This window comes from Polypterus senegalus, chromosome 9, assembly GCF_016835505.1.
Source record: "Polypterus senegalus isolate Bchr_013 chromosome 9, ASM1683550v1, whole genome shotgun sequence".
Classification (NCBI taxonomy): Eukaryota; Metazoa; Chordata; class Cladistia; order Polypteriformes; family Polypteridae; genus Polypterus; species Polypterus senegalus.
Genome location: NC_053162.1, coordinates 2,632,258 through 2,776,436, shown reverse-complemented (window position 1 = coordinate 2,776,436; position 144,179 = coordinate 2,632,258). Strand labels below are relative to the sequence as shown.

The 144,179-nt window shown below is 41.7% G+C and overlaps 1 protein-coding gene across 1 annotated transcript; it reads right to left on the bottom strand.

Moving 5' to 3' along the window:
• Positions 1–44,384: 44,384 nt before the first annotated feature.
• wdr5 (WD repeat domain 5) lies at positions 44,385–143,936 on the bottom strand. Its single transcript, XM_039762613.1, has 14 exons — positions 143,575–143,936; positions 98,155–98,313; positions 92,120–92,228; positions 91,165–91,238; positions 89,341–89,430; positions 79,229–79,318; positions 74,746–74,829; positions 63,572–63,627; positions 59,575–59,621; positions 56,746–56,821; positions 56,480–56,513; positions 51,943–52,017; positions 46,292–46,379; positions 44,385–44,836 (listed from the first exon to the last, which is right to left on the bottom strand). The coding sequence occupies exons 2-14, from the start codon at positions 98,233–98,235 to the stop codon at positions 44,736–44,738; spliced, it is 1,005 nt and encodes a 334-aa protein (XP_039618547.1). The 5' UTR covers positions 98,236–98,313; positions 143,575–143,936; the 3' UTR covers positions 44,385–44,735.
• Between the last annotated feature and the right edge of the window lie 243 nt (positions 143,937–144,179).

Below are 144,179 nucleotides of genomic sequence, written 5' to 3'. Positions count from 1 at the left end.
TTGGAATAAGGCTGTGACATAACAAAATGTGGACAAAGTGATGAAGCGCTGAGAATACTTCCTGATGCACTGTAGATACCGTTAACACAGATCCTTCCTTTTATTTTTCTTTCATATAATTATCAATCTGTTTCAGGATGTCTTTTATTTCTATACAATAGCTAGATAACAAAAGCAGTATGTAACTGGAAGAGACAGAGAGAGAGAGAGAGATTTGAAAGGTACTATATAGACAGTAAATATGAAATACACTAGATAGATATCTATATATATATATGTAGCTTATGCTTTGCTTTTCACAACGTGTGTACCTTCCATTATTTTGTACCTTTTACGTTTCTCTCTTTTTCCTTTATGTAGTGTCCACTGGGCAGTGCCGTTCATTTCTGTATAACGAACATGAAAGGCACAATACGCTGCACAGAGAGACGTGACAGGCACCATGTAGCAGATAGCCTGCCAAAGAGTGGGTTTCATTGGAGGGCAGCATCATTTTCAACGGCCACTTTACGAGCCCCCCATTGTCCTGCTCCCATTGTGTGGCTGTCTGCCCCTTTCATCCTGGTCTGGCCTCTGTATTATCTATCCCTCATGTTTTTTTCCAACAGAGAATTCTCTTCCAGGAGACTCCTTCAGAGTTTTGCCTTCATTCCCTGTGATCCCCCCCCCACCCTCGCCCTTCATCTCATCATCGTGATTCTCACTTTCACATTCCTCCTCTCATTCATCTTCACCTTGTTTATTGCTTTGTCACCTTCCTCTTTATTCGTGCTGTTGGTTTCCTGCGTGTTCTTCTTCTCCTCTGGTGCCCCCCGTTACTCCACCCCCTGACCCCATTCATTCTCCAGGTTGATTCTCTGCCTTCCACCTGCATACCTGCCTGGCTCCGCCCACTTGATGTCACTCAGGTCCTCGTGTTGGCACTGATCACCCCTGTGCCGTCTATGTGTGACACTTATCAGGTCAGTCGGAGTCTGTAGGTCACCTCGGGTGGCTTTCCGGTCATTTTATTTGAAACACTGGAAATGTCGGCCACTCAATGTTACCGTCCAGTTTGGAGGGCTACTGAGGCCGGTGAGCAAATGACATCGAGGTCCAGGAACCTTCAAATCTGCCCAGCAGCAGGAAGGGGGAGACACACAAAGCGGGCATGTTGATGTGTGGGTCACTGTGTGTGTGTGTCACTTTGTATGTGTGTGTCACTGTGTGTGTGTGTGTGTGTGTGTCACTGTGTGTGTGTCACTGTGTATGTGTGTGTTTGTGTCCCCCGTGTGTGTGTGTCACTTTGTATGTGTGGGTCCCCGTGTGTCTGTGTGTGTCACTGTGTGTGTGTCACTGTGTGTGTGTGTGTCACTGTGTATGTGTGTGTTTGTGTCCCCCGTGTGTGTGTGTGTGTATGTGTCACTGTGTGTGTGTCCCCATTGTGTGTGTGGTGTGTGTGTCCCCGTGTGTGTGTCACTGTGTGTGTGTGTCCCCGTGTGTGTGTCACTGTGTGTGTGTGTCACTGTGTGTGTGTGTGTGTGTGTGTGTGTGTGTGTCCCCGTGTGTGTGTCACTGTGTGTGTGTGTGCATCACACCAAATGGACACACGCCAGCTGACAATGAGGCCTCCTTCCCATGTGACCTGATCGGCCTGAATCATGAAGGCTTAAAAATAACTCTCTGGAACAGAAGGTCTTTATTTTCCTCAAACTACAAGGCTCGGCTAATGCACCCCATAATTATGTGACAATATAATTTGAAGGAATATTTTCTTGGCAAATCTTTGCTAATGTAGGACTGTTTTATAAAAAAAAAAAAAAAACAAAAAAGGCTACAAAGCTCTGGCTGGCAGCCCACTAAAATAGCAAAAGCAGCTTGAAATGAACGATTTTTATAAAGGCACTGAGTGGCGTCCTCACGCCCTGCCCACCCTGCCAGCTCGGCCTCCAAAAAACCAGAGCTTGTTATCGGTTGGTGGCACAAGGGAAATGGCAGCAGAGGCACAGCAGTCTGACAAAATCGGTAATGATAGGCACAATCTGAGGGCAAGCCTGACTTAGTGAGTGGGACTGCTGCCCGGGGGGGGCTTCTAGTGGTCATCTCCTGTCAAGAAGAACCAGTCAGCCATAGGGACCAGAAAGCAATCCAGTCAGTCTCTTTAATCAGCGTCCATTGAAAACAGCACAACTGGAACAAACTTGACAGTCCAGCAACCACCGTCCACCTCAAAGCCCTGGCCAGTCAGTCGTGTCCTTCTCTTCTGACCACGTCATCCGGTCACCTGCTGGTCCAAAACCCCCAATGAGCAGCAGCTGAGAATCACCAGCCATTTGATACCACACTGACTGCGTGCCCATTTGATAGTGATATGAAAGGCACTATACTGTACAGTCGTGGCCAAAAGTCTGCTGCTTCCGTGTCTTTAGATCTTTCTGTCAGATGTTTCGCTGGTCTACTGAACTAGAATCACAAGCAGTTCAGGAGTTTCAAAGGCTTTTAATTGACAAGGGCATGAAGTTTATGCACAGAGTCACGTCAAGCAGTGTTGGCCCTTCTTTCTTTTTCAAGACCCCGTCTGCAATTCACCCTGGCAGGCTGGCAATAAACCTCTGGGCCCAATCCTGACTGATGGCAGCCCATTCTAACTTAATCAATGCTTGGACTTTGTCAGAATTGGTGGGTTTTTGTTTGCCCACCTGCCTCTTGAGGATTGACCACAAGTTCTCAAAAGGGAGTTTCCTGGCCGTGGACCCCAAATGTCCTTTTTTTTGTTCTCCGAGCCACTTAATTCTCACTTTGACCTTATGGCCCGGTGCTCCATCATGTTGGTCACCAAACTGTTGTTGGATGGTTTGGAGAAGTTGCTCCCGGAGGATGTTTTGGCCCCATTCTTTATTCATGGCTCGGGATCAGGGGGGCACCACCAGTGCAGAACTGGCTCAAAAATGGCAGGGCAGCAGGCAGGTGTGAGTGAGGTGAAGACTTGTGGAGGATGGCCTGGTGGGTGTGAAAAAAGGGCAGCAAAGAAGCCAAGAAAAACATCAGGGACAGACTGATATTCTGGGACTGGACTGCTGGGGTCAAGTCATTTTCTCTAATGAATCCCCTCTATGATTGTTTAGGGCATCTGGAAAAATGAAAAGGTGAGTGGCACCACCATCAGTCCTGTGTCACTGTGCCAACAGTAAAGCATTCTGAGACCATTCATGTCAGCCAAGGCAGCGGGCTCACTCACAATTGGGCCAAAGAACACATCCATGAATAAAGAATGGGACCAAAACATCCTCAGAGAGCAACTTCTACCAACCATCCAAGAACAGTCTGGTGACCAACAATGATGTGGCACCGGGCCATAAGGCCAAAGTGAGAACTGAGTGTCTCGGAGAACACAACATCAAAATTATGGGACCATGGCCAGGAAACTCCCTGTTGAGAACTTGTGGTCAATCCTCAAGAGGCAGGTGGACAAACAAAAACCCACCAATTCTGATTCTGCAAGAGTGGGCAGCTGCCATCAGTCAGGGTTTGGCTCAGAAGTTGACTGACAGACAGCCTGCCAGGGCGAATTGCAGAGGTCTTGAAAAAGAAAGAAGGGCCAGCACTGCAAATATGGACTCTGTGCATGAACTTCATGTCCTTGTCAATAAAAGCTTTTGAAACTTCTGAACTGCTTGTGATTCTACTTCAGTAGACCAGAGAAACATCTGACAGGAAGATCTAAAGACACGGAAGCAGCAAACTTGGTGAAAACCAGCACTTGGGTCATCCTCAGAACTTTTGGCCTAAACTTTAGATAAGTAGGAGAGACTCTAATAGATAGACATGAAAGGCACTATATAACATTCATAGACAGGTATGACACGTAGATATGCAAGGTGCTGTATAATATACATAGAGAGATCTGAAAGGCACTATATAATGTGTATAAATGGGTCTAAAAGAAACAGAGAGCTTGACAGACATGAAAAGCACTATATAATATACATAAAGGGGTATAATGTAAAAATAAAATGCACCATATGAGAGATAGATATGAAAAATATGACATCAGATACATTAGTAAGTATGATATAATATGAAAGGCATTTTATGTGAGAGACGGATCTGAAAGGCACTATATAATGTACTTAAAGTATGAAACAACCAGATAGTTAGATATGGACTGCACTATATGGTGTAAGGAGCAGAGAGGCCCAGACTTCCTTCTCCCCGGCCACTTCTTGTAGCTCTTCCGAGAGAATCCCAAGGCGTTCCCAGGACAGCCGGTAGACATAGTCCCTCCAGCGTGTCCTGGATCTTCCCCGGGGCCTCCTCCCAGTTAGATGTGCCCGGAACACCTCAACAAGGAGGCGTCCAGGAGGCATCCTGATCAGATGCCTGAGCCACCTCATCTGACTCCCCTCGATGCGGAGGAGCAGCGGCTCTTCTCTGAGCTCCTCACCGTATCTTTAAGGGAAAGCCCAGACACGCTGCGGAGGAAACTCATTTCAGCCGCTTGTATTCGCGATCTCATTCTTTCGGTCACTACCCACAGCTCATGACCACAGGTGAGGGTAGGAGCGTAGATCGACTGGTAAATTGAGATCTTTGCTTTACGGCTCAGCTCCTTTTTCACCACGACAGACTGATGCAGAGCCCGCATCACTGTGGACGCCGCACCGATCCGCCTGTCGATCTCACGCTCCATTCTTCCCTCACTCGTGAACAAGACCCCGAGATACTTGAACTCCTCCACTTGGGGCAGGATCTCTCCCCCAACCCTGAGAGGGCACTCCACCCTTTTCCGGCTGAGGACCATGCTCTCGGATTTGGAGGTGCTGATTCTCATCCCAGCTGCTTCACACTCAGCTGCGAACCAATCCAGAGAGAGCTGAAGATCACGGCCTGATGAAGCAAACAGGACAACATCATCTGCAAAAAGCAGTGACCCAATCCTGAGTCCACCAAACCGGACCCCTTCAACACCCTGGCTGCGCCTAGAAATTCTGTCCATAAAAGTTATGAACAGAATCGGTGACAAAGGGCAGCCCTGGCGGAGTCCAACTCTCACTGGAAACGGGCTCGACTTACTGCCGGCAATGCGGACCAAGCTCTGACACCGGTTGTACAGAGACCGAACAGCTCTTATCAGGGGGTCCGGTACCCCATACTCCCGAGCACCCCCACAGGATTCCCCGAGGGACACGGTCGAATGCCTTTTCCAAGTCCACAAAGCACATGTAGACCGGTTGGGCTAACTCCCATGCACCCTCCAGGACTCTGCTAAGGGTGAAGAGCTGGTCCACTGTTCCACGACCAGGACGAAAACCACACTGTTCCTCCTGAATCTGAGGTTCGACTATCTGGCGGACCCTCCTCTCCAGGACTCCCGAATAGACTTTTCCAGGGAGGCTGAGGAGTGTGATCCCTCTATAGTTGGAACACACCCTCCAGTCCCCCTTTTTAAAGAGGGGGACCACCACCCCGGTCTGCCAATCCAGAGGCACTGTCCCCGATGTCCATGCGATGTTTCAGACAGTCCTACAACATCCAGAGCCTTAAGGAACTCCGGGCATAGCTCATCCACCCCCGGGGCCCTGCCACCAAGGAGTTTTTTGACCACCTCAGTGACCTCAGTCCCAGAGATGGGGGAGCCCACCGCCAAGTCCCTAGGCTCTGCTTCCTCATTGGAAGGCATGTTAGTGGGATTGAGGAGGTCTTCAAAGTACTCTCCACACTGACCCAGAACGTCCCGAGTCGAGGTCAGCAGCGCACCATCCCCACCATATACGGTGTTGACACTGCACTGCTTCCCCTTCCTGAGACGGCGGACGGTGGACCAGAATCTCCTCAAAGGCATCCGAAAGTCGTTCTCCATGGCCTCTCCAAACTCCTCCCACGCCCGAGTTTTGCCTCAGCAACCACCGAAGCCGCATTCCGCTTGGCCTGCGGTACCTATCAGCTGCCTCCAGAGACCCACAGGACAAAAGGGTCCTATAGGACTCCTTCTTCAGCTTGACGGCATCCCTCACTGCCGGTGTCCACCAACGGGTTCGGGGATTGCTGCCACGACAGGCACCGACCACCTTACGGCCTTTTATATCTATGTATCATACATGCTATATTGCACTTCTCATATCTACCATATAGTGCCTTTCATATCTATCTAACATACATAGCTATAATAGATATAAAAGGCACTATATGACAGACAGATCTGAAAGACACTATATAATGTACATAGATAGGTATGACAGGTAGATATGAAAGGTGCTATATCATAAACAGGTAGATTGAAAAAACACTATATAATAGGTCCATAAATAGTATGAAAGGCCTTGATGGCTAGCTAGATATGAAAGACACTATATAATATACGTAGATAGAGAGAGACATGAAAGGCACTATATAATATACGTAGATAGAGAGACATGAAAGGCACTATATAATATATACGTAGATAGAGAGATATGAAAGGCACTATATTACATACACAGCCCATCAGGTGTACTTCATGATGTGAATGTCAAAGATTCACCGCACACGTGCCATTCTTACCTTAGTGGGGCATCTCGAGCCTTCTGCCAAAATCAGCTGGCAGATCAGGACTTGACTGGTCAGCACTGAGTGAGCCAGAATGGATCACATGTCCTGCTTCTTTGTGCTGATTGGCTCCCACATTTTTATTTGCACTTTGGTGTAACACAAATGGGCTCCTCCTACATTTCACTCATTTATCGTACGCTAAGCAAACCAACTTTGTCCCATCTTGCAGGTGGAGCCAAGCAGGGCAGCATTATGACCAGGGCTGGAATCGGCGCTGAACGAGGTGCTCAAACTGCTCCGATTTAACGTTGCCAACTGACCAAAAATTCAAGTCTTTGGGATGTGGGAAGGAAACTGGAGTAGCCAGAGGAAAAGCCTGCACCAGACAGGACCGGTGTGGGTTCAAATTCAGGACGGTTAAGCTGTGACAGATTGGTGCTAACCAGCACACCACTGTGACGTCCCCATCTTTAAAATGAATTCTTAAGAACTGCTACTACAAGGAAGCCAGTTACACAAAGAAAGAAGTCAACAATGAGCAGTCAGTTCCTCCCTGGTTGTGGCCCCGGCCTTGCACCTGATGCCACCACAGTCGCTCCAGTTTAAACCGCCCTGCACTGGATACGGCAGGTTTGATCAATCAGTGTACTAACACTTAAACACATTTTTGTCTTCTTTGGGCAAACTACTCATGAATAAAGACAAATAAGCAGAGCTTGTCATCATCATCATCATCTGCCAAGTAACTCCTGGAAGTGGTCCACCCCACAAGCTTATGGCTGTCACTGGTGACGGCGGTCCTGGCACAGGCCACAAAGCTCTCATGTGGTCCATCAAAGAAAAACAAATGTGAACATCTGAGTCAGTGTAAAGGAACAAAAATAAAACTTTGTCATCGTCAGTCAAACCCATAACTAATGAATCCTTATGAAAGGCGATCTTTGCACTATATAGCGCCTTTCATAGTATGTTGTTATTGCACTGAGTCTGTCAGTGGAGGGCGTCCCTCTCCTGGAGTTTCTCCAAACTATTTAAGTCCCAAAGGGTTAAAAGAGTAGCCAAAATATTTTTTCAATCTACACAAACGGGAGGGATGATTAAAGGGAGAGCATCAGGTATCAACTCAGAAACGAAACACTTCTTGGTGCCCCTGAGCCTCACTGCCGGCCTTTTTATTTTTAAATGCTGTCTGTGGTTGCACTTCTGCTTTCTAACCTCAAGCCCACCTGCTCTCTCTCTCTCTCTCTCCCACCACACCTCAGACCCCCTGCCAATAACAATCACCTGCCAACCCTCGACCTCGAGGAACACCAAGGAAACAAACAAACTGAGCACTGGCATTGCAGCTGGGGCATGTGGGCATACTGACATCTAGTGGCTACCAGGGGAACCACACCTCTGAGTCCCTGCTGGCCTTTTAAAGATTCAGCTCTGTAATGTCCTGTGGGGGCTCAAGCCAACCCGAAAAATGCCAAAGCCACTACATACCCCACTCGTCATCAGCACAGTCCTTGAGTCTGCCCGACAGAGGGTCCACCATCCAAGACCCTAGAGGCTCGTCCACCTACAGGGATGGTATTGAAGGCACTGGAGGATTATAAAAACAGGGTCCTCACAGTGTGGCAGGCCTTGTGCAGCAGACAGGTGAAGATGCCAGTCTGTCTGACGGGTGAATTGCAGTGGGTCCAGAGGGCAAAATCAAGAAACTGCTGATTGACGTTCACTGCACCTCAATGTCCAGTCAGTCGTCATGGAGGGGACGTGGCGGTGGTGCACTGCTTGGGGGGTCCACATCAGTGAGTGGTTGGGCTGGCCTGGGAACAGAAGAAGAGCTGGAGACGAAAGGGCAGAGCAGGCGTTCCTGTAATGTGGACGGTGACGTCCTTCACATCTTCTACAACTCTGTGACGGCCAGTATGGTGTGCTGGGCTGGTGACGTCACTTCAAGACAGGACCACCGAATCAACAAGCTGATGTAAAAAGGGCAGGCTCAGTTAAGGGACCCACTCTGGACCCCCCCGGTGAGAGGATGGAGACAAAACTGAGTGCCATTATGGACAACGCTGCACATGCTCTCTGTGACACACCAGCACTGAGGACTTTCAAACAATGAATCATTCAGCAGAAGTGTGTCAAGAAATGCAACTGGGGGTCCTTCATACCAGCAGTAATACCCCCGTATAGCGCCTTACTGGAACGGCTCTCTTGTCATCAGCCAGGTGAGAGGATTTCTTTATGGACTCATAAAGATGAAAAACAACATTAATAAGAGGAAACGCCCAATCATATATAACATATTGTCACACGTGTGTGTCTGGGGATCTACTCACGGGCTCATCCAAGGTACGGGCAAGAGGGGGCGCTGTCGCTAACTTCTCTTTCTCTTTCTCTCCCCGCAGCTCCAAGAATCTGCTGATTGGTGGACTTTAGCCCCGCCCCTTCCAGTCTGCTTGACAAAAGGAGCCCAGCTGCCCACAAGGAGGCGTCTGTTGTGAGCAGAGCAGACCACAGGGTGGCGCTCCCTGAAAGACCCCAGTCTTACTCCATTGCTTTTGTTGATTTGCCCGCGCAGACTCTGTTAGGAGGCCATAAACACACACATCTGCAGTTGATGGTTATATAAAATGAGACGACCTGGCTGGTGTCCTGGCAGTATATAACACACACACACAAATCCCATACCAAATGGCATATGACATAGCGCCCAGACGGACATGGCGACACACCAACGCTTGACCTTTGATTCAGGTGGTGTCACACAATGTGAGCATGGGAGGCAACTGAAGGGCTCACAAAGGGATAATTCCATGCCAGACCAGAGGTTGGCACGATGCCACCCTCTTTTCCATCGGTAGACCAACCACAGGGATTTTCGCCTGGACTCGAAGACGGCACTTCCGGTTCCAGCCCCTATGATGTCACGTCCACTTCCTGTCCTGATGACATCACTTCCCCTGCTCAACATTTAAACCACCTTGTTTGCCTGACTGTCTTGTTCTGTTTCTGGGTTGCATTCTGTCAATTCTGACCCAAAACCTGTTTCAAGTATCCGGCCAGCTGACCCCCAAACCCCAAACCTTTTTCCTGGGCTGTCTGAATCTTTTATTTCAGGACCATTTTGTTCCTGTGTGTATATTTCGGTTCTTTGTATTTTGTGGGTGAATCCCCGGGAGGCGGGGCCACCCTGACCTCATCATTGAGGGTCCGCCCCAAACCCACACCCCGCCTTTAAACTCGGGCTGGGACAGCAAGTCCTGCCAGTTCAGCTGTGTCAGTCCTTTGGACTTTTATTGTGAGTTTATATATAAATGTATATATATGTAATGTTTATTTTTTTTATTTTTGACTTTGTTCCCAGGGCGGCACGGTGGCGCAGTGGTAGCGCTGCTGCCTCGCAGTTAGGAGACCCGGGTTTGCTTCCCGGGTCCTCCCTGCGTGGAGTTTGCACGTTCTCCCCGTGTCTGCGTGGGTTTCCTCCGGGCGCTCCGGTTTCCTCCCACAATCCACAGACATGCAGGTTGGGTGAACTGGCGATTCTAAATTGGCCCTAGTGTGTGCTTGGTGTGTGGGTGTGTTTGTGTGTGTCCTGCGGTGGGTTGGCACTCTGCCCAGGATTGCTTGCTGCCTTGTGCCCTGTGTTGGCTGGGATTGGCTCCAGCAGACCCCCGTGACCCTGTATTCGGATTCAGCGGGTTAGAAAATGGATGGATGGATGGACTTTGTTCCCAGTTTATTTGATTTTGCTCTTGGATTGTGACAACTCCTTTCAGCTCTTTTGAAGCCCACCCTTGTACTGTTTTTTTTTTTTTTTGTGAATGCCTGTCCTTGTGGGATTTTTCTCTTTACATGCCGGGGTTTTCACGGTTCTCCCCCTCTGGTCAGGTTTACTTTGAGAAATCGGAGACTCTCTTGTGATTTCTGAACTTTTTAAAGCCTGTTGAGTGGAGATGGCTACGGCTGCAGACCCCTGGACCACCGCCACTGAACAGCCAATTAGACTGCGCATTTCCATCAGCTGGTCTTCTTGACAGTCGCCGTTATTTGAGTCACATGACCCTCCCACAACCAGGCGATGCCACGTCACACCACTGACGTGTAATGCAAAGTGACAACCTCCAAGTCCGGACTCTGCAGCACAAACCGATAAACCGGAAGAAGCAAAACAAATGAAAATACAAATAAACGGAAGCGAGCGAAACCCAAACGAGAGGCAAAATTCAAAGTCGAAAACCAGGCCAGACAAGAAAAGTCGGAAATGTAAAGAGGGGATCAGGTAAGGCTCAGAGCAAAAGGCTGACCTTTTACGTGTCACAGTCACGACCCCGGAGACCACACCCCCTAGAAACAGGGGACGTGACCCTGACAACGGTACACAGTATGGCTTCTCATAAAAGAGAACTTCAAGTCATGACACTCCTCGGTGGAGTGGAGCTCTGGGGGGCTGCAGTTGGACTCCACAAGCAGAGTCAGGCACACCCGGGTGAGGCCTACACTGGAAGGTGTCCGCCCTGTCCTTTTGGGGGTCTGTTCTTTGCTTTGCACCCCAAAACCTATTGTCTATGCGGTAGGAGAAAAATCTTTAGATTCGTCAAAAATCTCATTCCCCAGATCTCAACGTTTTAGTGCCCCCCCGATACCAAAAACATCGATATCTCAGTGGTGGGTGGGTGTGTCACAGTTTCTTGTGGACAGTCTGGAGCTAAAAAATACCAAACTCATAACTTCAGCCTGTTAGGAGACGACGATGTGCTGATTAGTTTTTGAGAAAGAGGCACTCGAGAGCAGGGGGTCCCCAACTCCGGTCCTGGAGGGCCGCAGTGGCTGCAGGTTTTCATTCAAACCCTTTTCTTGATGAGTGACCTGTTTTTGCTGCTAATTAACTTCTTTTGAATTCACTTGAATTGATTTGTTTTTTAAGATTTGTTCCTCTGAACTGCTTCATGTCTTTCATTAAACAGAAACGAAACGTCAAGTGAGTGGGCCGACAGAAGACCACCTAAGTCAGGGCTTCAAACTCCAGCCAGCTGCTTAATGAGGCGCCGAGTCTCGTCGTTCGTTAAACTTGTTGCTGCTCTCGTTGTGCAATGGCAGACGTGTCCAAAATGGAGGATTTACTCTGTTCTGGTCAAATGTTTTGGGGTCCTGAGCAGATCAACATTCCTGAGACCCCCACCTTTCTTTACTTTCAGATATTCTGTGATGGTCACAGTTTTGCTGGTCGTGTTTTGGCTCGTTTTATATCTCGTTATTGTTTGGCTGCTAATTAAGGAAAAGGAAACAATTGAGGGGTCTGAGTCTTCAAGAGCAAGTCAAAGAAAATGAAAGTAAAAGAAGTCAAGTAGCAGCAAAACAGGCCACTGATTAAGAAGAGGGTGACAATGAAAACCTGCAGCCACTGGGACCCTCCAGGACCGGAGCTGGGGACCCTCAAATCTTTTAATGGCTGTCCGTTTGTCTGTCCAGGATTTTAAATCACCTGTCGCTCACACACCATTTGAACTACACATACACTACGGGGCGTCTACTGTCTGCTTGTGGGGCGATGATTGACCTCCAAGGTTAGTCCTCATTTTATTTTTATTTTATTGTAGAATCACCTCTTGGCAGTAGGGTGGCCGCGTGGCGCAAGTGTACGGGCGCCGTTCTCATCCCTACCACCTTCGCCGTCACTTCCCCTGCCTCTTCCTATCTTAAATCATTCTTGAGGCAGATCGAAGACTTAAGGGCCAGCTTAAGTGAAAAATTAAGAAAAACGTACCAAGTAATTACAACACAAACACCGACTTCATCAGATTTAATTAACGCGAAAAGAAAGAGGAGAAGAAGCGGGCGGCCAGGGTGGAGACAAGAAGAGCTGCTCAGGAAACAGCAAGCGCATCCAGCTCTGAGCAAACGAATGATAAACGGAGACAGAGAAAGAAAGAGAGAAAGAAAGAAAGAGAGAAAGAAAGAAAGAGGAAGACAACTAGGAAGGCTCTTGCCAAGTCCTCTCACGTCCAGATGATTTCGTGGGGCTTGAATGACGACACGTGCAGCGGAAAGGAAGCTCTGACAGCCGCTACCAGGGACCCCCTTTAGTGTGCACCCTTTTCAGAGTTGGCACCGTTTACTGACACTGAACAACATAACGTCCCTCCCGAGGGCGCCATCATGAACGCCGTGTAGTCTGGAAGGTGTGCCGTCAATCAGCCAGTCCACCCCGAGGCTCCTTCTCTAGCCGTTCATCGCTCGGGATTCCGTCAGCTGCCCCAAGGGTGCAGAAATGCTAGTAATGGCACGAAAATGTCACAAAACGTCTCTGACGGCTTATTTAAAAAAAAAAAAAGAAAGAGAGAGAGAGAGGGGGATAGAGAGAAAGAGACAGAAGGAGAGAGAGAGAATGAGAAAGCGAGCGAGAGAAAAAGAATCGTAGAGAAGAAGAGAGATGAAGAGAGAGAGAGAGAGAGTAGAGAAAGAGAGAGGGGAGAGAGAGAGCGCACGCGCACGCGCACGCGCACGTCAGGGGGCTTCCAGCGCCGATTCATTCCACTGATCGGACTCCGCGGAGACTCGGCGGGCGCGCCTGGGATTTGAATTCTCCTCCTTTGCTCGGCGCGGCTTTAAAAGACGATTTGGCGCCTAAGCAGGAGATGAGCGGCGCGGCGTCGCGGGTAACTCCGCACTCTTTTCTCGTCGGTGGGCTTCACAGAGTCCGTGTGGAGTCGCTGAAGCCTCTCGCCCGGTGGCTCCATGGCAGCTCTATAATGTTATAACGACCCAGGAGGTGCCGGAGGGACAGCCGGGCAGCAGTGGGTGCTTTTGCAAATGAACCCGCTGTCGTTACCAAAGTTTTGTGTGCACACAGCAGATGAGCCACGAGGGGACGAGTTTGATTCACCACTTAACCTCACCTGACTGGCACACCACCTCTGGTTGGGCCCCATCCAGCGCTCAACTCTGCCCAAATAAGCACCCGCTCCCAGGGAAGCCATTTAGGAGATGGAGGGATGGCAGAGCACCTGAAGAATAACAAGATGGGCACAGGGAGAACATGCAGAGTCCACACAGAGGGGTCAAAACTTCAGTTCATGTCAATGAGGAGCTTAACAGCCAAGAACTGGCTACGGCTGACCACCTGCAGTTTAGGGGTGGGATTCACCAGGAGGGGCCCTCTATTTCAGAGTTAGGATGCCAGGGCCTGAATGATTGTGCCACCACCTCCACCCACATAGGAATATCACAGCCATCCATTAATAAATGCATGATGTTCAGTTGGCACTGGAAGGACCCCCAACCAGACGCAGACCTCTTTGCTGATTTCAAGGAGTCCATTTGTTCTTTTTATTTGGTTAATTTTATTAATGCAACAGGAAAGGAACCAAGAACTGTCCACAGTCTCCCACCAGTGTGACCCACCAGAGAGACGTCACTTCAGTCCTTTCATGCTTTAGCTGAACTGGCAGAGCTTCAATGTGACAGCAAACAGCCATTGAGGACCCCCAAGTGCTGTAATGACGCGGGCCCACTCAGTTGCCCTGCAGGGCAGACATGTTCAGGGTCCCAAACAGGAGCTCATGGCGCTATACACTCAAAGCTGACAAGCGAGACCCCCATTCTTCTTCTTCAGTCCCAGCTGCCACCAGGAACGTATGGATGCTGCTTTGCTTTAAGAGGGGCTCGACACCATCGAGAGTAACCACAGCCTGCAGCCCCCACGTCACAGACATCTTCATCGGTGACCAATTCCTGACGCGAATTGTCTTCTCTTCCCTTCATCTTCCTCAGAGTTGATTTATTTTTTTCCTTTCAATGGCAGCCAAACAGTTAGATGAGAACTCAGTGAGCCAACAAACTGGGGACAAGGGGTCATGGAGTTAGGTGACACCAGCAAGTGGGGGTGGGGGTGACACTCAACTGACTTTCTACAAATGATCACCAAGGGGAAACTCTCAATGAAACGATCAAGTGTCATGCCATTAACAGTGGGCTTACCGCATGGCTTTAGACACCGGGGGTCCCTGCACTGCATCATTTAAAGACTCTCTGGTAAGCAGCTCTGCTGCTCAAGTGTTGGGGATGTCATTTTAATCAAATATTAAAGTCGACACTCAGCAGCCCATAATGACAAAAGTGACATCATGTGGCCAGAAAAGGTTTGTAATTTTCTTAAAACCCAAACCAGAACTCCCTCCTTCAGGACCCTTTGCCGTGGCGCCCTCTGATGCTCCTTGAGATGTTTCCAGAACTTGACTGGACGTCCTTTAGGAAGGCCCACAATTCACACTGGTGGGTCGGGACAAAAACCTCCAGTCCAAGGAACTCGCCATAGAGATGAGGAGAAGAGGATCAGGAGAAGATCATCAAACCATTTCTAATCCTTTCAGGGTCCCCCAAGAGGTCAATGGCCACAAGACCTGAGAATTGTGAAGAAGCTGGGAACCAGCAGACTTGGTCATCTGGCCAAACTGGGTGACCTGGTAAGAAGGGCCTTGGACAGGATGGTGACCACAAAGCCAAAACGGCCACACTAAGGGTGTATTCTGCTGAGGTGGGAAGGACAACCACCTCAGCACAGCTTCATTTAGGTTGAAGCCCCTCTTGAGTAAAATGCCTTAAAAGGACCCTGAGGACCTGAAGATGAAGATTCTCAGGTGTGAGGAGACAGAAACCTGAATGGACTCTCTGGGCAGGACCCCAAACACCACTTCTGGTCCACTTCTGGTGAGGACCTGACATCACCATGGTGAAGCACGGTTGGGGACACTGTGGGGACAAGGAGACTGGCGAGAATGGAGGGAAGGACCAATGCAGCCAGATCCAAAGGGGTTCCCATAAAGAAAACCCTGCTGCAGAGTGCAAGCCACCTCAGTCTGGGGTGACAGTCCAATGACCTGAAAATGTGCAGCCATGACAGCGCTGGGGTGGCTTTGAGACGAGTGGCCCAGACTTGAACCCCATAGAACATCTGTCACACCTGAAGATGGCGGTTCACAGACGCCGGAGAGGATCTGCCAGGAAAAAGGGGACAAACTGCCCAAATCGGGAAGTGCAAACTTGTAGAGAGTCGCCAAGAAGACTCAACGCTGGAATGGCTGCTCCTGCCGAGTACCGAATGAGGCGTCGGAAAACGTCTAAGAGGGCGAGATTTCATTTTATGCATCTTAATTTGCCAGCCTTTTGTGGTCACCTGCTGTCACTTTGTCATTATTCATTTTCGAATGTCACATTTCTCCATTTCAGATGACATCAGCAACACAATAAGACGTGCAGGAGAGGTGAGGGGGTCTCAATACTTTCTAAAGCCGCTTCATAAGCTGATGACTTTAACGCCGGTCATCACTACTCTTGAATGACTCACTTGACCCCCGAAACCCCCCAGCATGTGACCCACTGGACTGCGAGGGCTCCATTGGTCAAAGAAATCTGGACGAGTAAGCACAGGACAGGAGGCGTGAGAGCTTGTGGACGAGGAGAGCCCCCCAGATGAGCGCCTTTCTATTTTCATAATCCTCGTCTTCCCAGCTCCGGCCGATCATCGCCTCCTTAAAACGAGCGGCCCCGTTATCTGACGGACATAAAGTAAAAACACGAGCTGAGGGGCCGAGGGGGGCATCACTTCAGAAATACGCCTCCCCTCCCTCCCTTCCAGCCAGCACAGAGACAAGTCTGACTTTGGCTGGGATGTTCCAGATCACGGAGACCAAACAATGGCCGAGGACTCCGCTCTGATTCGCTCTGCTGGCTTCCAGGGGTCTTTGTGGTCCGCCCGTTTTTCTCGCTCATATTGTAAACTGGCGAGTTATGCCGTTGTGAGTGACAGGCGCATCTCCGTCTTCTACCCGTGGGTGTGGATTTCCCCCCCAAATCACAAGGATGACTGCGGAACACTGAGGTGGTCCGGCGATGAGATCAGTCGGTAAGTCTGCCATACCCTACGACTAGAGGGCCCGTGATGTGACGGCGGATTTAGTGAAGGCAGCCCAATGGGGACGGGGACAGCGTGTATGTTGCAGAAATGGCGGGTGTGGACATGTGAGCTGATCGTCCCTTGTCACTGAACTGGCGACCCACCCAGGCTGGCTGATGGTCTTCAGCCAAACGATGTGAGGAAACCCAGGTGGGATCCTAAAGTGGACAGATGAACACTTTAGAGGCAATCAAATAAGAGGCGAGATAAACAAATTGAACGATACGGCAAATAAAGAAGCAAACAGACTCAGCCCGCCTCATCCAACTCCGCATCAGTGGGGGCACAGAGCCCACCCTGGCAGCACCACATGCAAGGCAGAAAATGGGGGCAGCGCATCAACAATGAAGCCAGAAATGACAAAAAGGGGGGGGTTAAAAAATAACTATATGTGGTCCAAAGGGGGGGGGTCCCCCTTGATGTATACAGCGGCTCAATTCATTACTGATGGCCCTGGGGGTGTCCCACGTGACGTCATCACAACTTGATTCTATCATGATTGATGTTAGATCTGAGGGGGTCTGCGAAGATTCAATCGGGTCTTCGGCGGGGGGGTCTCAACAACTCCATTCATTGACATTGATTGAGTTTAAGATCCCTAAGGTCTTGGGGGCTTCCCTTGAGAAACGATCACAGCTCAGTTCAGTCACGATGGGTGGAAAGTCTCACCAAACTTCTTTAGAATATCTTGATTCATCGACACTCAGTCTAAGATCTAAGGCCCGGGGGGCTCCCCAGGAAGTTCATTGAAGCTCCAGGCCTGTAAGCCCCCTTAGACGTTCCTCATGAAGATGAGCAGTTCAAATGATTGTCAATTGACAATGAACAGAAATCAAATAGTAGAAGTGTTTGGGGGGCCTGGACCCCCCACCATAGCGTCGCCCCTATAGCACACATCCTCGCTCACACAGGGCCAATTTGAAATCGTACAAAAATTTAAAGTTTTCCCCTTCAAGTAGCCAAAGCGATGGTGTTCTGTCCCAGACAAAGTTCTCGCCATTAGGTGGGGTGACCAGACGCCCCCTTCCTTTTATTATTTTTTCCCCTGGGACAGTCCCATTATTTATGCATTGCATCCCAGAATTCAACCAAATGTCCCGTGTTTAATCAGCCAGTCAGTCACTTAATAAACACACACGGGTACAACTGGACCCCCGCCCCAAAGTCTCCAAACTGACCCACATCTTAATGAGTTGTGTCCCATTTGGAACTTCATGACTCTGGTCAGCCCACCCGTTAAGTCATCTGTTTTCATCTCGTCTGCAATGTGAACTTCCCCTTAGGATTAATAAAGTATCTGTCTGTCAGTTATATAGTGCCTTTCATATCTATCTATCAGTTATATAGTGCCTTTCATATCTGTCTGTCTGTCTGTCAGTTATATAGTGCCTTTCATATCTATCTGTCAGTTATATAGTGCCTTTCATATCTGTCTGTCTGTCTGTCAGTTATATAGTGCCTTTCATGTCTGTCAGTTATATAGTGCCTTTCATATCTATCTGTCAGTTATATAGTGCCTTTCATATCTGTCTGTCTATCTAACTAAATGTATTCTGGTGCAGAACAAGGAAACTGGGGTGCAGTTACACACAAGCCCTCTGTGGGGCGCCGCTGAAATCCATTGGCCTGGGTGTGTGGCCATCAATGAGCGTCCAGGGGACTCCTGGCTTGGCTCATCTTACAGAGTTGGGGAAGGGGGTCCAAAAAGAGAGGTGCAAAGTGGAAATGGCGGTGCGGGCACACAGACGTGCGGTGCACGAGGTGAATGAGAACACGAGGCCAACACGGACAAGCAGGGTGGCGCTGGAAATGGCCCAGGAAGGTGACCTCGATTTTGATTTGCGCGGCTCCTGTCATGTCCCATTTTTATGACATTCAGCTGCACTTCATTATATAATCTTAGCGAGTTGGGGACAGCAGCAGCAGACATCCAAGACCACTCAAAAGTCGTGTAGTCTGACGACCCCTAGTTTGCAGCTCGCCCGTTTAACTCTTTGAGGGCTGAATATTTTTTCCAAAGAATAGTTTTCTGAAAAGTCATGGCTTCACACAGAACTCAAACTAAAACATCTGCGGCTGCCAGTTTGCCAAGAATGTGCAGCAGGTTTGCTGCCAGGCTGTCTGTCTTCGCGTGGACTGTGGCTGGGGCGGCTGGGGCGGCAGCAGCAGCAGCGGCAGCAGCAGCAGCAGCAGCAGCAGTGCATTGCCATCCGGTTTCTACCTCTTATCATTGTGAAGTGGCAGTGCTACCTGGTGATCATTGCTGTAGGCGTGTCAGCTACATGAACCTGTTCAGCACTACGATTGGGGACCAGTCAGCTGAAGCTGGAACCTCACATATATTTTCGATCACTTGTATCAAAATCGGAGTCCAGACGAGTCATAGTCCAATTCAGAGATAACAGGCAAAACGTCGTCCACGGAGTATTTTACTTACGCATTCGCCATTATGTCAGCAACATTTTTGCCATTGTTTGAGCCTTACAACTCACGCGAGCACAGGAAGTCTCGGTCAAAACCAATTGAGCTAACTTTCCTTCTAACAACGAGAGTCCAACTAACACAGAACTGTTTGTTTTGTCACAGTTTACAGATAATTACCATCGTCAACTCCTCCTTTTGACAAGGGTTGACATCAGCCCCGAAAGAGTTCATTTGGTCTTTAGTCGAATTGTGTGCGGGAGAGCCAATGAGTGCAATGCATAGAGTGGAGGAAGAGGAGGAAGGCTGGTGTTTTGGACCTCGGAAGAGACGTTCATCTGGCTGAAGTCTCCTGCTTTACGTGCCGCGACAGAATGGAGAACAGAACAAACGAAGCGGCGTGGACTGTGGCTGAACTCGCCCAGGAAAGCATTGGCACAGCGCAGACTCCGACAGGCAGCACGTCATTGGCAGACAGTTGTGATCTCATGATGAGACATCAACCAATGGCAATTAACGACTCATAAACCACTCCGACATCCCGACCAGCGCCGCCACAGGACATGCGCGCTCAGATCGCCGTCACTTGAGCGCCTTTCCAGGGAGAAGCCCGCTGAGCGAACCGGGGGTGACGCCTCGCGCGACTCTCAGCCAGAAGGAAGCGCGTCGCTCTCAGTTAGGCGGCTCCCCTTACGGCGCTTCAAGACAACAAAGAGCCATTGATGCGTTTAAAGGCGGTGACGTGAGCCCGCACCGCCTCAATGGCAGGAGCAGCTGGAGCCTCACCTACGCTTGGCTTAGCGGCGGAAAACGAAATGGAATAAAGGGTGGCATAGTGGCGCAGTGCAGTCCTCTGTGCCTAGTCCATGTGGATGAGCACGACACACGGGTGGGGCAAATTGGCATTGCTAGGAGAGAAACACGTGGCCATTAGATGGATTACACGATACACATCAACATGGGAGCACAATGCAAGGCGCTATACAAAAAATGGTGTTGCTATTAGAAATATTACACTCTATAAAAAGAAAGACAGGCGTCAGTATTAAATGTGTTACATTATTTATAGAAATGCAAGGCACTGTCTAGAAAGAACTATCTGATAGCTGTATTGCACTGTAAAACTACATGTGAAACACAGTGCAAGGCACTATATGGAAGGAAAGACAAGCCACTATATTAAGAAAGAAAGAAAGAAAGAAAGAAAGAAAGACTTGGCTGCTAGACATATTATGCTATTCAAATCATTTTGGAGCACAATTAAAGGCACTATATAAAAAGAAAGAAAAGCCTCAGTATTCGATGTATTAACGTTATTTATGCAAATGCAAGGCACTATATGAAAAGAAAAAAGTCGCGCCATTAGATGTGTTACATTGAACAAATCATTATGGATAACAATGCGAGGCACTATCTAAAAAGAAAACGTCATTGCTATTAGATGTTGCAGAATTATTTGTATAATGTAATACAAGTGCAAGGCACTATATAAAAAGAAAGAAAGACTCGGTTATTAGGTATACTATATTATATTATTTATACAAGTCATTAGGAGGCACAATGCAAGGCGCTATATAAAACTGAAGAACGCCGATGTCGCGGCTTATCAAATTCGCGGTGTTGTGAGGCCTGCGCGGGACCTGCCGGGAGTCTCATGGTGGCCGACGAACTGCGGTTCACAAAATGGATGGGCTGATGAATAAGACAGACGGACATTGTCGCGGGGACCCTGGCCTGTGAGTCACGAGACCACCAGAACTCTTGACTGTTCCAACCCTTCGCGCTGTCCTTTTCTTTCGGTCCTGTCGGCTTTACCCGCGAGCCCTCCCTTGACACGGGGTCACTGAGGACGGCCGCGGTGTATTCAAATGACCGCCGGTGCACCGTTTGGCCAACTGACGGGTGGGTTTGGGGGTCCGGAAGCGGTGAGACGCCCAAACAACTCAATGCCAAGAGACACGGCGGTAAATCCGCCCTTGATATAGCGCCTTTCGTAGCTCCGTTCTTGTCGATGTTTCCTGAGATCTCAGCTCGTATCCGAGGCCCCTGTGTAGCCGGATACAGGGGGATTTTTTTTTTCTTTTCTTTTTACAATAAAAATGTGCGCAGACCTCAAGTAGAAATCTTGAAGAGCGGGACGGGCGCACGCACATTTGTTCTTTATTAATTGGGGCTGCGGGTTCGTGTTGGAGTCTCTAAAAAAGAGATGGCGACACAAGGGGTCGTCCGGTGGTCTCGGTCCAAGAGGAAAGAATTAGACAAACAAAAAGATAAAGAAGAAGTACAATGGTTTGGTCAGCTGGCAGATGTGAAACTAGGACGCCGCGGTGACGGAGAAGCGCGCGACCAGAAGCCGAGACGAGTTTGGGTGCGCGCTTTAGATTTCATGAAGTTGAGGGGTTGTTGGGAATTCTTGGGGCGGGGGGGGGGGGAGCACATTTTCTTTCCTCATTTCTTTGATTTGCTCCTCAAACTCGGCGAAATTTGTCAAGGATGGCGCCGGCGTCGGGGACGCGCAGTTTCATCTCCGTTGTGTGCCGTTCAGAGATTGAAATTACACTGACGGGCAAGTGGAGACCCCTAGTGGTCAATCACTTAAATTGAAAGGGTCGCTAGTCCCTTACCATCCCGGTGTCCAAATACGGAGGCGATTCTTTGACGGTGCGCTTTTAAACGATTGTCATGCAAGGCGCTATATAGAACAAAGATTCACTTAGATTGTAGTCCCCATGTTATAAACCGCATCACGAGACCCCAAAATAGGAGAGATTCTTTTATATCTGTAATTTTACATGGAAGGGTGGTCACAAAGGAAAGGCGCTATATAAAGCAGACATTTAGGCAGGTGGTGGTCTCTACCTCACCGAGAGATTTAAAATAGCCTCTGCCGTTTTGGGGTATCTGCAGATTTATATGGGAGTTTGGTCACAACGGAAAGGCGCTATATAAAACAAACACTGGGCAGATGGTGGCCCCTGTTCCATCGTGAGACCCCAAAAGTGAAGAGATTATTTTGTATCTGTACATTTATATGGGGAGGTGGTCACAAAGGAAAGGCGCTATATAAAATAAACGTTGGGCCAGGTGATGCTCCCTGTATTAGAAACAGCATGAATAAATAAAAGCGCATGGTCGATCCTGAACGCTGCTGAGCTGTGAGACCCCCCAAGTGATTATACCTCCCCTGTAAACTCACGATGGAAGGGCACATTATAAAATGCCAAAGTGACAAACTCATGTCACCTCACTGAACATGAACACACAGCGACGACTGGACAGCGCCTTTAAAGATATGGCGTTTGCTAAAGAAAGTCGCTAAACTGAAGAGCAAAGTCACAGACCGAGTCCTTGGGTCGTCACTGCCGCCTTAACTCTCGGAAAAGAAGTCAAGATGGGGAGCATGCAATGACACTGGAAAAGAAGCAATCGGCCATAAAAATAACTCACCGTCATTGTGAAGTCATCCGCAGGCCATGAGGGGCACATGCCAGGACGACCCTCACTGTGGGCACTTGTGACCGTGGGCTGTGTGCTGCGTGACTGAATACTGAACAACAAACACACACACAGAGCTGGCGCCCCCTGCTGGCACGTTATTGGATTCATTTTGTTCAGAAGTTCCCGCTCTCTTCTCGAGTCTCCTCCCACTACTCGGAAGATCGACAGGGCGCCGGCCAGTGATGACGTGCTGCATGTTGATTGGACGCGAAGGTTACATTGCGACTCTGCTGCGACTATTCAGGTTTCAAGCCCCCTGAGAACTCGGCGTGTAAGTTTGAGTGAGTGGCTTTCTCGATCAGGGCTGGCAGGTTAGGAACATGCAGACTGGACACTTGTCACATGTTTTGGCATAAGCCTGGTTATGAAAGGCGCTATATAACTCACAAAGTCAGGGCCTCATGACTGACTTCAATTTACAGGCCAGCATTGACACTTTACAAAATATAGAAATGACAGTTCTGTAAAACACGTGTCATGTGCCCTGGGAGGAGATTCATTATGAAAGGCGCTACAGTCATGTGAAAACATTAGGACACCCTTTGAAAGCATGTGGTTTTTGTAACATTTTTAATAAATGGTTATTTCATCTCCGTTTCAACAATACAGAGATTAAAGTAATCCAACTAAACAAAGAAAACTGAAGAAAAGTCTTTTCAAGATCTTCTGTAAATGTCATTCTACAAAAATGCCTATTCTAACTGAGGAAAAGATAGGACACCCTTGCCCCTAATAGCGAGTGTTACCTCCTTTGGCTGAAATAACTGCAGTGAGACGGTTCTTGTAGCCATCTACCAGTCTTCGACATCGGTCTGAGGAAATTTTACCCCACTCCTCAATGCAGAACTTTTTCAGCTGTGAGATGTTTGAGGGTTTCTTGCACGCACAGCCCTTTTCAAGTCACCCCACAGCATCTCAATGGGATTCAAATCTGGACTTTGACTTGGCCATTCCAGGACTCTCCATTTCTTCTTTTCAGCCAATCTTTGGTTGATTTACTAGTATGTTTTGGGTCATTGTCATGTTGCATGGTCCAGTTCCGCTTCAGCTTTAATTTTCTAACTGATGGTCTCACATGTTCTTCAAGCACCTTCTGATACACAGTAGAATTCATCGTGGATTCTATGATGGTGAGCTGACCAGGTCCTGCTGCAGCAAAGCAGCCCCAAACCATGACACTTCCACCTCCATGCTTCACAGTTGGTATGAGGTTCTTTTCTTGGAATGCTGTGTTTGGTTTACGCCAAACATGTCCTCTGCTGTTGTGTCCAAATAATTCAATTTTGGACTCATCTGTCCAAAGAACATTATTCCAGAAGTCCTGGTCTTTGTCAACTTTATCTCTGGCAAATGTCAGTCTGGCCTCGATGTTTCTCTTGGAAAGCAAAGGTTTCCTCCTTGCACACCTCCCATGCAAGTTAAACTTGTACAGTCTCTTTCTGATTGTAGAGGCATGTACTTCTACATCAACAGTAGCCAGAGCCTGCTGTAGTTCTCGAGATGACACTTTAGGGTTTTGGAGACCTCTTTTAGCATCTTGCGGTCTGCTCTTGGGGTGAACTTGCTGGGGCGACCAGTCCTGGGCATGTTGGCAGTTGTTTTGAAAGCCCTCCACTTGTAGACTATCTTCCGGACAGTGGAATGGCTGATTTCAAAATCTTTTGAGATCTTTTAAATCCCTTCCCAGACTCATAGGCTGCTACAATCTTTTTCTGAAGTCCTCTGACAGCTCTTTTGTTCTCACCATGGTGCTCACTCTCACTTCAACAGTCAGGAGCACACCAAACTAAATGTCTGAGGTTTAAATAGGGCAAGCCTCATTCAACATGCAGAGTAACGATCTACTAATTATGTGCACCTGGTGTGATATACCTGTGTGAGATCTGAGCCAATTTAAGAGGGAATACATGTGAGGGTGTCCTATCTTTTCCTCAGTTAGAATAGGCATTTTTGTAGAATGACATTTACAGAAGATCTTGAAAAGACTTTTCTTCAGTTTTCTTTGTTTAGTTGGATTACTTTAATCTCTCTGTATTGTTGAAACGGAGATGAAATAACCATTTATTAAAAATGTTACAAAAACCACATGCTTTCAAAGGGTGTCCTAATGTTTTCACATGACTGTATATACAATCACAAGATTAGTGGTCAGGTCCCCACTACAGGGTCACTTTACCAGCTGGCAGTCAGATTTTAGGAATACGGAAAGAAGTAAATTGTGCCAGCCTTTCATGGAGTTCAAAACGGAACCGACACATGGGAGGACAATGGGGGCATTTAAAGTGAGGCAGAGGAAGTGACGTCTTCGGGCCCCAGAACAGGAAGTGATGTCTTAGGGGGCGAGACCAGAAGTTATGTGCTTTCTTATGAGCCCGACTATGAAAGGCGCTATATAAAATCACAAAAGTAGCCATCCCTCCCACTTATGAATCCCTGTTGGACCCCGAGTGAGTATATAATATACTGCTCAAAAAAATGAAAGGAAGACTTTTTAATGAGTATCTCATCAATTCAATGACATATATATGTGTGTGTGTGTGTCACACTTGGCTGTCACAGATTTGACACCCAAAGCCCACAAGCACGACCAAAGCCACCATTAAGGTGAATCAGACATTCTCCTAGGGTGCAGATCATATGGGCTCAGCCACACGGGTTAGTACTGAACAGTCGGTTGGCGTACTAATAAGCTTGGCCTAGGGTGCAAAATTACCTAGCGCTGGCACTGCCCAGAACCTAACCCTAACCCAGAGTATAAAAAAATAAATAAAGTCTCTGCAGATCATCACAAAGAAATGAAAACCCTACTTTGATTTTAAACATTCTGTCTTTGTGAAGCGGGGTCTTCTGCAGTGACAGCAACCAACATGAAATTACGGAGTAGACTGGACGTAATGAACACACTTTGGGGTTCACTGTCCCCCCCCAGTCACTAAGCTGAGAGGGGACCGTCTCATCGCAGGGACACAACCTCAGGGCTCCCACGCAATGGTGAGTCGTATTCATTGTGCACTTTATTATGCGTGTACGATGGAAAATCGTTTTACATGAAAGCGGTCCGTGGTGCAAAAAGATAGAACACCTCATCTGGAGTGCTGTGTGCAAAAAAAAAGACATAGCAGCTCAAGAGGAAGTCCAGAGGACAGCAATAAGGGTGACACAGGGCCATGGAGAGCAGAGAGGAGGAAATGTCACCCTACACGAGCTTTCTAGTGATTGGTAGTCCTAGACGTCACTTACTTTAAACCAAGAAAGTCAGGGTCAATCGTGACATCCCCAGTCTGCGACTGAGAGATAGAGAGACAGAGAGACAGAGAGGGAGACAGATAAATAAGATAGATAATGAAAGGCACTATATAATAGATAGATAGATAGATAGAGCACTATATAATAGAGAGATAAGGCACTATATGATAGATAGATAGATTTTATTAATCCCATGGGACAATTCATATACTCCAGCAGCACACTAATAAAATGATGAAAATCAAGCAGATTTGATTGCGCCTTAAATCACGCGGGTGAGCTCTGCGTCCTTGTCAGCTGCCACAACCAATAAGCCGTCACCTAAAAGTGTGACATTGACGATGCAGCGACGAGGAACACGAAACACAGGCCCCTGGGACCTAACAGTATAAACAGACAAGAAGCTCACCGGTCGGACGTCTCGTGTTTTACATACCATGATAGAATGAATAAAGGGGGCCCAAGATGGCCACTGAACTCCCCGTACCTGTCAGTCCTTCAGATGGGTGCTGGCACCGCCGGTCAGCATGTCAGGAAGGAAAAAAAAAAAAAAAAGCAGGCTCACGATACGCTCCAAACGTGAAGCTGTGCTTCAAAGACATCGCAGAGTTGCAAAATTTGGCATCTCCAGCGGTTTCTAGTCGTGCAAATGAACAGCTTGAGGTAATAAGCTTGACACCCCCTCTGACGAGGAGTCGCGTAATGGGACATTAGATGAAAGTATACATAAAAGACTGCGGTGGGCTGGCACCCTGCCCGGGGTTTGTTTCCTGCCTTGCGCCCCGTGTTGGCTCCAGCAGACCCCCATGACCCACTAGTTGGGATATAGCAGGTTGGATAATGGATGAATGGATGGTTAAATAAAAGACGATTAAGAGACGACCCGATCGAGAGTCGTGACGTTAATTAGCACGATGGATCCCTGCCTTTACTTTAACTCTTTTAGGGCTCATTAGTTTTTCTTCCTTTTGTCCCAAGGCTGAATATTTTTCCAAATAACTCCGTTTTCTAAAAAAACACACAAAACAATGGGCTTCACACATAAATCAAGATAAAATACTTATTTACGACAAACGTCCCTCTGTTTTACGTTCCACGAGCCCCTGCAGTGTACGTGTCACATGCGCGTTTGTCTCAATTTTCTGAAGTTCTGACGGCTTGAAGTAGTCGAGTGGCTGCTAATCGGTCGGGTCCACCAGCAGGCCGCGTCGTTGGGTGAAGTCCAGTTGTCTCCCGCAGGTCGAGGTCTGTGTTGTCCTCCCAACGATGAACGAGTGCGTCCAGCACTATGACCAGCTGATGCAGGCACCTGACTTTCATTTTCGATCCCCAGATCACTTGTATCAAAATCGGAGTTCGATAAGTCAAGAGTCTGATTCAGCAATAATATGCAAAAAAAGAAAGAAAGAACACGCAGAGTATCGATGCCATCCTAGACGTTGCACACACAAGGTTTCAACATCAAGTCTAACAAAGAAGGGTCTACCCTATAAGTTAACGGTGAGTTCTTTCGCCTTCTGCCCGGTTATCCCTCCTCAACCCCTTGTGTGGACAAAAGTCGCCATCCGCCCCGAGAGAGTTAACATGAATTCTTCACCGAGGACAGACAGACAGACGGGACACTAAAGGCCGATCTCACCCCCAACGTTTGAAGAGTTTCTCTTCACACAGAAAACCGCATGCACATGGGAATATGTGACCACCGAGTACGGCAGACGGCGGCACTACTCTGGGGACCCTCAAGTCTCAATCTGACATCATTTTGGGAAAAACCGGGCAGATGGGAATGGTGAGCTTACTGGACTGGACGGCCTAATTTCACCATAACTGAATGACCCTTCAAAATGTGATGCAAGAAGAAGACCACCACCACTGGACTCAAGACAGGACTGAATGAGACATCAGAAAGATTGGCATAGAAACTGCTATAAAAAAAGAAAATTTATTAACAATCTGCAGTGTGTGTTTAAAGGAGCGGAGCGGCGGGAACGTCTGCACATTAGGTGGGAAGTCAATACAGAGAAGGTTGTCATGCGCTTTCTTTATTACATTGAAGCTTCACGATTCTTATGAACATCAGGAAGATGACGTCTTTTACCCCCACCCGTACTCCACCCCCACAGTTCTTTTTAGCAATGAATAATCAAAAAGAAAAATTTGGAAAGTTTGGTCCTTTTTCAAGAACCAAAAAAAAAAAAAAGATAATAACAATAATCGTAATAATACAGCCGACTCGGTAAACAGTGCATACTTGGGAAACATAAGCAATTATAAAGAGGGGTAATAAAACTATACAGGACAACTAAGACAACGTAAAACGGTCACATCTCGTATTTGGTCATCAAAGGAAAGACGACGTTCGGCCAAAGACACCACCTCGGCCCCGGGTTCAAGTTCTGTCGTCATCTTAACCAACAGCCGTCTGCTCTCGGCTCCAAAGTCAGTTTATCATCAATGAACAGGCCATTCGGGAAAAAGGCACAAATTAAACGTCCTTCTCTTTGGAGGGACTGGTGAAAAACGGTACGCGTTTGCTCTTCGTTGCATCGCCTTTCTTGACTGATACGCTTCATTGGTATAACAATAATTAGTATAGAAAAATGTAGAAAAGTCGCTCTCGTGAGAATTACAAGGTTCCTCTCTTTGGCAAATGTTTGGTCCAGGAGGGCGGAAATGCAAAAGGCCGCACTCTCCACATCCCGATGAGAGCTCACTTCGGAGAACAAAAAACTCTCCTCCATGCGAAGTGCAAGAGCAACATCATGAGGAAGGTGCCTGTCGAAATTCACGAGGTTTAACGAGACCGAAACACGCAGAACCCTCATCTAGGAGTTCCATTGGTCAAACAAAAACGTCACATTTTCAAGGCTCAGTCCACACTAACATGGATAAACGTTTTCGTTTCAACAGCTTCCACCCACAAACGTCGGTCATCCGCAATAAAACGGCAAAAACGTGCAAATCGTTCCAATCGAACAGCCAAACGTGAAGCGTGTTTGAGAAAACAAAATGGTGGAATTACGAGGCTAATAAACGGCACCTGACTTTGTCTGGACAAACAATGAACAACTGCTTTCAAAGGTCATACACAAGTGTAAAGAAATGGAAAGTAAAGACTGAGGGTCCAGCCAACATCCAAAATTGGGCACCCAAAAATGTCCAGAATCAGCTGGTAGCACAGGAGTAGGGTGTGGTTATCGAATGTGCCAACCAGTGTGGCTAATCAGTCTGCCAAGTTGATCGAGTTTGTGTTTCTGCCATTTACTCCACAGTCCTGCACGTGGCCAACATGGTAGATTTTCAACAGTGATAGTCGTGTTTGTCGACACCGACAGACTTGTTCATGAAGAATTTGTTCCCCTCGGACAGACAGACCGTCATTAGCGACATTACGCTGAACTGCCGAGGCGTCTACAGGAAAGCGTGTGGAGAAGCGGCGCACCCAAGACGCTGTGCCGTCAAAGAGGGTTTCACCAAAAACAATCCGATTGTGCCTTTGCACCCCTCATAATCGCCAGCTCTCGCTTTCTGCCACTTTTCTTTTGTTCCCGACTCTAAATTTGAGGCCAAAGGGAAGATTTACTACCAGTGGAGAAATCCAAGGCAGAAGGCTTAGACAAAGTAACACGGTACAGGAAATGTGTCCAGGAGCAGAGCAAGCGCTGGGACAAGAGAACTGCATCTCCAGGCGGGTATTTAAATAGAAGGCGACTAAGAGAATTGCCCTAAGTTGTATAATAACGACTTATTATGCTTCTGGGAATTGATTCGGTTCCCACCTTGTAAATACAGCAAACTTCAAGAGGCAGTAAAGCTCAGCCGACCCAGACAAGTTAGGAAACGATTATCCTGACGGTAAAGATGAGATCATGACAAAGCGGAAGGCACGGTCGGTCCACGTGACGGTCACATATCCGTGTTCCTCCTCCGCACGTGCCAAGGGAGATGCGACATTTCCAGAGATAGACGTTTATGACAGTGGTCTCAAACGCCGGTCCTGGAGGGCTGCAGGTTTTCATTCTAACCCTTTTCTTAATTAGTGACCTGTTTTTGCTGCTAATTAACTTCTTTTGAATTCATTGTAATTGACTTGCTCTTGAAGACTCAGAACCATTAATCATTTCTTTTTCCTTAATTAGCAGCCAAACAATAATAAGATCTATAAAGAAAGGTGAAGGTCTCGGGAATGCTCATCTGCTCAGGTCGACAAAACATTTTACCAGAGCCCTTAGAGTAGAGAAAATCCAAAATTTTGGACATGCCTGCGATTGCACAATAAGACAATTGCAACAAGCCATGGAATTAATGAACGACAAGAATTGGTGTCTAATTAAGCAACTGTTTGGAAGGAAACTGGTTGGAGTTTGAAGCCCTGACTTAGTTGGTCTTCTGTTGGCTCACTCACTTCACGTTTCAATAAATAAAGCGATTCAGAGGAACAAACCTTAAAGAAAACAAGTCAATTAAAATGAAAGGAAAAGGAATTAATGAACAGCAAAAATTGGTCACCAATTAAGAAAAGGGTTCGAATGAAAACCTGCAGACCTTGTGGCCCTCCAGGACCGGAGATTGAGACAAACGCTTTAGTAGAACATCTTTAAATGGTCACAAGCGACGTTTCAGTGCAGAAGGAAGGCAAAACCTATTCAAATGTATCCGTGTCAGTGTGACCCGAGCCGAAATTTCACCCATAAGAACTGCTGGGGACCTCTCTATTATCAATCGGTCTAAAAGCATCGCGCATTACCCGAGGACGAAATCTGAGCAAGCAAGAAAACAAAACGACAGACATATTACACAATAAAGGACACAATGAACAAGCAACAAATGGGACTTGATGAAAGACTGCAAGGAAAGAAGAACTTGAAAGCAGACAAAATGAAAGTTCACAGAAAGTGCAAGGCAAAAGTCGGGAGCTCAAAACAGCACACAGAGCCAAGAAGCCATTCGACTCGGGAAAATCAACCTGCACCGAGACCCCCACACAAGACTCAAGTCCCAGCTCTCGTCAAACTGCATAGCCCTCTGACACAGAGATCTCCCAGACTCGACTCCCATGAGGCCACTTCTTTTGTTTCAACACGTTTTACTCCGACGTGCCCCCATTTCTCAGTAAATAATCAAACAGGCAGAGCACTGAGCCCACTAATACTCCCATATGCCATATCCTGGGCTCCCTGAGGCTGCAGGTTTTTATTCCAACTTATTGACAATCAGGGAACCCATTCGTACTTTTAACGGATCTCACTGTTTAATCAGATGTCTCTTTTCATTCTCTTATTCTAAGAACATCTGAAATGCATGTGGGTTTTGTCAAAACTTTAAATGCGATTACCTTTTCAATTCCTCCTTTTCTGTAGAGTTAAGCGTAGTCAAATGCTACACTCGAACAATGGACTCCATTGCCATCATTCATGCTTCTTAAAAGACAGACAAGTGAAAATGGTAATGATGGTAAATGGCCTGTATTTGATATAGCGCCTACTAGAGTTCAAGAACCCCCCTAGGCGCTGTACAACACAACAGTCATTCACCCATTCACACGCACACATTCATACGCTGGTGATGATAAGCTACTTTATAGCCACAGCTGCCCTGGGGCACACTGACAGAGGCGAGGCTGCCGAACGCTGGCGCCACCAATCCTTCCGACCACCACCAGCAGGCAAGGTAGGTGCATTCTCATGCCGGGAGCCAGGATCGAACCTGCGACCCTCCGATTGCTGGGCAACCCGCTCTACCGACTGAGCTACTGCTGCCCTGCAGTATGGCAGAGAAGTCACGGCTCCCCTTTGGCATCCAATGAGGTCTGCACTGTGTGTTGTTAATGATCAGCATTTGGGTACAATTAACAGAGCAAACACTTTAGAAAAGGGAGAATTAAAAAAGACAATGGCATGACAAACGTTTGAAGTGACGGCAAAGAGCACAGAAGTAAATATAACTTTGATGGCAAACAAACTAAAACTGCAGTAGTTTTACAAAGGAGTTGGTGTACAGGAACAATTTCTACATACGATGAACTGAAAACATGAAAAAATAATAAAGAACAAATGTGACATTACTGCGGTGGGCTGGCGCCCTGCCCGGGGTTTGTTTCCTGCCTAGCGCCCTGTGTTGGCTGGGATTGGCACCAGCAGACCCCCGTGACCCTGTAGTTAGGATATAGCGGTTCAGTTGACAGAACTTCTTCCCGACGCAGACCTGCTTGAGAGAGCAAAGATTCTGAGGAGAGAAGAGCCATACATTAAGCAGATTTTTGAGTTGCGCTACCGTGCGCTTATTTACATTCTATTCTAAATGTGGTGGCCCAGTTGCCACCCCACAGTTTCTTTGGTTCTCACTTACCGCATTTATTCTCCACAAAGTAAACAAACGAAAACAAAAACCAAAGTTGCCAGATACATATTGAAATTCACTTTCGTTTTATATGTGCCCATTCCTATCTGCAATATTGCTGTAAATCAAAATCTATCTGCATTACTGAATTAATGTAAGCACTGAACACATTTCAATAAACATGTCCAATATGTGTAATTTCATGTGCCTCCTTTTGCTAAATACTTAACAAGTGCAACAACTGAGATGAAAAAGAAAATGATTTTTTTAATATTAAATCAACTTGTTTACAACAAACTGTAAACTGCTTCTTCTTCACCACATAGCTACGAAATAAACAATTGTGAGGGTAACAGTATAAATGAAGAAACATACTGCAACATGGATTATTAATTTGATTAATCTCAATTTGTTAACTAATGAAAATAACTGCACAATAAATAATTATGCCTTTAACCAAATCAAGTGCACAATCTAATATTTCCCCATTCTATTTTGATCATAAATAAAATCCTGCAGGGTGGCACAGTTGTAGCGCTGCTGCCTCACAATTAGGAGACCCTTAAGGGTTCTCTTCCCGGGTCCTCCCTGTGTGGAGTTTGCATGTTCTCCCCGTGTCTGCGTAGGTTTCCTCCCACAGTCCAAAGACATGCAGGTTAGGTGCATTGGCGATCCTAAATTGTCCCTAGTGTGTGCGTGTGTGTGCCCTGTGGTGGGCTGGCACCCTGCCCGGGGTTTGTTTACTGCCTAGCGCCCTGTGTTGGCTTGGATTGGCACCAGCAGACCCCCGTGACCCTGTAGTTAGGATATAGCAGGTTGGATAACGGATGTGACATTAGCAACAGTTTGGGCTCCTTTTCAGTTGTAGGGTCTCAGAACTCATTCAGTGTCAGTCTGGTCAAGGACTGTCATTAGGAATTGTCAGCTGATCACAATCCCAGAACCTTATAAATGTTTTGACCTGTCAGACATCACGCAGCACTCAACCACCATGGGCTCTTCTAACAAACTGACTGAGGATCTGAACAATAAACCCAATGATGCCCATAAAGCAGGGGGGGAAAACACAGCAACTTCCACAGTCTGAATTGTCACAAAGAAATGGAAAACATGGAGGTCAAGACAGGATTTGGAAGACCAAGAAAACTCAAGAGACTGAACAACAGGACGGCAAAGCAAAACCCCCACATGACTGCAAAGTGACCTGCAGACACAATGAAAAAAGAAACAAGTGGCGGCACACACACATGCAATCTCATCACAAAAAGTGACATTTTGGAACTAAGAGCTGTAGATTGATGGGAGTTAAAATTGAACTCTGGCCACAAACAAAGGAGCAACATTTGAAGAAACAAACGAACACCTCGCCCACTGTGGAGTATGGTGGAAGATCTATTATGGCAGCCAGTGGAACAGGAAACACGGAAGAATGGAGTCCACTAAATATCAACAAAACCTCGAGGAGAATGTCAGGAAGCGGAGAAAAGGGTGATGGCGTCTGCATGAAGACAACGATCTAAAAACACTCTTGGAAATCTACTCAAGAAACACAAGGTGAAGAGTTTGGAATGGCCGTAATAAACCTCAGATTTGAACAGCATTGAAAATCAGTGGCTGGACCTGAAATGTACGATGGCAGCCCAAGAGCATCTGAGAGCAATCTGCAAGGAAGAAAGGGGGGCAAAAAACACCAGAAGAAGAATTCAAAGATGGAAACAAACAAACATCAGCAAGCTGTGAGGGGTGTTGCTCTGTACGGACTTAAGAGAGGCTCAAACCAAATAAATTGTAACTGTACATGTTCACAAAAAGGCGCAGTTCCTACTTATACTTGAAATGTCAACAAACGACTTAATCTGGTGAAACTTCTACATAGAACTGTGTTTGTGTTCTTTGCCTCCGCTTTAAACATTTACATTTGTTGGGACGTTTGTCTTTTTTATTACCCAATTTCCGCAGATTGGGCTCTCTTAAATGTATTCAAATGCTGATAATTAATATTGAACAGGATACTTGACAATGGACGCCAAGGGGGAGCTGCGACTTCGCAGGCATTTTATTACTTGTTTCCATTCTATCCATCCATCCATTATCCAACCCGCTATATCCTAACACAGAGTCACGGGGGTCTGCTGGAGCCAAACCCAGCCAACACAGGACACAAGGCAGGAACCAACCCCGGGGAGGGTGCCAACCCAACGCAGGACACACACCAAGCACACACTAGGGCCAAATTCAGAATCGCCAATTCACCTAACCTGCATGTCTTTGGACTGTGGGAGGAAACTGTTTCAATTCTATTCATTTCAAAATCACACGTAGAATCATATAGTAGTATGGGATGCAGTGAAATGGTTTTTTCTAGCAGATCCCAGACTGTGTCTAAAAGGAAAAAAAAAAAAATACAATATAGTAATAAGAAAAAAATCCAATAACTGTGTCTAATTAACCGTCTGATGGCATATGAATAGAAGCTCCTAATCTTTCAGTCTGTGTTTTTAGGCTGCAGAATCGTCTGCCTGACACCAGCAGTTGAAACAGTTTTATTTGTGGGATAACAGGAGCCTCAGACCAAGCACCGCCTGATGAAGTCCCAATGGTGCGCTCAGCTGGGCACACAACCCTCAGTAGAGATTTCCACACCTGGACAGTGCAGCTCCCAAACCAGACAGTAACGCATTAACGGCAATATGAACAGGTAGGTAGGTAGGTAGATAGGTAGATAGGTAGATAGGTAGGTAGGTAGATAGATAGATAGATAGATAGATAGATAGATAGATAGATAGATACAGTGGCTTGCAAAAGTATTCGGCCCCCTTGAACTTTTCCACATTTTGTCACATTACAGCCACAAACATGAATCAATTTCATTGGAATTCCACGTGAAAGACCAATACAAAGTGGTGTACACGTGAGAAGTGGAATGAAAATCATACACGATTCCAAACATTTTTTACAAAGAAATAACTGCAAAGTGGGGTGTGCGTAATTATTCAGCCCCCTGAGTCAATACTTTGTAGAACCACCTTTTGCTGCAATTACAGCTGCCAGTCTTTTAGGGTATGTCTCTACCAGCTTTGCACATCTAGAGACTGAAATCCTTGCCCATTCTTCTTTGCAAAACAGCTCCAGCTCAGTCTGATTAGATGGATAGCGTTTGTGAACAGCAGTTTTCAGATCTTGCCACAGATTCTCGATTGGATTTAGATCTGGACTTTGACTGGGCCATTCTAACACATGGCTATGTTTTGTTTTAAACCATTCCATTGTTGCCCTTGCTTCATGTTTAGGGTCATTGTCCTGCTGGAAGGTGAACCTCCGCCCCAGTCTCAAGTCTTTTGCAAACTCCAAGAGGTTTTCTTCCAAGATTGCCCTGTATTTGGCTCCATCCATCTTCCCATCAACTCTGACCAGCTTCCCTGTCCCTGCTAAAGAGAAGCACCCCCAGAGCATGATGCTGCCAGCACCATATTTGACAGTGGGGATGGTGTGTTCAGAGTGATGTGCAGTGTTAGTTTTCCGCCACACATAGCGTTTTGCATTTTGGCCAAAAAGTTCCATTTTGGTCTCATCTGACCAGAGCACCTTCTTCCACATGTTTGCTGTGTCCCCCACATGGCTTGTGGCAAACTGCAAACGGGACTTCTTATGGTTTTCTGTTAACAATGGCTTTCTTCTTGCCACTCTTCCATAAAGGCCAACTTTGTGCAGTGCACGACTAATAGTTGTCCTATGGACAGATTCCCCCACCTGAGCTGTAGATCTCTGCAGCTCGTCCAGAGTCACCATGGGCCTCTTGGCTGCATTTCTGATCAGCGCTCTCCTTGTTCGGCCTGTGAGTTTAGGTGGACGGCCTTGTCTTGGTAGGTTTACAGTTGTGCCATACTCCTTCCATTTCTGAATGATCGCTTGAACAGCTCCATGGGATGTTCAAGGCTTTGGAAATCTTTTTGTAGCCTAAGCCTGCTTTAAAATTTCTCAATAACTTTATCCCTGACCTGTCTGGTGTGTTCTTTGGACTTCATGGTGTTGTTGCTCCCAATATTCTCTTAGACAACCTCTGAGGCCGTCACAGAGCAGCTGTATTTGTACTGACATTAGATTACACACAGGTGCACTCTGTTTAGTCATTAGCACTCATCAGGCAAGGTCTATGGGCAACTGAGGGGGCTGAATAATTACGCACACCCCACTTTGCAGTTATTTCTTTGTAAAAAATGTTTGGAATCATGTATGATTTTCGTTCCACTTCTCACGTGTACTCCACTTTGTGTTGGTCTTTCACGTGGAATTCCAATGAAATTGATTCATGTTTGTGGCTGTAATGTGACAAAATGTGGACAAGTTCAAGGGGGCCGAATACTTTTGCAAGCCACGGTAGGTAGGTAGGTAGGTAGATAGATAGATAAGATAGATAAGATGGTACATCAGCATGCATACCCTCTCTCTCTCTCTACAGGAGTACCACTGATGGGAGGATTTGGGGTGGTTTCTCAGTCAAACCCTCCTCAAGTTCACGGCCACCTCCTTGGTCTTGCTGACATTCAGGTTTACCACTTAAATCGGGTAGTAGCCGGACGTCCTTCAAGAAACACAAATAAAAGCACTCAAGTCATTGCTTCCCTTCTGCATTCACCGTTGTCAGCATTTGGACACAATTACGAGAGGAACCCCTACAGAAAAGGGAGAATTAAAAAAACAGAAACACAACAGCATGACAGACATTAAACATTTAAAGTGGTGGAAAACGGTGAGCTGTGTCATCATAATAACTATTCATAGTGGCTCTAAAATCCGTACTGACCCCTACTCTCTTTTCTGTTTCATTTTCCAGTTTCTTTGTGGTGGTGACCTGCGCCACCTCCACCTACTCAAAGCTTCATGAGGCTCCAACAATGATAGATGGATTAAAAGCCAGAAGTCTACGTGACCATCATCATCAAGTCCTTCCATGAAAACCCTAAATACAAAGAGGACTGTTTGATTTGTCAGGTAGATTGTCCGGAGGGGACTGAGAGGTCTCATGGTCTGGAATCCCTACAGATTTTATTTTTTTTCTCCAGCCGTCTGGAGTTTTGTTTTTGTTTTTTCTGTCCACCCTGGCCATCGGACCTTACTTATTCTAAGTTAATTAATGTTGACTTATGTCTATTGTTTATTGTGTCTTCTATTTTTCTATTCTTCATTTTGTAAAGCACTTTGAGCTACATTTTTTTGTATGAAAATGTGCTATAGAAATAAATGTTGTTGTGACTTTACTGCCATTTTCACTTGTCTGCTTTTTAACATGCATGCATACTGCACTGAAGCCTTTGCTCCCCTTTAGCATTCAACTTTGTCAGCATTTGGATACAATTAAGGGAGGAACTTTAAAAGAAAACGGATAATGGAAGCTTAGACATTGAAAGTTTTGGCAAAAACACTTACTTAAAAATGAAATCAGGGCAGCACACAAAACAATGAGGCGAGTTAAAAGTAAGAACGATTCCCCAATTGTGAAATTGGTCAGAATAAAAAAAGAACACAAGCCTTGGGAGTCCCGCAGGACAACTGCTGTAGACAGAAACTGAAGAGCTCTCAAGTCTCAGAACGTACCTGTTAAACTCAACAACCTGCTATTAGGACTTTAGAAAACACACTTAAAAGTTGGCACTATCTACGTGATGATATACTCTTAATTTTCAGATTTAAATGAGACTCTATAGAAAAAGAAAAATAAAGCATGTTTTTAACATGACAGTGAATACAATAAATTCAAGAAACAATGAATACATGTAATTGTCTGCTAAATTATCTAAAACACTGCGAGTTCGGTAAACACAGACCCCAAGACATCTGAATGAATGAATGCAGGCCCCCTGCCTGTGCCTCAGAGAATACTAGGAGGATATCGTTAATCACTGAGAACAGAACGTGGGGGACCTCCACAGCTTTGGGTTTTTATTCCAATCATTTCCCAGTCAGCATCCCATTCTTAACTAATCTCACCGTTTACTTTTCTGCTCTACAAATGTGAAATTTGAAAATATTTCTATTTTTTGCAACAACTTTGAATGCTTGCGTCTCTTTTGAATTTGCTCCTGTAATTGTATACAAACGCTGATAATTTGCAGACAAGGGTGCAAACGGCTCTCGTTGCTAAAGGGACGCAGCTACTTCACTGCCACATTCGTCTGTCTGCTCTTCACAACAAATCTCTTGAAACAGAGCAGACCAGTGAATATGGCACTGAAGTGACAAGAGTTGTGAGCCTTTGGATACAATCAAGGGAGCAAACTCTACAGAGAAGAGTTAAGTATATAAAGGTCTGGCAAAACTGCAAATATTTCAGAATTTCTTAATATAAGAGTAAAAATAAATGGCGAGTCCAGTTGAAAATGAGAACGAGGCACCCACTGTGAAACTGTTTGGGAATAACAACCCACAGACACTGGGGGTCCTCCATGACTGACATTGGGAACCGCTGTATGAAATAACACCTGTCAACAGAAACAGATGGGGGAATAAAATGACAATACAATACGTTAAGGAGAGCTTCAAAATAAGCAAAGGATGAAAACCTCGTTGAAATGTAAAACACTGAAAGCAACTTACATCTGCCACCGGCCCTAAAGGTTTCACTTGGCGGCAGAGTTGTGCAGGTAAACAAAACTCAAACTGAGGGTTAAAGCCCCACCATTACTTCCAAATGAGCGTTAACTCGGGCAATTCACGTAGGGCTTCTGTCTACTTCATACATATATACATACAAAACAAAATCCATACATAATAACCTCACATTCTCAAACCGTAACCCAAAGCAGCATCGAAGGCAGGTGTACGGTCGGGCATGTCGGACATGACAGTGTGTGCATTTATCAAGAGTGGGAATGACAACACTGAAGTCATTGGCTTGAAAACAAGTGCTGAAGGAAAAATAAAAAAAAGCTAATAAACTGCCAAAAAGGGTACAGAAGCACACAAGTAGCCCTGAAACATCACATGCGCACAAACCTTTTACTCTTCTAAATGCAGAAAAAGTGCTGCGAGTATTTGGGTAGGATGAACACGTCCCAGGGAAAGACAAAAACCGTGCAAATTCCTATCCTCCACACGAGAAGTCCATTTAAGCACAGACCTGAAAGGAACGCCAAATTGATCTCTTAGCAGAAATTATAAGAAGCCTCACCTGATGGTTTGAAAATCCACCAAGGGAGGCATGAGAGTTGTTTTTATGTGCGACTGCAAAGCCCATTTGTGCTTTACCACTACTGATATGGACAGCAGGCCTGTGCACCACGGCAAAGTCTGAAAACACAAAAAAAAAGTTTGAATATTTGGTTCATTTACAGGTGAAACAACATAACGCTTGTTCATTCGTGTGAGAGGACTTGTTTCCAGGCTGAAATTTGCTCTCCTCATTTCTTGAACCATCTAAGGTCACTGGTAGCGCCTGCACGAGTGCTACACTGCTGAAGGCTACGATGCTCTTAAAACAAGCACCTCATGTTGCTATTTTAATTAAAGTAAACTTATTACCGGAAATGTAAGAAACATTAACAAAAAATATCAGCATGAAGTAGAGTAAATTACTTATAATTAAATGACAATACTGTAACAGAAGCAACTGAATGCATACTGCTCACTTTTCTGACCTGTCAACCTGTATGAACGGCTTCAGAACTACGGCATTACGTTTCTCATTGCCTAATCTAACAAACTGGGAAAGTATGTATAAAGAAACTGAAAAATACAATCCAGAGATATCTGAAATAAATTAATCTAAATAAATCTAAATTATATGATTGAATAGGTGAAAATGAAATAAAAGTTGCATAACGTAATGGAATGCAAGAAGTGCTTTAGAAATGTGCATAAAACATGAGTGGTTTTTAATTAGGTGCTTGTAACACAATAAAATTTAAATAAAATTGAAAAACATTAGCCGACTTTTTTTTTTTGAGAAGGAATATCACACTTTTGACAATGGCCAGCAAAACTCCCTAACCTTTAACAAAATATAAAGCATCACATGAGGGGTAAACCTGATCCAAAATCTGAATGTAAAATAACTCACAATTCCCTTCCCATATACATTACAGACAGACAGAGAGACAAATATTAGTAATAGCAGGTGGGGTTGAACAGGCTTCCCAGATGGGATGCATGGAACTTTTAGCACACATCCCCAAAAGACCCATTTTATGGAAGCACAAGGGAAGACCACCTTGCAGCGTTATGGACTTCCTCAATGTGCCTGGTGGCAATGTCCCTTTGTTGGATTGCCCACGTGTATACCCGCAGGGCAACCTGGGGAATTGGACAACCATGTAGGGTGCCATGGCTTCCACCAGAGTCTTCTATCGGGAGAAGTTATTCCAGCTTTGAGGTGCTTTCCACCATGCAATGCTGTGACACCGGAACGACTCTTGGGTCTGGCATAAAGGGACCCACCTCCCCTCATGCGGGGAGTCAGAGTTAGGAGTAGGTGGACAAATCTCTCCTGGAAGGCATGAAGAAAGGAAAGAGACGAAGGATTTTCCAGTGTGTGTGTGTGTTCTGGAGAGTTAGTTATTTCCTTTAAATAATTGGTAATATTTGCATCAAGATTGTAGTTAAGTTGTGTCTGGGGGTTGGTGAAAACCCTTACTGGCCACTCTCCATCTCTCTCTCATGGAAAAGATGACCAGTGACACAACCCTGATGCCACTTCGGGCTCAGCAGAGATGCCTTGTCCCTTTAGCCATCTCAGCGTATAAAATACACTGGGAGTGGAAGACAACAGTCAGTGTCAATTCCTGAAATTGCCAGTGCCATTAGTGCCAGCGTAACATTGTTTAGAAAAAAAGGCTGTTTATAAGGCTGTTTTTATACTTTAAGTTTATTTTTAGCAATTAGATGAGGTGTGTTAGACACCAAACTTTTATCCTGTTCTATTCTCTTTATCTGCAGATCACAATATATATAGTGCAGTACTGTACTGTGTGCCTATTATATATGTGTATATAATTAGTGTATACAGTAATCACCAGAAGCCCCCGCGAGAGGTGAAAATCCGCGAAGTAGAAACCATATGTTTGTATGGTTATTGTTATATATTTGAAGCCCTTAGAAACTCTCCCACACTGTTTATAAGTATTCTCCGCACAGTTATACAGTAAACAATCGTTTATCGCTGTTAATCCGTTCCAGACTGTACCGCGATAAACAAATTTCCAAGAAGTAGGATTCTTTATTTATAAATCTATTATTTTCGCAGTTAGATCATAGAAAACCTGTTTACAACCTTGTAAATACGTTTTTTAACATTATTAGAGCCGTCTAGACATGAAAGTTTAAACTGTGCTCCATGACAAGACAGAGATGACAGTTCTTTCTCACAATTAAAAGAATGCAAACATATCTTCCTCTTCAAAGAAGTGCGTGTCAGGAGCAGAGAATGTCAGAGAGAGAGAGAGAGAGAGAAGAAAAGCAAACAATCAAAAATGAATACCTGCTGTTAGAGCTTTGAAGTGTGCGAAGCACTGCACGGGAAGCATATCTTATATCATTGAGGAGGAGAAGGGTCTGGCTGCAGCGTTGTTGAGGAGTTTTATTTAATACGTAATACATGCTCTGATTGGGTAGCTTCTGAGCCATCCGCCAATAGCGTCCCTTGTATGAAATCAACTGGGCAAACAAACTGAGAAAGCATGTACCATAAATTAAAAGTCCCAGTGTCCGCAGAAATCCACGAACCAGCGAAAAATCCGTGATATATATTTAGGTATGCTTATATTTAAAATCCGTGATAGAGTGAAGCCGCAAAAGTCGAAGCGCGATATAGTGAGGGATCACTGTACATACAGTTCTGTATTGTATATTGTGTTTATATACACATACAGTGGGTACGGAAAGTATTCAGACCCCCTTCAATTTTTCACTCTTTGTTATATTGCAGCCTGCAATTGCAGTGCCTGGTTGTCTCCACACATACCGCTTAGAATTAAGGCCAAAAAGTTCTATCTTGGTCTCATCAGACCAGAGAATCTTATTTCTCACCATCTCAGAGTCCTTCAGGTGTCTTTTAGCAAACTCCATGTGGGCTGTCATGTGTCTTGCCTCTCCTCAGTGTGTGGAGACAACCAGGCACTGCTCATCACTTGTCCAATACAGTCCCCACAGTGAAGTATGGCGGTGGCAGCTTCATGCTGTGGGGGTGTTTATCAGCTGCAGGGACAGGACGACTGGTTGCAATCGAGGGAAAGATGAATGCGGCCAAGTACAGGGATATCCTGGACAAAAACCTTCTCCAGAGTGCTAAGGACCTCAGACTGGGCCGAATGTTTACCTTCCAACAAGACAATGACCCTAAGCACACAGCTAAAATAACGAAGGAGTGGCTTCACAACAACTCTGTGACTGTCCTTGAATGGCCCAGCCAGAGCCCTGACTTAATTGAGCATCTCTGGAGAGACCTAAAAATGGCTGTCCACCAACGTTTACCATCCAACCTGACAGAACTGGAGAGGATCTGCAAGGAGGAATGGCAGAGGATCTCCAAATCCTGGTGTGAAAAACGTGTTGCATCTTTCCCAAGAAGACTCCTGGCTGTATGAGCTCAAAAGGGGGCTTCTACTAAATACTGAGGGTTCAAAGGGTCTGAATACTTAGGACCAGGTGATATTTCAGTTTGTCTTTTTTAATAAATCTGCAACAATTTCAAAAATTCTTTTTTTGTCTGTCAATATGGGGTGCTGTGTGTACATTAATCAGGAAAAAAAATAATTTAAATGATTTTAGCAAATGGCTGCAATATAACAAAGTGAAAAATTGAAGGGGGTCTGAATACTTTCCGTACCTACTGTATATAAAACCATGCACACAGAAGGCATAATCCTAGGTGGATCCCACCAACATTCCAATTGTTCACCATTTAACAACCAAAAAGGACCACCAAATCCCACCTCCTGCCAAAGAAGGTACAATCCCCAAGGTTCAGTTGAAACACAACCGCCATCCACTGCAGGCTCTTCACCATTAAAATGCTGTACCGTAAGCTACCTCTACACAGAACGAGCCAATGTCTGTACTAAAGTTCAAAACTGAAACAGCTGAAATATGAACAACGCTTCAGGAAAAAGGATTTCCCGAATTAAAAAAAAAAAAAAGATGTAAACATTGCAGCGGCAAACCCTAACATAGGAAATTTTCTATTTCTTTTTTTTTTAATATATCAATATCACAGAAACCCTTAAGAAAACGTTACAACAAATCTATCAGGATGGCTCACTTTCTGGTTCGTCTAATTCTACTTCCTATGGAGTTATCCCTAAAGGAAGGTTCTCTGCATGTCCCCCGTCAATCTTATGGAGTGTCTGCTGTATTAGTGCATTACTTCTAATGAGCAGGGCTCTCTATATTCAAAATGCTGGCACAACTGACTTTAATATGAAGATGACAGTCCTATACACTCTTTAATAAAAAAATAAAAATGTTCATTTCTCATTCTTCTTCTTTCATTAGAAGGCTGATAAACAACTCCATTTTCAGATTCTTTTACGTTTACACTTCATATCACAACTTAAATTTCAATGTCCCCTAACCGCACCACAAGACACTCTAAAACATCACTTAACTTAGATCAACACACATAAAACAAAACTCCCGATACTGCCTCCTAACTACAAAAGAACTATGAACCAAATCTCAACACGGGGTACCCACAGGAAAAATCTTTGAAGGTGAACAGGTGGCACTAAAACCGTATTAAAACAGAAAAATGGAAACGACAAATAACCACCATCACTTCCATCACGGTGAAGACAAACAAAAATGAAGTGCTTTATTAAATTCTGCCTTAAACAATGCTGGCTGCTAGTCCATCTTCCAGGTGCCTGTAATACATCCTCACACATGCACACTGAAAACACGCTGCCAATCCTTAATGATGTCCGAGGCAGGTTAAGAAAGTTCAACATGATTGTTAAAGCACATCTTGCTTAATTTACTCACACCATGATTTATTCTGCCATTCCGTAGATAAACTAAGGTGCATAATAAAAGTAATTGTAATAAATTTTAAAGGTACAAAGAGTTAATTTCAGGAGGAAATATTTGAACTGCAAGCCTTCTCACCAAACAGCCTACCGCCACGTTCCAGTATTAACAGTAAATGACGCATGTACCAGTGACAGCATAAGGTGCCACGTGTTTTAAAGCTCAACAGACATGGGGAGGACATAAGAGCAAATGAACAAATGTATGAAAAGCATTACTTTTTCCACAGTCATTCAGCTAATTTCATTAGAACATGAAAAAGGCAAAATCCTTTTAAATAAAAAAAAAATATAAAAAATTATAATTTAAAGTAAGACGACACAGTTAACAGTACTGATGATACTCTGCGTAAAATACATGAAGCAACGGGTGTACCAAATTCAAGATGTAGGGTAAGCAACAACTAGCAGACTGAGTCCTAGAGCTAGAAATCTAGGGTAATGATTTTAATGTGGACCAAAAATGGATTTGTTCTAGAAAATAAGGCGGTGTAAAATAAAATAAAAAGAGCAACAAATACAAAGAGACTAATTATAATCAGGTCACAAACAGGAAGAAAAAAAAAAAAAAAAAAAAAAAAACAAAATAACAGTTTTTGGGATATGTGTCACTTCCATCAGATACATTGACGGGCCTCATTTCTAACTGCTTCAAATGCACTGCCATCCTGAACAAGTGTCTTCATTTGCTGGCGCTGCACCTTGGGAGGAGGTTTTGGGATGAAAGGGAAGAAAAGTCCTTGTCCAAAAATCTCCTCTGCTTAACAGTCACTCTTCCAGAGTTTGATAGTTTTGTCGTTTTCGAGGGCCGCAGATGCAATGATGTTTTCTGTTGGGTGGCAGGCTGTAGAAATCACAACATCTGTCAAAAATAAATTAATAAATATTAATAATAAAAAATAATAATGGAGTGTAGCTTTACAGGTCCTACTACACCCCACAAAGGGCAGAAAACTGAAAGGCATGTAAAAACCAATCAAAGCAGAGGCCTGTACAGACAGTATTTATTACATTTCTACCATCTTTACAACAAGGTGCGGTTGGAATTCTCACAACTTCTCCATTACTCCTAATAAAGTAGTCAGAGATTCTAATATAACACAATAAGAAACAAACGAAATCTGCTACATAGCAACAACAGCCGGATCAGATTCATTTTTCAGCTTCGTTCCAGCAGTCCATCCTCACTGACAGACAAATCCATTGAGTTTAGTAGTTACAAAAGTACTCCTTCCATCTTCGATGAATATTACCAATTGCAATTGCTTCCCCTGTCCTTGTAGAGAACATCCCAGGCATGGTCTCCCTATTCTTCCAGTGTTTCAGTGATTTGCCAGTTGCCTAAATGTCATTCTTCATGACCTCACCAAGTATAGGTATGTTCTACAACATTTCTTGGCCAACCATTGTCTTATTGATGAGATATTGACCTGCTTCTGAAAAGTTTTCTTAAAGAATTAGTAGCTACCCTAACCTTTGATGTTTTACCAACAGACCCCAACATTGCCTCCTTCCCAAAAGGTGACTTCCACTGTCAAGCCCTACTCTGTCCTACATGTGCCTATTATGTCAGTGTAATTAAATATGACCCACACCTTCTTGTCTTGGGGGAGAAGAGCTCCACGCATCACATTTAAGCAAAGCCCAATCAGGGTCATGTGGCTGACGGGACACTCCCTTACAAACACCACACGCTGCCTGACTCCAAGATTGGGTTTTAGTGATCTAGGTACATATGGTATACGTCAAATGCATACTGTGGCGGATGGCCAAAGCCCTTACCCAGCCGGGATGCCTGGAGTATGGAAGGTCTGGAGGAGAGTGTATTTTTAAGAACATTTTTCCCCCAGGCCAGAGGGCAGCCCCCTTGGCTTGCAGCGGAGCCACCGGTCATGAGCATAGAAGCTCAACCCTGTTGGGGTCTGGGGCCAACGCCAGGGAGCGTACGGACATTTGCAGGGCACTATTTAGTTGCACTGCCGGAAGACGCTTGTTGGGCACCAGAAGTCCTTCCGAGTGCCATATATAAAGGGGCCAGTCCCCACCATTCATCGGGCAGAGTCGGGAGGAAGAGGACAAAGCCTGAGGATAAGTTGAAGGCGGAAGAATGGGCGGCACAAAGGACTGTGTTGTGTGGGTGATTTGTGGACTGAGCTGGAAACTGTAAATAAACCAGTGTGCTAAGTGATAAACCTGTCTGTGTCAGGGTTAGGGCAGCCATACACGCCCTGGGCTTTCACAATGTGTACTTAAAAACTTTTGACTCAAAGTGTTTTTTTTTTTTTTTTTTTCCTGTGTGTCCCTTTTTTTTTTTTACCTGTGTGTCCCTGTAATTTCTGTACAATCTCCTTTGTCTGCAAATTCCAAATATACACCATGTTGTCCTCAGAGCCAGACACAATCCACTAGAAAAAGAATTGGTGAAAGAAAAATTAAGTTAAAAAATTACACAGGTACTAATGTTAATTTATTTAAAAAAAACAAGCCATACACAGGGGATCAAGCAAGAAAAAATACTAAACCTAAAAGTTTAGACATGGAGTTGTTAACAATATACTAGGGATTGTTACTAACAATAATCCAAATAACAAGGCAATTTATTTTTATTAAAAACATATATACAGGTAAGCCTTGGGTTATGAACAAGTTCCATTCTTGTGGACATTTATGACCCAATTTTGCAAGCAAGTCAAAAGTTGCACTGAAAATGTTCATTAGCGGAAAAAAAATCAGAAAAAAGGGATAATGTTAGTTGGAAAAAAAATCAGAAAAAAGGGATAATGTTTTATCGCTTATTTTAGAGAAAAAAAAAAATCAGATTTATTAATTAAATGCCACTGATGCACTATTCTTGTACTTAAAAATCACAAAAATGAACTACAAGTATGACATTATGTTCAAACACCCTACAGTTTTAGACAATGACACAGTAAACTAGCACTAATGACAACTGATCCCTCAGCAGCACTGTGCTGCCTTTGCCAACGGATCACTCAGAGTTTCATCTCCTCTCTCCAGCTGCTGTACTCACTAAGATGATATGGCTGGGGCACACTCTTAAGATGTCAAAAAGCACAAAATGATTGAAAATGGTAACAGAGTCCCTACTGTGCAGCTGTTACTAATCATCCACGTCAAAACTAATTTACTTTGTTTCGTAAGTTGTCACGCAGGGATACCTGTGGATCACTTGCCAGGCTCAAACAAGGTATGCAATAACCCACTGGGACTGAAGGGGTCACCAATGTTATGTGTATCTTCTCTTTTGTCTTCCTTAGCTCTGAGAAACTACCCATAGAAGGCAACTCAGCCACACTCCCACGTAAGTAAGCCACACCCCTTAAGGTCAGGACAGTATAAAGCTGAGGGCTCATGGAGGATAGCGGTTCAGTTGACAGAACTTCTTCCTGACGCAGACCTGCTTGAGAGAGCAAAGACTCTGAGGCGAGAAGAGCCATACATTAAGCAAATTTTCCAGTTGCGCTACCGTGCGCTTATTTACATTCTATTCTAAATGTGGTGGCCCAGTTGCCACCCCAAATTTTCTTTGGTTCTCACTTACCACATTTATTCTCCACAAAGTAAACAAATGAAAAAAAAAAACAAAGTTGCCAGATACATATTGAAATTCACTTGAAAAGAAACATTTGGAAGTTTTATATGTGCCCATTCCTATCTGCAATATTGCTGCAAATCAAAATCTATCTGCATTACTGAATTAATGTAAGCACTGAACACATTTCAATAAACATGTCCAATATGTGTAATTTCATGTGCCTCCTTTTGCTAAATACTTAACGAGTGCAACAACTGAGATGAAAAAGAAAATGATTTTTTAATATTAAATCAATTTGTTTACAACAAACTGTAAACTGCTTCTTCTTCACCACATAGCTACGAAAATAAACAATTGTGAGGGTAACAGTATAAATGAAGAAAAATACTGAAACATGGATTATTAATTTGATTAATCTCAATTTGTTAACTAATGAAAATAACTGCACAATAAATAATTATGCCTTTAACCAAATCAAGTGCACAATCTAATATTTCCCCATTCTATTTTGATCATAAATAAAATCCTGCAGGATGGCGTGGAGTTTGCATGTCCTCCCCGTGTCTGCATGGGTTTCCTCCCACAGTCCAAAGACATACAGGTTAGGTGCATTGGTGATCCTAAATTGTCCCTAGTGTGTGCGTGCGTGTGCCCTGTGGTGGGCTGGCACCCTGCCAGGGGTTTGTTCCTGCCTTGTGCCCTGTGTTGGCTGGGATTGGCTCCAGCAGACCCCCGTGACCCTGTGTTTGGATATAGCAGGTTGGATAATAGATGTATGGATGAAAATCCTGCAGCTGACGTACCTATGCCATTTAGGTTTTGTTTCGTTTTTGAGCCAATGAGAAAAAGGATGTTGCCACATGCTCTGGAGAAAATACATTTCAGTTGTTTTTAATGTTTTTAAACACACAAATGGCTGAGGTAATGTGAATAACGGGCCAGAGCCTGCAATGAATGTGTTGATACATGTTTTGTGGATTCACACACGGTCCAAGTAGAAGACACAGCAATGTTAACACAAGTGGATCTGATCTCCATCATGCTATAACCGTAACTTCAGTCTGCTCTTGTTGTACTGTAGCTTTTTGGAACAGACAGGGCAGACAAAAAAAAAAAAAAAACATACGCTGGAGTCTTTCAATTTATGAAAAAAGTGTGGCAGTGTTACCCTTCGCCTTCTTTTCTTCTAGTCAAGCTGGCGCTTTTCACTTGTTAACACCTTGTCCTATTGCACTTGTTATTTCCCTGGCCAAATCAAGTGGAGACTTTGCTGTTGAATTATTAATATTTTACCCTGCTTGCATACCATTGATAACTGCAAGAACACTACTACGCTTTGGTTAAAATATCCCCAAAATAAAAACTTCTAATGTAGTTTAACATGGCTGTTGTTGAGTTAGTAGAAAAGTCTAACTGGTGATGAATAATTTTTATAATCTAAAACAGCCCTGTGCCCAAGATCTAGTTTGTTGCCAGAAACTTTTAAGCCTTGCATACAAAAGCCCTCCACTCAGTGTCTTGGTTCATCTTCTAGCAAACATTTCTAAGTCACTTAGACAAAACCCTGGTTATACAGTCATATGAAAACGTTTGGGAACCCCTCTTAATTCCTTCGATTTTTGTTTATCATTGGCTGAGCCTTTAAAATAGCAACTTCCTTTTAATATGTGATGACATGCCTTATGGAAACAGTAGGATTTCAGCCGTGACATTAAGTTGATTGGATTAACAGAAAATATGCATCATAACAAAATTAGACAAGTGCATAAATGTGGGCACCTAACAGAGGTATGACATCAATACTTATTGTAGCCTTTGAGGAGTGTCTGGATTCTGGATGGAGGTATTTCTGACCATTCTTCATACAAAATCTCACCAGTTCAGTTCAATTTGATGGCTGCCGAGCATGGACAGCCTGCTTCAAATCATCCCATAGATTTTCGATTATATTCAAGTCAGGGTGACTATGACAGCGATTCCAGAAAATTGTACTTCTCCCTCTGCATGAATGCCTTTGTAGATTTCCAACTGTGTTTTGGGTCATTGTCTTGTTGGAATATCCAACCCCTGCGTAACTTCAACTTTGTGACTGATGATTGAACATTATCCTGAAGAATTTGCTGATATTGGGTTGAATTCATCTGACCCTCAACTTTAACAAGGGCCCCAGTCCCTGAACTAGCCACACAGCCCCACAGCATGATGGAACCTCCACCAAATTTGACAGGAGGTAGCAGGTGTTTTTCTTGGAATGCGGTTCTTCTTCCGCCATGCAAAGCGCTTTTTGTTATGACCAAATAACTCCATTTGTGTCTCATCAGTCCAAAGCACTTTGTTCCCAAATGAATCTGGCTTGTCTAAATAAGCATTTGCATAGAACAAGCGACTGACTCTGTTTGTGGCGTGAGTGCAGAAAGGGCTTCTTTCTCATCACCCTGCCATACAGATGTTCTTTGTGCAAATTGCGCTGATTGCAGAACGATGTACAGATACGCCATCTGCAGCGAGATGTTCTTGCAGGTCTCTGGAGGTGATCTGTGGATTGTCTGTCACCATTCTCACAATACTGCCTCTGCATATGCCGCTCCTGTATTTTTCTTGGCATTGCCAGACCTGCTGGGTTTAACAGCAACTGTGCCTGTGGCCTTCCATTTCCTAATTCCATTCCTTACAGTTGAAACTGACAGTTTAAAACCTCTGAGGTAGCTTTTTCTAGCCTTCCCCTAAACCAGGAGACTCAAGAATCTTTGTTTTCTGATCTTTTGACAGTTGCTTTGAGGATCCCATGCTGTCTCTCACTCTTCAGAGGAGAGTCAAAGGGAAGGAAGCACAACTTGCAATTGACCACCTGAAATACCTTTTCTCCTGTCTATGAAGTTCAAGGCTTAATGAGCTCATCCAACCAATTTGGTGTTGCAAGTAATCAGCATTGAGCAGTGACATGCATTCAAATCAGCAAAATGACAAGGGGACCAACATTTGTGCACAGCCAGCTTTTCACATTTGATTTAAATTCATACAACTAAATACTGCGTCACTAAAAATCTTTGTTTTAAAACACCCCAGTATTCAGATGTTCCTAGGAAATAAAAGACATACCGCTGTTATCTTTCTTGTTGAAAGTAGAGTAAATTATTCTGAAGGCTGAGAAGGGTTCCCAAACTTTTTCATATGACTATACGTCAGATGAAACCAGAGCAATGCTAGCAGATATCCAGGAGTCTCTCGATGATGTAAGCTACTCACCCCTCCACATGCTACCCAGTCTTGAACACTTCCAGACTGAAGGAAACCGTAAATTATCCCTGTGGCAAAAACAGGTTGCCAGCATGGAAAGGCCACAACAGTAAATTAAAACTTTCATGTCAACCTGACATTTTGTTTGGATTGTGGAACTTGAAGAACTTAGAACGTGAACTGCACAGAGTAACAACCAACACAAAAGCTCAGAAGTCTTTAGCAACATTTCAACATCATGGCATTGCCAAAGTAGTAACCTCCCTGTTGTGATGTGAAATTTTTCATACAAGTTGATAAATATTTTGCATGTCTTTATTTGTAACTTATGCAAAGCAATGTAATATTAAGTGTTACATTAGTGAGAAGCATTCATGTTTACTCTCCGTTTAGGACCGAGTCTCTTTGTAATTTTACGACAGGGTTGGGTGAAGTACCTCAAACAAGTTTGGCAAATATTTCTCTGCTGAGGTCTCTCAGTCAACTCCCACAGGAAAGCCTGGCTGCCTAACTGCCAAGCTTTACCTTAACATATGGTTTGGAGGGAAGGTGTGAAGGTGTTCTATCGCTCCCATTGGTCTGAAGTATGGCTGTTTGGAACTGGCTTGTATCAAAAAGCCTTTAAGTACCAAGATGCCCTATTGGCTCTAGGGATTGGACAGGAAACCTATAAATTTGTTTGCTTTACCTCAATCTCTCTCTCTCTCGCCAAACCGATGAAAGACCATCTCACAAAACATTAACTGAAAAGGACAACACAATGAAGAGCACAGCTCAGCAGCCATATTGAGACAGGCAAGCAGCCTGTTCTGAAGAAAGCTGACCACAAATGATGCCTTAACTAGAGACATTTTAAGTAACTAACAAAACTACACATCACCATTTATCAGGCTGTATAATTGCCAATATTCAAATGTACTTTGCATATTGTTATTATTTATGAATATTATCAATAATACATTGTTTAAAGTGTAACTTAACCCCTGCTTGTCTTTTAATACACCTACTTGCCTGAGGTTATAAATGTAGAAGGGAAGGAGGGGAGAAGTTGTATAGTACAGTACCGTATAAAGAGTGGTAAGGCTGGGAGATTTGAGGTATTCTGACAAAGGCTACATATTAATAATAACCTCCCCAACCAAATGCAATGAGACATTTATGAAGCTTAAACATACCTTGCCTCCTGTGACAGAAAAATTTGCAAATATACAATATTTTTCATTTGTATGGCCTGTATATGTTTTCAGACACTGTAAAATAAAAGAGAAAATTAACAGAAGAGAAAAAAAAATGCACTTTATACAAAAATAAGTTCACCCGACAAAGTTATTGTGGAAATGATTTTCACAGAACTTATTTGAACTTTCTTCAGGTTAACGAAAATCTAAACAATATATGTCAACTTCTGCTCATCTGGCAGCGTTCACATTTGTGATATGTGATCTATTGGAAGGTATTTTGTAATGGATGTAAAAAATAAAAATCACTGCATATTTCAATCCTTTTCATGTCATTATCATTACTGGGAGGATCATTTACCTAAAAGCCATGAGATCGAGGCAACACACACAGTGACATAATAACGTAATAAGTAGAAAACAATACAGGAAATACTAATCTCATTTAAGTCCACTAAGCATTCTGGTGATCTGCCATCATTAATGTAGCAAAATGACAGCAGGAATAAATCTTGTAAATAAATTACAAATTTCATTAACAGCTATACTGCAGGCACACGTTTGAGACCCCCACAGTCAGACCATCAATTTGACAGTCAATAAGCTCCCAAAAGTGTTAGTGCTTCCTCAGACTTTATATCCTATAATTTTTTTCCATTTAAAATTTCGTAAAATATTAGTGAGAAGTCAAGCAAAATGACCCCTTTGTTGGCTGAATAAAAAGATTGCAATATGTAAGCTTTCGAAGCAACTCAGGCGCCAACTTCAGGAAAGATGTAATTCACTACATTCATAATGGCTAACATGGTACAACACCCTAGTACTACAAACGTAAAATATTAGGATACAGTTAGGCCTTGTTCACACGGGCGTTAAAATCGAGCGTTTTTGCGTTCAGTAACGTCCGGTGAGCGGATCAAGCGCCGAGTGTTTTCTACACGTAGGAGTCAATGAGAGTGTTCACACTGGCTTTGGTGACGTGCGTTTGTCCGGCAGCGCGTTTATACGGCATCAAAAAAATGTTGCATGCAGCTTTTTCTTGGCGTTTAAAACCCAACGAACGCAAGGAAAACGCTTCTAGTTCGCTTTTCTGCGCTTTATTTTACGCTTCGGAGGACCGGATATATCCCATGATATTAATATTTTTATGTTTTCATATACAACATATATATTTTCATATTGCTTATTTTATTTTATTGTCTCATGTAATTTGTAAACCATGAACCTATTAATTTATGTTCTAATATAATATTTGATAACGATTATGTAGGGGGTCAATCCATGGCGCAGGGCATTTCAGTGCATAACACCGGTGTAAGCGCACACTCGACTACTGTTTCCTTACCTCAAAGTGACAAGTAGTCTCTCTTCGGGGCTAACACCAAGTGGCATATTGGTTGATCGGCGTGCAATGTGGCATTGCACCAGCTGCAGCAGACAATCAAAAGTGGAAACCGACATCCGACAGTAATTAAAAAACTTGCGCGGAAATTTTCGCATTTCTTCATAAAGCACAAAAACTTCCTTTAACCCGACGTTGTGCAGTCAGAGGATGAACCCAGTAGCGGCGGCGATTTTTTTTCTCCCTACGTCGCCAGTATTACGAGTATTTTTAAAACAAGAAGATTAATATCTAACATAGCAAAATGGTCCATATTGAAAGGAGGCACCTCAAATAAAACGACAAGGGCTTTCATATCCAGTTCCCGACACTGCCTCCACAGGTTAACACACAAACTACAATTTGGGCTGCAGGCTGGCGTTAGACAGAGACAAATGAACGCCGGTGTAGAAGTCAATCGATCGCCACCACAAAATGCAACATAAACGTCTAGGACGTTCAGAGTAAGTTCGTTTATCCAAAAACTTAACGCCCTTGTGAACAAGGCCTTACTGTTACATATGTCATCTGTTGGAATGAAAAAAAATAATGCATTTTATTACTATCTTTAGAAAATGCCTTGGTATGGGAATGTTCAAAGTGATGCCCTTTGTGTGAGCTCATCAGAAGTGACATCGTAGGTAGTGTGGTGTGAAATTCCACCCTGCCGAGTTCATTTTAATTACAGCAGATGACGCTTCTGCACTTAGAATTAGGTGCTAGAGCAACACGTGCTCAACTTATTTAGGCAGTGGTGGTTTGTTTTACACAACAACTTCCCACTTTATGTAACATTCAATATAGCTTGAAAAAGCATTCAGTCCCGGACTCTTTTTATAATTTATTCTTTTCAGAACTTGCAAATAAACAGCTTAAGTTTCCCCAATAGTCTATAAATCTTTGGCACGGAGTCAAACAAAACAGAAACATCTCATTATTTTTCTTAAAACAAAAAACTACAAAAATCTGTTAGCTCAGCATGTCACACAATTTGTTCACAGAGCTACGGGAAATTAGCGTATCACCAGTTTTAAATTAATGCATGGCAGGTAATGGGAAAGGCACTATAATAAATAAAAGGTGTTATTATTATTAAAACTCGATATGTGAGCAGCTACCAGGTGGTACTTGAGGGAAAATAGAAAAAGTATAATGGAAATCATGGAGAAATGGTAAGTATGTGAGGTGACGGAGGAAGGGACAAGTTGGCGATAAACCACCGTATCACTACAATTGACTAATCTTCCAAATCGCACATCACACTGTTCTTATAATTTGGGAAGCTTTCATTTAAGCAAGACAGTCACGCATTGCTGTCTCAAATGGAAAATATTTTATTTTACAATCTACACTCAACATACAGTGATGCTTGAAAGTTTGTGAACCCTTTAGAATTTCATATATTTCTGCATAAATATGACCTAAAACACAACAGATTTTCACTTAAATCCTAAAAGTAGATAAAGAGAAACCAGTTAAACAAATGAGACAAAATTATTATACTTGGTCATTTATTTATTGAGGAAAATGATCGAATATTACATATTTGTGAGTGGCAAAAGTATGTGAACCTCACGGATTATCAGTTAGTTTGAAGGTGAAATTCGAGTCAATGGGATGCCCATAAGGTGTGAGTGGGCACCCTGTGTCATTTAAAGAACAGGATCTATCAAAGTCTGCTCTTCACAACACATGTTTGTTGAAGTGTATCATGGCACGAACAAAGGAGATTTCTGAGGACCTCACAAAAAGAGTTGTTGATGTTCATCAGGCTGGAAAAGGTTACACAGTCGAAAAGATTGTGTACAAATGGAGGAAATTCAAGACCATTGTTACCCTCCCCAGGAGTGGTCGACCAACAAAGATCACTCCAAGAGCAAGGCACACGTATAATAGTCGGCGAGGTCACAAAGGACCCCAACTGAAGACCTCTCTCACATTGGCTAATGTTCATGTTCATGAGTCCACCATCAGGAGAACACTGAACAACAATGGTGTGCATGGCAGGGTTGCATGGAGAAACCACTGCTCTCCAAAAAAACATTGCTGCTCATCTGCAGTTTGCTAAAGATCACATGGACAAACCAGAAGGCTATTCTTAATGTTTTGTGGACAGATGAGACCAAAATAGGACTTTTTGGTTTAAATGAAAAGCGTTATGTTTGGAGGAAGGAAAACACTGCATTCCAGCATAAGAACTTCATCCCATCTGTGAAACATGGTGCTGGTAGTATCAGGGTTTGGGCATGTTTTGCTGCATCTGGGCCAGGACGGCTTGCCTTCATTGATGGAAATGAATTCTGAATTATATCAGAGAATTCTAAAGGAAAATGTCAGGACATCTGTCCATGAAGTGAATCTCAAGAGAAGGTGGGTCATGCAGCAAGACAACGACCTTCAGCACACAAGTCGTTCTACCAAAGAATGGTAAAAGAAGAATAAATTGAATGTTTTGGAATGGCCAAGTCAAAGTCCTGACCTTAATCCAATCGAAATCTTGTGGAAGGACCTGAAGAGAGCAGTTCATGCGAGGAAACCCACCAACATCCCAGAGTTGAAGCTGTTCTGTATGGAGGAATGGGATAAAATTCCTCCAAGCCGGTGTGCAGGAATGATCAGAAGTTACCGGAAACGTTTAGTTGTAGTTATTGGGGGGTCACACCAGATACTGAAAGCAAAGGGTCACATACTTTTGCAACTCACTAATATGTAATATTCGATCATTTTCCTTAATAAATAAATGACCAAGTATAATATTTCTGTCTCATTGGTTTAACTGGCTTCACTTTATCTACTTTTAGGACTTGAGTGCAAATCTGATGATTTTTAGGTCATATTTATGCAGAAATATGGAAAATTCTAAAGGGTTCACAAACTTTCAAGCACAACTGTATTTAAAGGACAGTAAATTCAATCCTTAAGTAAATTAGGATTATTAATAAAAGATAATTATCAGAGAGAACATTTTTTAAAACAAACTTTGCACAATTTAAGCACACATAGAAGACAAGTGTAAACAAAAGTATTGTGGCTAAATAATTTCACCTTAAAATGACTAATGAACAAGGACTTTTTTTTATGATTTTGTTGTCTATATATATATATATATGTATATATATGTATATGTTTATTATATCTCTATTAGATTATTACCTTTCCTTTGCTGTAGTCCCAGAGCTTCAGGGTGCTATCATGGAGTACATGTTTTAAAAATTGGGGAAAAAATAAAAATTTTAGAATGAAGTTAAGCATGCAAGTTTTCAGTGAGCACTAAACAAAACTTTAAAGGAATAAAATGAGAAAAAATCATCACTATCAAATGAGCATACATTAAACACGTCAGATAAACATTTGTCACATTAAACTACATATCTAAAGACCCAGCATTTCTTTTCACTGAGCTGTAAATTCATACATACTTGTCTAAAGTCGCAGCCAGGATGTATTTGCCATTAGGAGAAAACTTCACAAAGGATACGGGTGGATTGTCATCATCTAAAGAACAGATAAACAAAAAAGGAAACAGAAAATGAAGGCCGACTGCTGCTGGAAAACAAAGGATCACTCATTTGACTTTATTCAGCCGTTGGTGTACAGATTACAAACAAAAAAGATGTTTCAATCAATAAAACTGGAAAATTATTTTTACAACATGTACCAATATCTGCATATTTTTAAACAAATACTAAATTTCTTAGTTTAGGGATGAATAAAACGTTCCTAGCACTTGTTTTCTGCCTCTTATTTATTTATTTTTTTGCTTCTACATATTAGCACATTTATAGTTTATCTTAAGAGCACTGCTAACTTATGCCAGTAATCAAGATCAGACATTAAATGCTTACTAATAAAACAAATAAGGAGAGTCAGAAAAGACCAAGGTGATGGTTGGCAGTAGGCGTGGAAGTGGTGGGCACATGGCAATGAGGAACATGTTGTAAAGATGCTGGGAAAAACTCTGTCTGGTCAGAAGCAGAAGCATGAAAGAAGTTGAGGTGTGAAGGGTAATCTGATGGAGGCGAGTGTAAACTTTATTTGTAGTATTGTTACCTGTACAGACTATAGTGAAATTCTTACATGTATAACCAACATGTAATGTGTGAGAGGGGTACAGAACACAGACAAACTAAGGTTACATGCACACTAAGACCTTTTCATTTCAAAACGTCACAGAAATGACCTCCGTTCACAGTAGTGCTTTCACATTGTTCACATCTGATCACAGTAAAACAACCAAAAATGCATATGAAATTGCCTGCAATGGGCATGCGCACATCGGAGTATACAGCCTTGAAGGGAGACTTATGCTGCCAGCCATGACATATCTCACAAAATCGTACCAAATGGTAAATTATTTGCCTTTTGCACATAAATGCAGCATTCAAACTGAACAAAATGCAATTAAGAAGCACACAGGTAAGCAACTCAACAAGTTCCATTAAAATGGTGACCAGTCAGGGAATGAGACACTGTAATGAGCAGAATCCAATCAGGGAAGGGACAGGTAATAAGCATGAACCAATCAGAGTGTGTTTTCAAAGTACATTTTCATTCATCTCCACACTGCAGTACTGAGCTGACATTTTCAGAAATAGGTCCAGCTCTGGAAAGCATTTTCAAAAGTCTCTGTATTTGGTGATTAAAAACACCGGGGTAGTGTACACAAAATGTGAAGTCAGAAAAAAAGGTCTGCGTTTTTAAACAAAAATGAAGCAGTGCGAATGTGGCCTTAGTGTAAATTTGTATAACAGAAATGGAGAATGTGGAATTTTTATAACAAATTTATAACGAATGTGAAGTTTTTATAATGGAGTTTTTGAGAAGTGCTGATGCTTTAAATCAGGGGTTCTCAACGTCGGTTCTGGGGACCAATTGTGGCTGCAGCTTCTGTTTTTATTTGGAACCCTGGGTTAATTAAGTGAACTGTTAATTCCCAGATTCTGTGTTTTGGGAACAATATAGAAATTAGAAAACTAAGCTTGATACAAAAAAAAATATTACAATGTACTAAGCAGGAAATAATGGATTTTTTGTCTTTTTAACAATATTTTCATCTTGATGTTCATTCTATTTTTCCAGGCGTTCTAATTGTTTAATTAATCCATTGTTTTCTAATTAGTGGGTCTAACACTAAAGTAGTTGCAGCCTTTCATGATTCAGTGTCGTTTGCCTGGTTGTCTGCTCTGCTTGTTTTTAATTCTAATTAATAAGATATAATGAAGGGGGAAACTGCACAGAGAAAGGGCAAAATAGAATGAAAGCAACAAAAGAGAGTTAAGCATTTAAAGCAATAGCAAAAGCAGAAATATTTCTAAATGTCTTATAAATGTAAAAATCACGCTGCTGTGCTTTCTTAATACAGAATAATTACCAGCTAATTAATTGAGATCAGTGTTATCAGTTGTCACTGATTATGAATCTGGTTAAAGCAAAAACCTGATGCCACAGTGGGCCCCCAGGACCGACTTTGAGAACCCCTGCTTTAAATGACATGCTGAGGGCAGAGAGAGGTGTGGACCCTGGCGGGTGAAAACAGAACGAATGAATGAAAATCCAGGAGATGTACCGCATTCTGACTTCTAAAGGAGACTCTCTGGCATTGAAACATTCATGAAAGCTGTGTGAGGAAGTGTAGTATGAGAGTGAGATATGGCTGATGAAGGTGGAATGTGAAACAAAGCACAAAGGAACAAAGAGGAGAATGACGAGGTGGGCTTTGTGCTGTATCACAGACTGAGAGAAAGACAAATGCTGAGTTAAGAGAAGGGCACGTATAATGAAAGACAGGGGATGAGTAGGTGATAAGGTGAACCAAGAAGTGTTTGAAGGTAATGTGACTAATGATATTAAAAGAATAGGTTCACCCCAAGGGATTGCTCAGAACAGCAGAACACTGAGGAAATATGCGAGTTAACCTGCAAACCAGGCTAAACTCAAAAATTCGCTGTTAAATCGGAAAAAGGAAATAAACAAAGTATTCTTTGTGGTAAAGCTATGATTATGAAGTAAAAAAGGCAAACTGGAAAACTTCAACTTTAGAGGTAAAGAAAGTCTACTGAATATGATTGGCTCCTGGTTAAAATAATGTCTTTGTCATCTTTTATACTGTATTTCGGTTAAGACTACAGTTTATTCCAATTAAGCACACTGTAGCAGGACTTAGGATAAAAGGATACAAAATATTTGAGTCTCTTAAAGAAATTAATAAAATAGAAAGCACATATAATTAGGATATCTTCTAGACTTACCAATAAGAGTTTTCAAACACTGGCCTGACGCTGTGTCCCAGATTCGACTAAAATGAAAAAGAAATTACAAATGAACATTCTGCAAATCTATTACTTACCACTTTCATACGCTATTGTTTATGAAACACCAATTCTCGTTTGCTTGTTCGTCAGTTCAGTTCATTTTTTTGTTGCGTTCTTCAGAGTGCAGGCTCAGAGCGCGGTGGCAATTTCACAGGCAGATACAAATGCACACTTTACAAATTACATAATGAGTACACAAAGACACAGGTTACTTGAAACGCACAATCAGGCAAAGCAATTTCAACCTGCTTAACTGTTGAATTGTGGTCAGCTAAAAACTAGAGGAGAGGAAAACAAAAACCTCAGACAGCAGGATCCCCAAAGAAAATAAACTCTGAGAGGTCTACAGTCAGTTATCAAAAAGTCAAAGACGGCAATAGACACAAAGTCCTGGAGACATAGGCCATCATTTTATTGTCCACCATAGTGATCTCCACAAAAGATGTATAAAAACGTGAAAAATGAAGAGCTGTTATAGGCAACACAGACTACTCATTGAGCTGGGGTACCAATCAGACACTGAGTCTGTATTTTTTTATCACTCCAAATAGTTGCTGGCAGGTGGAGTGGTGATTCAAGTATGGATGTATGACTGATTATACAGTGGATTCAAAACTTATTCTGACCCTTTCACTTTTTTCATATTTTGTTATTTTATAGCCTTATTCTAAACTTATATAAATTAATTTTTCCCTCATACAAACAACACTCAATACTCCAAAATGACAAAGCAAAAACAGGATTTATCCAAATGTATTAAAATTAAAAAACTGAACTATCACATTGACACAAATGTTCACATACTTTGCTATGACACTTGAAATTTGGCTCCAGTGTATTCAATTCTACCACTCAGCACAGAGATGTTCCTGCACCTTGTTTGGAATTCACCTGCAGTTAATTCAATTTACTGGACACGATTAAGAAAGGCACACAGTTGTCTATAGAAGGTCCCAAAAACCAAGTCATGAGGTGAAAGGAATTGCCTGCACAGCATAGAGACATTACTGTCAAGGTACAGATCTGGGCATGGCTATAATATTGAAGGTCCCCAACAGAAAAATGGTCTCCATAATTCTTAAATGGAAATAGTTTAGAACAAGCACAACTCTTCCTAGAGTAGAGAAATTGTGGGAGAAGGGCCTTGGTAAGAGAGGTAACCAAGAACACAATGGTCATTCTGAGCGAGTTTCAGAGCACCTGTGTGGAGATGGGAGAAACTGACAACTGCTGAAGGCCTGTGCGTTGGAACTGAGGAGTTCTCTACAGCGCATCTTCAACCAGAGCCTGGAACAGAGGAGAGTCCCAAGGCTTTGGAAAACGTCTTGTATAACCCCAGTCCCAAAGGTATCACGTCCTAGTGAGCTGAATGACTTCCGGCCTGTTGCTCTGACGTCACATGTGATGAAGACCATGGAGCGGCTGCTGCTTCACCACCTGAGGCCACAGGTCCGCCACGCCCTCGACCCTCTGCAGTTTGCATACCAGGAGAAGGTGGGAGCGGAGGATGCCATCATCTACATGCTCCACCGATCCCTCTCCCACTTGGACAGAGGCAGTGGTGCTGTAAGAATTATGTTTTTGGACTTCTCTAGCGCCTTCAACACCCTCTGCTCCTTAGAGACAAGCTGACTGAGATGGGAGTAGACTCACACCTGGTGGCATGGATCATAGACCATCTTACAGACCGACCTCAATATGTGCGTCTTGGAAACTGCAGGTCTGACATTGTGTTCAGCAACACAGGGGCGCTGCAGGGTACTGTACTTTCTCTGGTCCTGTTCAATCTATATACATTAGACTTCCAATACGACTCGGAGTCCTGCCACGTGCAAAAGTTCGCTGATGACACTGCTATTGTGGGCTGCATCAGGGGTGGGCAGAAGGAGGAGTGTACAGGAAGCTAATCAAGGACTTTGTTAAATGGTCTGACTCAAACCACTTACACCTGAACACCAGCAAGACCAAGGAGCTGGTGGTGGATTTTAGGAGGCCCAGGCCCCTCATGGACCCCGTGATCATCAGAGGTGACTGTGCAGACCTATAAATATCTGGGAGTGCAGCTGGATGACAAATTGGACTGGACTGCCAATACTGATGCTCTGTGTAAGAAAGGTCAGAGCCGACTATACTTCATTAGAAGACTAGCGTCCTTCAACATCTGCAATAAGATGCTGCAGATGTTCTACCAGACGGTTGTGGCGAGTGCCCTCTTCTACGCGGTGGTGTGCTAGGGAGGCAGCATAAAGATGAAAGACGCCTCACGCCTGGACAAACTTGTTAAGAAGGCAGGCTCTATTGTAGGAGTAAAGTTGGACAGTTTAACATCTGTGGCAGAGCGACGGGCATTAAGCAAACTCCTGTCAATCATGGAGAATCCACTGCATCCACTGAACAGGATCATCTCCAGGCAGAGGAGTAGCTTCAGTGACAGACTTTTGTCATTGTCCTGCTCCACTGACAGACTGAGGAGACCCCACACTATGCGACTCTAATTCCACCCGGGGGAGTAAATGCTAACATTACTCAAAGTTATTGTCTGCTTTTTTATTTTTATTTATTTCTTTTTTTTTCATTTTTATTACTATTTAATTTAAGATTTTTTTTTGTATCAGTATACTGCTGCTGGATTATGTGAATTTCCCCTTGGGATTAATAAAGTATCTATCTATCTAACTTCCACAAAGACAACCACCACTGCAACACTCCACTAATCTGGTCTTTAAGGCAGAACAGCTAGAAGAAACATGAAAACGTGTTTGGGGTTTGCAAGGAGCCACCTAAAGGACTTTCCAACCTGTGAGAAACAAGATTCTCTGGACTGATCACACTGAAACCAGGCCAACACTCATCATCATTCTAATGGTGAAGCAAGGTAGTGGCAGCATCATACTATGGGGTTTGTTTTTCAGTGGCAGGAAATGGGAGATCAGTCAGAGTTGAGGGAAAGCTGAAAAGAGCAAAGTTGAAAGATATCCTTAATGAAAACCTGCTGCAAAGCCAAACATTCACATTACCACAGCACAAATATTCTAAGCACACAACAAAGAGAACACAGGTTTGGCTTAGAGACAACTCTCTGAATATTCTTCAGTGGCCCAGTAAGAGCCCAGACTTGATCCAAATTGATCTTCCCTGGAGAGACATCAAAAATTGTTGTCCACCGATGGTCTCCAACTGAACAGACAGAGCTAGAGAAGATCTGCAGAGAAGAATGGGGGAAAATGCCGAGGTCCAAGTTTGTGAAGCTTGCTGCAGACTCAAGAAGATTCCAGGCCTCAAGAATCTACTGAGAAAAGGGTCTGAATTCTTGCGTCAATGGGATTTTTCAATTTCTGTTTAATAAATTTCAAAAATCTTCCTTTTGCTTGTTCATTCTAAGATATTGGATATTTCTTGATGAGGAAAAAATGAATTTAGATGATTTAAGCATAAGGCAGCAACATTACAAAATGTGTGAAAGGTGAAGGGGTCTAAATATGTTCTGAAGGTGCTGCACTTCTAAGAAGACAAAGCTTAAACAATAAAATGGAGATGAAGAGGTGGCACCATTGAGGTGTTAACATTATAAAGACAATAAGTACAGAAGATCACAGCTACTGATTTAAAATACATTTTGGAGGTAAGCAATAGGATTCTGGTTATCTTCAAAACTATACTCAACATTACTGTTAAGAAATTAAGTGAATAGGACGGATGAGCCCATTGTAATGTACTCATTAGGCATGTTCTGGTGTGGTTGGAAAGAAGGTAGGACCTTTGGTGTAAGCCTAACCTCATCCAACCTTGTTTTAGAAAATGTAACATCACAATCATTCCACAAATCTGTAACCTCATCAAACCACCAAATTTCAGGAATCTCTACACACTGAAAGCCCATACATATTAAGTGTGACGCAGACATACCGTATTTAACAGACAAAATCGTACTCACCAAAGTCCGTCATAACTGCTAGAAACAATCAGAGAGCCATCTCTATTGAAATGAACCTAAAGGAAAAATTACAAAACTATTAAAAAAAAAAAACTAATAGTAGGCGTCTCCTAACATGTTTTGCATTAATTCAGAATAAGGACGACAGAGTGGTTAGTAGTGCTGCCTGGCGTTTGTAGATCGAGTCTGAAAGCCCAGCCTAGTTGCTGAAAGTGTGCGGATCGCACGTCCTTCTCTGTCTTACCAGGTACTGTCATTTTCTTTGTTTTTCTGAAGACATGATTGTTAGATTGATTGGCAACTTGAAACTGGCACACCCAATGGCTGCACATGATGGTAAACAGACCCCAAATAACAAGCCAATAACACACTGGGGGAGTCTTGTGCCGCTTATGCTTAACGCCATCTGTTCTAGCCATTGTAGCAGTTTGAGCAAACCTCATTCATACCAGGTCACTTCTTCTGCAGTCTGTGGTAAGCTAACTGTGAAAGTGGAAAAATAAAATAAAAAAAAAAAAAAATGAATTTGTCTAAAAATGAATGTAAAGCTTGCAACACACGACATAACTTCTGATTCGGTGGGCATGTCAAACTCTATAACTGCATTTGGTCCATCTCATCGCCTTATGACTAGGAAACAGTTTCAAATTCCCAAAGTATCTGCAAGCTAATCGCATTCTGACAGCCAATTAACATGCCACCATAAAGTACCGATGTCTGTAAGAGAACGTGTTCAGGTGTAGCAAATTCCGATTCTGTCTCTGCAGGTTTTTCCTTTTTACATGCAATTGTGGTACAAGCAACACAAGACTGAAAGATGAACCTTTCTTCAGTTTGGGTGGTCCAAAACAGGCACGGTCTTATTTCCTTATGGTCACTGTAAGAGTCAGTCTTAGAAAGTTAATGTTTAATGTTAAACTCATATAGTGTTTGCTTACCTTCTACAGAATGTGGGATTCTCACCTATATATATATATAAAATCCAACGTTTGGCTGTCTGTATATCTGTCCACTTTTCACAGAACTACTTAACTGATTTAGATCGGGCTTTTTTTGTATAATTTGCTTGAACATTTCGGTTGATTTTGCGACTTCTCTCACTGCGCTATGTATTATTTTATTTTTTATAAAGCACTTTAAAAAGAACATCAAGGCTGACCAAAGTGCTGTACAATAAAACCCAACATATAAGACACACAATAACCAAAGGGTAAAAGACACAGAAACACAAGAGCTGAAGAGATTCATAATAAAAAAGTTCAGATAGTCAACATCTCACACTGGCCAGGCAGTAAAAGTGTGGTTTTAAATAAGATTTAAAGACACCAAGTGAAGGACCCTGCCTAACGTGCCATGGCAAATCGTTCCAGAGTTTTGGAGCTGCAACTGAATCACCTCCGAGTTTGCATCGTGTCTTAGGAACAAATAAAAGCATCTGGTCTGCCGACCTGAGAGGGCAAGACAGAATATATGAGTGCAGGAGTCAGTCAGTCAGTCATTATCCAACCCGCTATATACTAACACAGGGTCATGGGGGTCTGCTGGAGCCAATCCCAGCCAACACAGGTTGCAAGGCAGGAACAAATCCCGGGCTGGGTGCCAGCCCACCTTAGGGCGCACGCACGCACGCATGCACACACACACGGGACAATTTAGGATTGCTAATGCACCTAACCTGCATGTCTTTGGACTGTGGGAGGAAACCCACGCAGACACGGGGAGAACATGCAAACTCTACGCAGGGAGGTGAACCCGGGTCTCCTAACTGCGAGGCAGCAGCGCTACAACTGCGCCACCATGCCGCCCTCGGTGCAGGAGTTCCGACAGATAAAATGGGGCACAACCATTAAAGGGTATAACATAGTTTGCTTGTGGTATCGATTTATCTGCACGAATCCAAGAGACACGCAGCAGGCTGAGTGGAGGGGGGCTGGGCTAGAGAATGAGAGAACTGCTTAACGGATTTTGATCACGTTTTTTTTTTTCAATAATTTGCTTGAACATTCCAGTTGATCTTGCGACTTCTCTTATCGCACTAAGAATCATAGTTCACTCGCAGGAGTGATATATTCGCACGAATCCGAGAGAGCGGCTGCAGGCCAAGGGGAGGGGGAAGCGTGATGTCAGGAGTAGGGAGCCAAGCAGGGACCTCCTCACTGTCCTGTTTCACTACTACGCAGACAGAGTTGCGGAGGACGGCTAGTAGTTACTAAGAATATGATATACCGCCTGTAAGTGAACATGAGATAGAACTTTTAGCTGCATCAATAGAATAGTGTTAATTAAGCCAGTTAGGAAATACTCTTACTGCTAGCATGGACAATTAGATATGTTTGCAAATATGAGAGGTACACAGTTTTCTGACCGTGTTTTAACAGTGGATGCTGGGGGGTCTTGTGGCCTCAGAACCCCTGCAGATTGTTTTTTTTTCTCCTTCCCTCTGAAATTTTTTTTCTGTCCTCCTGGCCATCTGACCTTACTTTATTATTTGTTACTTAGTATTGCCTAATCTAATTTTTATATATTTATTATAACCTTTTGTCTTCATCTTGTAAAGCAACATCAATTGTATGAAAACGTGCTATATAAATGTTTTTGTTTAACATGCATACGTACTTACATTGCCTCAAGTACGACTGTATTACCAAACTTAGAGAAATGAAACAATATATAAGCCTTAAACAGAACTTTCCCTTGCATGCAACGACTGCTTGAAGTCGGCGATTCATGTACATCACCAGGTGTTGAGGGTCTTCTCTGGTGATGCTCTGCCAAGCCTCTAATGCAGCCATCTTCAGCTGCTGCTTGTTTCAGGAGGCTGGTCCCATTACATTTTTCTCTTCAGCATTTGGAAGGCCTGCTCAATTGGACTGAAATCGGTGGGAGACCGCGAGTCTCATGCAGACACGGGTAACGAGCCTCCCGGTGCCATGGATATGGTGGCAAGAGAAGCCAGTGTATTTACCTGTTTCGCTAGGTGAGGGTTATAAGAAAATCTCTCTATTGTAAAAAAAATCCTGGAGAAAAACAGTAGGGCGACGAAACGTGATCTTCACATTAAGATCACAGAAGACACTTAAAAGACCTGCAAGACTAAAGAGAATGGCCATGGAGCATCTTGTGGGGACCTTAAACATGAGACTTTGTGCCAAGAGATTGACCCAGGACCGTCTCGCAATGACATAGAACATGAGATTCTTGCAAGATACGCCCTACTTACAACCAAATAAGAGCACGGGCAGCAACAAACTCAGTCGTGTTTTAGCTTTGAGTGTACACAGATCCAGGGCTCTCAGCGCATATAAAGTGTATAAGGACAATACGTTATAGATGAAACGTCGATGACTAAGCGAAGAAGAAAGCAGCATGGAGAAAAGAGACTCAAAAACGTTGGAGAGACAAAAAAGAAAAAGAATAATCTAGGTGCAAATTCAGAAAAATGAGGAAAGTAATTATCAGCCCGGAACAAGTGGAATTGGAAAAAAAAAAGCACGTCCAATCCAGATGTTGGCGCTATGCACATGCAGAGCAGGTTAGAGATTATGAAAGCAGTGGAATTCGAAAGGCTCAAAAAAAAAAAAAAAAAATGGCGCGATACACACGTGTAAGTATAAAAAAAAAAAGGGAAGATCGCAGTAGCGCAAACAAACGGAAATTATTACTCGAAAAAGGGAAAATAATCACCATGGACCAGGTGTCATCGAAACAAAAGCAGGATAAAGTAAGGTCAGAAAAAAAAAGAGTAGAAAACAAAGTACAACGTCATAAAGAGGTTAAACTACAAGGGGCCAAACACATGCAGAGCAGGTTAGAGAAACTGGAATTGAAAAGACTAAGATACAGAATATGAAAGCAGCAAAAAATGACAGTGTCAAAACAAAGAAAGCAAACATCGCATTAGCACAAAGAAAGAGAAATTATTACTCAGAGAAATAACGGAAAGGTAGAGATCGAATATATGGACACAGGTGATATGTCAGAAGTATGTAAATATCGTAAGGTTTTGAAGTTTAAGTCAAGAGAATTTCAAAACTGGAGATTACCTCACATGCATTTATTGGTTACTTTGCAAAAAAATGATTAACTGCTGATGATGAAGATCGTTTTGTCTGTGCTGAAATTCCAAACAGAGAAACCGATCCTGAATCATTAAACACATGGGCTCGAAAGATTCCAAAAACTGTTTTTACAGAAGTTCTGAAATAAAAGTGAAACTAAAAAAAAAGCAGAAATTCAAAGAAAAAAAAAAATCTTAAGTGTGCATCCGGAAAAACAAAAATGGGGGTTGGCGAGCTAAGCGAGCAGGGGGCAAAGCCCCCTAGTGAAAACAAAAAAAAGAAAAGAACAAAAAGTTTTATTAAATGTACCGTCACCGAGGGCTTTATGCACACCATGCTCGTTTTCCATTATGTTCGCCAAGATGTTGCTCTGTGCGGGCGGGGAGACATGCACGCGGAGCCATCGTCAGTTTTAAACATGTCGTACTGTCCATACTGTAACACGAGATCGCGTGGGAAGGTAGAAGATAAGAGTATTAGGGGGGTGCCGTGAGTGTCAGGTTTATTTTGTTGGGAAAGTTTGGGTTTATTGATGATGTCCTGTGATTTGAGGGTTGCTAATATAATAAAAGTATCCGCTAAGGGTGCTAATGTCAGTTTTGGTTTTGTTTTGTCATTGTAGGGATTTGGACAAAGTGATTATATCAACACGATGAGAATGGAGATGCCTTGGTGAAGCGTATCATTAGATGGGCTGGTTTTAGTTTATTTAAGGCTGAATAGACAGGAGGTGGGGAAGGGAAACCGCATTGCAGAGAAGTCGTAGACAGGAGTGTTGAAAAACAGAGCACAGTAGAGAGGGATTGTGGGGCTCAGTGGCTGGCAGGTTCTGGGTATACGTCAAAAATGACAACCCCAGTAAGCCAGTGTTGACCCCTGATTTGTATTTTTTGAGGGAGTCTTATTTGTTTTGTTCAGAGGTTGGGTTGCAGCTGAGCCTATTTTTTTTTTTTTTTTACTGTATATATGGTTGCGCCCTATGAGCAATTGAAGAGGATTGTATGCAATAAACTGCAACTTCTTTAGTTTAAACATCTTGGCATCTTTGTATTGTTTTTTTTTCTTTTTCAACTATGGTCCCAGTCGGTCCCAACTACAAGCAGGACACCTGCAGTAGCAGGTGTGGTGTGACCATCGGGTGATTGGCTTGGCCTTTTAAGAATATTCCATTTTTTTAGCTTTGACAATCTCCGGTGTTGCCTCGGCAGTATGTTGGGCTCATTATCTTTTTGTAAGATGAAGCTCTGTCCAGAGAGTTTGGAGGCATTTGCTGGAACTTGAGTAGATCAGATGCTTCTGCACACCTCAGAATTCACTGTGCCACTGCCATCAGCAGTTCCATCATTAATGAGGAGAAGTGTGCCAGCACCTGTGGCAGCCACACATGCCCAAGCACCATGTTTAACAGGTGGTCTGCTTTGGATCTTGGCCAGCTCCTTCTTGTCACCACAGTCTGATGCATCAGGTTCATCCTTGTCTCGTCTGTCCACAAGACCTTTTTCCAAAATCCTGCAAGCTCTATGAAGTCCTTTTTCCGAAACTTGAATTTGGCCTTCCTATTTTTATGGCTGACTAGTGGTTTGCATCTTGCAGTGTGGTCACTGTATTTCTGTGGATAGTCATCTCTGTCACACACACACACACACACACACACACACACACACACACATCTGCTTCCTGAAGACTGTTTCTGATCTGTCAGACAGGCGGCTGGGGCTTTTTCTTTACTATAGTGAGGATTCTTCTGTCACCAGCAGTGGAGGTCTTCCTTGGCCTACCAGTCCCTTTGTGTTTACTGAGCTCACCAGTGTGTTCATTTTTCTTCATGATATTCCAGATGATTGATTGAGTTCATCCTAAGGATTTACTGAGGTCTCCAATGGTTTCATTCTTGTTTTTCAGCCTCATAATGGCTTCTTCGACTTTCATTGGGAAAACTGCTCTTCTCATGTTGATCAATGGCAACTACAGACTCCAAAAGGCAGAAGCCATCCAAGGTATCTTATGAAGCAATGAAACACACCCCAGGAATCATAAATGATGGCGATTGCTGAAAACACTATGAGGCGACCAGGCAGAAAAGGTGCAGTCATTTCTATATGGTGTGACCAAAAAGTGCACTTTAATCACATCTGAGTTGTTTGATTTGTAATTTTAAACATGTGGAGCAGAAGGTTAAATTAAGGAAAAATGTGTCTTTGTCCCAAACATTATGGAGGACACTGTATAAAATATGTACTAAACAGAAATGTGATAGCGGTCAATTAGATGAAGTAACTAAATAAAAATTAAAACTAAGGCTTTGTTCACACTCTGAAACTGTGTTTTCATTTTAAAACTTTTCCATTCACATTAGCATTTTCAGAAATGTGCAAGTCTTGCCTACTGGGCATGCATGATCTGTCAGCCATTTGCTTACGGAGCAAACACAAGAGTGGACCAAAATGTCAAAAGAATGAATAAAAAAAACAAAAACAAAATGGACCTCTTTGTCTGGATAAATAATCAAACACAACTTCTTTAAAGGTTACAAGCAAGTAGAAGGTTTCCAGCGTCTTGGAAACCACAGAATGGGAGTGCTGCCAAAATAAATCCAGCAAAATATTTGAGTGTTTCAAAGAACAGTACCCACCGGCTGATACAAAGAAGGTAGGGAATGACTATCCCCACGGTAAAGATGAGATGTCAAGGCACAAAACCGAAGGCAATTCCTGACAACATGGCAATCAATCATAGATCCGCAATTTTGAAAAGCTGAGCTTTCTCCATCCACAGGGTCAGACCGAAACTTTCAAATGTACACACTCTGAAGGGTGTTCTTAGTGTGTTTCATTGTGGATGGAAGGCCAAAACGAATGGCAAAGATGTGTTTTTTAAATGTATCAATGTTAGTGAAGGGTAGAGTCAGTCCCTGAATGTGCATGAATGTAGCAACGTGTTGAATTTCCAAATTGTTCAGAGAGGACATGCGCAAGTCTCTGCTCCTCAGAATGCTGCACTGTTGAAATGAGTGCCCGGCAATCTACAGATATTGGCCTTGGATGGAGGGGTGAGGGATGTTCAGTAATGGCTTTGCTGCATCCAGTGTTGAACCAAATTAATTTATTAACTCTTTTAGGGCGGATGTCGACTTTTGTCGACAGGAGGGGTTGAAGGCGAATGTGAACAAAAGTCGACATCCTGGGATAGAGGGCGACAATCAGCTGTTTATGGCGACAAAACTCACTGTCACAGGCATTCCCTCTCTGCTTGGAGGAATGTTAGGCTCATTGACACGGCACCTAATCCTTGCGTGTGCGTGAGTTGCGAAATGTAAACAAAGGCAAGATGGCATCAACATCTCACGAGGGAGCGAAGCGAGTGCAGAAAAGAAAATACTCGGCAGACGATGTTTTGCGCATTATCGCAGAGTCAGACTCTGATTTTTCAGAACTGATTTCTTCCCACAGTCCAAAGACATGCAGGTTAGGTGGATTGGCGATTCTAAATTGTCCCTAGTGTGTTTGGGTGTGTGTGTGTGTCCTGCGGTGGGTTGGCGCCCTGCCCGGCACTGGTTCCTGCCTTGCGCCCTGTGTTGGCTGGGATTGGCTCCAGCAGACCCCCCGTGACCTTGTGTATGGATTCAACGAGTTGGAAAATGGATGGATGGATTTTATTGACAGCGATTAGGAGATCGAGCAAGTGAGTGAGAAGCCGGCATCAGCTGATCGAACACCAGCCGATGCCGCCCCAGCTGATTGGCTGCCACCTAAGCACATTCGTGCAGCCGATGCCTTAACGGCAAGGTTTGTGTGGGAGGAATATCCAGACATTGATCCGTGGGAGCCGAACTGGCTACCGGACTTCACAAGACGGCATGGCTTGCTGTTGGACACGACAGATTACCAGCTGCTGGACTACTTCAGGCTGCTCTCTCCTGATGCTGCTTTTCAGCTACTGTCAGACGAGACAAACAGGTAGGCAGACTCATTTTTTCAATCGTGAGCTGCGCTTGCATCGCATTCTCGTTTTTCAAAGTGGAAACCCACAACAAAAGACGAGATGAAGGAGGTTGTGGCGGCATTACAAACAGAGATGGGACTAAACTGGTGATATAACTTCACGGAGCATTGGTCCAAATGTGCTTTGTCCCCTGGTGGCTTTGGACAGGTTATGCCGCGTGATAGGTACGTGATGCTGCAAAGTTTGATTCACTTCTGCAATAAACAGAAGCAAGGCTATAGCCCCATGTATAAAGTTCAGTCCCTGCTTGACATTGTGGAACCAACATATAAATATTTTATCAGCCTGGCCGTGATTTGTCTGTGTATGAATCTATGATAAAATAAAAGGGATGCCTTTTTTTCCTGCCAATATATGCCAGACAAGCCCACAAAGTATGGCATAAAGGATTTTGTACTGGCAGAAGCAAACACTGGTTTCTGCCTGAAAGTCATTACATATGCAGGAAAGTATTTCTTTCAAAGAGAGAACTGTCCTTTAACAAGTCACGTTGTGCTGGAGCTGCTTCAGGGCTATGAACATTTGGGTCATTTTGTGTACATTGACAATTTTAATACATGCCCGGAATTGTTCATGGAGCTACAGAGCAGGGGAATTGGAGCTTGTGGCACAGTGAAGGTGAACAGGAGGCACAGGCCTTCAAAGTTGAAGAGAGACAGACTGATGATGAAAAGAGGTGACAATCCGGTTTTTATGCGGGCAGAAAACATGGTGGCAGTGGCATGGCACAACGTTAAATGGGCGACTTGTCTCTCTACAGTACACTCTAACAAAATATCTGAGAAAGTGCAGCAAAAGACAATTGAAAAGGAGGCACCTTAGCAGCATATATTGTAAAAAAAATGCAACGTAGCAATGCATGCAATTGGCTGCTTTGAGCGAGATCAAACTGTGCAGGACTTTGCTGTGTAACATGTATGTGATATGTAAGTGAAATCATAGTATACAACATGCTAGGCAGTAACATTTGTCAAAAGGAAATATTTTTTGTTGATTTGATATGTTAAACAATTCCTTTGTGTTCTTTTTTTAAAAAAAGTTAGTTTTTGTAAAAATATTCAGCCCTAGGAGAAATCAAGCAAAATAAAAATTAGCCCTAAAAGAGTTAAAACACTGCCAGTGGGGGCACACTGCAACCCTGATGCCTGTGGTGGGTGTTTAACCGCCACACAGCACTCCTGTTCTCATTCTAATATTCTTTACATTGATTGGCTGCTAGAAATGATTCACTTAAGACGACAATGCCAGTGAAAGAGTAGTTGTGCGACTGTAGCAACTGCAGCCCTTAATTATGTTGTGAGTTGTTTTGAGACGCAATTCTGACCCTGACATTAGGCGATAACTTTATTGCCCAAAAGCACAAATATTCCTGCGGCTCTCATCCCTTTTGATAATTTAACTTTATAACACGATGCAAATGATAGGGTACTGACAGCCTAATTATTAGAACAAGTAAAAAAATGTCCATTAGGCATAATGCTGGGGTGCATTCAAGGATTCTGTTAACTGCTTTGAAAGTTTGAGCAATTTTAATTTCTGGTTATTTCATTAAACAGAGAGAGATCATATCCTTGTGTACTAAATATTTTTATAACAGTAATGACAGAACAAAATTGAATGTATTAGTAAAATTAGTAAAATACGCATTTTTGAATGATATTCTTTTAAATCGTTTCATTCAAAATTGAGCCCAAGCTGCATATAATTTTTTGCATTACCTAACTGTTATTTTTGTGACTATTATTTACCAGTACAATTTCTCTAGGGGGAACCCCCTACACAACACCACTCCCTCCAGATCAGCAGCCAACTAATTAAAATCTAAGGAGCTCAAAGAATCTTCCCTTCAAAGATCCTACGATATGGTGGGAAAAGGATCTTCAAATGAATTTCTGAGAAAAGGAGTGGAAGGCATAGAAGTCAACCTAGCTCTATGTGTGCAAAGCATTCAATAAATCAATTTAAAATCAATTCAACCAATCACATTTATCTCATTTAAAATGGACCAAAATGTATCCAGGGCAAGATCCAATCTGCGAAAGTTGCAATCTAGCTCCAGACTCACTAGGCCACATTTTGGGAGTGAACCAAATTAACGTCAATTTGGACAAAAAGCTTTGACTTATCAAACAGCCTTGGTGTCACAATCACTCCTAACCCATTAACAACTGTGTTTGAAGGTCTGTCAAAGGGGTCAAAGTGTAAAATGACAAATCGATGGTATATGCCTATACCCCACTGCTAGCATGTAGGCGTATCGTGGTCAACATGAAGAATCCCAACCCACCTTTTCTAAGTCAGTGGGTAACTCGTCTGGCAGGGCCAGATGTGATTGTGCTGATGTTCCTTTTCTATTCTATTCCATTATTTGTGTTAAGCGTGAGTTTATGGACTTGCAGGTAATTTAAAAACAGCAGTTACAGGTTTGAGAGACTGGAAATGGTCCAATGGAAAATGGATAACCGTGGAACGGGGAGAAGCTCATCTAGGAAACTCCTTTACAAAACAAGTGGGAGAAAGAAGAAAGAGGAAAGAAAAAAAAATTAAATTTTAACACAAGAGCAGCAATCGGTGCAAGGAAATAGTCTGTATTGACTCCTGCTTTACTGAGGACAACCAGGTGAAGAGAGAGACAAGCTATTTGCACCCCGGAAGGAAATTTGGGTTCTTACAGAAGCTCTTTAAGTAAATAAATACATAAATATGTAGGTATATAAATAAACAGACAGACAGACTTTGGTCTGAACAAAGAAGAAAATTAGACACAAAGAAAATGTATGACTTGGCTGTCACAGTCCTAGTAAGGCCCTTTAGGAAGGAGCCTCGGTCACGTTTCTTGAAACACTTCTGCTAAATAATTTGTTGGCTCACAGAGAGGATGTGCAGCTTTGTTCATAATGGCACTTGGTTTTGTTGTAATTCTCTCCTTTGTTATGACCACCAGGGGGTCCAGAGTGCATCCTACACTTGAGCTTGCCTTTATAATTAGCTTGTTGATTTATTGGGCCTCTGTTGAAGTGATGTTACCAGCCCAGCACACCACAGCGTAGAAAACTGTACGTTATAGTTACTATAAACGAAACAAAAACAAGAAAGAAATCAAATTTCACTTACAGCAGAGACGGGGTCAGAGTGAGCCGGAAGCGTCTTAAGGCATTTTCCCGTTTTCACATCCCATATCCTGACGCTTTCATCAAACTGCCAAGATTCAATTAACAAAACAAATTGTATAAATAAAACAAATAATCGCAGCAAAGCAATCTTTGCCTAACTGGAAATTTACTTAAAGATGGAAATTGTTTTAAAGCAATAAAGCTTCACAAGATAAGAACAAAGTGTGAAGTACAACTAAAGGCCTGATTTATTAATTTCAAGAAATGCTTTTCTTTTTTTTTAAACAGTATTGTAAATGAAAATCTCTCTTGCTTTTATACCATAATTACGTATAAAATACTGTGCAAAACCTTAAGAAACCTATTCTTTCATATAAATACAGTATATACATTTTGTCTTAAATATTTACCCTTTCTCTTCTGCATTAGATCAATTTACAAACAATTTACTTTCCATTAAATTTTACTAAGAAAGTTTTTAATCTCTTATAAAAAATAACAGAATTCTCTCTATTATATAAAAAAAATCCTTTAACGCAATTAGACTTTTTGGAAGAGAGATTTTTTAAGTCCTGCGAGACAAGACTTTTGCCTTGAGATTTTTTCAAACATATTCAAACATGCCCACGGTCCTCTCAACTCTCATTCAAGTGAATGCTTTTGTCAGGTTCAGTTCCTGCGCTCTCAGCTCTTATACATTTTAACATTTTCATCACTTTAAGCTCCTAATTAAAAAAGTATGTCCAAATCTTATTGGAGAATTTCATCACAAAGGGTTATCAACATAAAAAAATGAGTATACGGGCAATCCTAACACAGAGAAACCGGGAAGTCTAATGAATTAACGCTAAAAATGTTGATCAGTTACACATCAAATTGGTTAAATGTGTCCAAAAATGTCGAACGGTTACACGGTAAATTGGTTAAATGTGTATCACTAGACTCTGCTGAAGCAGCTGGTGGTGATGGTGCGGAAGAGGAAAACATCAACCTACAATATCACAATGAATATCTAAAACCGTTAACAACGTCCAGTCTTCCGACGCAGAAATTACTGTAGGAAGAAGGATGTATCCAAGAAAGGTAATGAAGTACATCTTCTGCGGATAACATTAGATAACAAAGGAGATCTTGAAATGCCTTTCGTATTAAAATGTTAACAGTTTCCAGTTAGGATAGCTTTTGCGAAGACAATTAACAAATCTCAGAACCAAACATTCAAAAAAAGTCATTTTATTTAATAGAAAGAAAGAAACGAAATTCAATCACAGGCAGTTATACGTTGCGCTGGTGCATTTGTAGCCTTTTCCATGAAAATAAAAATCCGTTTAAATTGTACATTTGCATCCCCATACGCGAGCAGCAAAAACGCAAAAAGACTAGTGCATAGCATAGGCCAGAGGGTTGGTGAGCGAGGTGAGCAGGGGGCAAAGCCCCCTTACTTTAGATAAAAAGTGGACTCCCTTGTAGGTCAATAAACCCAGTACAGGATTAAACAAAACGTGATAATTATTAATGACATCATGAGTGGACAGAGCTAAAACAGAAAGTAGAAGGCCTCAAACTTGAAGGTAGTGTCAGATGAGAGAGCTGAACCTTCAAATCATCAGTCCCTACTGTATCGCAAGCAGACACCAAGCGGTCAATCTTCCATCAGCACAGACTTCCCCAAGTAGAAAAGAGTTTCCAGATGTGCTGTTGCAGCACTTCAGAGATGCATCAACCGAGCAAGACTTGAAAGTCAGAAGTAGTCCAGACTACTACCAGCTCTAAACTTACAGAAACCACCAAAGGTCCCAAGTACACTTCTCTCCACAGTCCAGACAAGTCTCATTATAAATGGTCTTCATGGGACAGTTGCTGCCAAAAAGGCCATTCCTCCAAAGTGCAAGCAGAGCCAAGAGACTCACCAACATTTCCAAAAAAAGCACAAGGACTGGTGCGCTAAACTGTGATAGCTACTGCCCTGAACTGGCAAGTCCAAATTTAAACTTTCTGACTAAAACAGGACGCAGTTGGTCTACAGAAGAGCTGGAGAGCAACAGCCAAAAGTGAAGTATGCCATGGGTTTTTCTGTAGGTTTAGGGTTGGTGGTTTGGTCGGGATAAATGAAATCCCTAATGCTGAGAAGCACAAGCAGATTCCCATCCATCATGCAATACTATCAAGGATGTCAGCTGATTGGCCCCAACTTCAATAACCCCAAACCCATGGCCATCAAGTTCATAAAGAACCCTCTTCCGAAAAAAAGAACAAGGAGTTCTGCAAAAGATAGTATGGTCTCCACAGTCCTGTCTGAGATAACCCGGAGGAACAGAAGCATAGGAGACAGAAAGCAGTCAGGCCTGCATAAGAACTGAGCGGAGTTCTTCATGATGCTTGCAACAAATGACCAGCCGATTTCCTTATAAAACTGCACAAAACACAAAGGTCCTAAACGATTTCATGCAGTTTAAAAGGCAAGGGGTTTATTTCTTCTCTCGGCTGCTCCCATTAGGGATCACCGCAGTGGATCATTTTGCTCCATATCTGACTGTCCTCTCCATCTTGCTCTGTCACACCCACCACCTGCATGTCCTCTCTCACCACATCAATAAACCTCATCTTAGGTCTTCCTTTTTTCCTCTTTCCTGGCAGCTCTATCTTTAAAACCCTTTTCCCAATATACCCAGCATCTCCCCTCTGCACATAACGCACTAAAAACTGATTTTTTTTTTTTTTAAACTGTTTATTGCTCTTTGCAGTAAATCTTTCATTTTATTATTTTAGAAAGCATTGCTGCCTAAGGCATTTTGCACAGTACTGAAGTTTTAAGTATTTATTTTACACATACAGTCAAATGAAAAAGTTTGGGAAACCCTCCAGCCTGCCTACAGAGAGTAACAATTTACTCTCCTTTCAACAAAAAAGATAACAGTGGTATGTCTTTCATTTCCTAGGAACATCTGAGTACTGGGGTGTTTTCCGAACAAAGATTTTTAGTAAAGCAGAATTTAGTTGTATGAAATTAAATCAAATGTGAAAAACTGGCTGTGCAAAAATGTGGGTCCCCTTGTCATTGTGCTGATTTGAATGCCTGTCACTGCTCAATGCTGATTACTTGCAACACCAAATTGGTTGGATTGCAATTGCAAGTTGTGCTTCCTTCCCTTTGACTCTCCTCTGAATAGTGACAGACAGCATGGGATCCTCAAAGCAACTCTCCAAAGATCTGATAACAAAGATTGTTGATTATCATGGTTTAGGGGAAGGCTACAAAAAGCCATCTCAGAGGATTAAACTGTCAGCTTCAACTGTAAGGAATGGAATCAGGAAATGGAAGGCCACAGGCACAGTTGCTGTTAAACCCAGCAGGTCTGGCAGGCCAAGAAAAATACAGGAGTGAAATATGCAGAGGCAGGATTGTGAGAATGGTGACAGAAAACACACAGATCACCTCCAAAGACCTGCATGAACATCTTGCTGCAGATGGTGTACCTGGACATCGTTCTACAATGCAGCGCAATTTGAACAAAGAACATCTGTAGAGCAGGGTGATGAGAAAGAAGCCCTTTCTGCACTCACGCCACAAACAGAGTCAGTCGCTTGTTGTATGCCAATGCTCATTTAGACAAGCCAGATTCATTTTGGAACAAAGTGCTTTGGACTGATGAGACAAAAAATGGAGTTACTGGGTCAGAACAAAAAGTGCTTTGCATGGCAGAAGAACAACGCCGCATTCCAAGGAAAACACCTGCTACCTACAGTCACATTTGGTGGAGGTCCCATCAAGCTGTGGGGCTGTGTGGCTAGTTCAGGGACTGGGGCCCTTGTTAAAGTCAAGGGTCGGATGAATTCAACCCAATATCAACAAATTCTTCAGGATAATGTTCAAGCATCAGTCACAAAGTTGAAGTTACTTATGCAGGGGTTGGATATTCCAACAAGACAATGACCAAAACACAGTTCAAAATCTACATAGGCATTCGTGCAGAGGGAGAAGTACAATGTTCTGGAATGGCCGCCACAGTCTCCTGACTTGAATATCATCAAACATCTATGGGATGATTTGAAGCAGGCTGTCCATGCTTGGCAGCCATCAAATTGAACTGAACTGGAGAGATTTTGTATGGATGAATGGTCAGAAATACCTCCATCCAGAATCCAGACACTCATCAATGGCTACAGGAGGCCTCCAGAGGCTGTTATATTTGCAAAAGGAGGCTCAACTAAGTATTGCTGTCATATCTCTGCTGGGGTGTCCAAATTTATGCACCTGTCTAATTTTGTTATGATGCATATTGCATATTTTCTGTTAATCCAATAAACCTAATGTCTCTTCTGAAATACTCCTGTTTCCATAAGGCATGTCATATATTAAAAGGAAGTTGCTACTTTGAAAAGCTCAGCCAATGATAAACAAAAATCTAAAGAATTAAGAGGGGTTCCCAAAGTTTTCCATATGACTGTAAATACCTCCATACAACCATGAAGTAAATACTTACGGAACCAGATACAATGAGATTGGACTGAGGATTAAAGTTGCAACAGAATACATAGTTACTGTGACCTTTCAGTGTCTTCAAACATTTGCCCTGTAAAGGAAAGAGAGAAATTTTAAGAACAACTTATTACTCAAGAGTGCTGTGAGGTTCAACTCCATTAGTGAGTTGCTGAAAACAAGAGGGTACAGAAAGAAGTTGAGTCTTGTGCTGTGTCTGCTGTGCAACAGCGCTGCAAGCAAGAGACAGAAAAGCTGTACTTGTACTGGTTCAAGAGAGGCGATTACCTGTAATGTAATCTTCTTTGAGGACCAGAGCACTAACAAGCATGGAGACAGATTAAGCCCTTGTCATACTACACAACTTTTCAGAGATTCTCAGTTAAAAACTTCATTTACACAATCATAGCAAAGCGATTGCAGTAGCAGAATGTTCCATGCTCTCCGACACCCCCATTGACTTAATCCAACCAGTTTGCATTTTTTCTTAAGTTGTAGGAGTGGGCCTTGTGTATGCGACAACTGGCGACCAATGCATTTCTAAGTGAACGCTCAATGCATAAAGTGTAGGAGTATTTTTGAACACACAAACAGAACCCCAGATCATTTCACCAAGGTTGGCTGGTTTACAATTAATGCTAGTGGGTTGTCAATGAACTTTTACAAAAAGGCAAAACTGGGTAGCGGTACCATAAAAGCTGGGAAGCACTGGTGTAAGGAAGGTGGTACAAGGCCAAATACATAAAAATCAAGCCGCCTAGAACAGGACTCGTCAAAAATAACCTCAAGGTGCCCTCCGAGAGTCAGAAAACAAATGAGACCCTGTAAAACAGTAACAAAAGATTTATTACTGCAACAGTTTTGGGCCAATTCTTGAAAATTACTACCCTATTGTTTTCTTATGGCCCGCGGCTGAAAGTATGAATTGCCTTCTCAGTTTGCTGCATTGCATTTCTGCTGCACAAATCTTTACACAGGGTTTGGGTGATTTGTTATTATGAATTTGTGCACATCTGCTCTCTCTGTGTGCTTTTAATGTTGGATTGTGTATCGTAGGTGCAGGTAGCGACACTTAATCCAACAAGTGGATATTTTCTTGTCTAGCTGGTGCATAGTCGTCTTTTTGGTTGTTGATGCGAGGCTCAGAGAGCCAGGGCTGTTGACGAAATTTACATCACAAACACCATTGCATACACTCACCGTGATGCGCAATAACAAACACACGCACTACAGCACTTTACGACCTTCACGAAAACATTGCTTTAGGAATTTGTAGACTCAAGAAAGGAACCATTTTAAGATGGATCATGTGACAGTGTATGCGTAGAAAGGTAAAGCATATACCCTATACCAGGGGTGTTAAACTCCAGGCCTGGAGGGCCGCAGTGGCTGCAGGTTTTCATTCTAACCATCTTCTTCATTAGTGACCAGTTTTCACTGCTAATTAACTCCTTTTCCCTTTATTTTAATAGCCCTGCTTTTAAGGATTCAGTCCTCTGAATTGATTTGTTTCTTCATGAAATGGCAGCCAAACAGAAATGAGACGTGAAACGAGCCGGCGGATGACCAGCTAAACTGGGATTTCAATCTCCAACCAGTCTATTAATGAGAAGCTGATTCTTGCTGTTAAGTAAGCCCATTATTTAATTCCGTGGCCTGTTGCTGCTCTCATTCTGCCACAGCAGACATTTCCAAAACTGTCGATTTTCTGTTTGTCAAAATGTTTTGGTGACCCGAGAGATCAACCTTACCGAGACTTTCACCTTTCTTTATTTTCAGATATTGTGTGATGGACAATATTTATATATAATATTTATTTATATATTCATATATAATATATTTATATTTATATGTGAATTTCCCCTTGGGATTTGTGAATTCCCCCTTGTGATTAATAAAGTATCTATCTATCTATCTATCAGGTGAGCTGGTCATGTGGCGGCTCGTTTTGTGTCTCATTATTGTTTGGCTGCTAATTAAAAAAAAGAGACAACTAAGGGGCCTGAGTCACGTTAATTAAAACTAAAGCAAAAGAAGTTAATTAGCAGCAAAAACTGGTCACTAATGAAGAAGATGGTTAGAATGAAAACCTGCAGCCACTGCGGCCCTCCAGGCCTGGAGTTCGACACCCGTGCACTATACCAAGGCAAACATTGGACAACCTAAATAAGAACTGTATGTACATGTTCTGTATTACCTATAAGTTCCACTTAAAGACAGGCTAAGAAACAGATCTCGTTTGTACCACGGGGTCTGTCCGTACATTATGTCACTATCTGCAGAAACTGACAGAACTTTTTAGTTACACTGTGATAGGATTGTAAGTCATCCCCTGCCCACTCCTAATAAGCACTAACCCACATTTACCTTTCTATTTAAAAGTTCCTTAATTTGTGTCTCAAAAATTGCAATTCATAATGAAGTGTGAAAAATGCAAACAAGAAGCTTCTTCAGTACTTCATAAACTCTACCTAATTATATTATCTTACCAAAAGAATGGCCAACTGAACTGCAGCTGTTCTTTTTAAGCCAATCACAGACACGCCTTCAAAAACAAAACTAATATACAATAGGCATCTCTTGGGTGAACAAGTCTTAAACCCTTTGTTAACCCACATGCTCTTAAATAAAAAATCTATTCTGCTGTGCTACCCAAGTAGTTAATCAGTGGTGTGTTTCCATGGAAACAACAAGGCCAAGACAGAAGGGCCATGGCTGACAGTCACCATGACAACAGAAGCAGGTATCAGTGGGTATAAAACTGCAGTAAGTGATGTACAAATCTTGCCTTCACCACAGAATCTATTTGAGATGTCTACAGAATATTTATGACTTTTATTATGTTTTCTTTTCACATGAGGACTATTTTTAATTTTATTTTTTTAATATTCTTCACCTTTATGGATTTATGAGTACATATCACAAAATGACACAGCCCATAACTAATTAGCCACATACACACAGAAAGAATCACTCTCTTTTAAAACAGAAATGTATTTATCAAATTATTTAACATCATAAATTCTGCATATGCCAAAAGCTAAGGAGCCTCTAGTTGAAAGACTGAGATTACACGACCGTGCAAAAAAACTGTTCACAGAGAACACTGATGAAGTACAGTACACAATTGAAAATGCACTGAGTGGAGACATGCATTTAAAGACGGCCTCTCAATACATGATTTACTTCTCCAAATACTGTCACTGATATTTGGGATGAAAAGGGGTTTGTGTGAAAATACGGGAAACTGATAAAATTGCAGGCAGCAGTGGAATTCCCTCAATAGTCAATGCGGAACTGGGCTCTGTGTATTTAGTAAGCTTTGCACTTATTTTCGTCTCATCTTCTGTCACCACTTTTCCTGGTTAGGGTCACAGTGACAGTAGGCCAAGCAGGTTAGCCCAGACTTCCCTGTCTCCAGCTACGGATTCCAGCTCCTCTTAAGAAATTCCCAGGTGTTCCTAAAGATAGTCGAGAGGTATAATCCCCAACATTACATAATGGCTATAACATCGATCATAAAACGGCCTTCGATTGCCCAGTTCCACCATGTTTAAGACTAGGGTTGTGGGAAGCCTGTTCAGGCCTGGACAGTATTTGGATGGGAGACCATCTATGAAAGACTTGGGTTGCAGCTCCCTATAGCAAGTCCAGAGTCTGCTGCATGACCAGAGCAGCTCCATGGAAAAGCAACCTGGAGAGACATCCTTACAAAATCTTCAAACCACCTCAAGTGACTCTTTTTGATCTGGAGGAGCAGCGGCTCCTTGCACTTGCGATCTCACTCATTTGATCATAAGAACACTGGTGAGAAGAGGGATGCTAATCAACTGGTACACTTGTACAGTACCAAACAAAAGTATTCTGTCTGGAAAATTTTTCCAACTGATCTTCAAACCGTGTATAGCAGTGTTTCCCAAACCTTTGTGGTGTCACAATCCAATTTTTCATGTCAGCGTGTTCATGACGCAACCACAGTTGCATCTGTGAATTTAGCATCATCTGAGCAGGGGGAGTGGGGTGGCCGCCCCTCAGGGTACTGAGTGTGATTGTCAAATGTAAAGCTACTTTTGGTTAGGTGCTGTGGATCACCTGACCAACCTATCCAATTTGTTTTTGGTCTCCATCTGGTGAATCACCTGTTCTCACTGAACTGATTAATGTAAAACCACAGATATCCAACAGTATGGCAGAGATTTTTCACAAAGCAAACCAAAATGGAGAAACAAGCATTCAAAACAAGTCAGAGATAGATTTATAGCTTTAGGGATGAGGACAAGACCACCTCAATGGGACTAAACACACAGTGGATTCAGAATGTACTGAGCCCCAGTCAATTTCTGCACACTTTCTTGTGTTGTAGATTTCACTTTAAATGCATAAATTTGCCACTTTTGTCCATCAATCTACACTCAATTACCCCTAATTACAAAGTGAAAGCATGTTTTCAGAAAGGATTACAAATACATCTTGCCTGAAGAAGGGACCTGGGTTGCCTCGAAAGCTTGCATATTGTAATGTTTCTAGTTAGCCAATAAAAGTTGACATTTTGCTTAACGTCTCATTACATCCATAATGGCTAACACGGTACAACACTCTAGTACGGAAAGGTTTACAAGTTTATTAAAAAATCAAAAGCTGAAACCTCTAATTCATAAAAGTATTCAGACTCCTGCTTCATGTATTTTGTTGGTGACCATCTGGTAGCAATTCCAGCTTCGAGTTTTCTTGGGTAAGCCTCTAGAGGCTTTGCATACCAGGATTTGGGTAGTTTATCCCATTCTGCCTGGCAGATCTTCTCATGCTCAATAGACTGGATGGCATGCATCTGTAAACTGTCACCTTTAGGTCTCAACACACATTTTCTATGAGGTTTAAGTCTGGTCTTTGGCTGGGCCACTCAAACATTCCAAAGCCATTCTAATATTGTCTTGGCTGTGTGCTTCAAGTTATTGTCATGCTGAACGGTAAACTGTTCTCCCAGTCTGAAAAGATGTGTACTCTGGCGCACCTTTCTGCATTTGACAGTCAGTCAGTCTCCCTGTCCCTGCACACCCACAGTATTATGCTCCCACCACCATGCTTCACTGTAAGGATGGTATGAGGCAGGTGATAAGCAGTGCTTGGTCTTCGCCAAACATGGCACTTGGAGTTCTGCCCACAGGCTTCAATTATTATTATTATGCCTTGTTAAACTAGAGAATTTTTTCCTACATGCTCCCCAGAGTCCCTTAAACTGTCATATGCTTTTAAATCAAGAGTGGCTTATGTCTAACCACCCTACCATATATGCCGAAGAGATGGTTGACCATCAAAATTGTTCACCCTTCTCAGCAGAGGACATGTGAAGCTCTGTTACAGTGACCACTGGGATCTTGGTCACCTCCCTTAGCAACATCCTTCTTGCCCAGTTCCTCAGTTTGGCCAGATCTCCAACTCCAAACTTCATCCAGGCCGGAGTCCTCCTTGAACACTCAACCAGGTCCGGTCCTGCCAGTTGTGCAAAGGGTGCATGCACGAAGGCGGCCGCGGCTACCCTAAACAAAACACTGACTCGGCGCGGGGCTCGTCTTTTCCCGTCGAATGTCAGTAACTTGCTTCAAAGATAAACGGGCAAGTCACAACACGTGAATTGTGGCAGCTCAAGTACGCAGCACATCAATCAAAAGTCTTTGTAGTGTTAATCGGAATTTTACTGATGAATTAATTAAACTTGTCGCCAATTCGTTAAATGCGCAAGTCAAGTTTTCTTCTACCTGCAAAGAAATTTTCTTTAACATTAAGAAAATTGCGAAAATTTTAAATACACTGGTTTAGAAAACGAGTGAAGGTATTATAGGGTGAGGGGACGGCTGAAATTAAATGGCACGATGGCGGCTTTGCCTCTAGAACTGGGCCTGCACTCAACGCATTACAGTAATCCCTTGCTATATCGCGATTCGACTTGGCTTCACTCTATCGCAGATTTTATACGTAAGCATATCTAAATACATAACGCAGATTTTTTGTTGCTTCGCGGATTTCTGCGGACAATGGGTCTTTTAACATCTGGTACATGCTTCCTCAGTTGGTTTGCCCAGTTGATTTCATACAAGGGACGCTATTGGCGGATGGCTGAGAATCTACCCTGTGTGCTGATTGGCTCAGCGAAGGAGCAGCGAACTCAATTCAGCTGCGTTAACCAGGAAGTCTTGTCTCACTCGTTCAGCATCAACGTGTTTCACTGTGTAATGAGTTAACTTTTGTGCTCCTTTGTGTTTATCTTTGTGTGTAGTCAAGCCCTTCATTATGGCTCCAAAACGATCTGTTCCTGCTACCTCTTCAGGGGCCATGCCCAAGCACCAATGAAAGATGCTAACGATTGCCAAAAAGGTAAAAGTTTTGGATATGTTGAAGAAAGGGAACAGCTACACCGTTGTAGGACGCCATTACGGCATCAATGAGTCCACGATTCTTTTTTTTTAAAAAGGAGGAAAAGAATATAAGATCTACGGTTGTAGTGTCCTTTAATTAGGGCGCAAAACGAGTTGTAAGTGGACGTAATAAGGCAGTAGTCCGGATGGAATTTGCTTTAGGGATTTGGACTGAAGAAGAACAATGGTGGTGCTACACAGTCGCCTGAAGAGGCTCCTTTAGAAGAGCTGTAACGCTCTCCTTTGTTGTGCAGTAAAATTAAACTCATCGTTATCGGACAAGTCGTCATGTCATTGTTGGTGAGTAACCATAATTCATTTTCTACATACAGTACGCATTACATGTACATACGTTTAGTGTCACTGTACACACATTTTCTTACATTATACGCATTTATTGCTGGTGGCATGTCTATCGTAATGGCTGTAACATATGTGATATCGGAGATGCTCGATATCTTTAAAATAACATTTAGGTTTTACTGCATATAAACCGTGTGTTTACATACATAATTTCAATTAATCTTACCTAATATCTAAGAGAATACAAAGGGTTTATGCTGTATAACTGTGCGGGAAATGTTTATAAGAGTGTGGGAGAGATTATAAGGGTTTAAAATATATAAAAATATATGGTTTTTATTTCACGGATTTTCACCTTTCTGGAACACAACCCCTGCGATCGAGGAGGGATCACTGTATAAATGGTTTGATCCACTTGCCCTGATCAATGACACCTCACAATTTGATTGTGGAGGTCTAAAGAGTTGCTTGGACTTCACGGTTGTTTTTTGTCCTGACATGCAGTGTGAACTGTGGATGTTCTATATACAGGTACGCCTGTGCCTTTCTAAACGACGTCCGATCAGTTCAGTTTGTCACAGGTGGCCTGCAATGAAGTTCAAGAGACATCTCAAGGAGAATTCCAGCATATAGGATGTACCCGAGCACAACCTGGCATGCCATCGCAATGGGTCTGAATACTTACAACAACGAGAGATTTCAGAGTTTAAATTTCAATATATTTGTAATCCTTTCTGAAAACGTGTTATTGAGTGTAGAATGATTGGCAAAAATGGCAAATATATTAATTTAAAATGAAACCTACCACGTAGTTCACAGAAAGTGAAGGGGCCTGAGCACTTTCTGAATCCACTGTAGCTAAACGGATATTGTAGACATTGAAAAGGCTCTTTAAAAATGTATTTTAAAACCATTATAACATCAAAAGCAAAAGCAGAAACAGGATACTGTATAAAAACATTAAACGGCACAAAATCATACAAATGCTTAATGAAGAAATGCAAGTTAATTCATCTACCATTTGACATCACATCAAAGAAATTTCTGAATCTCACTAGCCATACGTTAATCACAAAACTATGAGGAAATCCTCCAATAAAGAATTTGAAAGATGTAAACAGTTTTTTTGTTTGTTTTTTTTTTAACTCACCTTCCTAAAATTTAATACAAAGGCCTGAAATCCTGGGGTGTCAAGCTGGAATTTATAAGACCTCGGGGGTCACCATGGAAAAACGTTCGAATAGCACAGCTGTAGGTTTAATAACATTTCCCGTTCTCATTCATCAATGCCACATATTGACTTAGAGATTTTACAAAATGTATTCAGCACTCTGATATTGTTTAAAGGTCTTGAATAAAACCGTTTGCTTCTGAGTGAGATAAATTTTAGGAACTTCGCAGATCAAAACGTCTTTTTTATTTTATGTATTGCATTTAGGAACATGACCAGCAGTGTCATCAAATGGAGCTGTAGCAAAGATGGCTTCTGTCTGCAGTCTGTCTTATTTCTTTTTTATTTTTTGTGTGCTTTTAAGGTTTTAATCAATGACCCGTAGGTACAGCTGTGAAGAAAACATGTAAAACGAACATTTCAGGCAAGCTGATGACTAAGAACTGAGCCGGGGGCCCCACATGGGGATCAGTCGCTGTCGTTGCCATCCTGCTGGGATATATACAGTGCATCCGGAAAGTATTCACAGCGCATCACTTTTTCCACATTTTGTTATTTTACAGCCTTATTCCAAAATGGATTAAATTAATTTTTTTCCTCAGAATTCTACACACAACACCCCATGATGACATGAAAAAAGTTTACTTGAGGTTTTTGCAAATTTATTAAAAATAAAAAAACTGAGAAATCCCATGTACATAAGTATTCACAGCCTTAGCTCAATACTTTGTTGATGCACCTTTGGCAGCAATTCCAGCCTCAAGTCTTTTTGAATGATGATGCCACAAGCTTGGCACACCTATCCTTGGCCAGTTTCGCCCATTCCTCTTTGCAGCACCTCTCAAGCTCCATCAGGATCGCTCAGTTTAGATGGCCGGCCCACTCTAGGAAGAGTCCTGGTGGTTTTGAACTTCTTCCACTTGCGGATGATGGAGGCCACTGTGCTCATTAGGACCTTCAAAGCAGCAGAAATTTTTCTGTAACCTTCCCCAGATTTGTTGCTCAAGACAATCCTGTCTCGGAGGTCTACAGACAATTCCTTTGACTTCATGCTTTGTTTGTGCTCTGACATGAACTGTCAACTGTGGGACCTTCTATAGACAGGTGTGTGCCTTTCCAAATCATGTCCAGTCAACTGAATTGACCACAGGTGGACTCCAATTAAACATCTCAAGGATGATCAGGGGAAACAGGATGGACCTGAGCTCAATTTGGAGCTTCATGGCAAAGGCTGTGAATACTTATGGACATGTGATTTCTCAGTTTTTTTATTTTTAATAAATTTGCAAAAACCTCAAGTAAACATTTTTCACGTTGTCATTATGGGGTGTTGTGTGTAGAATTCTGAGGAAAAAAATGAATTTAATCCATTTTGGAATAAGGCTGTGACATAACAAAATGTGGAAAAAGTGATGCGCCGTGAATACTTTCCGGATGCACTGTACACGATGAAATACTCTGTTCTACTAGAACCTACTCTGGTGTCCATTACTAAACAGAGCAATGCCCACTCATAAAGAGATATAATCACAATTGGTGAGAAATTTTTGGTGTATGTTCTTTCCACCTCTGGAATCAACAACCCAATAGTAACTCATAATTAAAATGAATTAAGATTTGTCTCAGAGGGGCAGCAATTCTAGTCAGACCAATCAAAAGTTAAAATGCCAGTCTCTCAACTGATGTTTGATGCTTAAGTTTTTTTAACCTTGTCATATGTAGCATACATTCTCTTATTGTTTCACACATTTCCTTCAGAAAATTGCCAGTAATTGCTCTCAATAAGTAGGAAATGGTCATAGGATTTTGGGATATTACGTCATCTACTTAAACTCTTTTTAAAGAGTTTGACATGCTGGGTAGGATACTGATTACTCTTTGCATGCACACTCTAAACATGGAATGCAACAACATCTCTCATCATTAGCATATTTTGCCAGCGATACGTCCTCTGGAGTCTGCACATGTGTTTATAGACAGTTAAAAGAGTGTCAGCTCACTGGTAGTGTGAAACAAAACGAAAGTCTAGATGTATTAACTATCTTAAAAGGAAGTAAGTTGCCCTCCAATGAGTTATGTTTGTGTGAAAACATGTTTATTCTTTTGCTATCCATGTCTTACTGCTAATGGTTCTTTGTCTGGATTAAATCAACCCCTTCAGCTTCTTGAAGCTTCACTAGAGGCTACAAAATGAAGCCATGCATATCAGGTGGGATCAAATTGTCTTACCGAGCTAACATCCCAGATTTTTAGAGTTTTGTCATCAGAGGCAGACACAAGTAAATTCGAATCAGAGGACCAAGCAACATCTGAAATTCCCTGGGGGAAAAAAAAAAAAAAAGAAAACATAAATATCATGCATTAGAGTTGCAAAGAAAACAAATTCCAGTTTTTCAATATCTTTTTATTGTGTGTTACATTAATTCATAAGCAAAATGAGACAGACCAATGGAAAATAAATATATAAAGAGAAGAACTGTGTGCATCCTTTATTATAGAACATGGCCTACTCTGCCAGGCTAAGGAATTAAACCTTTTCACAAGCAAGCAGGTAATGCCAGACAGGGACCATAGCTGAGGTCTTCATAGACCTTAAAGGCATCGCTCAAGTTGGTTAAGCACTACTCTACCAACTTAATAGTAAATCACATACTCGTCGTCCTCAGTGGACACCAAGGAGAAACACACTCCGAGGATAATTTTGGTAATTTTCAAGTCAAACCAATTTCTTCACAGTCATGGTGTATATTGATCTGCCACATGAAATTGTGTTCTAAAGTGAAGAATTATTTTTAAAATTCTAAAAAAATATGCCGCTTGTTCTTACATATTAAACTGGAGACAAAGCAGCAGAGGTTCAAATGTGAAAAGAGAAGCCTTAAAACGTAGGGAGCACACCCACTTTGAATCAGCAAAGGTGTAAATTTAGGAAAAATGTGCCTCCCCCCTAGTATCGGAGGCAAGCCTGTGACAATAAAAGCAAACTGGAAGTAACGCATTTTATCGCAGATTCTTGGTACTATTATCCTTGAGGTAAAGGGATGTGTCCTGTCCCAAGATGCTGGTTATGTGGGCACCAAAATGATGAACAAAGGGCTGAATATTAGGCAACATGCCATTAAAGTGCAAGACAGACACATATTGGGGTTGTTTTGTACGACAGGGTCTAACCCAAAGACTTTAGCTATCGGTCAGATCTGTTTGATGACAATCAACGCTCAATACCATTAATTGTGCCTCCAGTAGGCTGTCAGTAAAAATATGATGACAATACCCTAATTGACCTGATCACAGATGGGTACACAGTGCCATATCCATTGGAGGACTGGCTGGCCAGTCGGTGTGCCCTTAAAATATGGATCTGAATACTCAGAAAGAGGAAACTGGGTTCTTGTTGTTCAGAGAGCAGGACTGTAGGACTATATTCCCTACATAATCAAATACACCTCAGTCCAGAGAATATGCATGCAACAGAAACAAAAACCACACTCGACCATGGTAACTCGATTTTTTCTGTTATTACCATCGGGAAATTTTTACTGGTGACTCGAAATAAGAACCAATCAGCATACAAATTATTTTCATCCCTACTACAACTGCCCTCAAAAGTCTAAACATCTGAATCACTTCTGTAACCTCCAGATCTTCAACAGCTTGTGCCCACTCTATGTGAACTACTAAAGGCTGTAAGTATGAGACCTGAACACAATTTGGTATGCTGTTATATTTTGTGTTAGATGATCACCTGCCATCTTTGTATGCTTTGGTGTGGCGGTGTTTTCATACACTCGATACTATACTGTCGCTTGTATTTGATCATTGTTAGACCTATGGCTACAATACCAAACCCCTAGTAACTACATTGCCTGGCAGTACATGTTTTTCCTTTTAAGGATTCATTATAAAAGCTTCTCTTAACAAAAAATGCAGGCAACAATTGTGATAAAAATAACTTCATTATATTTTAGTTTAGTTCAGCTTATCACCTTCAAAATGATCAAACTTATCCTTTAATCAATGAGTTAACAGAGGTGGACAAAGGTGTTTACTTACAAGCTTGTGCCCAGAAATCGTTTTCTCGAACTTGCCATCATAAGCTCCCCAAATTTTGATTAATTTATCAGCCGCTATAAAAGAAAGGAAAAATAAACTCATGTTAGTGTGAGAACAGATAAAAAAAGTTAAATTGACTGAAACATCTGGAACGTGACTGGTAAAATTATGTTCAAAGGCAGCACCCAGAGAGAATAACTTTAAAGATTTAAGATGGCAAATTGAGCTATGACTAATTTCTAAAAGTCTGAAGAGGAACAGTCACGTTTTTCTCTCTCTTAATCTCAAAAAGTACCCGGAAAAAGAAGAAAATGAAGCCCCTTTAACCTGGGAGATTTGAAAAAGCTTGCGGAGTGAAATGCTACAGCCGTTTTCATATAAATTGCCAGAAAAGAGCAGACCAGTGATGTCACTGGTCTAGTACTGAACTGGTGGAAGAACTTAAACTTCAAGAAGAGCATGTGCTGGTCAAGTCATGCACAGCACAGCTCAGACTGCCTGGTTGGTTTTGGGGATTTCAAGTTTTTTCCAAAAAAACTAAAGAAATAAAAAATTCTTTGTAGTATTAACTTAAGGATTATAACAAGGTCTTATGTCAAAAAAAGAATGATCTTACTCTTCCAACTTACAGTACACCTTCAGTCTCTTGCCAGTCATACATCATCTGTTACCTGCGCAAAAGTAATGTCCACCACCTAAAAGGCTCCTTATCAATGAATATACTTTATATGTGAAAATTAATGAAAACATTCTGAAAATGCAACAGTTAAAATTCTCTTTACTAGTTTTGAGAGAAAAGTTATTAAGAGCTGTTCTGGAAGAAAAGACAGCAGAAGCAATAGCATGCAAGGGCAGAAATATTCATAGTAGCCGTTGCAAGTCACTTTTGAACAGAAACACCCAGCGAACCGGAAACTGAGGGAATGCTGTGTAAAGATTCTGACGCAGGACTTACATGAACTAGCCAGCCACTCTCCACTCGGACTGAACTTGACAGACGAGACAGCCTTAGTGTGACCTGCTAGTGTGAACTTCAACGTGTAGGTAGGCTTCACAGGAGCAGACTGAAAAGATTAAAATAAGTTATATATTAGAAGAAGGGCACACAATACAGAATGACATTTATTATCAACACTTACTGTTAAAAACCACATAACCGATGCAATGGGTGGTTCACAGCTTTCATCACCCGCACTAAGCAAACGCTACGCAAACGTTTAAACAGTTACACAGGTAACATAAGTTGATTATAAACCCTTTGCAAACTAAAATCTCACGCTTTGTAAGCTAGAATTTAACAAAACAGGATAGCAGACCCTTAAATTTAGCAGCACATTCTTGATAATAACTGGACTATACGGTTATACCGATGTCACAAAGTGACTTCTACTCGGAGGGGAAGTCAAAGTTGACAATCCCAGCTACTAATCTTATCATAAAAAATCCTCCTAAACTGCGAGTGAAGCCATCACTACAGGTGTCTAGAAGAACCAAGCTACAATCAAAGGAAGTTCGAGAAGAAATGAGGGGAGAAAACAACTGAGAAAGGGTGCCAAAGTCATTTCTAAGGTTCATGGACTTCGGCCTTGCACAGCGAGATCCAATACCACCAAATGGATGGCCTGCCAAAATGACCTCAAAGGCGAGGTGCAGACTCATTCAAGAAGTCAATGAGGATTCCACAAGAACATCCAATGGACGGCTGGCCTCTCTACCTGCAGCGAAGTTCAGTGTTCGTGACTCTATGATAAGAAAACTAAGAAAAACGGGATTCATTGGAAGAATGGCAAGACAGAAAACTGTACAATCCACAAGTAATGTCAGTGCAAAGTACCACCTGGCTGATTCCTAAGCCGTTTGGAATACCAGAAATTCCCAACAAAAAAGCCACTCCACATCGGAGGCCGCCCCATTCTGTATGCCGCAGAAAATGCTTGTTTATATTTTAAAACTCCAAGATAAGCCACCCCATGTTATTACTGAATTTACGAATCTGAAGGAAAAGTATCTAATCTGGCATGCCCCTGTAGGCATTTGCAACTTTATAGTGACATTATAATTGAACGTGAACAATTAAATTGATCAAATTTTGTACTTACTGATATCATGCAGCAACGTAAATCCAATGCTGCAGAATTTAAGCTCCAGGTCGTTGCTTTCGCGAAAGAAAACAGCAATCATGCAGCTGGACTCCACTTTGAAGCAGATGAAAAACAAGTGAGAAACTGGCGGAAAGATGAGGAAGCTTCCGCCACACAGGCGTGCAAGGCGTACAAGGGACGCAAAATGGGCAAACTTGGAGAGGCGACTTAAACAATCGATTCTCACGCAGCGTGAGAACAATTGGATAGTTTCGACATTAGCCATCAAAATGAAGGCACGAGGAATGGCGACTGAAATGGCAATTGATGACTTCAAAGGTGGTCATAATTGGGTTTCTCGCTTCATGAAGCGAAATGGTCTGTCTATCCGAGCCAGAACGACTGTGGGGCAGAGACTGCCAGACGACTGGGAGAAGAAACTTTAACAGTTTTAGAGAGTTTGTCAGCAAGGAAATCGAGACACTGAAACTAACACCGGATGACGTCATCAACATGGAAGAGGTCCTGAGGCAGATAAGACATTCCATCAACACACACGGTCGATAAGGTTGGTAAAAAGACTCTATCAGTCACTACCACGGGTCACGAGCGGAAAAGTTTTACGGTTGTTCTAGTTTGCACGGCAAGCGGCAAAAAGCTGAAGCCATTCGTGTTTTTTAAGAGCGTGACAATGCCACAGGAAAAACTACCCAAGGGTATTGAGGTCTCAGTGAACAAGAAGGGCTGGATGATTGAAGACATTATGGTGGAATAGGTGGACAAATGCAACAGAAGGCGGCCTGGAGCTGGATTGTTTTAACAAGAAGTCGTCCTTGCTAATTTTCAACTCTGCTCATCTGATGGATTGTGTTCAGAAGGCAGTGAAGGTTGGTGGTCACGTCACAGCAATACCTGATGGACTTACATGCAAACTGCAGCCACTTGATGCTGCTGTCAATCATGCATTTAAGTGCCTTGTGAGGATCGAGTGGGGAAAAATGGATGACGGATGGTGAGCATACATTCACTCTATCTGGCCGGCAGCAACGTGTGACGTACAGTCAAGCGTGCGAATGGGTTACTTTGGCGTGGAACAACGTGAAACCAGAAAGCATACAGAACGGTTTTCGCAAAGCCAGAATCCTTCCTCCACGTACAAGCAAACGTCTGCAATATCTGAGAGCGATACCGGTGACGAAAGCGTGTCCGATATCGGCGAAAGCAAAGCAGCACAGGTCGCAACAGAGTTGTTCGGCGACGGCAAAAATGATTACGGATCTGATTTTTAAGGATTTGAAGAAAGGTAAGCCTAATTGTTTTGCCTTTTGGTGTTGCTAATTTTATTCTGAAAAATTTACGTGTAGACAGATGATTGACATTGCTGTACTGTAGTAGCTCCACCCTCCAGTCGTTCAAACAAAAAGTCTTTTCCCAGCCAACAATAAAACGTTTGTTCCATTTATTTCTGTTAAATTTTGATTTTTTCCTAGCTTGTATTATATACTAGGATGTAATGTAGCAAAGCCCTGAAAAAGTTCAATTTTTACATTGCAGCAACGAACCTGAAAGAGACGAATGTGAAGAAGAGGCTAGACACAGCAGCACCAATCGATCACTGAACCAATGATTGCGTCGTTCTTAAATGACAATTTTTTGTCTACTGGACAATTCATAATTCATATGCTTTTCAAGCTGTGGACTTACTTATTTTAATTGTATCTATGAACATCGTCACTATCTATGATTTTTTGAAGTAAACAGTACATTTAAATTCAACGAATCAGTTGAGTATGTCGTCTTTTTGTGCACTGAATTATACTTTTATCAAATGCTTTTAGATAGGCTGCCCCATTTAAGCAAGCCGCACCCAATACGCAGTTTGTAAAATCAATGTATAAGCCGTGGTCTTTTGTTGGGAAAATACGGTAATGGTCTATGCTCAGATGTGTCAAAAGGAGAACCCTGAGGATGACTCAGGCCTGACTATGTTTGGTTTTTCACAGTAAGAACATCAGACCTGCAATAAAACAAAGGTGGTGCTAATGTGATGGTGTGTCAGTGCATTACTACCTCCTAACCTGGAACACCTGCCATGGATTCTGCAGTTGAGAAGAATATTCTTAAGGAGAACGTCCGTTCATCTGTCTTTGACCCGAAGTTGAAGCTTCATCGGATGATGCATTGGTATAACACATATCCTATCAGACAGTTGTGGCGAGTGCCCTCCTCTACGCGGTGGTGTGCTGGGGAGGCAGCATAAAGAAGAGCGACACCTCACGCCTGGACAAACTGGTGAGGAAGACAGGCTCTATTGTAGGCACGGAGCTGGACAGTCTGACATCTGTGGCAGAGCGACGGGCGCTGAGCAGACTCCTGTCAATCATGGAGAATCCACTGCATCCACTTAACAGGATCATCTCCAGACAGAGGAGCAACTTCACCACAGACTGCTGTCACCATCCTGCTCCACTGACAGACTGAGGAGACCCCACACTATGCGACTCGGGGGTAAACGTTAACATTATACAAAGTTATTGTCTGTTATACCTGCACTGTTATCACTCTTTAATTTGATATTGTTTTTATCAGTGTGCTGCTGCAGGAGTTTGTGAATGTACTCCCCTTCTATCTATCTATCTATCTATCTATAATAAGCCAAACCACAAAAGCACGTCTACAACTAAATGACTCATAAGAAAGAAAATGAAAGATTTGGAGTGACCAACCATTCCCCCGAGTAATAATGCTAAGTGAAGTTCAAGCAAAGTGAGCAGTGGGCAAACCCCCCTAGTAAATAACTAAATAAACCAAATAGTGCCAGATGGGTACACACAGGTGGAAAGACAGATAAGCTAGACGGGGAACTTCTGGTTCTTTTGTCATTTACATCTTATTGCTAATAAAGAGCAATAAAAATAGTGAATGCAGCTGCTTAGGACTAAAGTAACCAATTAAGGATTCAACATCTTAATGAGCGAGACAACTAAAATGAAGCAGAAAAATGACACTTGAGCAATAATTGCTTCATCTGCAGTAATGGACTTCTCAGGAAACAATTGCTTTGGACCAAAAACCTACAGCCACTGTGGTCTGACGTTGCATATTCTCTGATTTTAAGGATCCGAGTCTTGCTTTGCCCTTTGTAATGTTTGGCACAAAGACATGTTTTTCTTGATTGCTCCCTCCTCTCCACAGTTTAAAATTGCAAATCAAACGATTCAGATGTGGTTAAAGTACACACTGCAGACTTTCATTTCAGGGTGTTTACACGCATTATTGCGACACAATATAAAAATGACTACACTTTTTCTACATGGTCCCCCTATTTCAGGGCACCATAATGTTTGGCACAATTGGCATAACAGGCATTTGTGATTCCTTAGGTGTGTTTCATGACTTCATAAGATACCTCGGCTTGCTTCTACTCTTTGGAGTCCATAGTTGCCATTGATCGACATGAGGATAAGTCAAAGAAGCCATTATGAGGCTGAAAAACAAGAATCAAACCTGAGAAAATCGGGAAAACCTTAGATTGACCTCAATCAACTGTCTGGAATATCATGAAGAAGAACGCGCGCACTGGTGAGCTCAGGAATTGCAAAGGAACTGACAGGCTAAGGAAGACCTCCACTTCTGAGGGCTGAATACTCACTACGGTAAAGCAAACGCCCCAAGCGCCTGTCCGACAGATCAGAAACAGTCTTCAGGAGGCAGATGGGGATGTGTCAGAGACGACTATCAGCAGAAGACTTTATAAACAGAAATACAGAGGTCAAACAACAACATGAAAAGCACAAGTCAGCCATAAAAACAAGAAAGAGAGATTACAGTTTGGGAAAAGGGGCTTAAAAGAGAGTCTGGAAAAAAGGTCTTGAGGGCAGACGAGACGAAGATGAACCTGCATCTGTGCAGTAGCAAGAGCAAAATGTGGAGACAAGAAGGAACAGTCCACTTCATCTCATAAACATGTAGGTGGGGGTGTTATGGATTGGGCAAGTTCGGCTGCCACACTTCTCTTCATTGATAATGGAACTGCTGATGGCAGTGGCACAATGAGTTCTGAAGTGTATGGAAACATCTGATCTACTCAAGTTCCTGTAAATGCCTCCAAACTCACTGAATGGCGCTTCATCCTACAACAGACACTGAGGCCACACAGGTGTTTACTGAAGTTAAAAAAAAAAAAAAGAGAAAATTCTAGAATGGCTAAGCCAATCACCTGATTTCAGTCCAACTGAACATATGCTGAAGAGAAAAAGTAAGGGGTCAAGACCCCCGAAAAGAGCAAAAGCGAAAGATGGCTGCATTAGAGGCTTGGCAGAGCATCACCAGAGAAAAGAGCAGCAAAAACTGAATACTAATTAAGAAAACGATTTGAATGAAAACCTAAAGCCCCCTGTGAAATCTCCAGGGGCTGGTCTAAGGCCATTAATTGTGCAAAACACACACAAATGAGGATTATTAGAAAAGGGGGTAAACTCTTCTTCACAGCACTGGTGATAACCCTAGCCAGTGTGCCAATCTATCCCAGGGCACCCCAAGCGGGCCACTCCATTTCATCAATAACACGTGGCACCTTTCAACTCCATCATCTTTACAATTCGCTTCTGCTTGAATGTGAAGTGCAGCTCCATCACAGTTTGTGCAGGGCAGCTAATCTGAAGTACACACTGGCGGGGGCACTGTGGTTATCAACACGCACTGGGCTACCAATTTCAGAACTGTCAGGCAAGCACAGAAGAGCATGATAAATAGCTTAATATCTAAAAGACGTCTTAGAAAATTACTCTTTGAGGTAGATGATAGAGGTAAAAAAAAAAAAAAAATGCAATTACACCCTCGTGAGGAAAAACGCATTAAATGCCAAAAGCGGCTGGTGCCCACCCCTCCCCCGCACTCAGGTGCTTACCTTGCTCTGACTGGCAGACGCAGAAGGCGTCGACTGTGTTTTAGTTGCTTCAGTCTCAGGTTTCTTGTCTTCGGTTGCCATGGTTACAGAGTAAAAGAATGGTCAAGTCTGCCACACGGCGGGCCCCAGCACACTCAAAAGACTGCACAACAGCAGCTCCTAGGAAAACAAATCAGAATTGTGTTAGTGGTCTCGAAAGTGACAAACGGTGACACTCCTACAGTCTAAAAATACTAAGCCTGTCTGCAGCGCAGCAGAGTGCACGGGTGCAAAGGCCACATGACAACTGTGGAGGCAAACTTTGATTGCATTTTGTTATTCGTCGTCAACACTCTATTGTTTGATTAAGAACCATTTAACCGAAAGAATAATCTTTTAACCTATGAATTATGCAAGTAACAGGAAACAAAATTGAAATCTGTCCCAAACTGTGTTTTTGTTTAGGAAGAGAAGCATGTGGAGATAGCTGGGAAGGAGTCACATGTATGGCCTAACAAGCGGCACCTCCCAAGTCAACACAATTGCAGTTCAGGGTGTCGCCATGCGATTATAACGCCAACGGGAACACAGCTGCGGTGTGGCGGTAAAGGCTCTGGAATTCAAACCCCGAGGATGTGGGTTCAAATCCCACCACTGATACTGTGTGACCCTGAGCAAGTCAAAAGAAATGAAACCAACTGCATGTCGATTGTTGCAAGTCACCTTGGATTAAGGAGTCAGTTAAAAAAAAAAAAAAAAAAGCAAAAATTTTCAATACATTAACTCCCAGTGTGCTATCCTTTCAATATATACATGTTACAAGTCTCTCAACTGTACTATATTTACAATAGCAGAGTACTAAAGTGGTCCCCAAATTTATGTTAGGCATATTCTGCTTGTACTGTTTGCACCCCTTTAATATGCAATCTAGTTCTGACATTTTAAAGTAAGGAAGACAGAAGTTTTAAGGTAAAGCAGTTCCACTCACTCATTATGGTGCCAGAGAGTCGCTTAGCGCGTCGATTAGCAAATGGAAAGTAAGAACTTCACTGGACTCTGTACACGGGACAATAAGGACCCCACCTATCAACAATCAGGCCCAACGCAGCCTTCTGTACTGCAATCGACCCTTCACCTCCTCTTCGTGATTTACCCTAAATTTGATGTTGACTGCATTCGTAACAAATCTCCAGAGAGGGAAGACAGAACATTTAAAATGAAAGCAGCTCTGCTCACTAATGGTGACAGTGAGGAGTGGTGATGGCTTGCATGGTGATTAGAATTTCACTGGACTCTGCAATCTATACTTCCAAAATAAACAGGCACTAAATGAAAAGAGAAATAAAGGCCCTATAATAAAGATGGATCGACAGACTGATGAAAAGGACAGACAAAAAAGGCACAACATGACACAGACCAATAAAGGCACTCTATGACAGATAAAAAATGCCAGTGCGTAACAGACAGACAGATAGATGGAGAGTAAAGGCACTATATAGTAAACAGACAAACATGAAAAGCACTATTATCATTGATCAGAGTTTCTTAAACTATGTGTGGCATAAGGACATAAGTCACCATTATATTTAATGGGAATGGTTTGTGAACTGTGTGTCACTGTGGGTCGTTTAAGCCACTGTTTCCCAACCTCGCTCCTGAGGGCAAAATGTGGTTGCAGGTTCCAACCAGCTTCTGTTTTTAATTGGGGCTAATAAATTGAAGTGTTACTTCCCAAGTTCTGTGTTTGGGAACATTATAGAAATTAGAAAACCAAGTTTGGTAAAAAAAAAATATATATATATATATATATATATATATATATATATATATATATATATATATATATATATATATATATATATATATATATATATATATATATATATATATATACACACACACATACAGGTCCTTCTCAAAAATTAGCATATGTGATAAAGTTCATTATTTTCTGTAATGTACTGATAAACATTAGACAGATGATTAGGTTAATAGCTCGTTTAGAGAACCTTTTCATTTTGAGATAGGAATTTTGGGTTTTCATGAGCTGTATGCCAAAATCATCAATATTAAAACAATAAAAGGCTTGAACTACTTCAGTTGTGTGTAATGAATCTAAAATATATGAAAGTCTAATGTTTATCAGTACATTACAGAAAATAATGAACTTTATCACAATATGCTAATTTTTTGAGAAGGACCTGTATGTATGTGTGTGTGTGTATATATATATATATATATAAATAAATGTACCAAGCAGTTATATAGGAATAATGTATTTTTTAACAATATTTTCATCTTGATTTTCATTCTACTTTTCTAAGTGTTCTAATTGTTAAATTAATCCATTATTTACTAATTAGTGGGTCTGATGCTAAAGTTCTTGCAGCCTTTGATGATTCAGTGTTGGTTAACCTGGCTGTCTGCTCTGCTCGTTTTTAATTGTCATTAAAAAGATACAAGGAAGGGGAAAAACTGCACAGTAAAAGGGCAAAACAGAATGAAATCAACAAAAGAGAGTTAAGCATTTAAATCTATTGCAAACGCATAAATATTTCTAAATGTCATATAAATGTACAAATCATGCTGCTGTGCTTTTCTGAATGTAGAATAAAAGAAAAATAATCTCAGCTAATTAAATGAGATCAGTGCTATCAAGTGTGATCACTGATTAGGAGACTGGTTGGAACAAAAGCCTGCAGTCACAGCGTGCCCCCCAGGACTGAGGTTGGGAAACGCTGCTTTAAGCAATCAACACTGTTCCTCTCTGACAGCTGTCTGCGATTCTCGAAGGAGACATCCCCTCCACTCTGATGATCGGTGGTAACTCTCCAAAGAAGATATATGTATTATCTAACTGCCTCACCTTAACCTTTCTTGTTTCTATTTGTCTGTTTTATTTAATTCTGTCTGTTATTAGATGCAACTGAGAAGGCAAATAAATAAAGAAACTTTAAACCTTAAAGAAGAGCTCTGTCTAATGTCATGCATGGGTCTCAAAGACACTAAGAATGGCAAGACTGGATCATCAGAAAAGAATTTTAAAGAAACCCTGTCATAGACAGTCTGATGCATAAATATATACCAGTGGATTCAGAAAGTCTTCAGACACCTTCAGTTTCTTCACAATTTATTGTGTTGTAGATTTCATTTTAAATTAATATAATTAAATTTCGGGCAGCAGTAGCTCAGTCGGTAGAGCGGGTTGTCTAGCAATCGGAGGGTCGCAGGTTCGATCCTGGCTCCCGGCATGAGAATGCAGCTGTTGTGTCCTTGGGCAAGACACTTAACCTACCTTGCCTGCTGGTGGTGGTCGGAAGGATTGGTGGCGCCAGTGTTCAGCAGCCTCGCCTCTGTCAGTGTGCCCCAGGGCAGCTGTGGCTACATAGTAGCTTATCATCACCAGCGTATGAATGTGTGTGTGAATGGGTGAATGACTGTTGTGTTGTAAAGCGCCTAGGGGGGTTCTTGAACTCTAGTAGGCGCTATATCAAATACAGGCCATTTACCATTTAATAAACTGGCCATTTTGGCTCATCAATCTACTGTAAATAACCCATAATGACAAAGTAAAAAGCATTTTCAGAAAGGTCTGCAAACTTATTAAAAAAAAATTCAAAAACTACAATCGCTCATTCATATAAATATTCTGATTCTTAACTCAATACAATTTATAAGCCCCTTTTGGTAGCAATTCCAGCTTTGAGTCTTCTTGATACGACTCTACAAGCTTGACCACCCAGATTTAGGCAATTTGTTTCATTCTTCATGGCACAGCCTATCAAGCTCTGTTATGCTGGATGGCAAGCATCTGTAAACTGCCATCTACAGGTCTCACTACACAGGTTCTATGGGGATTAAGTGTAGGTTTTCGCCAGGCCGCTCAAGGATACTCGGACATTTCTCCTGAAGCCACTTCAGAGTTGTATTGGCTGTATGCTTCGGAGTCATTGATCTGTTACCCTAGTCCAGTGTTTCTCAATTATTTTCTGTCATGCCCCCCCTAGGAAGAAGAAACCATCTCGCGCCCCCCGCGTGACTATAAATAGTATCATTTGTCTATAAAATTGTTATAAGTACACCTCTGCATAACACTGTATCCTTATTAACGTATAAGAGAATAAAAAAAGAAAGAAATATGGAGTAGTGGAGTGGTATTGCACTAAAAAAAAATCAAAATAGAAAAATAAAAAAGCATGTTCCCCGAGGTCAAACGCACCCCCTTGCGGAGCACGCCCCCAGGGGCCCGCCTATTTGAGAAACACTGCCCCAGTCAAAGGTGGTCTGCACCCTGGAGCAGACTTTCTTCAAGGACCTTTCTGATCTGCCTGCAACCATCTTTCCCTCAATTCTCACCAGTCTTCTTGTCTCCTTAGTGTAATGCTGCCACCACCATGCTTCACTGTACAGATGGTATTAGCCAGGTGACGCGCAGTGCTTGGAGTTTTGTCCAGCAGACCAGAGAAATGTTCTCTCTCATGCTCTCAGAGTTCTTTACATGCCATGGGGCAAACTCCAAGAAGAAGTTAGTCGCTCTACCATAAACACTTAACTTGGATTGATGATCTTCCAATTGGAATTACATAAACCTGTCAAGCCATCTGTAACAAAACTGGCCCTGGGGGGACCAGGTAGAAAAAGTGTGGTGAGCTAAAATGTCTGCAGATCCCCGTAAATAAAGGTCTACATTGTGCACTTTTAGTCACAAGTCTGAATTGTTTGATTTGAAATTTTATACTGTGGAGCAAAGGGTTTGGGGGCGGGGGTGGGGGGTTGGTTGCTGGGTTGCTTGAGGAAAAACGGGTCTTTGTCCCAGACATCATGGTGGGCACTGTATGTATAAAGATAGATTTGAAAGGTATTATATCAGCATGAAGTTGTGGTTGGGTTGTTTTACATTTCATGCTGGATAAAGAAAAGGGACAGAAGAAACAGAAGTGCAAATGTGAGGAAAACCTTCAGTAATAAAAGTAAAGATTGTAACTGAAAAGTCAAAATGACTATCGACTAGCCAATAAAACATTAAAAAGAATCAAAGTTGCAAAATAATGGAGATGACAATCTGTAAACTACGGAAGCCGAGAGAGGGCATGCAATATTGTTACTTTTTAAATTATCTCCTCGAGATAACAGACTAATTATATCGAGATCTCGAGAAAACTAACTTTTTCCCTCGAAATAACAGGATAATATTATCATGATCTTGAGAAAACAAAACTGAACCTTTGCTCCTGGCATCAAGCTCGCTTAGATTGCGACACCTATACAGCTGAAGCCTTGCTAACCATCTTCTTAAAATGACGGACACTAACGTTATTATTTTCTAAACTATGGCATAAACCTATTTCAGCCTGCGTCAGCCCTTGATTGAACAAAAATGGGACGTGCTCCTCAATACAGTTCTGCTCTTCTGCCATTTCAAACTGGACGTGGTTTCAATAAGCCAAACATTAAACATTAGATACAATTATTTCATAATTTCAAGAAAACGATCTTTTGTTTTATCGAGATCTTGATAAAATTATTCTGTTATCTCAAAAAAACAATTTAAAAAAATAACGATATTGCACGTCCTCTCTTGGCTTCCGTAGAAACCAGAGAACTGAATGGAAAAAATGGAAACACAAGCAAACAAGACAGCAAAAAGAGAGAATTGTGATCTTTAATCCCATCTCTTAACTGGTGTGGCACACGAGTGCCACTGAGTCATAACAAAGGGGACAAAACATTCAACAGTGGCACAGACTAAACGTAAACCTGGCCTAAAAAGACGGTACAAAATCAGTGCTGAAGTAGCTGTCATTATGAACGACCACTGACGCAAGTTAATTCTCCACTATTCAAAACCTCCGTGAGATGTCAAAAAAAAAAAAGACAGTGGTGTCACATGGCAATATTGCATATGAAAACAATACGCAATCATATTAAAAAAAAAAAAAGACACAGCAGTGCAAGAAAATGAAAAGAGCGGCTAGATGGACGCCAGAACGGAGGGGTCTGAGGTATGAGGAGAGATTGATGGAGCTGAACCCTTCAGTTTAAGCAGACAGACATTAAGAGGGGACCTGGCTAAAGGGTTTGAAAATCATGAAAGGAATTAGTCCCATGGATTCCAGTTGTTACTTTCAAATAATTTTATAAATTTACCACATGCATATTTAGTAAATTCTGCATATTCACATTTTGCATTAAAGTGTTGTTTTGCCTGCCCTGCTAACTGGCATAATCTCAGGGTTTGGTCACATTTAAAAAAATGTATTTTTAGTATTAACAGATGAAGCAGCTCATTACATTGGCAGTGCAGTCAAGCCAAATGTCTCTTTCGCCTGAAAATGGCCTTGACTTTTACTTACTCCAGCTATTAGCAATAACAGCATACTCAATCTCATATGAATAACACTGTCCACTGCATGTGACGTTTCCAAAATGTGTAAACCAGTCAGAAAGTGGATGGATGCCTAAAAGAACACCCTCCATGGATGTGTTCGATGTAACGCGATGCCTCCATTCCTTTCTAGGGTGTGTATAGAACACGGTATTATAAAACGATTCATCACGCCATCATATCACCTCCTCTTACAATATCGTGACACTACAAGTTCAAAGATTAAACCTCACATTTGATCAGCATGGAAATGTATGTCTATAGATGGGTGTAGAATTGGTTTGGTCACAGGAAGCAGAGGGTGCTGGTGTGAAGAACCTCATCAGAATTGGCCGATGTTAAGAGTGGCGTCCAGCAGGGGTCAATATATGCTATTTTGAATACATTTGGATACGAAAAGATAACAAGCTGGTTAAGTTTGCAGATGATACCAAGCTTAGCAGACTGGCAGATAATCAAAAATCTGTTAAATCATTACAGAGGGACTTGGACAGCAGACAGGCTGGGGCAGATGAAATCTAATGTCTATAAATGTAAAGTATTATGTGTAGGAAATAAAAATGTGAGGTTTGAATACACAATGGGAGCAGGGCCATCTTAATGCATGGGCACGCTGGGCAGTTACCCAGGGACCCCACGCTAATCAATGTATGTTGTGACTTGGTGAGTGGTTGTGTAGGTAGGGGCCCATAATGCTGTTAAGACAGCACTGAATGGAAGGTCTGAAAATCAAAAGTCCACCTTATAAGAAGGATTTAGGAGTCGCAGTGGACTCGACACGATCAACTCAAAGACGGTTTTCAGAAGCCATTATGAAAGCTAACAGAATGTCAGATTATATAGCGCCCTGATGTGTGCAACACAAGTCCAAGGAGATTCTGCTCAAATTGTATAACACATTGGTAAGGCCTCACCTGGAGTCCTGTGTGCAGCTTTGGTCTCCAGGCTACAAAAAGGACATAGCAGCTCTAGAAAAGGTCCAGAGAAGAGCGACTGGGCTGATTATGGGGCCACAGGGGATGAGTTATGAAGAAAGATTAAAAGAGATGAGCCATTACAGTACAGAGATGAAGAGGAGACCTAAATGAAGAGTTTGAAATTATGAAGAGAATTAGTACAGTGGATTGAGGCCGTGAATTTAAAACAACTTCTACAAGAACTTGGGGACTCTGTTGGAAACTTAAGGGTAAATTTCATACAAACGTTAGGAAGTTTCTCTTTACACAGAGATCCACAGACACTTGGAATAAGCGACCAAGTAGTGTGGTAGACAGGCGGACTTTAGGGGCCTTCAAAACTCGACTTGATGTTATTTTAGAATTATAAAATGGAGAGGACTGACGAGCTTTGTTGGGTCTGAATGGCCTGTCCTCATCCAGACTGTTCTAATGTTCTAACACCCACATGAATATTTTTTATATAAAATCAAACTGGATAATTAGAATACAGCATTCACAGAAATTAGAATGCATAATTTCATCAAGTGTTATTTTTCATTAAGCACTAAATTAAACATTATTATTTTGAAAGTATATTCCAGTCTCCCTGATATGGTTTAAACACTATGAAGTACCAAGCCTTATGTGTAATTACTCCACCAATTTGGGGGGTTTAAGGGTTGGGTTTTAGCAATAAATGGGCGTGGCTGAAAAGCAAAGCAGACAAAGCCGGCAAAATGCCAAACAGGTGTCAGCTATTAGAATAAAGAACAACAAACATGAATGGGCATAACCTAGTAAAGTGGGCTTGACTGAAGAACGACTGCACAAAGGTGGCAAAGTGCCATTAGGTGTTATGCATTAGCATAGCAGGCGTGTCAGAGTTTCTTATCTATGTTAAGCTATGCATTAAAATGTCTTTGTGCTCAGAAACAGCAGCTTTCTCTTGCAGACAGCACGCCCATTTCTTATCTTTAATAAACATCTAAACTGAAATCAGAAGGCTTTTGGACTCTGCGTGATTTCCCTGGCTCTGGATATTATTGGTTTGAGATTTCATTCTACAATATCAGTCGCATCACTGTGCTTACAAAGCATGCATGAAGATATTTATGAATGGAGTTCATAATGGAATTAAATAATGAAAGCTTCTGTTCATGGTTTGGCTTTTTGTGTGTGTGTGTGGTTTTTTTTTTAAATAATATACACAATTCCCTCAGTTTCCTGTCTTGAAGACAAAGTATTTCCAGACATGACTTCTGTTTTTCTTCTTGACATGTGGAGATGTGGTGCTATATCATGATCATCCTGCTGAGCTGATTTTATACGTAGTTCTTCTCACATATTACTTTTCCTACCACAGTAACTCATCTACTCACACACGAGTCCAGTCCCGGCTGTCATTCCGTCCTACCGATAGGTTTTTGGAATATCAGTATTGACCGGTACCGTTCCTTTGACATCCCTAGATACAGCTATTGCGGTTTTACTCAACTAAGTCTCATCTCCCAATTCTATCAATTTAAATGTTTTACTGTCCCACTCGTTAGTACAGTACAGAATTCCAATCTCCACGTGATAAGCCAACAAAGCAATTCACAACACATCTTGATACAAATCGATTTTTTAACATATATACTTAGTCAGTTTTTTTCTTACTGTGTGACCATTTCCTGCTTTTAAAACAAAATCATTATTGATATAACGCTGAAGGTTTTTTTTTTTTTTTAATATAAATATAATAACACAATACAGGTGCATCTCAATAAATTAGAATATCACAGAAATGTTAGTTTATTTCAGTAATTCAATTCAAAAAGTGAAATTCCTATATTATATTGATTCATTACACACAGAGTGTGCTGATTACTGCTTATAGCTAATGAAAACTCAAAATTCAGTAGCTCAGAAAATTAGAATATTACATAAGACCAATTAAAAAAAATGAAATGTTGGCCAAACTGAATAACTGTCCAAGTTTTTTTTATATATATATATATATATATATATATATATATATATATATATATATATATATATATATATATATACACACACACATATACATATATAAAAATAAAATATATATATATATATTTATATATTTTAGGAAGACGTGAAGAAAGGCCAACAATAACAGGCTTAAAGCGGTGGAGTAAAGAAGAAGGGAGCTGTGAGCACGACGAACGGCTGAGGAAAGTAAGGAAGCGAGTGAGGTGGCACATGAGCGCAGGATATCGTTAATGTATATAGGCAGGGAGCCAACCACATGGCAGGTGCACGGACAGTGGCCATGCGGAAAAAGGAAGGGGGACCGCGGGTGGCCCCTTTGCGTCTCTGCCGTGAAATAAATCGTCTGTTAACGGAAATAAGGTAAGAAACCACCAAAAGGAGAGGTCAGCTCCGAAAGTTCCTTACGGCATAATGGTGTGAACTGCCAAAAAGATGATGTTATTTTTGAAAGTTCGTTACAGGGCAGCAATATACAACAAAAAAAGTATATATGAATGAATTTTCTTTTGAGAAACAAAGCCAACAAAGGTCTTTAGGGCATAAAAGGTGACATTCAATAAAACAAAACATCTATAGAAAAGTAACTGTACATCATAAGCTACATCATTTTATGCTTAGCTCTTAAGAACCCACCCATTAATTGAAGAAAGTGGTAATGTATGAAGTCCAAGGTTAAGCCAAAGTCTGCACAATCCAAACCTTTTCAGAGCACGAGCTCCACCCTAGACTTGGTGGCACTGCTTCAACAACTATACTGGAGAATTTTCTTAAAATGTTTTTCTTTGTCCCCATTCCATTAATGTTTGAGGAACTGAGGGCATAACCGAAAACGTGGTATGGAGGCAGACAGAAGAAGTACATTAAGTAAGGTTCAAGGTTGCTGTATTGCTTTACTTAGTCCCGTTTACACAAGAAAACATGAAATGTACCTTCTCAGTTGCATCTAACAACAAGACAGAAAGAAATTAAATAAAACCAATAGAGACAAGACAAGTTAAGGTACAGCAGTTTGATAATCCATATTTACATAAATATTGTTACAGGATACATATCAAATCTTAATCCTTTTCCCTGGCCATTGAACCTTACTCTTATTCGATGTTAATGTTGATTTATTTTTTATAATTATGTCTTTCATTTTTCTATTCTTTAATATGTAAAGCACTTTGAGCTACTGTTTGTATGAAAATGTGCTATATAAATAAATGTTGTTGTTGTTGATATTCCTTATTAAAAAGTCATATGGCACTAGGAACAAAGGAATTTCTGAAGTGATTTGTGTGGGCTTTTAAATCGACTCTCCTTGATTTACTGAAGTTAAGTTCTACATGTAATGGATGTCTGACGTCAGTTGAGATTATTTCTAGTTTCTTTAGCATTGTCCTCTGACATACATTTACCAGATCATCTACATCAGTCCCAACAACTTCAGCTGCACATTTAGTAAACTACTGGATATTTTTAAAATGTTAGTTTGTTAGACCACTAAATCAGGCAATGAAATTGAAAGTGATAACAGACTGAATCAGACTGCAATAAAAAGACAACATGAGGTTCTTGTCTACTTTAAATAGTTTGAGTTTACGGAGGAGAAATAAACGCTGACTGCATTTAGAGAATATTTTGTTTGTATTTGCATTCCAGTTAAGATTGTTATCTAAGTTACTTCCTAAGTCTTTATATTCATTTACTATTTCTAACTCCTTCCCCAAAACAACAATGGGTGAACATACAGATTTGTGTCTCTTAAAATGAAATATCATTTTTTTGGTCTTTTTTACAGTCAGAGTAAGAGAGTTTTTATTACATCAGTTTACCATCCGGTTCACTTGATTAAGATGGTGGCTTTCATTCTCCCCAGATATGCATTCTATGATAATGGTGCCATCCACAAATCAGAAGAGTGTCTGATTTAAAGAGAACATGCCGGAGAGCTGAGCGTAATTGAAGGAAAACTAACCTAACTATCCACTATGAAATAATGAAGGTTAAAAGAACCGAATACAATAACACGGTCTGTTTTGAGAGGCGCTGCAATTTCTCTAAGATTATAAATAACAATGCTAGTCATCCCAGAGTCTTATTCTCTACGATTGATCGTCTGCTAAACCAGGTAACACAAAGGAATGCCTCCAAAATACTTCCAGTGAAATTTGTGAGGCTATTGCTGTATTTTTTAATCAAAAAATCAACTATATTAGAAATAACATAGTATATCTCCCCAAAACTGCAGATCCACCTGAGCCCCAGTACTCCGTTATAAACAAATTCAATTCTTTCACCAGGATAGATTTACCTGATTTACATAAAATTATTTCTCAACTGAGACCCTCCACCAACAAGTTTTTTAAAGAAGTATCAGGCGTGCTAATTGATAATATTCTTGACATTGTAAACTCGCCATTAGATACGGGGGTCTTCCCATACTGTTTTAAGACTGCTGTAGTTAAACCCCTACTCAAGAAAAATAATCTTGACCCCTCTGCTTTTGAAAATTTTAGCCCCATTTCTAACCTGCCTTTCTTAAGTAAAATTTTAGAGAAGGCCGTCATTATGCAGTTAAATAACCACCTTAATAAACTTGCTGTTCTTGATAAGTTTCAGTCGGGTTTTAAAACAAATCACAGCAGAGAAACTGCACTCGTTCAAGTAGTCAATGCAGACAGAGGCCATTTATCGGTTCTCATCCGCTAAGATCTGAGTGCTGCATTTGATACCATTGATCACAATATTCTTAGAAATCGCCTTAGTCAGTGGGTGGGCCTCTCTGGCGGTGTCTTAAATTGGTTTGAATCTTACCTGGCAGGTATACAATACTTTGTTAGTTGTGGTAATTATAACTCAAAGACACATGATATTCTATATGGTGGTCCACAAGGCTCTATCCTGGTCCGCTGCTCTTCTCAATCTACATGCTTCTGTTAGGTCAGATTATCTCGGGGCATAACGTGAGCTACCACAGCTATGCTGACGACACACAGCTGTACTTATCAATTGCACCTGATGACACAGACACGTATTTCACTCACACAATGTCTCACTTGTGTTTCTGAATGGATGAGTAGTAATTTTCTCAAGCTAAATAAAGAGAAAACTGAAATTTTACTGATTGGCAATAATGGATATAATGAGGTTATTAGAAATAAACTTGATGCATTAGGATTAAAAGTCAAGACGGAGGTAAAAAGCTTAGGGGTGATTGTTGACTGTAACCTGAAATTTAAAATCACATTTTAATCAGATCACTAGGACAGCATTTTTTCACTTAAGAAATATTGCAAAGGTTAGATCTCTTATATCACTGAAAGATGCTGAGAAATGAGTTCACACTTTTGTTTTCAGTCGACTAGATTACTGTAACGCTCTCCTCTCAGGACCACCCAAAAAAGACATCAATTGAATGCAACGAGTGCAGAATGGAGCTGCCAGAATCCGAACTAGGAAAAGAAAATCTGAGCACATTTGTCCAGTTTTGATGTCACTACACTGGTTACCTGTGTCATTCAGAATTGACTTTAAAATACTGCTTATGGTGTACAAAGCCTTCAATAATCTCGCTCAATCTTGTATATCGGAATGTCCGACACCTTATATTCGAAATCGTAACCTTAGATCTTCAAATGAGTGTCTGCTTAGAAACTTAAAAGAAGTGGTGAGGCCGGCGGGCGGCCTTCTGCTGTTATTCACCTCAAATCTGGAATAGCCTGCCAATAGGAATACAGTGGAGCAGTTTAAAACACTGCTGAGAACACATTACTGTAACATGGCCTTCTGATAACTTCACTTTAACTTAATCCTGATCCTCTGTATGTTCAGTTCATCATAATAACTATTCACAGTGGCTCCAAAATCTGTACTGACCCCAACTCTCTCTGCATGACCATCATCATCAAGTCCTTCCAAGAGAACCCTGAAGACAAAGAGGACTGTTTCATTTATGTCAGGTAGAATGCCCAGAGGGGGCTGGGTGGTCTCATGGCCTCTGAACCCCTGCAGATTTTATTTTTTCTCTCCAGCCATCTGGAGTTTTTTTTTTGTTGTTTGTTTTATCTGTCCTCCCTGGCCATCAGATCTTACTCTTATTCTATATTAATTAGTGTATCTTATTTTATTTCTTACTTTGTCTTTTATTTTTCTGTTCTTCATCATGTAAAGCACTTTGAGCTACATTATTTGTATGAAAATGTGCTCTAGAAATAAATGTTGTTGATAATGAAGCAGTGGTCATTGCTCTGTCTCAGGTCACTTGTGTACAGAGTAAATAGTAATGGTGATAAGAGACACTCCTGCGGACTTCCTGTGTTTGAATGAATGACTTTTGAAAAAGTATCTCGACTGTCTGAACGATTTAAAAGAAAGTCCGGAATCCATAATGTGATAAATGGATACCATTCAGTTTTCCAATCAGTATGTGAGGCTGTATGGTTTTGAATGCTGAAGACAAATCTAGAAATTGTGATCCGACATATGAACCAAGCTAGTCAAGAAAAGTACAGATTTGATGTAAGATAACAAGCAGAGCATCTTCAACACTTCTGGTTGCACAGTAAGCACATTGCTGGTTATCTTGAAAAGACTTTGCCTCTGTCATTAAAATGTTTATCACCAAAGATGTCGCCTCTTTCAGTAAAGGTGCTTTGTGTTTTCTTTTAAATAAATTTAACTGATGTATTTTAACCCATTCTTGTTCATCTCAGTGACAGACAGTGATGGTGTGGCATGCTGGACACCATGTGGAATTTTGGATGATTACAACAAAATCTAATGTGCAGTTACAAATTAGAATCAGGCTACATTACGAATGGGGCAGAAGACTTTCGATGTACGGTAAGCAGTACATTTGACAACGCTACTACTACAACAACAATGTGAATAACTTCTTTGGGGTACAGTGTATGATGAATCAACACCAGCCATTAGAATAACAGCTTTGAACATATTACATTCACAATTTGTTAAAGGATAAATTCCAGAAAAATTCTTTCAGTTTAGGGGTAAATCACATACTCAATGACACCAGCGGACAACATTAGGGTGACGCAGTATTACGGCACTGGTAAAGCACTGAAAACCCCAAAAGTGTAAAACAGTTCAATAATAGCATTCCATGATTTTTCAGCCTCATAAGTAAATGTCAGCTTTACTCTCGATCCTTTAAACCCAGTCCACACTCCCACATCCTTAACACTCACCATTACAGTTGTGGAAAATCGTCCATTTCATAGACTTCACAAAACGAAACTACACACTTTGACGTGGCCAGTGCATCAGGGAGGCAAGTGATTGTGCACTGCACCAGGGAGTAGCGTTGTCAAGTATTGACACAGAGAAAATGCAAATCCAAATACATTCATACTTACAGTAAGGGATGTCAACATTTGGTTTTACTAGGTAGGTAAGTAGACAGAGAGACAGACAGATAGAAACTTGGAAAGTGAGAGGATGCCTGAGGAGTGGAGAAGACATTTGAGAATAAGGGGGATGTGCAGGACTACAGTAACTACAGGGGGGATAAAATTGATGAGCCACAGCATGGAGTTATGGGAAAGAGTAGTTAAGAAGTGAGGTGATGATTAGTGAGCAGCAGGATGGTTTCATGCCAAGAAAGAGCACCACAGAGGAGATGTTTGCTCTGAGGATGTTGATGGAGAAGTAGAGAGAAGACCAGAAGGAGTTGCATTGCGTCTTTGTGGACCTGGAGAAAGGATATGACGGTCGCCTCGAGAGGAGCTGTGGTATTGTATGAGGAAGTCGGGAGTGGCAGAGAAGCACGTAAGAGTTGTACAGGATATGAACGAGGGAAGTGTGACCGTGGTGTGGTCTGCCGTAGGAGTGACGGAGGTGGGATTACATCAGGGATCGGCTCTGAACCCTTTCTTATTTGTAATAGCGATGGACAGGCTGACAGACGAAATTAAACAGGAGTCCCCGTGGACTGTGATGTTTGTTGATGACATTGTGATCTGTAGTGAGAGTAGGGAGCAGGTTGAGGAGACCCTGGAGAGGTGGAGATATGAGAGGAGAGGAATGAAGGTCAGTAGGACCACCAAGACAGAATACATGTGTGTGAATGAGAGGGAGGTCAGTGGAATGGTGAGGATGAGGGGAGTAGAGTTGGCGAAGGTGGATGAGTTTAAATACTTGGGATCAACAGTACAGAGTAACGGGGATTGTGGAAGAGAAGTGAAGAAGAGAGTGCAGACAGGGTGGAGAAGAGTGACAGGAGTGATTTGTGTCAGACGGGTATCAGCAAGAGTGAAAGGGAAGGTCTACAGGACGGTAGTGAGACCAGCTGTGTTATATGGGCTGGTGACGGTGGCACAGGAGAAAGAGCTGGAGGTGGCAGAGTTAAAGATGCTAAGATTTGCATTGGGGGTGATGAGGATGGATAGGATTAGAAATGAGGACATTAGAGGGTCAGCTCAAGTTGGACGGTTGGGAGACAAAGTCAGAGAGGCAAGATTGTGTTGGTTTGGACATGTGCAGAGGAGAGATGCTGGGTATATTGGGATGATGCAAAGGATTGAGCTGCCAGGGAAGAGGAACAGAGGAAGGCCTAAGAGAAGGTTTATGGATGTGGTGAGAGAGGACATGCAGGTGATGGGGGTGACAGAACAAGATGACGAGGACAGAAAGATATGGAAGAAGATGATCTGCTGTGGCAACCCCTAACGGGAGCGGCTAAAAGAAGAAGAAGAAGCAGCGTTAGACCCGAGCATCACTCTGGCTGTAAAAACAGTGCTAAAAAGCCATTAGCCCCGAGTGTCACTTGGGCGATGATATAGATGCATCTCATGTTAGACTGGGATGCTAACAGAATTAGTGCCAAGCGTTACTCGAGCAACAGCATAGGCATGGCTTGCATAAGCGTCAGGCCCACGTGTTACCTGGGCAACAGTGGAGACACATCTCCTCCTAGCCTCATAATGGGGTCTCGTAAGAAACAGCAGTGATGATGACATCAATCTGTCTTCAGGAAGTGAAAATGAAATGGTCAGTGAAACCGAAAGTGACTCTGGAAATCCTAAAGTGACACTTGCGTCACTCGCACAAGTGCAGTGTGCTGCTCATCATTATTATTTATTTGTATCATTAATATACTTCCTACACTTCTGTCTTTGTATTCTGGGCTCCTGAAACATATACTGGATGTTGTGAAAATGCTCCTGACTATCAGCCCAAACACTGCAAAGTATGAACACACTTTACCAGGCCAAAACCTCATCTTTAATAACATGAGGACCCTCTTAACGGTCTAAGCATGAAAACATTTAACGCAGCTGCATACACATAGCACCACTTGTGGTCAATTGAAGGTGTGTGTGCCACACACTGCACCTCAAAATAACACTGAAGGTCAAATTCAAGATTTTATTGACAGAGAAACTAACTGGTGGGGTCTGAACTAGATCTGAAAACACAATTTCAGTATTTCAGTTAATTTTGGATCAAATATTTTTGTCTACATTAGAAAATGCGCACACATTAACATGACATAATCCTTTAACCTATTAACTGAAATATTCTCTTCAAAGATTTGTGGTAGAAGAGTGCTATGCATTCATGTACAGTAAAGTTGCAGATAATCCTTAATGCCGTATTTAAAGCTGACAAGCACATGCATTTAGCATTTGTCTATAAGTAACACACACATTTTATATAATTTTTAAATACAATATTTCTTTAAGCTTTTGCTGATATGCTTTACACACAAAACACAGACTGACAGCATACTGCGCTTTTAAGTCTTTTTTGTTTGTTTTTTTTTAACAGAATATTGCTATAAATTTATTTCATCTTAATATTTCTCCCATGATTTGTTAGTTACTGTGCAGAAATATAAGCAATGCAATATTTTTATTTTTCCTCTGTTCAGTTTCTCTTCTCAGTATCTGGATATGGCAGTCGGTGCCCACAGTTCTACTGCCAGGCTGATCTCCTTCATATGGAAAAATCACCTTTAATAAAAGAGCACTGGGATCATCGGATGGAAAGAGTCTCTCCTCAGATTGGATGGACATGGTTAATCATGACATATAAATGAACAGGCTTGAGCTTTGGGTTGGCATTCAGGGTACTGCTCTTAAATTGTTCACGGGTTACCTGATACCTCAGAAATCTGTCAATGGGTTCTGTAATGACCTGTAAAAGCTTGTTCATGCCTTTGTCATGTCTCGTCCTGATTATTGTAATGCCCTTATGGGTCAGCTCCAACTTACTTAGCTGAACTTGTTGAAGAAAGAAAGAAAGAAAGAAAGAAAGAAAGAAAGAAAGAAAGGGGATGAATAAGGGGAGAGAAAGAGAAAATTAAAGGGGATGAGTAAAGAAAGAAAGAGAAAATGAAAGGGGGACGAGTAAAAAAGAAAGAAAGAGAAAGTGAAAGGGGGACAAGTAAAGAAAGAAAGAGAAAGTGAAAGGGGGACAAGTAAAGAAAGAAAGAGAAAATGAAAGGGGATGAGTAAAGAAAGAAAGAAAGAGAAAATGAAAGGGGGACGAGTAAAGAAAGAAAGAGAAAATGAAAGGGGGACGAGTAAAGAAAGAAAGAGAAAATGAAAGGGGGAGTAAAGAAAGAGAAAATGAGAGGGGATGAGTAAAGAAAGAGAGAAAATGAGGGGATGAGTGAACAAAGAAAGAGAAAATGAGGGGATGAGTGAACAAATAAAGAGAAAATGAGGGGATGAGTGAACAAATAAAGAGAAAATGAAAGGGGATGAGTAAAGAAAAAAGAAAGAAAATGAGAGGGGATGAGTAAAGAAAGAAAGAGAAAATGAGGGGATGAGTGAACAAAGAAAGAGAAAATGAAAGGGGACGAGTAAAGAAAGAAAGAAAGAGAAAATGAAAGGGGTGAGTAAAGAAAGAGAAAATGAAAGGGGATGAGTAAAGAAAAAAGAAAGAAAATGAAAGGGGATGAGTAAAGAAAAAAGAAAGAAAATGAAAGGGGATGAGTAAAGAAAAAAGAAAGAAAATGAGAGGGGATGAGTAAAGAAAGAAAGAAAGAAAGAAAGAGAAAATGAGGGGATAAGTGAAAAAAGAAAGAGAAAATGAAAGGGGATGAGTAAAGAAAGAAAGAAAGAAAGAGAAAATGAGGGGATGAGTGAACAAATAAAGAGAAAATGAAAGGGAATGAGTAAAGAAAAAAGAAAGAAAATGAAAGGGGATGAGTAAAGAAAAAAGAAAGAGAAAATGAAAGGGGTGAGTAAAGAAAGAAAGAGAAAATGAAAGGGGATGAGTAAAGAAAGAAAGAGAAAATGAAAGGGGATGAGTAGACAGAAAGAGAGAATGAAAGAAAGAAAACAAACAAACCAAACCAACCCAGCAGCGGGTGGGCAGCCAGTGAGCGGAGGCCTCCAGGCCTGTGACTTTAATCTCCTCCATTGTGAACTGGCCGGCTGGAGTTCATCGATTACTGGACAGACACTGTTGGTGTTGTGAGTTTATGTTTAACCCTTTAATGTCTACTTTGCTCTCTGTGTGTTTTAACAAGTCAGTATTTATTTATGTGTGCACCAGTCGTGTGTTTAGTACTTAGTGTCATCTCTACTTGTATCTAAACTGAGAATTGCTCACAGCACTTTGCACCTGCACTCTGTGAATTGCGCCATACAATAATAAGTTGAGTTTTACTGGATGATGCCCTTTAAACCATCAAGGATGTATTTAACGTACATTATGCATATTTGTAAGGAGAAAGGGAAAAAAAACGACTTATTATTGCTTAAGTTTTATTGAAGTGGCATCTTGGCTTATTCGCCCACCGTATTCACAATACACAGGCATCGAGCACCTGTTTAATTAAAATTACAGATTAAAAAGTAAAAATCGGGTGTGCAAACTTGCTCACCTGCAAAGAATGAATGCCTTTTGAATATGCAGCTGCATTTAGCTCCGTTATTTAGTTCTTGTGTGTCATTATAGCTACAATTTGAAAATGCTTCATGCCAGTAAAAGCAGTCGTCATACAATATGCCTCAACAATTTTAGATTTAATGTCTATACTGGGTAAATATCACCAACAAAATACTCTTTTCTACATGATAATTTGTACTCACAAGAGAAAGAAGTGCATCAGTGTGCTCAGGGTTTCCCATAGAAATTTGATATAGCAGTCTGGACATCTCTTATTAGGGGAAAAACAGGGATTTGGGGGGGCCCTGAAAAATATTACTTTTAATCGCATGACCATTTCTATTATACAATAGCATTTACAATTATATTGCTTTTCTGGTTATATTTAAACTTGATTGATTAATGCTTATAATAATTACTACTACAACACAACAATTACTATTTCTATAACAATGGGACACTCTCATATTTCAAAGTTGTTTGTGTATGTTGCAGTAAACCCCCAAGTCAATCTAAAGCATAATGGTGTACTATTTTTATATACCCCATAAGTTTCCATGTTGTCTGCCCTCTTTCATTATTACAGATACACCCGGAGGCAAACAGCGCGTCACAACTGAGTGAATCTGTTTTTAATCAAAGATCTCACCTACATCAAGCCGCATACAGCGAAAGGCTCATCACCACTGGATATCTCAGTTTCAGTCCACTATAATGATGCATAGTTGTAATTATGAATGGCCAGTCATAGATATGTCACAGCTGTGTGTGAAAAATCTATACATATATAATTCACTAAGGCAAGACACCCATGGAAAGCACGTCAGAAGAGGCGTGGATACACTAAGCCGCCGACAAGACAGACACCTATGGTGCACGCTGGGAGGAGCCACGCCCACCAACTCCAAGACCATTGGATACGATGACAACTCGCAGAGCCACGCCCACCAACTCGGACACAACGACACAGAAAGAACGGCGTCATTTATATTCGTCTGTTGTAGAGGCCTCATGTACCTCCGAGCCACCTTGACTGTTCATAGAGGCATGTTTCTCGCGGAGGTGAGTCGCTATATGCAGCGTGTAAAACGGTTTGCGAGGGGTATCCCATGGGATCCTTAAAACAATCCTTTACAACCGAGGTTAAAACACAATGAAGTAAGCATTCCTCAAAATCCGAGTTTTCGGTTACGACGTACAACCACGTGCACCATAGCAAACTGTTATATAAGCAATTTGCATCCGCGACAAACATGCGTCTTCTTCACTCACGACAATTATATGTTGCTCCCTCCAGAGGTCCATCTTTTCATTCACTTACTGCTGTATTCTCACACCAACCCGTTTTAGACAACCGTGTCTTTCCAGAAGTGTTTAGCATTCAATAAATAATTATGCATGAGATTGAGCGTGTGTCTACCTGGCGCAGAGAGGCGTGGGTAAGCCGTTGAACCCCTTTCGGGCTGCAAACCGTGGAATTCCCACTAAGTGCACCTCATATGTTCCCACTGGTTGCGTTCCTACCCTTTGTGCACACCCCCTTCCCACCTCGCTACTACCGTGGTCGGGTGTCTTGGTGGATTATACATAGAAAAGCACAGAGCAATGAAAAGTCTATGTGAGTCACAGGTGCATCTGGACTGTACAAAGACGACAACGACTCAAGTGACAAGTTGGAGGTGGGCACATGAGCAGGCAGTGCATACTGAACGAGAAATCAGCAGACTAGCATGACGGAGGGAGCCGAGTGGACATCCTTTTCCTCTCCTGCCGTTCCACACTCCGCGCCTGAGCGCAGTGCACTCGCAACCCTCCGTCTGGCAGGAAAAGGCACGATGGGGATCTGCCAGTTTTCAGTCACGGACGATTGTGTGTTGGTTCGTTCCGTGCATTGTTACAATGTTGCTTTTCTTGCTGATTTTTTACATTACCGATTTTTCAAATGTTAATTTTCTCCCTGTGCTTAAAAATCATTTAAAAACCGGCCTGATTATGCGGCGTATGGAACGCCGCAGGTTGGCTAGTAAGAAATAAATGGCTTCAGTGAGAGCTCATCTCTACACATCTTTACCCACAAAGCTCAAATCAGATTTTGATCACAGTTTTGACTCGACACATTTGAAGAACTCAACGCTACACTGGATTTAAGCAGGGCTGTGGAGTCGGAGTCGGCAAAAATGTAATGACTCCTAATAAATTTAAATTGTAACGAAAAAAAATACAGCAAGTTCAAATGTCCCATTTCACAAACAATAGTCATAATTAAATACTTACCTGATGTAAGAATAAAGCCCAGTGCATAGTTGTGTTACTACTAGGGTGAAGTTCAGCTGAGCTATTATATAATCTGGATTATGGTACATATGGTACAAAGTGTTTTCATTTTATTTTAGACTAGGGGGCTTTGCCCTCTGCTCGCTTCGCTTGCCAACCCCCGTTTTTGTTTTTCCAGATACACACTTTTAAGATTTTTTTTCTTTGAATTGTTGCTATTTCATTAGTTTTACTTTTATTTCAGAACTTCTGTAAAAACAATATTTGGAATCTTTCCCAACGTGCTGAATCTTTTTAATGAGGTCAGTGAGACACGTGTTTAATGACTTTGTACCATAATTCAGGATAGGTTTCTCTGTTTGGAATTTCCGCACAGACAAAACGATCATCATCAGCAGTTAATCCTTTTTTTTTTTTTTTTACAAAGTAACCAATAAATGCTCGTGAGGTAATCTTCGTTTTTGAAATTCTCTGACTTAAAATTCAAAGCCTTACAATATTTACATACAAGTAACAATTTCTCTTTCTTTGCACTAATGCGATGTTTACTTTCTTTTTTTTTTTTGACATTGTCATTTTTTTCTGCTTTCATATTCTTTATCTTGCTCTGTATGTGTTTCACGCCTACGTTTTTTTTTAGTCTTTGCAATTCCAGTTTTCATTTTCTCTAACCTGCTCTGCATGTGTTTTGCCCCCTTGCTTTTTAACCTCTTTATGATGTTTTACTTTGTTTTCTACTCTGTCTTTTATTTCTGGCTCGCTTTATCCTGCTTTTTTTTTTTTTCCCCCAATAACACCTGGGGCCTCATGTATAAATGGTGCGTATACACAGAAATGTTGCATACGAACGTTTCCACACTCAAATCGCGATGTATAAAACCTAAACCTGCCATAAAGCCACGCACATTTCCTCGGTAGGTCATACCCTGGCGTACGCAAGTTCTCCACTTAGTTTTGCAGACTGGCGGCACCCAGCATCAAAGCAGAGTTACTGTTCCTGTGTGGTTATCCATTCTTGTTTTACATTCACGTCCTTGACGCGGCTTTATAAATACACTGAAATTAACCGCATTTTGTTTATTAGTTTAATGCATCTGATTATAATTAACCTGTAACAATATAATGGTCCACAGAATGGTCAAACTATTCCAAATACCATAACTGCTTTAGCGTTGTTACTCTCACTGCACCTTCTTCTTTGTTCAGCTGCTCCCGTTAGGAGTTGCCACAGCAGATCATCTTTTTCCATATTCCTCTCACTGCACCACTCAGAGTATTTATATCACTGTATCCGAGTGTGAATCACAGATCTACAGCAGCTGATCAGAAAGAGAATTATCGGTATACAGCATCAAGCACACACTGCCTCAGCCACGCTGTCTATTTGAACTGCCCCCATACGGCAAACGCTTCAGAGCCTTTCCTGTACGGACCTCGCGGTTCACAAACAGTTTCATCCCAAGAACTCTAAACGCACTCAATCAGTCCATCAAGTGCTCCTTGTAGACCTGTTAGTACTTATAAGTCCAATCACCTCACTGTAAACTTGCGATACAGTTATAATATTGCACAACCCTGAGCCATTTATAAAGCGCGTATTTACATATGATGATATTTTTATGATGAAATGCAGCAAAATATGTTTATTATATTATACAGATAAAACTTTAACTACATGGTGCCACAGCGCTAGCAAAGAGCTGGAGCTTCGTTCATGGATTGTTCCTGCCTCGCGCTGTATATTTACTGAGGCCGGCGCGACACTGGAAGGATAGAAAAATAGAATAATTAAACACATACTACAAAGATATTTCAGTGTTCCTTAAAAGTTCTGAAGAATTGTCGTTGTAAGCTTACAGATGGCTTAACGTCTACTACAGAGCTGATTGTGTGGTGACTGGGCATTTGGAGAAAGAAAAGTAAGGATAGGAATTGGAGGTTAGTACGTCTGAAAGAGACAGTACTGCTACAATAAAGTATTTCATCGAAGGTCGCGCACGGCACAGCAACATCTTGCGTGAGACATGAGCAATCACTGTGCCACCGTGTTCCCATGTTTAAATACATGCTTTAACTCCTGTCATCATGAAAATCAGTCATCAGTATTTTAGTTATTCAGAGAGCTGTAATATCACAATATAATGGATTCTGTGTCCTGTCAAAGGAAGTGATTCACACACACAGAGCAAATAGAAGATCAAATACAAAACAAAGCATTTAACGTGCGACTTTAGTTACGATGGGATTTGAGAGACTATTAAATTAAACGATTTTAAGATGAAGTATAAACTGTGTGATTTAAGTGGAAATTTTGAGATTAAAGTTGACATTTCGTGCCTTTTCCCCCACTGTGTGCCTATTTGTTTCTCTGTACCCTAATAAGCTTTCATATGACACTCAGACGGTGGGCCACGACTTGCTTTTTCACGGTGACTTTGATTTCTCACAACTTTTTTTATTTCGGGCACAGTGCGACTTTGGAAACTTGAGCTTTCGAGTTTCTCCAACACGTATGTCACTTCCTTTTGTTGTTTATGCCACTGTTTAAACCAACAGACAGTATGTTTTGCTTTGCCTCCACTTGGTATTCGCTGAAATTCTTCTATTTTCCCTCGTACTTTTGCTATAGTCTTTTTACAGAAGGCTGAGCTTAAGGGCTATTTATATTGATTTGCATATTCAAAGAGGCGTAATTCCGGGAGGAGTTGGAACGGGACAGCAGGCGCATGCACTGGCATTACTTTTCACGCTGATCGGGATTTTGTTTAGACTGGCCAATACAATAGAGAGTCAGCTTCCCAGCCAGTAGTTCTGTGTTTAAATGATGTGAATACATTCCAAATATGTCCTTAAGATAATCAAGCACCAGCCTGCTAAACATTAATCATTAATAATAATAATAATCATTTTAGGTATATAGCACCGTTCCCATGCTCAAGGCACATTCACAAAGTAAAATAAAGAAATATAGAGAAGCAGCCTTCTGTTTTTATGTACCAAAGATTTGGAACAACCTGCCCTTAGATATTTGTCAGGCCTCTTAGTATTTTTTAAAAGCAGCTGAAAACATACTCTCTCTTTAGCTTGGCTTTCAGTTGTTTTCACTGAATTACATTCATGTATTTTTATTTATACTTTATACCTATTTTTTATCTTAATGTGTGATTGTGTTCTTATATTACTCATATTCGTTTAGATTCTTTTTCTATTATGTGATATTTGTTTTCTCTGTAAAGCCCTTTGAGCTTCATTCAGATGTATGAAAGGTGTTATATAATTATTGTTATTATTCTCTTACTACATAGATAATGGACGATTCTATTTAACCCCTACCCCTAACTTTTAATGGAGATGCTCAGCTCCAGAATTAGAACTGTGTAAACTGATTTGCTTTCAACTGTTACTAAAACTTTTACAATGAAGACACTTCAACTGCAGCATTATTTGCATGGACACATGTTGACGAGTCACACTCATTGCCTGAACCCCATTAGAAAGCAGAAGCTGTGGAAGTTTTGGAAACCAGATTGATGTAGCTACACTAATTATGTTTTAATAATATTAATTCTAAATACTTAAATAATAAAACTCAAAGAAATGTTTAATTCCAATAACTCACAATAAGATGAATTAATTAATAAATAACAATTTAAATATGCCCGTACAGATTAAAAAAAAAAAATTACACCGTACATTAATGCATTCCTACTTTGTGGTGCACCAAAAGCCATTCTTTTGTATGTTGCAGCAGATAATGCATCCTGTATAGTCCAGCATTTACAGTGAATTTTTAATAGCAAGTTTCTCTAAATAAAGGTTAAAATACAAAGTTGCGATGACACACACCAAAAACAGAGCACAAGAGAATTTTTTTTTTATAGAAAACTCCTTTTTCTGTTTATTGCTATTTATTATTTGCTTACATCAATTATTATTTATATTATTAAAAAATACAGTAATTGGTAACGTTCAATTTTCTGTTTTTATTTTCTTTAATTACCCAGATTAGCACTGTGGAAAACTGATGTAATCATTTTATTCTTAAAAAAAAAAAAGAACAGTAGCTGTGTGTTTATATTTCTTTGCACAAAGTGTATTTCTGTCAACAACTTTGTTTGGTTTAAATCTAACTTTACTGCACTTATTTTTAGCGTTTAATGCACTTCTAAGAATAAATTCAATTGACATGGAGGGGAGCCAGGCCCTGCAGGCCTTCACTGGATTAAGCAGACACTCTGAATGACTGAACCTACAGAATAAGACAAGTGAGACACAGCTCATACCAATGTGCCTGAATCAGATCAGGTGGGTGAAGAAATCCGATGCAAAGTCAGTGCTGCTTACATTATGTGACCCACATGGACTCCGGTAGGCACAGACACATTCAGTTTATTTAGAATGTATGCGCCGTGCTTGTGTTGTGACCGAAGACAGAAGTAAGGTGTAAATGTGAATAATCGTGTGTTTTTCCAACTAATGCTTTTCAGTTTTGCACATTTCAGAATCACAGCAGACTTTCTAAATTTGACGAGTCAGCACAAAAGGGCTGCAGCATTATATGTCTTAGCTTTTCCTGCCATGATTTTCTCCACTTCCATTCAGTGCAGAATTTGGACACACAACAGGAGTCAAGAGTGGCGGAACTATACTGTTAGCTGTATTGATGAATGGTGACTCCCAGTTGCTCAACAACTTTAATGCAAGACAAATAACGTGAATATTTGTGCATCCAAATTTTTTCCCCACTCCACCATACCGTTCACTTCGTCCACCAAGCTTCCTGAGAAGTGCTGCACGATGCACAAAAATGACTTTCAGGAAGAGTCTACACCTTGAACTTGTGCATATTAACACATAGTGCAGTTTCACAGGCTGCCTCTGAATAATCCTGAGGTGCCTCATTTGTGGATATGAACATCTTAATTTACAAGAGCGTTTAACAAAAGTGACTTATTTAACAATATTTAAGTAAAAATATGTTAAAAATAGTAAAATGCATTTGGAATCTTGTGAGCTGGGCTGCAGAGTTGTTGCACAAAACCTTTGATTCCATCTCTGACTCTTCAATTTGTAACTTAAGTCAATAAAAAGCACTTTTCAAAAGTTTGGGGTCATCCAGAAATGTTTGATGGAAATTCATATCTTTTTTTAAGCAAGATACTATTAAACTCATCTATACTAATACAAGGCAAAGCACTGACTGACTGACTGACTGACTCGTCACTAATTCTCCAACTTCCCGTGTAGGTAGAAGGCTGAAATTTGGCAGGCTCATTCCTTACAGCTTACTTACAAAAGTTGGGCAGGTTTCATTTCGAAACTCTACGCGTAATGGTCATAACTAGAAGCCATTTTTCTCCATTTACTGTAATGGAGTTGAGCTCGAAAGTCGTGGGGGGCGGAGTTTCGTGTAACATCATCACGCCTCCCATGTAATCATGCATTACGTAGAAAACCAGGAAGAGCTCCAAAAACCGCTGAAGAAAACATACATTATATAATTAAGAAGGCAGCGAAACAATTAGAAGCGAGCGAGTGACATATTAAACCATATTCAGCGGCTCACATGAACTGACGCAGTGCGCAGACAAAAAGCAACAGTTCCAAAGAGTGCTGAACAAAAACCAAATTACACTGCTACGCTCAGATAGACAAACTACACGCTGTGGCGCAATAGTAGAGGCTTCGCCTCTAGCGCCGGCGTCCGAGGTTCGATTCCCGAGAGGGGATGCACTGAGTATGTACGCTGCTTCCCGATTCATTTTAGCCTCGCATCCCCTTGGTTTGAGACGTATGAAAAAATATGCGGTTAACGCAGAAAGACAGATCACCAATTGAAGCTTTATGAATAATGGATACTAATGGATACTTTATTCACGATCAGTAATTGTTTTGGTAAAGCCACACTCAGTGTATTCATTAGATGAACGGTAAAAAAGTAAGAGTGAGGGGAGGGTAACTTATTGAGGCACGCAGGCAAAACCACAATAGCACGCTGGCTCGATGTACTGTAGTGCGTCAACTCGATCTGAATTGCGATCACATTCAAAAATATATCTTTTCAAGTTCTATTTAGTCCATATGTGTCAAACTCAAGGCCCACGGGCCACATCCGGCCCGGCGTGTAATTATATCCGGCGCGAGATCATTTTATATATTATTGTTATTAATGGCCCGGGGATATGAAGCGCTGGTAACACAATAAACTACAGATCCCATAATGCAGCGCTTCAGCTGCCTTGCCGAACACTTACCACGTTAATCAAGTCTAGCTTATGATACTGCAAGTTATTGTGAAGCTAGCCCACACGATGCCAAAGAGAAAAGGTGATTCTGAACATAGAGCCTTTAAAACCGATGGGAGGCTGAGTATATGTTTACTGACATTGCCGGTAAACCCGTGTGTCTCATTTGTGGAGCTAATGTGGCTGTAATTACAGAATTTAATCTAAGACGGCACTATGAGACAAAACATCAAGATAACCTGAAAGACCTGAATGCAATGCACAAGATACAGAAAGCAGAAGAGTTAAAGAAGAATCTGACACTTCAGCAGACGTTTTTACCCGTGCAAAATCACAAAGTGATTTCAAGTGAAGCTACTTTTATGGGAGACACAAATGCACCAGTGCAACTTGCCCCACTTTCCCTGTTGCCAAGTAATGTTGAACCAAGTCGGCACAACGGTGTTCCCAAATACGCACTTTGCTGATAAACTGCGCGCACTGCTCACTGAGTTCGCGCGGCGCTTTGGTGACTTTGAAGAACAAAAAAAGAATTTTGAGTTGATTTGCAACCCATTTGCTGTCGATGTGGAAACTGCACCTGTGCAGATTCAGATGGAGGTGATTGAGCTGCAGTGTAATGGCACACTGAAGGCAAAGTACGATACTGCGGCCCGCACAGTTTATTCACTCCATTCCCGCAGAAATGCTCCAGCTCCGCCTACATGCGGCTCGAACCTTGTGCATGTTTGGTAGCACATATCTGTGTGAGAAGCTCTTCTCAGTGATGAAGACTAACAAAACAGCACACAGGAGTCGCCTCACTGATGAGCACCTGCAGTCCATCCTGAGAATCTCCACAACACAGAACCTCACACCAAACAGAAACGAACTTGTTGCCAAAAAAAGATGCCAGGCGTCCAGCTCTAAAATGACATCTGAGCAAAGACAACTGAATGATTTGATTTGTTATTGCTGAAAAGAACACATTTTATTTATATTTCCAGGTTTTGTTATGCACCATGTTCATATTTGAATTTGTATAATTTTGACAGGATATATTTTTATGGAGAGCAAAATCTTTTGGGATATTTAAAATTTAAGTTTATTTTTATATTATATTACATAAGAGTAAAGAAATTTGAATGTTTGTTCTTTTAACGCTTACTTTATTTCTAACTTGTATAATTTAGACAGGATATATATTTATGGAGAGCAAAATATTATAAGTTATTTAAGGTTTGAGTTTATTTATTCCGGAATAATAGTCTGTCCACTAAATAAAAATTCCTTCTATTTAAAATTTAAATAGAACTTGAACAGAAACGATAGTTCATAATATCCACGAAGACGTAAGAGCGGGAGTCATCCGTTTTAACAAGCAGCGTATTGCACTGATACGAAATAGCCTGCCCATTTAATTATTTAGGAATGGATAAATAAATTAAGATTTTGTACAAATAATGTTTTTCATTTTTCTTCCTTCATGGATTCTGGCACCCCCAGCAACAGTTGCTCGCACCCCAAAGACTGTATATATGTGTGTATATATATATATATATATATATATATATATATATATATATATATATATATATATATGTGGATGTATGTGTATATATGTATATATATACAGTGGTGTGAAAAACTATTTGCCCCCTTCCTGATTTCTTCTTCTTTTGCATGTTTGTCACACAAAATGTTTCTGATCATCAAACACATTTAACCATTAGTCAAATATAACACAAGTAAACACAAAATGCAGTTTTTAAATGATGGTTTTTATTATTTAGGGAGAAAAAAAATCCAAACCTACAGGGCCTTGTGTGAAAAAGTAATTGCCCCCTTGTTCAAAAATCACCTACCTGTGGTGTATCACACCTGAGTTCAATTTCCTGATTACTGCCACACCTGTTTCAATCAAGAAATCACTTCAATAGGAGCTGCCTGACACAGAGAAGTAGACCAAAAGCACCTCCAAAGCTAGACATCATGCCAAGATCCAAAGAAATTCAGGAACAAATGAGAACAGAAGTAATTGAGATCTATCAGTCTGGTTAAGGTTATAAAGCCATTTCTAAAGCTTTGGGACTCCAGTGAACCACAGTGAGAGCCATTATCCACAAATGGCAAAAACATGGAACAGTGGTGAACCTTCCCAGGAGTGGCCGGCCAAAAATTACCCCAAGAGCGCAGAGATGACTCATTCGAGAGGTCACAAAAGACCCCAGGACAACGTCTAAAGAACTGCAGGCCTCACTTGCCTCAATTAAGGTCAGTGTTCACGACTCCACCATAAGAAAGAGACTGGGCAAAAACGGCCGGCATGGCAGATTTCCAAGACACAAACCACTGTTAAGCAAAAAGAACATTAGGGCTCGTCTCAATTTTGCTAAGAAACATCTCAAAGACTTTTGGGAAAATACCTTGTGGACTGATGAGACAAAAGTTGAACTTTCTGGAAGGCAAATGTCCCGTTACATCTGGCGTAAAAGGAACACAGCATTTCAGAAAAAGAACATCATACCAACAGTAAAATATGGTGGTGGTAGTGTGATGGTCTGGGGTTGTTTTGCTGCTTCAGGACCTGGAAGGCTTGCTGTGATAGATGGAACCATGAATTCTACTGTCTACCAAAAAATCCTGAAGGAGAATGTCCGCCATCTGTTCACAACTCAAGCTGAAGCGATCTTGGGTGCTGCAACAGGACAATGACCCAAAACACACCAGCAAATCCACCTCTGAATGGCTGAAGAAAAACAAAATGAAGACTTTGGAGTGGCCTAGTCAAAGTCCTGACCTGAATCCAATTGAGATGCTATGACCTGCATGACCTTAAAAAGGCGCTTCATGCTAGAAAACCCTCAAATAAAGCTGAATTACAACAATTCTGCAAAGATGAGGGGCCAAAATTCCTCCAGAGCGCTGAAAAAGACTCATTGCAAGTTATCACAAACACTTGATTGCAGTTATTGCTACTAAGGGTGGCCCAACCAGTTATTAGGTTCAGGGGGCAATTACTTTTTCACACAGGGCCATGTAGGTTTGGATTTTTTCTCCCTAAATAATAAAAACCATCATTTAAAAACTGCATTTTGTGTTTACTTGTGTTATATTTGACTAATGGTTAAATGTGTTTGATGATCAGAAACATTTTGTGTGACAAACATGCAAAAGAATAAGAAATCAGGAAGGGGGCAAATAGTTTTTCACACCACTGTATGTGTGTGTATATATGTGTATATGTATATATGTATGGAGATATATATATATATATATATATATATATATAATGTATGTGTGTGTGTGTGTGTATTTATATGACAGCAACACTCATCACTCACAACAGTGACAAAACAACATTGACAATCATGTTACGTTATTTTTAAAATTTTTCCTTTTCTTTTTCATAACTTCTTTAACACACTACTTCTCCACTGCGAAGCGCGGGTATTCTGCTAGTTTTAAAATATAGCCAAGTCATCACTAGTGTGTAGGTCCCTATGATTTCCACGATGTGGAAAACATGGATGGAATGAACGCTTAAAAACAGATTTAAAATTTAAAAACTGAAATATGCGGAATTTAGAAACTGAAGGGGTGACCGTTACAAAACTTTCCAATAAATTAAAATGAATGAATCTGTAATTCTATCATTCAGATTCTATTTTCTAGTTTGTTGTTTTTGAAGCAAATGCAATTCTTGTGTCTGTCTCTGTTTGTGCGCGTGTTTCCTGTTCTATTTTCTCATTAAAGGCATGTGAATTAGCTGCACGAGACATAAATGTCAAAGTGAGCAGAATCAGATACCCTAACTATGTTGAAAACACTAAGAAACACAAGCTTAAATGCAAAATGAGGGCACAATAATATCCCGGCGACTTTTACGAATCTGGACAACTTTTCCCCACATTTTGTCAGCATACCATCGACTGGACACAAAAAGATCCAAGCAATTACCACATCAAATCTAAAACCCATCTCAAAAACAAGGAAAAATGAAGATCAAAAAGTGTTAACCCTTCAGGTAACAACAGAGGAAACAACAAAATCGTCAGGTGCAAGACGCCAGCTTGTGCCAATGTGAGTCAGACATATCGCTTGAAAAAAATGACAAAGATGCATCCTTTCTTTATTAAGCACTGGAAACAAGGAGGCGCGCTGCCAGAAAATGAGAGCAGTCTTCGTCAAACTCATTTGCTCAGTGTCTTTGACCAACAATATGGACCCCATTCTTCAAAAGATTCGTGGCAAGAAAATCGATGTTGTAGTTGATGAAACCCCAGACAGGCGAGACCAAAACTTCTCATCATAGTGATAGGTGTGTAAACATGTGGCTGTATGGTAATTCTTTCGTGTAGACAGTTCTAATTGTGCGTGATGTATTTACTGTGAATCATTTAACAGATTATATCACACAGGTATTTAACCCATATTAACAGTCTTTCCCGTTGAAGAAATGTTGGTAGTGAACAGCACTGGTTGTTAACGGGTTCCCTTTTAAAAATTAACAACGATGTTTTGGGATTTAATAAATGTTTACCTCACGGTGACGAGGCATGCAAGGTCCACATTTGACTCTTCCGCTATAAACTTGGTCCCTACAGACCTGGGCAGAAGACAGAAGAACAGGCGTCTCCTCAGATGCAATGAGCCCTTAAAAGCGGGTCACTCTTTCTTTTTTCTAAAAGTGAAATCTTAGAAGGATTCATCAAACTAGTAAGAGCTCTTACAATTCTGGAAGGCACTCGCCGTCCCACTGCAGTCTCATGGAGGATCTGGGCTCCTACCTGATGAGTGGACCTGCAGAATAAGGTTCAGTTGAGCTAGTGTGCTGTTTCATTAGAAGGAGTGTTAAGTGACATTTCATTATTGGTTTATTTTAATGTAGCTGTTATACAGATATAGATATATATCTATATATATCTATATATATCTATATCTATATCTAGAGAGAGAGAGAGAGAGATTACCGCACGTTACACTTGACTTGAGCATTCCTAGTTTTCATCCTCTTTCTCTGTACATTTAGCATTAATTTGCTGCCGAGAGGTGATTCTACAGTAACATAAAAATAAAAAGAGGAACAACCATGGAGGTCAATCATCACCCCGAAAGCAGATGGAAGACGTCAGGTAGTATATGTGTACCAAATTTCAGGTCAATAGTTCAAACGATTTGCGAGCTACAGGTGACTTAAAATCCTGGACAGACAAACGAACAGCCACGGTAGTGTATTATATATAAAGAAAGATATTATAGACACTGAGTAACGTTGAACAAAAGACAAAACTTACAAAATTAAAAAACGGTTATACCTTTATCAAAAATTCAATTTGAAGTAGCATAGATGAAACTGGAAATTTTAACACATTATTCTTTTAAATGTATACTTTCTAGAACTATTCTGCTGGCATGACTGGTTTTCAATAGACTTTGTGATGCTTATCAATGTATTCCTGTATATAAAGATGCTTGCATGTGCTCCCCTCCTGTTTAATACGCCATTTGGTGACAGGACTCTTACAACAAATATTATGACCTCAAGTGGGGCCGATGGCTGGAGTGACGTCTACATAACGTTTCTGTGTTCTCAAAGAGCTATTCACAAGGGCACCTAATGCAGGTCTGTTTACAAGGGCTTATTACACTTGACAAAAATGTTAAAAGTTTTGCTTTTTGAAAAATGTTTGGCGATTATGAGAGACAGCTGCAAGCTGAACACAAATATAATCTTTGATTGGTTATATCAACAACATCACGTATTTCTATAGCACGTTTTCATACACTGGATGACTCAGTGTTTACAAGATGACAAAGAGATAGCAACTACAACAGAAAAATAAATGAACAATAACAATGAATAAGTAACAAAAAAAAAAAAAAAAATCAATCAATACAAGCTTACATAGATAAAACATTATTACAAAAACCCAGTCCTTAAATATATCGTATTGCAAGTCTCTAAACATGAAACCAACAAAAAGGTCAGATGGCTGGAGGGACAGAAGAAACAAAAACTGAAGACAAGCAGAAGGACAAAGAAAATCTGCACCGGTTCCAGACCAAAAGCCCACCCAGCCCCACTGGGCATTCTAAGTACCACAAACTTTTAAAGTCACTGTTTACAGGCTTTGTCCAATAGGATTCAGTGCAATGGGTCTCTTGGACAGCTGGGGCACCCGCCTTCATTGAAGCTTCAGAGGCGGCTGCACGACACCTCATCCAGACAGCTGTGGAGTTTTAAGGAATATGAAAAGAAAGAATGAAAATAGTAGGGGAAGAACGGAGCGGGAGATGGACAGGCAGATCGGTGTGGCGTCCACAATGATGCAGGCTCTGCATTGGTCTGTCGTGGCAAAACCGGAGCTGAACCGTAAGGCAAAGCTCTCAATTTACTGGTCGATCTATATTCCTACCCTCACCTATGGTCATGAGCTGTGGGTAGTGACTGAAAGAACGAGGTCACGAATACAAGCGGCTGTACTGAGTTTCCTTCGCAGAGTGTCTGGACTTTCCCTTAAAGATAGGGTGAGGAGCTCGGTCATCCTGGAGGGGCTCAGAGTAGAGCCACTGCTCCACCGCATCGAGAGCTGTTCCTGGCACATCTAACTGGGAGGAGGCCCCGGGGAAGACCCAGGACACCTTGTAGGGACTATCGGGGAAACACCTCGGGATTCCCCTGGAAGAGCTAGTAGAAGTGGCAGCGGAGAGGGAAGTCTGGGCGTCTCAGCTCAAACTGCTGCCCCTGCCATTCAATCTCAGATAAGCGGAAGAGGATGGATTGATTGAAGAACAAAAGTAGGAATATGGAGAAACATGAAATTAACTTTTATATAATTTAGTGTGTTTAATCGCTTAATGCTGAGAAGTCACATTAATTCAACTGATCTAAAGATGATGGCTGCTGATTTTTGTTGTTTCTCGTTTGACTGTCCATCAGTAGTCGGCCAGCACTAATTGCTGTAATGTCCTGGAGAGACCTTTCAATATGTTCATCACTGATTGCACCAAGATTAGTAGGGCAGATGCCCAATGGTGAATACAAACATGAATCTTTGGCAACATATCGCACTTCACGGTTTTGTATGCTTGAGACATGTTGTCCACCAACTGGATGTAGTTTGGTGTTACGCAAGTAACCAAGTCTCATCAACAAACCTGAATGCCTCCCATGCAATTCCCACAAACCCCACTGACAGATCTTCATACTACCTATCATGAACAACATGTCTGATTTGTGGACCAACAAAAATACTTTCCTGGTATCAGTTATTCATGCTACAACAAAATTTTTGTTAACAGTCCATGTTTTATATGATGGGGAGGCAAAACCATCTTTGCTGGGTTGACAAGTGCTTTATGTGGCACTTTTCTGCCCTGGGCCTCCATGCTTACGGAGCACAAAGTTCTTTATACAGTAATGACACTCTCTTGCAGTACTTGGCTTATCCAGGCTGCCTTCCTAGTAGCAGTGCCAATACTCGTAAGACATTTTCATGGTCCTAGTTCATGTGCTTTATTCCAAATCAGAGGATGATTTATTAGTTTGTTTCAATTTCCAGTTATTTCGGTTAGGCTTCACACTGCAGTCTTTCAAGTGAACTAACCATAAATATCCTTATTTTGTTGGACACAATTTTTTTTCCCTTAGGAATAAATATCCTTGAGGATCAACAGCAGCTGTGTTTGTGCACGGCCACATTTTCCATAATTTTTTACCAAGCACAGCTCTATGAGCACTAGGAAGAGTACTTGAAAATTATGCACTAGTATGCATGGTAGGGAAAGGACACGTTCACAATAGGCGAGTGTAGAACAGAAGGTTAGCGCTGCTGAGGGCCTCCACTGATGTGCTTCAGTTTTATGATGGCAGATCCGTCAGGCGAGTTTCATGTCACCGTACGATGTGGCAAATTTACTCTCCAGTAGCCACCATATGAGCGTAGCTCTTGTGTCATCTCAAATCACATGCCTAATATCTTAACTTCTAGAATTATTTGTGAACGTTAATTTTGGAATGTTTCACATTTACTAAGTGTCAAAGTTAATGTGCCTCCATCTCTGCATCACGCTCATAGAGTGAAAGCAATAAGAGGACACCACGTGTACATTCTGTAAGAGCCAGTGTCAGAATAATTAGGGTTGATGTTAAAATGCACACAAATGTTTGCTTTATCTGTTTACAATGCAAGTTTCTAATTCTATATAGATAATGGACGATTCTGTTTAACCCCAGACACTAACCTGAACTGGAACTTCCTTAGGGCTCAGCTTTATCTGAAGACCAGTAATAGAATTTTACTCAGCTGCTAGTTAGCTAGAAACATTACTGTTTGATTAGCCTGCCTTTCATTGCAGTAACGACTGTTCATGTTTCACCTCTGCATGTTTGACGTATTAACATAAAATTGAATTGTATGTTATATTGAGAATGTATAGGGAGAACGCAAAGAAACATAAGATATACTGTATAAGCCTTGAACAGAAACCTCTTTGGGCTCGTTTATACTTCACACTCAGAACGCATATGCGCACGCATCATGGCTGCCATGCATTAATTTGACGCGTGCCCTGAGAAACATCCTCAGAAATTAACGCGACAAGTGCGCGAGTTGCAGTACCAGCAAAAAGTCGGGGGGCGCAGTGTGATAAAAGTTGAAATGTGACATCAGAGTCTCCATTTACTGTCTACATGTGGCAAAAAGCCGCTTTGAGGATTCTATGGGATTGATGTGCCTGCTTGGATGTTTGATGAATGGTTTGATGTGGTGAACCAAAATACCGACATACAAATGCATTTGTGGTGCTTTAATATTCAAGCATCGCATATTCCCCATCGTAATGACACGATACATTTTAAAAGTCTCATATGCCATTTTATGTGCGTCTTTTTTGCACCTTCTCAACAGCCACAGAATGTACAGCGCTGTATTTGAGCCACAAACAAAAAAAATTAAGGCCACAGTGAAAAGATGCATTTTGTGATTGAAGTGCAAACTTCAGCTTTAATCTCGAAATGTCCACTTTAACCTCATAGTTTATCATTAAGGTAGACCGTCGTAAACGTCATCTTAAAACTGACCCAGTTGTTAATCGCTATGTGCTTCTGGGGCTTCCTTCTGACCTGACAGCAGCGGCAAACAGCAATAGATCGCCACACAGAACACATCACATTTATGATATTCCAACTCTCTGCACATTTAGAATCCTTAGATTTATACTTGATATCTGATATACTTGATAATGATGGAATGCATTAAGGTATGTATATTAAATTTTTCAGATAAGTTGTTAATTTCATTTAAATAATGAATGCTGTTAATAATTACACACATGGGGGTGACACAGTGGCGGATCGGTAGCCCTGCTGTCTCGCAGGGAGTCACGTCGTGTCACTGGTGTTTCCGTGCCTGGAGTCCCATGTTTTCCTGGTGGGTTTCCACAGTGTGCTCCGCTTTCCTTCCAAAGATAAGCAGATTTGGGGATTTGGTGACGCTTACATAAGACCAATAAATAAAAAAAAAAAAAAAGAAGATATTTAACAAAGAAATGTTGGCCTACTGAAATGTCTGTCCATGTACACACTCAGTACTTGGACAGTGTACCATTTGCATTAGATAGATAGATAGATAGATAGATAGATAGATAGATAGATAGATAGATAGATAGATAGATAGATAGATAGATAGATAGATAGATAGATAGATAGATAGATAGATAGATAGATAGATAGATAGATAGATAGATAGATAGATAGATAGATACTTCATTAATCCCCAAGGGGAAATTGACAATGTGAATTACTGCATCAATGAAGCATGGCATGGAGGCGATCAGCCTGTGAGACTGCTGAGGTGAAATGGAAGCCCAGAATGCTTTGAGTGCGGCCTTCACCTTGTCTGCACCGTTGGCTCTGGTGTCTCTCATCTTCCTCTTGATAGATTTTCTATGGGGTTTAGGTCAGGCGAGTTTGCTGGCCAATCAAGCACAGTAAAACCATGGTCATTAAACCAGGTAATGGTACTTTTGGTAGGGTAGACAGGTGCCAAGTCCTGCTGGAAAATGAAATCAGCTTCTCTATAAAGCTTGGCAGCAGAGGGAAGCATGAAGTGCTCTAAAATGTCCGGGTAGATGGCTGCGCGGACTTTGGACTTAAACACAGTGGACTAACACCAGCAGATGACATGGCTCCCCCAAATCATCACTGACTGTGGAAACTTCACACTGGACCTCAAGCAACTTTAGCAATGACCATTTGTGGCTTCCCCTCCTTGTGGAGATGTCAATGACTGTTTTCTTGACAACTGTCAAGTCAGCAGTCTTCTCCATGATTGTGTGGCCATCTGAACCAGACTAAGAAACCATTTAAAGGCTCCAGACACCTTTGCAGTTGTTTTCAGTTAATTAGCCGAGTGGAGTCAGACACCAGGGGCCTCATGTATAACGCCGTGCGTAGAACTCGCACTATAACATGGCATAAGCACAAAAGCCGAAATGTGCTTACGCACAGAAAAATCCAGATGCAGGAATCTGTGCGTACTCCAACTTCCACGTTCTTCCGCTACATAAATCCCGATCAGCGTGAAAACTAACGCTCGTGCACGCGCTTTATGTAACACCCCAACTCCTCCCAGAATTATGCCTATTTGAATATGCAAATCAATATAAATCACCCTTAAGCGCAGCCTTCTGTGAAAAGACAATGGAAAAAGCACGGGGGGAAACATAAGAATTTCAGCGAATACCAAGTGGAGGCAAAGGAAAAACATACTATTTGTTCAAATAAGCCGTGGTATAATAAACAAAAGGAAGTTGATCGAGTGACATAGCGTGTTGGAGAAACTTGAAAGCTCACATCCACAAAATCGCACAGTGCCGGAAATAAAAAAGAAGTCACATATCAAAGTCGCCGTGGAAAGCCGAGTTGTAGCCCACCGTCTGAGTGTCATATGAAAGATTATTAGGGTACAGAGAAAAAAGCCACACGGTGGGGAAAAAGCACGAAATGTCCACTTCAGTCTCGACATTTCCACTTTAATCACGTAGTTTATTTTGTCATTAAAGTAGAACATCATAAAATTCATCTTAAAATTGTTTAATTAACCAGTTTCTAAAATCACATCGTAATTAAAGTCGCACGTTAAATGCTTTGTTTTGTATTTGATCTTCTACTCGTATGTGCTCTGTGTGTGTGAATCACTACTTGCTTCTTAAACCGGCTCTCTTCCTCCAACTGGTCACAGAGTCCATGACATTCGTGATATTACAGCTCTCTGAATAACTAAAATACTGAGATGTATACGTGATGTCATTTTCATGATGATAGGAGTTAAAGCACGTTATTAAACATGTGTTTCACTTCGATGAAATAATTTATTGCAGCAGTACTCAGGGGCGGCTCTAGGCTTGTGGTGGCACTGGGCAGAGGAAGAATCGGTGGCTCCTTAGCCGCCAATGTCAGTAAAGTAGTTTATGCACAGTGGATGGCCTCGTCCGTTACGGACACTGCATAGCCGCCTCGTGCTCATGACACAAGCATTTAACTTTTGCCGAAATTTGTAGCTGTGTTTTTAGCTGTGTTGTTATTTTCTCTTTCTATTTTATATTCAATATATATTGGCGTAGCCGTCACTGCAGTCCTTGCTTTTCTTTTCCCAAGTAACCGATCGCCACACAATCAGCTCTGTAATAGACGTTAAGCCATCTGTAAGCTTAGCGCCGATTCTTCAAAACGTTTAAAGAACATTAAAATATCTTCATAGTACATGTTTAATTATTCTATCCTTCACGACACTCCCAGTGAAGAATATAGATTATTTAAATGAAGTTAAAGTTTTATGTGTATAATTTAACAAACATATTTTGCTGCATTTCACCTTAAAAATGATCTTGTCATCATATGTAAATACGCGCTTTATAAAGTAGCTCAGGTTGTGAGATATTATAACTGTAGTGCAAGTTTATAGTGAGGTGATTGTACTTATAAGTCCTCACAGTTCTACAAGGAGCACTTGATTGGCTGCATTTAAAGTTCTTGGGATTAAACTGTTTTGAACCGCGAGGTCTGTACAGGAAAGGCTTTGAAACGTTTTGCGGTGGCTGAGACAGCGTGTGCTTAATGCCGTATACTGATAATTCTCTTTCCGATCAGCTGCTGCTGTGATTCACACTCAGATACAGTGATATAAATACTCCGAGTGGTGCAGTGAGAGAAATATGGAAAAAGATGATCCGCTGTGGCAACTCCTAACGGGAGGAGCTGAAAGAAGAAGAAGAAGAAGAAGAAGAAGTGAGAGTAACAACACTAAAGCAGTTATGGCATTTGGAATACTATGGCTGTTCCCTCTACCATTATATTGTTACGAGTTCATTACAATCAGATGCGTTACACTAATAAACAATATGCGGTTAGTTTCTGTGTATTTATAAAGCCACGTCATGAAAATAATGAGTAATCACACAAGAACAGTAGCACTGCTTTGACGCTGGGTGCTGCCAGTCTGCCAAACCGAGCGGAGAACTTGCGTACGACAAGCCATGAGGTACCGTGGAATAGTGCGTGGCTTTACGCCAAGTGTAGGTTTTATACATCGCGATTTGAACGTGGAAAAGTTCTTACGCAACATTTCTGTGCGTACGCACTGTTTATACATGAGGCCCCAGGAGTCTACAATATTGAACTTTTTCACAATATTCTAATTTTCTGAGATACTGAATTTTGGATTTTCATTAGCTATAACCCATTATCAGCAAAATGCAAAGAAATAAACATTTGAAATATATCCCAATGTGTGTAATGAATCTATATACGAGTTTTACTTTTTGAATTATATTAGTGAAATAAGTTAACTTTTCGATGATACTCTAATACAGTGCATCCGGAAAGTATTCACAGCGCATCACTTTTTCCACATTTTGTTATGTTACAGCCTTATTGCAAAATGGATTAAATTCATTTTTTTCCTCAGAATTCTACACACAACACCCCGTAATGACAACGTGAAATAAGTTTACTTGAGATTTTTGTAAATTTATTAAAAATAAAAAACTGAGAAATCCCACGTCCATAAGTATTCACAGCCTTTGCCATGAAGCTCCAAATTGAGCTCAGGTGCATCCTGTTTCCCCTGATCATCCTTGAGATGTTTAATTGGAGTCCACCTGTGGTCAATTCAGTTGACTGGACATGATTTGAAAGGCACACACCTGTCTATAGAAGGTCCCACAGTTGACAGTTCATGTCAGAGCACAAACCAAGTATGAAGTCAAAGGAATTGTCTGTAGACGAGGCACAAATCTGGGGAAGGTTACAGAAAAATTTCTGCTGCTTTGAACGTCCCAATGAGCACAGTGGCCTCCATCATCCGTAAGTGGAAGAAGTTCAAAACCACCAGGACTCTTCCTAGAGCTGACCGGCCATCTAAAATGAGCGATCGGGGGAGAAGGGCCTTAGTCAGGGAGGTGACCAAGAACCCGATGGTCACTCTGTCAGATGGGGAGATGAGAACCTTCCAGAAGGACAACCATCTCTGCAGCAATCCACCAATCAGGCCAGTATGGTAGAGTGGCCAGACGGAAGCCACTGCTTAGTAAAAGGCACATGGCTGCCCGGCTGGAGTTTGTCAAAAGGCACCTGATGGACTCTCAGACCATCAGAAACAAAATTCTCTGGTCTGATGAGACAAAGATTGAACTCTTTGGTGTGAATGCCAGGCGTCACATTTGGAGGAAACCAGGCACCGCTCATCACCAGGCCAATACCATCCCTACAGTGAAGCATGGTGGTGGCAGCATCAGGAACTGGGAGACTAGTCAGGATAAAGGGAAAGATGACTGCAGCAACGTACAGAGACATCCTGGATGAAAACCTGCTCCAGAGCGCTCTTGACCTCAGACTGGGGCGACGGTTCATCTTTCAGCAGGACAACGACCCTAAGGACACGGCCAAGATATCAAAGGAGTGGCTTCAGGACAACTCTGTGAATGTCCTTGAGTGGCCCAGACTTGAATCCGATTGAACATCTCTGGAGAGATCTTAAAATGGCTGTGCACCGACGCCAACCTGATGGAGCTTGAGAGGTGCTGCAAAGAGGAATGGGCGAAACTGGCCAAGGATAGGAGTGCCAAGCTGGTGGCATCGTATTCAAAAAGACTTGAGGCTGGAATTGCTGCCAAAGGCGCATCGACAAAGTATGGAGCAAAGGCTGTGAATACTTGTGTACATGGGATTTCTCAGTTTTTGTATTTTTAATAAATTTGCAAAAACCTCAAGTAAACCTTTTTTCACGTTGTCATTATGGGGTGTTGTGTGTAGAATTCTGAGGAAAAAAAAGAATTTAATCCATTTTGCAATAAGGCTGTGACATAAAATGTGGAAAAAATGATGCACTGTATATTGAGGTGCACCTGTATATAAGAACATATTTTGTATTATTAATTTTTCTCTTTATTTTTGTGTATGCATCTGAATTTCCCAATGCCATTAATTAAATGCATGTAATCTAAACTGGTTTGCTTTGAGTCTTTACTAAAACTTTTAAAACACAGACAGTTGGAATTATTTGCACGCATACATTTAAACAAGTCACACTCACTACCTGAACCCCACGAGACGGCAGAATACAATACAATACAATTTACTTTTTGTATAGCCCAAAAATCACACAAGCACCACCACAATGGGCTTTAACAGCCATGACTCTCTATGAAAACAAGAAAAAACTCCCAAAAAAAAAAAAATCTTGTAGGGGATAAATGTTAGAACCCTTGGCAGTTCAAAGAGAGACCCTTTTCCAGGTAGGTTGGACGTGCAGTGGGTGTTAAAAAGGGGGGTCAATACAACACAATACACAGAACAGAACACAAGTAATCCTCAATACAATATAAACAGAACTAGCCATGTGTGCCCAACTACGTTGCTCGTGTTAAAGTTGTCTGTGAAGGGCTCCCTGTTTAAACGTGGCTGCCAGTCGCGAACTGGGCCCTTTGTCGCCCAGCATTATGATTTTTAATAAGGGAAACAAAACTACAAAAGAAAACCCTTGGGTATTGATTCGATAGGAACGGTCTACTCGGAATCACTGTCCGAATAGTAATTATGTGGTGGTGTAGGAGCATTTGTGCTTCTGTCCATTCACAGTGCGTCTCGTTTTCACAACGCTGTCGTTTCCTCTCACGATGTCTTCTCAACCTTTCTCCAATCTCGCAGGTTGCTTTGTGGCAATCCAAAGAGTAAGGCAATATACACGGAGCAACGGTTATAAAAGGGGGACACATAAAGCATAAATAGGGATCGCTTTACTGACATGTGAGCAAGCCACGGTACAACTGTTAGACGCGCAGCACTCGCCGGCTACAACGTAACAATAATAATTTCCAGAACGTGCTGTTACGTTGTCATTTATTTTTCCCACTGTCTTTCTTTCATTCATCTGTTACGTAGGCACGTACCTTTTATCTTCGGCAATCTCATTCTCTAACCAGGCCTCAGGAGCTAACCAGCGTAACACTGTCCACCACCCCTTTTGTTATTCCGACACATTGTTGACATCTGTGAGTAAGAACAACGTACTAAACTGGAAGGTGGTCTACGCATGCGTGGAATTCACGGACAAACAAAGATCAAGATCAAATGAAGATCTCTTTAGTTAATTTAAAGCACAACAGTTTGTTTAGTTTGAATGTCTGTGTTTTGAGGTGTGACTAGCGTACTGCAGTCTTCAGTAGTATAAGCCTGGAGGAGATTCTTAATGCAATGCCTATGTTTTAGCTGTCTCTCTACTGCCATCTAGTGCTTCTAATTCATTCGCGGACAAACAAAGTTCAAGATCCAAATGAAGATTATATATAGAGATATTACAAGTATGGAGCAGAGTTTAACAGTAGATGATATCGCATAATATGATTTGGATTTGTTTAGAGTCATGGAGACCTCGGCCATCAAGCTGCCTCCCCCAATTGGCCATTCTACAGCTGAGACAGCCAATCCAATGAAAGGACCCCTCTACCCCGATGATTCCTGTGCTCAAACCAGACAAGCACAGCTGCACACAGATCACTTTCATGATGCAAGCTCAAGGGGTTTGATCGTCTGCCTCACAGGGTATTGCTATTCATTTCTCGTCACCTGTGTGATGAGTTTTGAGTGACCAGGTCACAAGTACATTTACACCTTTACCACCCACCCAACTGCTGTTCAACTTCACACGAGCGGCCGTCAGCCCAAATCAGGTGCTAGGCTTGCCCTGACTGACTAGCGATTGAGGGAGCTGTTTTAGGAGAATTGTGTGACATTTGCAACTATGTGCGTATATAAAAGCAATATAATGGTAAATGTAATGGGCCACGCTAACCCTTCACTCATTATGCTGTGAATGAGATTCCCTAATTACCCATAAAAGATGCTTAGCGTGACTACCTCAGGACACACAATTCCACCCATAATGCACAGCATTTCGCATAGTTAGATCGGCCCTCGGTCAGATCACATTCAAACCTCACAAGGAACACTCCACAGTTTGCTTGTTACTACACCGAAATCATCCTATCTAAGGGGTCTTGATAGGGTCGTTTTGGTCTGGACCACAGTGTGACTGCTGTGTTCACATCTACCTAAAAGAAAATCTTTACTTTTGGCAAATATCACACTAGAGTTCAAAAACCTAAATCTGATCCAAATGAACCAGATGTGAAAACACCTCCAGAATATCACAGCTGTACCAGTTATGTGGTTATTGGACTGTATCTGAACACATATAATATGAGGGGAAATCACAAAAATGGGCAAATGCATTCAAACGGTACATGATAGATAGATACTTTATTAATCCCATGATAGCAAGTTGTAAATGTGCTCTTTGTGGCCAGTAGACTAAACGCCATAAAACATAACCTAAAGTGTCCAGGAAGCAAAACCATTGTTGCCCAGTAACAATGAAAAACCTGAAGAGTGTTTGTATTGTTTTTTTTATCTATCGTTTCTATATAAAACTCTGCATAGCCAACTCTACCGTGCCTTATTGTGCTGCACCATCACTCAGCTCAATTCATTCTCACTTATCCATAATGCAGCGTTGCTCAGAGTTGATTTCTACGATATTTGAAAATTTTGTCTCGATATTTACTGCATTTTTTTTCCTACATGTTAATTAAAAATGATTTTGTACTTGTGAGTTTTGCAGACTTGCTTCCGCATTGTGAAAGTTGTTAACGGTGCTCACCTGGGCAGTAGATTGATGTCCACGAGCCAAAAGCTTGAAATTGTCGCTCTAAACGCGCACACGCATCAAAGGTGAACTTTTTGAGAGCCGCTTGACGTGATCACGTGCTCGGCCAGGTAAGCGATCTAAAAGGCTGAAATTCCAAGCGGGAAAAAGCGTCGCAGATGGCAGTGCGCTATACGCCGTGCACCCACCGCAGAGCCTCGTGTTTGGGGTCTTCAACAGGCAGCCGAACCGACGGAGCGGAGATTTCACAGGACCTCTCGAAATTAGCAAACGCGCGGCCTGTTTCTGCTGGAATCTCAGCCGCTGTGTATCTCCGCTCTAACAGGCACCCATGTTGTGTTACGCTGCAGCTCCGTCCGCCGTTCCCTCCTTCCACGGGACACTTGCACCGAGCATGCGGCGCCTTAGCTGCAGCCTATCGAGCCCTGCAAGCCGGGCTACAATGGGACAGTGATTATTTGCTTCTTTCATTTAACTATTTTTATGCCATTGCGTGCCTTCCATTCAAACAATGCCTTCGTAAAGCTACTCACCCCCTGGATGGACACAGCCACGCTCTTCTTTGCTTCGGATTTTATTTACAACTCCTCCTCGAAAAAAAATCGTAAGCGATATCTCCACGAAGTCACGCTGCCTCAGTCTCGGTGTGTTTAGCGTTCTTACTGATTTACGCGAACTGAAGTAAAAATGCCGAGCTCGCCCTGGCTCTATTCCTCAGGCGGGGAATGTGGCGACAGTGCAGCTACTGCGCATGTGTTAACTTCCAACGACGGCAAGAGGGAAGGGACAAACCGTGCGAGAACGCGTGAGGCGCCAAGGTGACTTTAGGAGGCAACCTACCGTGGCCTGGCGCCTCAGTCCAAAGACGACCACAGTGGCTGCAAGTTTGTATTGTAAATAAACTTTTTTTTTATCAGGAGCCAGTTGTTCTCTTCAGTCTTTCACCTTTTTTACCATTATTAGCGTTTAGTAATTTTGTAATAACTTCAAGTAGCGGGTATACCACAAAGTATTAAGTTTCAGGAAATAATGGAAGCCCATGATGTCTGTGCCTTCCGTATCCTAGCCTGTGCCGTAGTACATTTCAGGGATTGGCTGACCAACTGAAAGGTGAGATGAACAAGGATCCATCTGGTGC

What these genes read in the sequence shown, in the direction of transcription:
- wdr5 (XM_039762613.1), bottom strand. Translation starts at nt 98,235, where the DNA reads ATGGCAACCGAAGACAAGAAACCTGAGACTGAAGCAACTAAAACACAG. An exon ending in CGTCTGCCAGTCAGAGCAAG is followed by an intron (nt 92,229 to 98,154) that starts GTAAGCACCTGA and finishes TAATCTTTTCAG; the next exon opens with TCTGCTCCTGTGAAGCCTAC. An exon ending in AGAGTGGCTGGCTAGTTCAT is followed by an intron (nt 91,239 to 92,119) that starts GTAAGTCCTGCG and finishes TTTCTTTTATAG; the next exon opens with CGGCTGATAAATTAATCAAA.